At 48.7% G+C, this 136,071-nt stretch overlaps 3 protein-coding genes across 5 annotated transcripts; 2 read left to right on the top strand and 1 right to left on the bottom strand.

Moving 5' to 3' along the window:
• Window positions 1-35,606: 35,606 nt before the first annotated feature.
• Window positions 35,607-95,515, bottom strand: LOC119952153 (zinc finger protein 239-like). Of its 3 annotated transcripts, XM_038775745.1 has the most exons (5): window positions 95,223-95,515; window positions 90,283-91,258; window positions 82,219-82,232; window positions 47,408-48,433; window positions 46,418-47,320 (listed from the first exon to the last, which is right to left on the bottom strand). In XM_038775745.1, exons 2-5 carry the CDS (start codon window positions 90,918-90,920, stop codon window positions 47,178-47,180), a joined length of 1,821 nt encoding a protein of 606 aa, XP_038631673.1. In that variant the 5' UTR covers window positions 90,921-91,258; window positions 95,223-95,515; the 3' UTR covers window positions 46,418-47,177. The 3 variants fall into 3 exon arrangements, with proteins under 3 accessions (XP_038631674.1, XP_038631675.1, XP_038631673.1); XM_038775746.1 differs by lacking the exons at window positions 46,418-47,320; window positions 47,408-48,433; window positions 82,219-82,232; window positions 90,283-91,258; window positions 95,223-95,515 and adding exons at window positions 35,607-37,479; window positions 39,076-39,530; XM_038775747.1 differs by lacking the exons at window positions 46,418-47,320; window positions 47,408-48,433; window positions 82,219-82,232; window positions 90,283-91,258; window positions 95,223-95,515 and adding exons at window positions 35,607-37,479; window positions 38,943-38,998.
• A 34-nt stretch (window positions 95,516-95,549) lies between these two features.
• On the top strand, window positions 95,550-97,406 carry LOC119952183 (zinc finger protein 135-like). The gene has a single exon (XM_038775787.1). The coding sequence runs from the start codon at window positions 96,017-96,019 to the stop codon at window positions 97,025-97,027; it is 1,011 nt and encodes a 336-aa protein (XP_038631715.1). The 5' UTR covers window positions 95,550-96,016; the 3' UTR covers window positions 97,028-97,406.
• A 21,973-nt stretch (window positions 97,407-119,379) lies between these two features.
• Window positions 119,380-121,493, top strand: LOC119952219 (gastrula zinc finger protein XlCGF7.1-like; the record flags this gene model as incomplete). The annotated part of the gene is made up of 2 exons (XM_038775868.1): window positions 119,380-119,397; window positions 120,463-121,493. A coding segment is annotated over exon 2 (675 nt), but the record flags the coding sequence as incomplete, so codon positions are not given.
• Between the last annotated feature and the right edge of the window lie 14,578 nt (window positions 121,494-136,071).

The raw sequence follows: 136,071 nt of genomic DNA, 5'->3' as shown, positions 1-136,071 counted from the left end.
ATCCTCTGTCTCAATGCCACACTGCAGTGCTCTCCCCACATCCCTTGACACTTTTGGAGTCTAGATATCTATCTGATTCTCAAAGATATTCACCTCCGCAGCCTCTGTGGTAGAGAGTTCCACAGGCTCACCATCCTCTGAGTGAAGCGGTTTCTCCTCACCTCAGTTCCAAATGGCCTGTCCTTAACCTGAGACTGTGACCCCTTGTTCTGGACTCCACCCAGAGAGAAGAAACATCATCCCTGAATCCAGTCTCTCCGCCCGTCAGGCTTTTAGACCTTTCAACTGCATTCCCTCGCATTCTTTCAAATCTCACTGAATACAGATCCCATTAACCCTCTCCCTCCTCACAGAGCAATCCCCCCACCCCGCCCCCCCCCCCCCCCCCCCCCCCCCCCCCAGCCCAGGAATCAGAACATTCGCTGCTATCCCCTCTAAGCCAAGTATATGCTCTCTTCAACAAGGAGACCGAAGCAGCAGACAATACTCCAGGTGTGATCTGACCAAGGCCCTGTCGAGCTGCTGTAAGACATCCTTGCTCCTATACTCAGACCCTTTTGCGATGAAGATACCATTTGCGTCCCCTCCTTGCATGTCTATTTTCTGTGGTTGGTGTACTGGGACACCCTTTGTATGTCAACATTTCCCAACTGCAGCTTTTATATCTGTTGGCTTACATTCACAAGAAAATGTGGCGAAAAGGATCCAAAAAATAATCAAAACAACCTTTACCGCTGTGGACAAGTCCACTCTGACCTCTTTAGAGAACCATAGAATTTCTCCAGTGCAGAAGGAGGCCATTCGGCCCATTGAGTCTGCACCAAATCTCTGAAAGAGCACCCTGCCTAGGCTCACTCCCTTGCCCTATCCCCAGAACTTAACCTGGACTCGATGGGGTAATTCAGCATAGCCAATCAAGCAGAGGTGCATATCTTTGGACTGTGGGAGGAGCCCACACTGACATGGGTAAAATGTACAAACTCCACACAGACAGTGACCCAAGAGCAGAATTGAACACGGGTCCCCTGCGCGGCGAGGCAGCAGTGCCAACCGCCATGGCACCTATCTCCAAAGTGTTCGACCTCGCCGTAGCCCTATAAGTTGCATCCGGTTGGACCGATTCTGTGCTGATCCATCGATGTGATGATGCTGGCTGACCCCTATCTGGGACCTCTGAACACACGCCAAACACCCTCCTACTGCCTAACTCTTCTCTTTCTGTTTAGCCTCCCGTGCGGCTTCATCCCCTCATTTGTCGGCAGCTACAAAACCCTTTGGGTCACGGGGACTTCAACATCGGCCCCAAACACATCCGAGGTGAAGAGGGACGGGTAGTATTGAGGAAGCAGTGGGACTGCAGAAGGACCTGATCAGGCGAGGAGAGTGGGTCATGAAGTGGCAGATGGAATAAAATGTGAAAAAGTGTGAGGTTATGCACTTTGGGAGGCGGAATGGCGGCATTGACTATTTTCTGAGCTCCCACAGCCCTCTGGGGTGGAGAATTTCAAAGATTCACAGCCCTCTGAGTAAAGAAATGTCTCCTCCGAGACCCGTCCTAAAAAAATCGCTCATTGTCACGAGTAGGCTTCAATAAAGTTACTGTGAAAAGCCCCTAGTCGCCATATTCCGGCGCCTGTTCGGGGAGGCTGGTACGGGAATTGAACCCGTGCTGCTGGCCTGCCTTGGTCTGCTTTAAAAGCCAGCGATTTAGCCGAGTGAGCTAAACCAGCTAAACGAAAGAGGGGGCGAGGCTAGTGTAGGATAGGGGGGTAAGTAATGGCAGGACCTGCAGGAGAGGGTGGTGGAATTTGCACTATGTTTATATTTTTCTTGTTATGTATATTGTTGATTTTGTTGCTGTTAAAATGCCAAAGAAAATACCTCAATAAAGCGTTTATTAAAAAAAAAGCAAAACAGTGTCCCATATGGGAAGAGGAAATTAGGAAGTACCTAAAGGGGAAACCATGGCCCCTATGGTCGGAATTTTGTGCAATGAGGAGACAGGTCAGCAGGGTAGCATGGTGGTTGGCATAAATGCTTCACAGCTCCAGGGTCCCAGGTTCGATTCCCGGCTGGGTCACTGTCTGTGTGGAGTCTGCACGTCCTCCCCCTGTGTGCGTGGGTTTCCTCCGGGTGCTCCAGTTTCCTCCCACAGTCCAAAGATGTGCGGGTTAGGTGGATTGGCCATGCTAAATTGCCCGTAGTGTCCTAATAAAAGTAAGGTTAAGGGGGGGTTGTTGGGTTACGGGTATAGGGTGGATACGTGGGTTTGAGTAGGGTGATCATGGCTCGGCACAACATTGAGGGCCGAAGGGCCTGTTCTGTGCTGTACTGTTCTATGGTCTATGGTCCTGGTAGTACAGAACAAACTTGGTGGGATAACCTGACCGAGATCCAGAAAATGAATTTAGGCAGAGTTGGTAAGCTGATGGCAATCGTGTCCTGCTTGGCACAATTGCGAGGCACAGAGGAGGTCGTAAGGACGCTCCGCAGACAGCTTGAGGAGAAAGAGAGGAGCAGAGAAGGAAATGTTAGCGAGTGTGAGAGAGTAAACGAGCAACTCCCAGAGCAGCTAGCAGCGAAGGACAAGGAGATGGCTGATGTCAAACGGGCACACCAATCTTGTCTCGCTCACCTAAGCAGCTTTCAGTCACAGTATGATAAAGCCTACCAATACACGCAACACGCGGTCTCGGTATGAGAAGAAACAGAACACCGAGTAGAACAATTGGAAAAACAATGTGAGGATTTAAAGGCAGCCCTCCGAGCACTCCACAGTTCCATCATGGAACAGAGGCAGAGTTCGGTCGACCATGCCAAGTGCAGGCAGCAAATTGCAATCACTGCTCTCAGTTCAGAATGGGTTCAGAGATACCGTTGGACCAAATTTAGATCGGGAAGATGGCCCCGATTGGCAGGACCTTAATGAAACGGCCCATTGATATGTGAACGAAACAGAAAGCCAGAATAGAGCTCCCCAGGCCTCGAAAAGGAAAGCACCCACACCATCGACTGCCCAGGCAGCACCCGACCCAATGAATCCAGTCACCACGTAGCGCAGAGTAACAACAGAAGACCAAGTCGATTTTGTGCACACCACCCCACTAACCATCACCCAGTTAAGGGATGCCCGCGATAAAATTGAAACCTTTCACCCCACATCAGACCCACACCATTTCTTTGAGCGAGTTAGACAACAGACCGTCATGTACGGTCTGGACGAGCAGGAAGAAGTGAAACTCATAGGAATGAGTCTGTTAGTTCAGCTCTTCCCGACCCACAAAATGTAGGAGGAGGTAGCCTCCAAGATATGAAGACAGCTATGCTAGATACAATTGGCTATAATAGAGGAGATCCCGTAGAAGAACTCAACCGATGTAGACAGAAAAAAGGAGAGCGTCCAACAGCATTTGCTGGACGTCTCTGGATCCACTTCACCGCAGTATTTGGAGATCTAGCCCGCGCCCATTTAACTGCAGACAATGCGGCCAAATGGACCCGTGTTCTAGTCTCCCACACTACAGAGGCAGGACAAAAAGCATGTGTAAACTATGACCCCTCAGACCCCAATGAAGTGTGGAGTTCTGAAGAGACTATCTAGAGCTTGGGAACAATCCCTACATAACAAGGCAGAGGGGGAGAAGGCACAAGCAAACATGAATCCAGTAAGGACACATCAAGTCCTCGCATGGGTAAATGAAGGTAGAAATAACGCACAGCACCATAAAGCACAGGGATGCTATAATTGTGGACACGTGGGACATTACACCCGAGAATGTAATGACCCCCCCTGTAGCCACCGAAGTTGGCCATTCCCTCAATACAAAATGGAGGAACACAAAGCTTTCAGGTTAAAATGGACAAAGTTTGCAGCACAAGCAGGCTGCACCAAGCCAATGTGTATTCTGTCTGCTAAGAGAGCAGACAGCACCGAAACGAACATTCCGCATACTAATGAGGCAATCTCCGGGATAGTTAACATAGTAATGGAACGATCCCAGGGACAATGGACACAAATGGGGAAGTGATCGCAACAGTGTATGGGAAACCAGACACCCCGGCACCAGCGGGGTTCGAAAACAAAGCACCTGAAGGCCCGCCCAGCAACCGAGGGACAGCCTCAGTATTGGGGGGATTCAAACAAATCGATTGGGAAGAGACCCAATCGATTCCCAGCAGGAAAAGGGTCCGCCCAAAAGGGCACGAAACCCTAGGACCTATAAAAGACAGGGTCCCACACTTAGTTTGTTCTTCTTGTCCAGCCCTCCTCTCTTGACCAACCCTCTCGACCAGCCTTTTACCGAAGAAGACTTTGACCGAGAGAGAGGAGAGGTTTGGGACAGCAGCCGCCAGCAAGTAAGTGTCTCACAACTATCGCTACCAGAGATAGACACTCCTGACCCCTTTTTAACCCGTACCAACCTGAAGTCTGCGGACCAGAGCAGAGCAAGAAGCCTTGTCCCCTGATCCGGCAGTTCCCTTCGAGATAAGTATTGGTTTATTTAGTGGTAGGAATAGTTTAGTCCTCTTAGCGTGTGCATGGGTAGTATTATAATTGTATTATAATAAACTCATTTGTTTGAACTTACTAATTGGTGTATGGTTTTATTGCTTTGAACTTGACCTTGAAACTTGTGGCGGTATCTTAAACGATACCTGGCGACTCCAGAGCTAAGTAACGAAACAGAGCTAAATCGAGTGTGAAGCACACTCACCCAGAATGAGCAACACCCCCAAAACAGCAACAGAATCATAAATGCCCCACCGAGGAACAATGCCTGGCCTATCCACAGCGTTTGCGCCCGTTCAGATAATTTGGCCATAAATTGACGGTGTTCGGGCTCCCCAACTTGGGTCTGTGACACACTTTGGGACAAGGGTCACAGGCACAGTCCGGCGTCACCTTGTAGAGTTCTTTTGGGACACACGAGTGTCCAAAACCACGTTAAACTCCTCCACAAAGCACCAGCGAGATATATGGCCCACTATAGACACTATCACTCTCAATGGCCTTTACAGGGCACCTCCAGCAGGGACACATTACGGGCCCTGTGGATATCCAGATCGGTAACGTTCGAACTAAGCACTCAGTCGTTTTGGTACATTTACCCCAGACAGCAGAACACATCTTGGGAATAGATTTTATGAGCTCACACAACCTCTCTTTCGACCCCGTAAATAAGTGTGTGTGGAAAATGGCTAGAGCAGCACGAGCCCCCACCATGCTCACAGTAGGAGACTACGCACACAGGATTAGTTCAGTGGGAGATTACTGGTTTGATCCACAAACCATTAGTAAGGACAAAATAGTTAGGGAAGGCTTGAGGAGACACAAAGCATCTTTTGCCCAGCACAAGCACGATTGCGGTAAAATTCCAGGAGTAGTCACCATAACAGGTGCCGATCCCAAGCCCCAGAAACAAGATGGTTTTCCACAGCAAGCCGAGGGAGAAATAGCTAAAGTAATTCAAAGTTTACTGACTCAAGGAGTAATTCGGCCCGTAGCCTCAACAAACAATGCCCCAATTTGGCTCGTAAGATAACCAGAAGGTTCATGGAGTCTGACCATCAATTATAGAAAATTAAACAAAGTAACTCCATTAGCAGCCCCCACCGTTGCCACGAGTCCCGAGACCATGTTAAAGCAGGGACTACAGTCAAAGGTTTTCACGGTTCTGGACATTAGCAATGGCTTTTGGTCCATTCCATTGGATAAAAGGTGCCAGTACAAACTTGCGTTCACCTTCCAGGGACAGCAGTACACGTGGGCATGCCTTCCACAAGGCTTCCACAACTCCTCCTCCATTTTTCACAGACAATTTCCTAATGGATTATCGAAATTTTCCTGACCTGAATACCTCATTCAGTATGTGGACGACTTGCTCCGACAGACTGACACCAAGGAAGAGCACATTTTGCTTCTTTCAGAACTATTAGGTCTCCAAAAAGAAATTGGATGTAAAATCAACCCTAAAAAAAGCCCAGATTCTCCAAGAAAAGGTCACTTATTTAGGTCATAATGCATGGTAAGCGTGAGATAGAACAAAAACGGATCGATTCAATTGTAAAACTGCCCTTGCCCCATAATGTTACAGCACTCTGGTCATTTTTAGGACTGGTTGGTTACTGCAGGAACCATGTAGACGGCTTTGCCACAAAAGCAGCCCCACTTTCCGAGCTCCTTAAGAAACAGGCCCCATGGAAATGGCTTCCACAGCACACGGATGCCGTGGATACATTGAAACGTGCACTGATCACAGCTCCCGCTTTGCAGGCACCAGACCCACAATCCCCATACACGATAGAGGTAGCGACCACCGACCGAACCCTTTCGGCCGTACTTCTACAGGAAAGGCACGATCGTTTAGGACCCGTAGCCTATGCCTCACGAGTTTTAGACCCCATAGACCAAGGATTTTCTGCCTGCGAAAGGCACTTGCTCGCAGTTTTCTGGGCGGTACAGTACTTCGCGTACGTAACAGGACTCAACCCCGTAACTATATTGGCCGAGCACATCCCGACACAGCTACTGTTAGACAGTAAGTTAAAAGACGGCACATAGAACATAGAACAGTACAGCACAGAACAGGCCCTTCGGCCCTCGATGTTGTGCCGAGCAATGATCACCCTACTCAAACCCACGTATCCACCCTATACCCGTAACCCAACAACCCTCCCCCTTAACCTTACTTTTTAGGACACTACGGGCAATTTAGCATGGCCAATCCACCTAACCCGCACATCTTTGGACTGTGGGAGGAAACCGGAGCACCCGGAGGAAATCCACGCACACACGGGGAGGACGTGCAGACTCCGCACAGACAGTGACCCAGCCGGGAATCGAACCTGGGACCCTGGAGCTGTGAAGCATTCATGCTAACCACCATGCTACCGTGCTGCCCCTAAAGCCCCTACTGCTGCACAGTAAGCCAAATTCGAGCAGTGTGCTGGACCCTACTCCTACAAGGACGTGATATTACAGTGAAGAGGATAAAGACCCACACGTTTCTGGCCGATAATTTAGAATATGCAGGAACCCCACGTGAGTGTGAAATCATTGCAGCCAAGCACAGCACAGGACCTTTTATTCCCAAATCGTTGCCGATGAAAACAGGCATCAGACCACAGAGAACCCAGCCCACAGATAATTCGCTAAAAATTTATGTAGATGGCTCCTCCACAATTCTAAATGGAAAAACGATCACAGGATGTGGCATATATGTAGAAGACACGCAGGGACGCACATTAGAGGAGATATTGTTACAATTGCCAGGACATTTAGGTCCACAGGCAGCCGAGTTAGCAGCCATTGCTTACTTTGGGCAGCACCCAGATTCGTTCCCGACCCCAGCAGACATATATTCGGACAGCTTATATGTTTGCAACAGCCTGACGGAATTCCTGCCCCTGTGGGAATATAGAGGATTTGTATCCTCCGACAGTAAACCCCTACCTTCAGCGTCTTTACTAAAGCACATTCTCAAAGAAGCCAAAGATCGTGAATATGGAATCATAAAGGTTAGAAGCCATCATCGTTCCTCCCCACCCAGTAACGTGAAAGGAGACACCCTAGCCAAAGCAGGCTCACGACATGGCCACTTTTGGCAACCCCCTGAGAGTGCCCCAGTTCAGGTCTCACAGACCAATATTCAAGATTTGGCACAGGAACAAAAGGAAGACGACACGCTTAAAGACATTTTAAAAGGAGACTTCCCAGCTCCCTATGATAGGTTTAAAGACACTGAACGATCCATGAGGGAATCATTTTAAAGGATGGTATTTATGTGGCCCCACCCAGGACAGGAACCAGATTATTTGTCAATTCCACAAAGGACACGGACACCAAGGGATAGAATCCACCCTAGCCCACCTCAGACCTCTCTGCTGGTGGCCCGATATAAAAACTGACGTAACCCATTACATTGAGAATTGCTTAATTTGCACCCAGAACAACCCAGACAGATATGCAAAGAAAGGTCGGCTAAGACACACCCGCCCTGTTAATGGCCCATGGACGAACTTACAATTAGACTACATTGGTCCCCTCCCCTCCCCTGCAGAAATGGATACAAATATGTGTTGGTCGTCATTGACACATTCATAAAATGGGTTGAAGAATTTCCTTCCAGGACAAACACGGCTAAAGCGACAGCAAAAATTCTAACCCAGCAAATATTTACTAGATGAGGACTCCCCCGTAGTATTGAGTCGGACCAAGGTTCGCACTTCACAGGAAGAGTAATGAAAAACGTCGTAACAATTTTCGGAATTAAACAGAAGTTTCACGTTGCCTATCACCCACAATCCAGCAGTATTGTGGAACGCATGAACCCTAAAGGACCCTATAGGCAACACTTACGAAGATGGTACAGCAGCATAACACAACATGGGACACAGTGCTCCCATTCACACTGATGTTTATTAGAAACACAGAGTTGAGTTCGACAGGTTACACCCCCCACACTCTCATGACCGGACGATCCATGAAGGGTACCTAGTATTTATTTGGACTTGATTTGGCCAGCCCTGCAGTCACCACCCTGACTCATTAAAAAGCCGCCAAAATATGTTGGAAAATATTAAAGCAGCACAGCTCGCTGCAGCTGTTCGACTAGGCGCTAGGAAAAAGCAGAGTACGGCCTGCTTTGACAAGACAGTACACCGGACAGAGTATACAGTCTGACAGCAAGTCATGATCTCCCTTGACAATCAGAGTTCATTCCTCTCCCCCAAATTTGCAGGACCCTACTCAATTTCTGATAAAGTAAGACCCTCAGTGTATAAGATCACATATCCAAATGGAAAGTCAGGATGATTTCACATAAACCAGCTTAAGGTTTATGGGTGGAGTGCAGCCACTCGCACCACATCTCACTGGCAATGGCAGACAACGGAGACACGCCCACTGGCAACCGAATCCAACCCTACCCCAGCCAGGACAGCACGTCCACAGACACGACCTTGACTCTGCCCCCAGAGACCAGTTCCCGCCTCAGACTTGATTCGGCCGCTAGCGATAGCGACAGCGAAAGCACGACGAACGTACTTGAAATCCCCGACCAATGGCAAAACAGACCAGGCCCCAGTCACACAGCCCCTGTGACACCGACCACGATATGTTCGGCCCCTCAGAGACCATTCATTTTCCACTGCCAGAACCTGACCCACTGCCCGACGAAAGCGACCCACCCCCCTTGCCTCTACCGCCCTTTGGATAAGAAAGAATGGCACCACGATAACTCTTTATTGACGGATAAGAAACGACGAGATGGATCGCACATCGGCCCACGTTGCGCTTTGCACAGAAACTCCAGTTACGAGTTTGGCAGCCGGGAGATGGTGACGACTCAGAGTCTGACTCCCACCATGCTAACCCCTTCACAACCCTTTTCGGAATAGAACCCTGAGGCGTCCAGATGATGAGAGAGAAGAACCGATCGAGATTTACGGTGTCCCGTTCTCTGATGGAGCCTGCCCGTTTTTTATTTTGTTTTTTTTTAGTTTGTGTTTAATGTTGAATGTTTCCAAAATTTCTTGATGCAGTCATAACTACTCTGCCGTATGGTAGTTAAAGGAACCAATTTGTCGGAAGTCCATATATATTCAAATTCTTACCGTTCTTGTAAGGTCACCCAGGCAGTGGAATAACGGCACTGATCCCCGCCCTGCCTGAGGACCCCCTATGTATTTGGTCAGCCAAGCTCGGGTAGTGGAGCAACGGCACTGATCACCGCCCTACCTGGGGATTCCACCCATTCTTGCCCTGCCACGGCTCATACGCACCCCATTTGGAAAATTATTTTCGAAACTCTTTTACTGTTCTTTTCATAGTGTGGTTTAAAGAATGCACTTTGCCACAGTTTTTGTTTGCCCTCCGGCGACCCTTCGGTCGCTATCCCCCAACTACTATTTACATGTTCAAACACTTGGTTCAAACAAATTTGCTTTTTCGGATGTCTTGTCTCCCAAATGGTTGGTTTAAAAAAAAAATGAGGGAGTCACATGTGGTGACAATTCTAAATGGGAAATTGATGTTAAGGAGAAACAGACAGACAAACGAGATATTAAACAACAAGATAATAACAGATATTATACCTGTACCCTGAGGAGGATACGAATATACCAGGAGACAGAGGAAGACAAAGACAAAATGAAGACGGACCTGATGACCTGCATCATGATCGCCGTTGGATCACTATAGTTGCGCGTGTTATCAGCCCCTATATCCTTCACCACACAGGCCCTGAGCATGACCACCCAACACGAAACCCCCCAGCCCGGACACTACACCACACATAGAAACAGCCAATGATACCCCCACATGGTGTGACAATATCACAAAGTGGTATTCCCTTTCTTACACGGTAGAAGCCCTATTGATTATAGCAATACTTTGCATGTCGTCCACTCAGACATCAGAAATGGCGAAGGAGAGCCTCCCGCTCCCCAGTATACCCACTCAGAGCCCCTGTTTTTGGACTTCAACAAACCCCACACTCTGAACCCTTTTCTGCCTCATAAATTCGACGGTTTTCAAGACAAATTACTCTCTCTGTAAATGGTATAAGTGTTAAGTAGGAATGCTATTGTTTATTTTGTACTGTAATATAAGTTATTTTGGTTATTAGCTAGCTGCATAAGTGTAGTTTAGATAAGGACAGTTAGAGATTCCCCTGTTTGTATATGAAATATATGATTGAATGTGATAGTGCCCTCTTAGATTTTTTTATAGATGTGTGGTGTGTTAAAACTTTTTTATAGATGTGTGGTGTGTTAAAACTTCGGTAAATGTTCCAATCCGTAGGACAGAGTAGGATAGAACCTGTCCTTGATTGAGGGTACCCGGCGTACCAGAGAACAGAAGAAGATTCAGTAGAGCCGGCCGACAAGCGCACCTCCCCGGCCCCTCCAGTTCTCTGCCTGCCCGCCGCGCACGTTTCTCCCCCCCAACCCCCGGGCCCCGGCGCCCGACCGGCTCGCCTCTCCGAGCCCCCCCCCCCCCCGTCCCTGCCTGCCCGCAGAGTGACTCTGCTCCCCCCGCCCCCGGCCCCCCGCACCCGGCCTGCGCGCCTTACCTCCTCCCGCAGCTGATGCACCTGACTCGCCTCCTGCACCCGGCCTGCGCGCCTCACCTCATCCGCTCACAGCGCCGGCAGGACTAGCTCCGCCCCCAGCGGCCACGAGGGCTTCCTGGGCGCCGCCATCTTGGGGCGCCGACCCCACTTGCGGGTCCTGGGCGCCGCCATCTTGGGCCCCGACCCCACTTGCGGGTCCTGGGCGCCGCCATCTTGGGCCCCGACCCCACGTGCGGATCCTGGGCGCCGCCATCTTGGGCCCCGACCCCACATGTGGATCCTGGCCACCGACGTCCAGGTCTGCCACCCAAGGTCCCTCCAGCATCGACTCGGACGGCGACGACGGATTTTCTCCACGGCTCGCGGCCGTTCAACCTGACCAGTCTCATCCACACACACTCGCCAAAGCGACAACACTGATTCACCTCAACGGCCACGAGACGGGCTGCCTGCTGGACTCCGGGAGCACGGAAAGCTTCGTTCACCCTGACACGGTAAGACACTGCGCGCTCCCTATCCATCCCGTAACACACAAAATCGGTTTAGCCTCAGGTTCACACTCCGTCCACATCACCGGGTGCTGTATCGCGGACCTCACGGTCCAAGAGAAGGTTTTTAAAAATTATAAATTCCTTGTCCTCCCTGACCTTTCCGCACCGGCACTCCTAGGACTGGACTTCCAGTGCAACCTGCAGAGCTTGACCTTCCAATTCTGCGGCCCTATACCCCCCCTCACTGTCTGCAGCCTCGCGTCCCTCAAAGTGGACCCTCCCTCCCTGTTTGCTAACCTCACCCCCGATTGCAAACCCGTCGCCACACGGAGCAGACGGTACAGCGCCCAGGACCGGACCTTCATCAGGTCCGAGATCCAGAGGTTGCTGACGGAAGGGGTCATCGAGGCCAGCAACAGTCCCTGGCGAGCCCAAGTGCTGGTGGTCCGGACTGGGGAGAAAAACCGGATGGTCATCGATTATAGCCAGACCATCAACCGGTTTACGCAACTGGACGCGTATCCTCTCCCCCGTATTTCTACCATGGTAAACAAAATCGCGACAAACAAGGTCTTCTCCACTGTGGACCTTAAGTCCGCTTATCACCAGCTCCCCATCCGCGCGAGTGACCGACTGTACACCGCGTTCGAGGCTGACGGGCGCCTCTACCACTTCCTCAGGGTTCCGTTTGGTGTCACAATTGGGGTCTCGGTCTTCCAACGGGAGATGAACCGAATGGTCGACAAGTACGGATTACGGGCTACCTTCCCGTACCTCGATAATGTCACCATCTGCGGCCATGACCAGCAGGACCATGACACCAACCTCCCGAAATTCCTCCAAACCGCAAAACTCCTTAACCTCACGTACAATAAGGATAAATGCGTGTTCAGCACCGACCGCCTAGCCATCCTCGGCTACGAAGTGCGTAACGGAGTGATAGGCCCCGACCCCGAACGCATGCGCCCCCTGATGGAACTCCCTCTCCCCAATACCCCCAAATCCCTCAAATGCTGCCTGGGGTTCTTCGCATACTACGCCCAATGGGTTCCCAATTAAGCTGACAGGGCCCGTCCCCTCATTCAAACCACGATCGTCCCACTGTCGTCAGAGGCCTGCCAGGCCTTTAGCCGCATCAAAGCGGACATCACAAAGGCCACGATGCGCGCCATCGACGAGTCCCTCCCCTTCCAGGTCGAGAGCAACGCATCAGAAGTCGCTCTGGCGGCCACCCTGAACCAAGCGGGCAGACCCGTGGCCTTCTTCTCCAGAACTCTCCAGGCTTCCGAACTCCGCCACCCCTCTGTGGAAAAGGAAGCCCAGGCCATAGTCGAAGCCGTGCGACATTGGAGGCACTATTTGGCCGGCAGGAGGTTTACCCTCCCCACAGACCAACGGTCAGTAGCCTTCATGTTCGATAATGCACAAAGAGGCAAGATCAAAAATGACAAGATTTTACGGTGGCGGATCGAGTTGTCCACATACAACTATGATATCTTGTATCGTCCTGGGAAGCTCAATGAGCCTCCTGATGCCCTGTCCCGCGGTACCTGCGCCAGCGCGCAGACAGACCGCCTCCGCTCCCTCCACGCAGATCTCTGCCATCCAGGGGTTACCCGCCTATACCACTTCATTAAGGCCCGCAACCTGCCCTACTCCATCGAGGAAGTCAGGTCAGTAACCCGTGACTGCCACATCTGCACCGAGTGCAAACCGCACTTCTACCGCCCCGAGCGCGCACACCTGATCAAAGCATCCCGCCCCTTCGAACGTCTTAGCATTGACTTCAAGGGGCCCCTTCCCTCTAACAACCGCAACATTTACTTCCTGGCGGTTATCGACGAATACTCCCGCTTCCCCTTCGCCATTCCCTGTCCCGACATGACCACATCGACCATCATTAAGGCCCCACTCTCCATCTTCTCACTGTTCGGCTACCCCGCGTACATACACAGCGATCGGGGGTCCTCATTTATGAGCGACGAGCTGCGTCAATTCCTGCTCGACAGGGGCATCGCCTCTAGCAGGACGACCAGCTATAACCCTCGGGGTAACGGACAGGTTGAGCGGGAGAATGGTACCATCTGGAAGGCCATACTACTGGGCCTCCGGTCCAGAAATCTCCCTATTTCCCGATGGCAAGAGGTGATCCCCGATGCCCTACACTCTATCCGCTCACTCCTCTGTACCGCAACTAATCAGACACCTCATGAACGTCTTCTCGTTTTCCCCAGGAAGTCATCCTCCGGATCCCCTCTCCCGACTTGGCTGGTCACCCCCGGGCCCATCTTGCTCCGGAAACATGTGCGGGTGCACAAGCCCGACCCGTTGGTGGAACAAGTCCAGTTACTCCACGCTAACCCGCAGTACGGGTATGTGGAGTACCCCGACGGTCGGCAGGACACGGTCTCCCACCGGCGTGCGCTCCCCCCCCACCACAGACCCCCTCCCCTTTTTCACCCCAGCACCCCACTCAGCTTCCCCATCCCTCATCCATGGCGTCTCCGCGGCCAGCTCAGGTGACGGAGACTACTCGAAGTCCATCGCTCCCGGACTGCAGGACATCAGCAGGACCATCGGCCGATCCGACGTCAACTCCTCCACTGCGGCGCTCTGCCAGGACGTCAAGGACCACCAAAAGACTGATCGAATCCTTCTAGAGTTCTACAGCCCCATGGACCTTTTTTTGTAAATATCGTTCTGTCTGGGCCAGTGGGAAGCCCCCAAATTCGATAAGGGTAAGGAGAGAAAATTTATTCTCCCGACGGCTACTCATATCATCAGTTCTCCCCCCCCCCCACCCCACCCTGGGTCTCGTTCACACCCCCACCCCGCCTTCCTTCTCCGCAAGGGGTGAATGTGGTGATATGATCTGCATACTTGTCTGCCATTGGGCCAGAAAATCGGCTTACCATTGGCCCTGGTCGGTCATGTGCCTCTCGACCGATTGGCCGAGAGGCTGAGTTAACCACGACTCTATTAACGAGGTATAAATGGTCAGATGCCTGACGATCGTCCCTTTCCATTGTAGACGATCGCAGAGCTGTGTTCTAGTCAATTAAAGCCAGACTTTGGTAAATCACTCGCCTCGCGTACAATTGATGGTACATCAGTGTGATCCATCACGCTTAGCGTTGAGGATCAAGAGGATGGACTGTAGCCATCTGGAATGGCCACTTACAAGAAACATGGACGTTCGCAAAGCCTTAAGGGAAATGTGGACAATGTAAGATTCAGGCAGGCACAGAGCCTGGGTGTATATTCGTGAGCAGCATCGAAACCCCCAACCAATTAGCATTTTGATGGCCCATCTCCATACGACAAAGGATTGATACTCAGGCAACCGATACAATCCCAGACATTTTGGTGCCACTCCCTTTACTCAGGAAGCATAAACAGCAAGGTCAATGACCGCTTAGGACAAGCCCAGCCATCAAGGCACCCGCCCCTTTATTGGCTCAGATCGAAGGCAGTGATTGAGAACTGCCCAATTATTGGGTCAAACCTAAGGACTGCCCAAAAGAGCGTGAAACCCCCCAAGGATAAAGAGAGACACTGCCATGTGTTCGGTCTCTGTTGGACCTGGCGCTCAGGCAACGTCTGACTCCATCTGCAGCACCACGACCAGAAGCAAGTTCAAGATCAACGCTCGCTACCCGACGGATGAGCCCAGCTGAACCACAGTTACTTCTCCAGACCCAGCAGATCCAGATTCGAACAAAGGCCACTGTTCCTCTGACCTAAGCCGGGTGTCTGAAGTTAAGTACAGGTTGTCACAGTGATAGGTGTAATTTAGCTCGTAGTATTTATGTTGCATGTGTAAGTTAATCTTGTGTGTCAATAAAGTACCATTGATCTTGAACTAACTAACTGGTTGTTTGGCTCTTTGATCAATACCCGGTTGAACCTTGTGGCGGTATCATTTGATACCTGGCGACTCAGAGAGCAAATCATATTCATATCTATATAAAAGAAGGGCAACCTTATTGACGGCCATATTTCGAGCAAGTAAAGGTAGCAACAATAGGACAGTTCTGCCATTTGTGGAACAAGTCTGGTGAATTGTTTTTTTTTCCGATCATGGCGAGATTAGTGCTGAGAAGGAGGCCAATCAGCCCATCGAGTGTGATGTGGGGAATGAAGTGTTAATATGAGGTGAGTTAGAAAGTGAGTGAAATTCCTGAACGCCGTCTCTCTCGCTCTCTCTCTCTCTGTATTTCCCAACAGAACTATTAACCTGCACATCTGCCATTTGTTTTTTTCATTCATGGGATGTGGGCGTCTCTGGCTGGGCCGCATTTGTTGCCCGTCCCTAATTGCCCTTGAACTTTGGCTGCAATTAAGAGTCAACCACATTGCTGTGGGTCTGAAGTCTCAAGTAGGCCAGAGCAGGTCAGCATGGCAGATTTCCTGCTCTAATAAACATCAGTGAAGCAGATGGGTTTTTACAACAGTCGACAATGCTTTCACAGCCATCGATAACTTTAATTCCAGATTTTTGATCAATTCGAATTTCACCATCTGCTGAACCTGGATCCCTATTGCATTACCCTGGGTCTCTGGATTACTGGTCTGGCTATTGTTTTGTGAGGGATGAAGTCATTATAACCAATAATTCTGAGCTGTTATCAAGTTGTTTCCTTTACGTCCTGTACTTTCCCACTAACTTGCAGCCAAAGCAGCTGTAACTGTACTGTGTATAACTGTGTTATTGTAACTACTCCTTGAGATGCTTCGGTTCGCTGAAGCATTCCCTGCATGTTTGTAATAAAGATTCCCAAACTTTAACCAACTCTGGACTCCGAGTGACATTTGTCCCACAACAACCTGGTGTCAGGAACAGGACCCAGTGACGGCTCTGATTAAAGGAAAGTCCCCGTGGACAGCAGATACCGGGGTGAGTATTGTTTGTTTTATACCACCCGTGTTTAGTTCAGTCTGACTGACCACTGGGGCCGCCTCGGAACCTCAGGGATCTGTTTCTGGTCTGTTTCTTTGACGTCCATTCGATGTAATTTCAATAACTGGAACATTCCAGACAGGGAATTGTCGGTTTTACCTCAAGGATGTGTTTGGGGGCGATGCTGAAGTCCCCGTAACTGAGAGGGTTTTGTAGCTGCCGATAAATGAGGGGATAAAGCTGTATGGGAGGCTAAACAGAAAGAGTTAGGCAGTTGGAGAGAGTTTTGCGTGTGTTCAGAGGTCCCAGATAGGGGTCAGCCAGCATCATCACATCGATGGATCTACACAGGAAAGGTCCAACCAGTGAGACGGATGTAGAAATTTCAGAAATATTGTCTTCTGCCTATTTGGTGCATTAAGGGTTAAAAGCCTGGGTTAGTGTGTGTGTGACTGCTGCAGTCATGTTTCTAAAAAGGCAGCTCAGTGGACCTCTGGTGGCGGCCATGGAGGAGGAGGAGGTGGCACATTTGGTGGCTCCCACTCGTGACGGACCTTTTCCCCCGACTTTCTTTTTGCGTTTTCTTTTGAAAAATCGGGAATGGATGGGGCAGTGAGGAGGCATCCCACACCAGTACATGGAGACGTGGACCAGAAGTGGTCGTATAAGAAGGAATAATCGAGTAGAGAAGGCACGTGTAAAACCCACAGCACAGAAAAACATGGCGGAGGTGCAGGGTACTGGCTCAGTGCCTCATTTGTACTGGGTACTGGCTCATTTCCTTTCAGTGGTCAACGGAGCAGCTGGTGAAATTTATTCAGGAGGGTTTTGCCAAGCAAAAGGTGGAAGGTCTAGAACCGATCAAGGCATCGATCGACCGGGCAGAGTAGGGGCTGGAAGCCCAAGGTCGGGCGATCCAGAAGGTTGAGAAGGTGGTCAAGCACGAGGAACACCTAACTGCGCTGGTGTTACAGGTGGGGTTGATGAGGGATCAGCAGAAAAGGCTGCAGGGGAAGGTGGTGGACCTGGAGAACAGGTCCCGCCGACAGAACTTGACGATCGTCGGCCTCCCTGAGGGCTGCCAGGGAATGGACGCAAGGGCCGATGTGGCAAATATGCTCGAGAAGCTAATGGGTGACGGGGCATTTGCCCGCCCCTTGGAAGTGGATAGAGCGCACAGAACGCTTGCGAGGGGACCGTGTGTGGACGAACCGCCAAGGGCGATGGTGGTACGACAGCACCGGTTCCTGGATAAGGAATAGATTTTGCGGTGGGCCAAGCAGGCATGGAGCTGCAAGTGGGAGAACAGCGAGCTGAGCATCTCTGGGTGCGGATCTGGCCAAGAGAAGAGCGGGATTCAACCGAGTAACATCGGTCCTTTTCAAGAAGAAGGTGAAATTTGGACTGCTTTATCCAGCTCGTTGATGGATCACCGATGAAGAGCAGCAACTTTATTTTGAGACGCCAGATGAGGCGATGGACTTTGTTAAAAGTGAAGGACTGGCAAGTGACTGTGATCACTGAACTCTCGAGATGAGTAATGCTGGATCGATTTTGTTAAAGTTACACTCACTTTTGCACTATATGTGAATTATTTTTTAAAATTTGATTATTGGGCTGTTGCTCAGTTTTGTAAGTTAACTTGGTGCTGGTGGGGGAAGGGGGGATGGATTTTCTTTGTTTTTTCTTTGGGGTTGGATGGAACTGTGTTTTTTGATGTAGGGCTCTGTGTAACAAGAGGCTATTTCTGTTTCGAAAGTTAACTTTGTTCTATTGGGGGTTGGGTGGAGGGATTATTTATTTATTTATTATTTCTACTGTTTGTTTACTGGGGACAGTGATGTTTTGAATATGTATGTCCAAGTAAGGGGGAGGAGGGAGAACAATGGAGAGATTGGATGTCTGGTGCCATGGGTGGGAGCTCCCAAGTGAGCTAGGTCAGGTGATAAGTTTGATCTGGGGGGGATGGGTGTTTGGTACTGTTATTGGAGGGGGGAGCTGCTCTGCAGACAGGGGAGGAACTGTTACTAGGGGACAAATGGGAAGTTGAGAATGGCAGATGCCCGAGGGTGGGCTTGAGGAGGCGAGGGTCGCAAGCCGGAGGCTGGCCTAAGAAGGGTAACGGCTAGTCAGCGGGAGGGGGGGGGGGGGGAGGATGGCGACAGGAAGCCCCCCGACTAAGCTGATTACTTGGAACGTCAGTGGGCTAAACAGGCCGGTCAAGAGGGCTCGCATGTTCGTGCATCTGAGAGGATTGGAGGCAGATGTGGCAATGCTACAAGAATCGAAAGGTTATAGATCAGACCAGACTGAGGAAGGGGTGGGTTGGTCTGGCATTCCATAAAACCAGGGGGGTTGTGATCCTGATTAACAAACAGGTGGCATTTGAGGCCGGGAGAATCGTGGTAGACACGGGGGACAGGTACATAATGGTTAGTGGGAAGCTGGAGGGGATGCGGGTGGTTCTTGTGAATGTCTATGCGCCAAACTGGGATGATGTGGAATTTATGAGGCAGGTGTTAGGTAAGATCCCAGACCTGGGGTCATATAATCTGATCATAGGGGGAGATTTCAACACAGTCATTGATCCAGGATTGGACCGGTCAAAATCTAGGAAAGGGAGGGTGCCAGCCGCAAGGGAATTGAAGGGGTTTATGGAGCAGATGGGAGGAGTTGACACATGAAGGTTTGGACGGCCAAGAGTGAAGGAGTTTTCTTTTTTCTCCCAATTCCACAAGGTATATTCTTTGTTGGAGGGCATTTTCTGATACTGGACTATGATATAAATTATAGGTGACCCTGTAACTACATTTGTGTTCTTATCTTACTTTTGAATAGTTCTGATGAAACAAAAGGTACTCATTGGCTTAGATGCCTGTTTAGAAGAAGCAATTTGTAGAAATAGATAGTGTAAACACAATGCTTGTTAATATCAGAAAGGACACAAAATGGCCGTTAGCTATTAAAGCAACACTAAAGACACAAAATGGCTGAACTAGCCACATTCCTGAACAATAAGTTACAAACTGTGTAAACTACCTCATGAGAACCTAGGGAGTATTTTAACAGCTTCAAAGAACAAGAAATGCTATATGTCCTTGATAAGATCAAGGACCCCAGCTGCTGACAGGACATCATTATGTTAGTTTTGAATGACTTCTGCATGAAGTTAGGAGCGGGTAAGTCAACACCCACTTTAACCATATATGTGATAACTGGGATGCTAAGAAAATTGATTGACTGCATGTAATGAAGTGTGACGCGAATATAGTTGATTCATTGTATGTAAATAAGAATACATCTAATTCCGCCCCTTGAATCTGTATGTTAACCCGTGTGAGCCTTAGCTAAAATGAGAAAGGGTGCTGTCAATAGGCTGCGGAGCCTCAGGCCTTTTCTCCCAGAATTCTGATATAATAAAAGCAAATTACTGCGGATGCTGGAATCTGAAACAAAAGGGAAAATGCTGGAAAATCTCAGCAAGTCTGGCAGCATCTATAGGGAAAGAAAAGAGCTAACGTTTCGAGTCCGACGGCTCCTTGTCAAACAGTCATCGGACTCGAAACATTAGCTCTTTTCTCTCCTCACAGATGCTGCCAGACTTTGTGAGATTTCCCAGCGTTTTCCCTTCTGGTATAATAAACTGCTTTTTTACTTATACTCAGGCCTTCGTGTGAATATTTTCACCCCTAACATTTGGTGTAGTCGGCAGGATGTTGCTGAGCCGGACGCCGCTCGAGCCAGTGGACAAGGGGAGTAGTCAAACTCTGACCGCCAGTCACTCGGCGAGACGGACGGACGGTGAGGTAACATCCAACGAATCTGGTATCAAGGCCAAGTGAGTAGAAGACTCCGTTTAAAATTTCTCTTTTTATTGGTTTGTTTTGTTGGTCCGCTATACCATTTTAGTACTAATTGGCTCTCAAGGACCCACGCTGAGCCTGAATTAAGGGGGCAATTGAGTTCTCACGTGACAACCAGAGTTAGTTGGGAATCCGAGACGCACAGACTGTTGAGTGAATAACGGGTTGTGAAACTTATCGTGACACAGTGCCAAGCAACAGGTCCCCTACTACGGGAGTGGATGATGGGTAAAGCCTCTGAGCACAGTCGCCTAGCACACCGGATACGTGGGTGATAGAGATGACATGGTTAACACATCATGGAAAAGAGGGGCATGAGGCTGCTTTTCTGGGGTCCCCCAGGGATCCATGAGTCTGTCGTTCGGGTAAGAGCCAAATACTCTGGTACAAAAAAAACAATGATCAGAAATGGGTGGGATCCCGACGCAGCCCCTGTGGAACAAAGACACTGGTGGGATACACAGAAGCTAGATAATGCAAAAAAAAATAAGGCAGGAGTCATCTTAGCTCACCAGTTAGAAGAACAAATGTCAGAAATTAAGTGCACCCCCGTGTAGTGTTTCGCTAATAATGTAAATGACAAATTTAAAGCCTTCACACCATTAGAAAAACAGGCTAAATTAAAGGAATTGAGCTCCCACTCTCCCACATTCACACCAAACCATTTTCAGCATAGCAATAAAACAAGAAAAGATAGCAGCAGTACAGATTGTGCAAACTGGCAACGTAATCGCAGGAAACTGTTACAATTATGGCAAAGGACTGTAGGGTAAAGAAAGGGAACTGGAAACATTGCAGGAAATCTAACTCGATTAGCCCAAAAGATATGCAGCATTCCTGGAATGTCTCAAGGAGAGAGGGGAAAGAAACAGGCTCCCCGGGAATGGACATTATAAATTAACTAAAAGTTTAGACAGGTCCAAAGGAAAAGAAAGAAAAAAAACCAAATAAAGTAAAAATCCAAAGATCAGAACTCATGGTCATTGAGGAATGAGGAGGGGAGGATACAATGTCCCAGAAACGTAACCCAATTAATAAACGTGAAAGCCAGGTGGATTTCAATAAGACACACTGCGGCACAGTAAAAAAAAAGGGGCTGAAATGCTCAATCAGCTTTTTGTTCAGAAATATCTGAGGATGATAAATCCCCCTCCCAAAGCAAAAAAAAGGAGTAAAGTCAATACAAGATTAAGAAGTTAGAAACTTAACAATGGATTCTTGTCTAGAAGAACTTCAGATTGTTTCAAATTTGCAAGATCAGTTTTCAGTTTGAGATTAAGCCTTTCAGGCCGGCCAGTTAAACTCGGCAGTAATTCAGTTCATTTGAATCAAACCCAGTAATATCTCTTTAAAACACTGGTTAAATAGCGAACATTGAAAATTGAATTCGGTTTAAAGAACAAGAAAGAACTTTGAATAGCATTAAAGGAAAGAATAAATAATATTTGACATCACGTAAAAGACGAAAATGGCATCATTCCAAGTTCTCCGCCCCCTTCGGTTCTGTACAAAATTTAACCATTTCAGCAAGCAGGTCATCTACACAAAAAAAATATACGTCTCAAAGAATATCTAATGCCTATAAAATCAATCAGTGGAAATTGACTTAAATGGAATAACACAGATAAAGTTTTATGATGAAGGCAAATGGAGGATTTTGTTCAGTATTTTAATTAAACGATTGTGAAATTGCTGTCTCTTTGAGAATCTGTAGCCATGAGAGAGGGCTAACAGTTAACTCCAATATTTGCGACCTGTGAGAATGTGTGTGTGTTTGGTCTGTGAATGTTAATATCTCTCTGCTAAGATTTATCTTCTGAGAAGTAACCTTGAGTTTATAATTTGGAACTTTAGAATAGGCTCCAGAAGGATTTTTACCTAACTAATTTTGGTTAAAGCACTGAAGTGCTAGGTTTCCTTTGTGAGTGTGGTGATATTTGTGTGTCATCTATCATTGTGATTTAAAGATCATAGTTTGAGTATAATTAACAAATTTTTCTTTTCAAAGAAAACATTACCAGGGTAACTTTGATACACAAGGAATTTTATTTATGGTGTTCATTGGAAGTTAGGATAGTTGAAATACATATGACATATGACCAAGCTGGTGTTTCATTAGTTCAGGGTTAAAACTCCCCTGACACAACGCAGATATATTAATTCTGAGATTGCAGAATTAAGTGTAACAGATGGGTAAATAAAATAGGCCCATGATCATGTTTCTTGTTTAAACAAAAGGGTGGTGACAAAATGACACCTGGTAGAGAACTCTTACTCCACCCCTTTTCAAACTAGCAGAGAATTGACTTGTGCTTAATGCCTGGATTTGGTATGTCTCTCTTGTGGGGACCATGAATTTGGATTCAGTTGAATTGGTTTTTGGAGCAGGCGAGGAGCTGGATTAGGGGTTTGCCCCTGTCCACACTCTCAGCTCTGGCTTTGTAACTCTGACAAAATAATTTTTTTTTAAAAACAGCTGAAGATGTATTTTTAATTGGAAATTGCAAATCTTTAATTTTGAATTGTCAGATATATTCAGATTGGTTAACCCACTCTGTCCCAAGCAGAATGGATCTTTTGTGTTTTACTTTACAAGTAATTGTGGATAGCACAATCGCTTCACAGCTCCAGGGTCCCAGGTTCGATTCCTGCTTGGGCCACTGTCTGTGTGGAGTCTGCACATCCTCCCCGTGTGTGCGTGGGTTTCCTCCGGGTGCTCCGGTTTCCTCCCACAGTCCAAAGATGTGCAGGTTAGGTGGATTGGCCATGATAAATTGCCCTTAGTGTCCAAAATTGCCCTTAGTGTTGGGTGGGGTTACTGGGTTATGGGGATAGGGTGGAGGTGTTAACCTTGGGTAGGGTGCTCTTTCCAGGAGCCGGTGCAGACTCGATGGGCCAAATGGCCCCCTTCTGCACTGTAAATTCTATGTAAAGACTATCTTACTACGACATGGTGTATGTTCTAGTTGCTGCTCACGGGCTCTGACTGTCTCAGAGGCTGGACCCCGAGAGAGCGGGAAAACTGGTGCCCTCTGGCTTTATAGTGGTCGTGTCCTGTTTGGTGATTGGCTGCTGTGTTCTGTGGGCTCACTGGTCATCCTGTGTGTCCATCACTGCCTGTCTGCACACCATCATATACCTGTGTGTATATTATGACATCCCCCCCCCCCCCACCCTGCTTATTTTTAAAACAAAATGTGTTCAGGTCAATAAATAGTGAGTGTGTGTGTACAGGAGCCTGACTATATACAAAATATGCTAACGTATTTACATGGGAAGGTGTATAGTGCAGATAGAGGGCAGATAACAAATTAGGAAAATACATTATGTACTGATGTGTAAACGATGAGATAACAAGGTAATGCAACATTCAGTCTATAAATTCAGTCTCTGTGGCGGGCGATGAATTCTGATTGACCACCTCAAGGGTGGGTCAGGGTCCGCCTGCACTTGAACGGGCGGAACTGCCTCCAATTTAGAGGTCGGTAGAATAACTGGCAGATCGGTGGCCTCATGGAAGGTGGCCTCCTGAGGAAGCAGTGTGCGAGGCGGGACATCACGGTCAGGTGGCAGGCGTGGAAGTCGCCGCAGTACCCGCCTATAGCGCCGAAGGAGCCATCAGCCATGTGAACGAGGAACGATCTCAAGGCCACTTGCTTAACCACCATAGCTGTAGCAGACCAGCCACCGTCAGGCAGCTGAACACGAACTCGGTCAGTAGGGACCAGAGCAGGGAGATCTGTGGCGTGGGCATCATACGTCGAATTGCATTGGGCCCGAGACTGTTGCATCCTCTGTAGGACCGGGAAGTTGTCAAGGTTCGGAATGTGGATAGCCGGCACCGTCGTTCGCAGTGTGCAGTTCATTAGGAGCTGCGCTGGGGACAGCCCAGTGGACATGCGGCTGTAGAGTCTCTTTAGGCTGAGCCGGCTGGAACCTTTGACACGTTGGGCAATTGAGGACCGTGTTGCCGATATCTTGGCTGATGCCTGGCCAATATACTGCCTCTCGGGCTCGACGGCGACACTTTTCGACCCCCAGGTGACCCTCGTGGATTTGGCTGAGGACCAGCTCTCGCATTCTCTGTGGGATCACTATTCTGTCCAACTTCATTAGTATGCCGTCCACTACCGCTAGATCGTCCTTAACATTATAAAACTGGGGGCACTGCCCCTTTTGCCAACCATCCATGAGATGTCGCATGACCCGCTGGAGTAAAGTATCCCTGGCCGTCTCCTGACGAATTTGCACGACCCTTTCATCAGTGGCCGGAAAATTAGAGGCACAGAATTTCACCAGAGCGTCTATTTGACAGACAAAGTCCGACTGCTCACACGGCGTGGTGATGGATCTGGAGTGTGCGTCGGCCACAATGAGCTCTTTGCCCGGGGTGTAAACCAGGTCGAAATCGTAGCGGCAGAGCTGGAGGAGGATACATTGTAACCATGGCGTCATGTCATTGAGGTCTTTGTGGATGATGTGAACCAATGGCCTGTGGTCCGTCTCGACTGTGAATTTGGGGAGTCCATACACATACTCGTGGAACTTGTCGATCCCTGTGAGGAGGCCCAGGCATTCCTTTTCAATCTGAGCGTATCGTTGCTCAGTGGGTGTCATGGCTCTAGAGGCATATGCAACTGGGGCCCAGGAGGAGGAGTCATCCCGCTGGAGGAGCACCGCCCCAATGCCAGCCTGGCTCGCGTCGGTGGATATCTTCGTCTCCTTGGCGGGGTCAAAAAGTGCCAGCACCGGGGCCTTGGTGAGTTTCGCCCTGAGCTCATGCCACTCTCGCTCATGAGCGGGGAGCCACTGGAAGTCCGTAGTTTTTTTAACAAGATGGCGGAGAGCTGTGGTGTGTGATGCAAGGTTGGGATAAACTTCCCCAGGAAGTTGACCATCCCTAGGAAGCGGAGGACCGCCTTCTTGTCCTCCGGGGTCTTCATGGCGTTGATCACCGACACCTTGTCTGCATCTGGCTGCACGCCCTGCTGCGAGATATGGTCGCCAGGGAATTTGATTTCTGATTGACCGAATGAGCATTTGGCTCTGTTGAGTCGGAGGCCATGCTCGTGGGTCCTGTGGAACACCCGCTTGAGGCGATCGATGTGTTCCTGAGGAATTGTGGACCAGATAATGATATCATCGACGTACACTCGCACCCCCTCGATGCCCTCCATCATTTGCTCCATTATTCGGTGGAACACCTCTGAGGCGGAGATGATGCCAAAGGGCATTCGGTTGTAACAGTAGCGACCGAACGGGGTATTGAATGTGCACAGCTTTGGACTGGACGAGTCCAGCTGTATTTGCCAAAACCCCTTGGAGGCATCCAGCTTTGTGAAGAACTTGGCATGAATCATCTCACTGGTTAGCTCTTCTCGTTTAGGTATTGGGTAGTGTTCCCTTATGATGTTGCGGTTCAAATCTTTGGGGTCGATACAGATTCAAAGTTCCCCTGACGGCTTTTTGACACAAACCATGGAGCTAACCCAGTCTGTGGGTTCTGTGACCTTAGAAATGACGCCCTGGTCCTGGAGGTCTTGCAGCTGCTGCTTGAGGCGGTCCTTGAGGGGTGCTGGCACCCGACGCAGTACGTGGACCACAGGGGTGGCATTTGGCTTCAACAGGATTTTGTATCGGTATGGGAGTGTGCCCATACCTTCAAACACGCTATGGTATTGCGCTATTATGTCAGCGGGTTGGGCTTGGAAGTTAACATTTGGCGATGCTGTTGCCTGTGTGGACTACATGGTGTGAACCCACTGCACCAGGTTCAGGAGTTTGCAGGCCCGAGCACCGAGCAGGGAAGCTCTGTTGGTTCCTACAATTTCAAAGCTTTTGAAGAACTATGGGACACCGCAAGCTGGCATGAGCCACTGGCAGTAATGGCATTGCCATTACAATCGAGGAGCTGGCAGGCCGGTGGGAGAATGCTTGGCTTGACGCGGATGGTGTCAAGGTCAGACTTTGAAATGAGGTTTGCTGAGGCGCTGGTGTCCAGCTTGAAGCGTATGCGAGCCTTGTTGACCGTAAGGGTGACACACCATTCGTCGTCCGGATCAATGCTCAGGATTGGGAGTTGTTTCACCATCGTTGCTGAAGGCAGCATATGCTTGGTGATGATGCCACCCCGGAATGGGGATGTGAGGCCCTCGGTGTCGGGATCTGGAAGAATGTCGGAGTCGGATTCTGCAACGGGTTGCTGTACTGACCGGACGCTCCTGCACTGTGGCTGGGATCGCTGTGTGTTGGGCAGTTGAGCAGATCTGCAAAGGGCTGCGTAGTGGCCAAGCTTGCCACACTGGAGACAGCATCGAGATTTCACTGGACATTGCCGCTTTAAATGGGCGGAGTCACAGTTGGAGCACGTCATGGCGCCGACGTCAGGACATTCCGTGCCCCACCGCGCATGCGCAGTGCGGTCGAACGATGCGCGAACTTGCGCAGTTCGGCCATCGGCCTCGCCGTCCCCTTGGTCGTGGCACGCATGCGCAGGAACCCAGGGATAGCACGCAAAATGGCCACCCTCATCCAGACTCAGGCCCTGCAGTTGTTTGATGGCCTGCAACCTTGCCACGTTGTGGGGGTTTTGCCGTGCCGTTTCTGCTGCCTTGATCGGGGTGTACCGGTTGTTAGCGTGCTCGTGGAGGACTCAGGTCTCGATGGCGATGGTAAGGGTGAGCTGCTTTTAGGAGCTGCTGGCGAAGGGGATCAGAGTGGACCCCGAAAACGATCTGATCCCGGATCATGGAAGCGGAAGTGGAGCCAGAGTTGCAGGACTGCGCGAGGATGCGGAGGTGGGTTGAAAAGGACTGAAAAGGTTCATCCTTACCCTGAAGCCTCTGCTGGAACACATAGTGTTCAAAGCTCTCATTGACCTCGATGTCACAGTGACGGTCGCACTTCAGCAGGACTGTTTTAAACTTTGGCTTGTCTTCGCCTTCAGCAAAGGTGAGGAAGTTGAAGATGTCGATAGCGAAGTCCCTGGCTGTAGAAAGGAAGAGAGCGATCTTCCTGGCATCCAATGCCGCTTCGAGGTCGGTGGCTTCAAGATATAACTGGAACCTCTGCTTGAAAATCTTCCAGTTCGCACCGAGGTTGCCGGCGATGCGGAGCTGCGAGGGAGGGCGGACGCTGTCCATGTTACCGGATGGCTGTTCGCTGGTCAAAGGCAGATTATCTCAAGGTAGGTCCATCAAACTCGAGCATGACTCACTGGTACCATGATGTGTTGGGTAAGCTGGGTCTGCGAGGACTGCGTTTACTGCAGCAGTGAAAGAGACAGGCTTCCAACACTTGAAGAAATGCAACTCGATTTTATTGAACTCTTAACTATCATACATGCTTTAACTGTGGATTGACACCACGCTGACTTGACTGGAGACCCGAGGCTAACCTGACCAGACTATCTTACTACCACATGGTGTATGTTCTAGTTGTTGCTCACGGGCTCTGACTGTCTCAGAGGCGGATCCCGAGAGAGTGGGAAAACTAGTGCCCTCTGGCTTTATAGTGGTCGTGTCCTGTCTGGTGATTGGCTGCTGTGTTCACTGTGTTCACTGGTCATCCTGTGTGTCAATCACTGCCTGTCTGTGCACCATCATATACCTGGATGTATATTATGACACTGACTTAACACAGAAACTTCTATGGTAAAGTCACTAGACATACAAAGGTTAAATGCAAAGGTGGAACAACTTACAGGAATAAGGAAGAGAATATTAAGGGAAAGCAGAGAAAGGTCTAGACAGCTTGGGGAAGAGGGCCTGGATATACAATTGAATAGGACAACAGTGTTAGGTAGACACACTAAGATATTCAACATTAATTAACAAACTCATCGACCGAGAAAGGGAGACAGCCGGAAGGCTCTAACAGGGGCAGCTAAGACACAACCTTAATCTGATGTAAAGGGGGGAGGTGCCTGATTGAATAGACAGCCCGCAACTGGCTAAGCTACCCAAATGACAAGGGACGCTGGACAACCGTACTCTGAAGGGAGCAACCAGAGTCTACTCAGCGATCCCCGACTGTAAAATGGACGAGATAACGGGGGTAGAGATGGTCCTGATGATCCCTATCATCACACCGGATTCGGGGCCATACCCTCACAACCAACTGGAGGACATTGGAATCGTACGGGCTAACACCTCCCTCAGGTACTATCTCATCGAGACCTCTGCTATACGCAGGGACAATATTTGGGATCTCCCTCACGTTTCCCCCACCCAGTGGGACAGGGAGAGTTGGATGAATGTGGGCTAATCAGAACTCATGGTTGTGTCGTAGAGATTACACCTGCCCTCGTGCATTTTAAGTTTATGGAGGAAAAGGAAATACTGCGTCTCCGCCACCGTGACCTACTATCGCTATAACTTTTGCATCCCCAGGGGGGCTGGTTTAGCACACTGGGCTAAATCACTGGCTTTTAAAGCAGACCAAGGCAGGCCAGCAGCACGGTTCAATTCCCGTACCAGCCTCCCCGAACAGGTGCCGGAATATGGCGACTAGGGGCTTTTCACAGTAACTTCATTTGAAGCCTACTTGTGACAATAAGCGATTTTCATTTTTTTCCCTTAGGTCCACCACTATAGGCCGAGCAAGGATCATTTGAGTTGGGAATATAAATAGCCAGAGATGGTCCCACATCTTGAAAAAAAACTGAGGGAACGAAGACTCAAGATGGGTCAATCAGTTAAGCTTTCCCACCCATTAATGAAAAATCCATGCTGGACAAAAAAAAGCACACGGAGGAACTACTTCAGAGTGAAAGTTAGTGGCAGAATATGGGACTGTTAAATGAGCGTACTTGAAAACTGTTATGAATAACATAATTTAATGACAGACAGCAGAATCAGTCAGGGAGGCAGGAATGATTGACATCAAGACATTAAATGTGGCATACATGGGTTCGTTTGAGGGTGATCATTGAATCACATGCACGGTGTACATACAGAACATCTGGGAGGTTACATGCCCCAAAGGCTGTATTAAACGCACCCTGCAGCCCTCGTATCGAATCATTGTGGTCATCTGGGATTCAGTAAACTTCTTCCAGGACCAAAAGAAGGGACTGTTGGAGGACATTTTTGATACTGGACTATGATATAAATTATAGGTGGCCCTGTAACTACATTTGTGCTCCTATAATACTTTTGAATAGTTCTGATGAGACAAAGGTACTCATTGGCTTAGATGCCTGTTTCAAAGAAGCAATTTGTAGAAATAGATAGTGTATACACAATGCTTGTTAAAATCAGAAAGGACACAAAATGGCCGTTAACTATTTAAAGCAACACTAAAGACACAAAATGGCCGAACTAGCCACATTCCTGAACAATAAGGTACAAACTGTGTAAACTACCTCATGAGAACCTAGGGAGTATTTTAACAGCTTCAAAGAACAAGAAATGCTATATGTCCTTAATAAGATCAAGGACCCCAGCTGCTGACAGGACTTCATTATGTTAGTTTTGAATGACTTCTGCACGAAGTTAGGGGCGGGTAAGTCAACACCCACTTTAACCATATCTGTGATAACTGGGATGCTAAGAAAATTGATTGACTGCATGTAATGAAGTATGACGCGAATATAGTTGATTGATTGTATGTAAATAAGAATACATCTAATTCCGCCCCTTGAATCTGTATGTTAATCCGTGTGAGCCTTAGCTCAAGTGAGAAAGGGTGCTGTCAATAGGCTGCGGAGCCTCAGGCCTATTCTCCCTGAATTCTGATATAATAAACTGCTTTTTTTCCTTATACTCAGGCCTTCGTGTGAATATTTTTCCCTCTAACATTCTGGATCGACTTTTTTATTCTGAGCATGGCTCTATTGCCTGGGGTAGTTGATACCGAGCATTCGGCAATCACAGTGTCGGATCATGCCCCACATTAGGTTGATCTACAGATTGGTATGGAGAGAGAGGGCAGTGCCTGCTATGGAGGTTGGATGTGGGCTATAAGCAGATGAGACAGTCTGTGGGCGGGTGAGTAATTCCATCCAGAACTATCTGGAAATAAATGATAGAGGGGAGGTCTCAGCAGCAATGGTGTGGGAAGCTCTGAAGGCAGTAGTCAGAGGAGAATTTTTCGAACAAATTCTTCCTTCCCTCGGCCCAGACGGATTTTGAATCTGTTTTCCATTTAGATAATAAATTAGCTTTTTATTTTTTGTCCAGAATGGATAACCTCACACTTATCCACATTAAACGCCATCTGCCAAATTTTGGTCCAATCTCCTGGCCCATTTATATCCATCTGTAGACTCTTTATTTGCTCTTCACTGCCTGCTTTCTCACCTATTTTAGTATCATCCACAACTTTTGCTATGTTACACTCTGTCTCTGCATTCAGGTCATTTATATAAATTGTAAGCAGTTGAGGTCTGAGGACTGGCCCCTGCGGCACCCCACTTGTTACAGTTCACCAGCCCGAGAAGGGTCCATTTATCCCAACTCACTGCTTTCTTTTTTTTCAACATCAATTTATATGAGTACCCAATTCTTTTTTTTCCCAATTAAGGGGAAATTTAGTGTGTCCAATCGACCTACCTGCACATCTTTGGGTGGTGGGAGTGAGACTCATTCAAACACGGGGAGAAATGTGCAAACTCCACCCGGACAGTGACCCGGGGCCGGGATCGAACCCAGGTCCTCAGCGCCGTGAGGCAGCAGTGATAACCACTGCGCTACCGTGCTGCCCTGATTCACTGCTTTCTGTCAGTCAGCAAATCCTCCATCCAATCTAGTCCTCCACCCCCAGTCCCCTGCGATCTCATCGACTGGATCAGTCTTTTATGCGACACTGAAGGAAACCTGCTATTTCTGACAGGTAAAAGGAGCATTGAACATAGAACAATACAGCACAGAACAGGCCCTTCGGCCCTCGATGTTGTGCCGAGCCATGATCACCCCACTCAAACCCACGTATCCACCCTATACCCGTAACCCAACAACCCCCCCTTAACCTTACTTTTTAGGACACTACGGGCAATTTATCATGGCCAATCCACCTAACCCGCACATCTTTGGACTGTAGGAGGAAACCGGAGCACCCGGAGGAAACCCACGCACACACGGGGAGGACGTGCAGACTCCGCACAGACAGTGACCCAAGCCGGGAATCGAACCTGGGACCCTGGAGCTGTGAAGCATTTATGCTAACCACCATGCTACCGTGCTGCCCATTGATTCAGCTGTTTTGAGATAAATGCGAAAGCCCAGTTCAAAAATCATTTTAAAATGGATCCCATCATGAGACTGCAAATATAATCAAACATAACCTCTGATTGCAAAAATGAAAGCATAGAATTTGAAACATTTGCAGTCGAACTAGGGGCAAATGCAACATTTCTACTGAGGGTCAAACTGACATTCTAGTTCATATGAACTCTCCATTGTTCAAATGAAAGGAATTGCTGATTTCAGCTCATACCAATTCAATGATAAAAGCAGAGTTTGCATTCCAACACACATTTAAGAATTCCACATGAAACATTTACATTAACTTTAAAGTTCAACGAGACAATGTCACACATTGAAGATTGACAACTCAACCATCGAATCAAACGTATTGGAAACTCACCCAAACCAATCAGTATGTTACAGTGCTAGGGACAGATTAGCTCAGATTGATAACAAATTCCTTAAAAATAGAGGTCAGAGCAGCCATTTTCATTCTAGAATCACTATACTATTTGCCCAGCTGTCTACTATCTTTATTTCCTATTTTCATTATTTCCACTCTAACTCTAAGTCTGCGCAAGCTGTTTTGCTTTGAGCAAGAAACCATTACTGTATTTCTGAAAGTTCAGATCGTTTGTACGCTACTAAGTTTAATTATATCTCTTAAAAGTCTGCTGCTGACAGGGGCTTTATCGAGAACATTTGATTTCTAACCACAAAAAGATTTCAAACTCTCAATATCTTCAATAGTCACACAATAAAGATTACATTTCACATCCGAGACGTGTAGTGCAAGTTTCTACTGAGCTAAAGTGTATACGAGACAACACTTAACCAAAGGGTAGATTTCATCAGGCACCTTGTCAAATGCATTCTGGAAGTCTAAATATACCACATCCACAGGTTCCCCATTATCCATCTTGCTGGTTATATCCTCAAAGAACTCAAGCAAGTTTGTGAAGTATGACTTATTCTTCATAAAACCATGCTGACAATGGTGGATTGAACTTTGTCTTACCAAATGTTCAGTCATCCCCATATGGGCGGACCGGTAGCACAGTGGTTAACACTGTTGCGTCACAGCACTGGAGACCTAAGTTTGATTCCCGGCTTGAGTCACAGTCTGTGCGGAGTCTACGCGTTCTCCCCGTGCCTGTGTGGGTTTCCTCCGGGATTTCCGGTTTCCTCCCACAAAGTCCCGAAAGACGTGCTCGTCAGATGAATTAGACATTCTGAATTCTCCCTCTGTGTACACGAACAGGCGCCGAAGTGTGGCAACTAGGGGATTTTCACAGTAACTTCATTGCAGAGTTAATGTAAGCCTACTTGTGACACCAATAAAGACTATAATTATTAATGATTGATTCCAGCAACTTCCCCACCACATAGGTGAAGCTAACAATTCTATAGTTTCCTACCTTTTGCCTCTCTGCCTTTTTAAATAGAGACATCATATTAGCGTGTTTCCAATCCACCGGGACCTTTTCAGAATCCAGCGAATTTCACAGACTCACTATAGTAAGAGGCCATTTAGCTCATCGATTCTACACTCACCCTGTGAAAAAGCAGCCCACCGAGACCAACTCAGCCGGCCTATCGCTGTAAGCCCACCTAACCTGCACATTACTGGACTTGGCATTTGCCAGGGATGCAAGCCATCAGGGCTCAGGGACATATCTGCCTTTTGCCCCATTATTTTACATAGAAACATACATAGAAAACAGCCGGCATCCCCACATCATAGAAAATAGAAGTAGGCCATTCGGCCCTTCGAACTTGTTCCACCATACATTATGGCCATGGCTGATCATGAAGTTCAATACCCAGGGCAACACGGGGGCACAAATGGTTAGCACGATGGCTTCACGGTGCCGAGGTCCCAGGTTCGATCCCGGCTCTGGCTCACTGTCTGTGTGGAGTTTGCACATTCTCCCCGTGTTTGCGTGGGTTTCACCCCCACGACCCAAAAATGTGCAGCCTAGGCGGATTGGCTACGCTAAATTACCCCTTAATTGGAAAAACGAATTGGATACCCTAAATTTATTTATTTTTTAAAATTAAGTTCAATCCCCTGATCCCTTTAACCCCAAGAGCTGTATCTAATTCCTTCTTGAAATTACACAACGTTTTGGCCTCAACTACTTTCTGTGGTAGTGAATTCCACAGAGTCACCACTCACTCCATGAAGAACATTTCTCCTCACCTCAGTCCTAAACGATATACACCTCGTCCTCAAACTATGATCCTTAGTTCTGGACCTCCCACCTTGGGAACATTCTTTTTCAATTTACCCAATCTAATCCTGTTAGAATTTATAAGTTTGAGTAATATGACTTCTCCAGTGATTCTATGTAACTCATCCCCCCAACCCCCCCCCCCCCCCCCCCCCCAGTATCCGTTAGTATTAATGGAATGTTTGAAGTATCTTCCACCGTAAAGTCATATACAAAATATTGGTTTAACTACTCTGCCATTTCCTTGTTCTTCATAACTATCACCCGAGATTTATTTTCTAAGGAGCTTGTGTGGAGTTGAGGTGCAATCAGATCAGCCGTGAACTTGTTGAATGGTGGCGAGACTCGAGGGGCCGAGTGGCCTACTCCTGCTCCATATGTTACCACATCCTTTATAATAGATTGTAGCATTTTCCCTCCTACTGATGTCAGGCTAATGGGTCTGTGGTTCCCTGTTTTCTCTCTCCCTCCTTAAATAGTGGGGTTACATTTACCACCTTCCAATCGGCAGGAACCATTCCAGAATCTATAGAATTTTGAAAGGTGATCACCAATGTATCCACTATCTATACAGCCGCCTCTTTAAACACTCTGGGATGTAGAGCATCAGCTTTTGGGGATTTATTAACTTTCAACCACATTAATTTCTCCAGTGCTACTTTTTCCACTAATACTAATCTCTTTCAGTTCCTCGTGCTCACTAGTCCCTTGGATCTCTCATGTTTTGTGGATGAATTCTGTATCTTCTGCCGTGAAGACAGACACATTGTTTAGTTTCTCTGCCATTTCCTTATTCCCCATTATAAACTCTCCTGTCTCTGCCGGGAATGGACCCACATTGGTCTATGCTAATCTTTTCCTTTTCACATTCCTATAGGAGCTTTTCCAGTCGGTTTTTATGTTTCTCCCCAGTTTGCTCTCATATTCTATTTTCTCTTTATCAGTTTCTTGGTCCTCCTTTGCTGAATTCTAAAACAAGTTCCCAATCCTCAGGCTCACTACTATTTTGGCCACTTTATGAGCCTCTTCCTTTGTAAAATTTTTTACTTTTCTTGTTAGCCATGGTTGCATCAGTTTTCCTGTTGGATTTTTGTTTCTTAAAGGAATCTATATTTGATGTCAATATGTAATAATTCCTTAAATGCTAGCGAGTGCCGCCCTATCATCGTACCATTTATTATAAGTTCCCAGTCTGCCACAGAAAACTTGTCCCTCAGACCTCAACAGTTTTCTTTTGTGAGAAACAGCCAATGAATTAAACAAAAGAACCAACGAACCAGCACAGCTATTGTCATGGCAATGTGGCTGGCTCTGCAGGGTTCCAAACAGAAATGGGAACTCAATGGGCGCGATTCTCCGCAAATGCGGAGAGTCGTAAAGGGTGCCGTGAAACTGGCCATGTTTCACGGCAGCCTCCGCGCCCCCTCCCGGGACCCGATTCTTCCCCCCGGGTGGGGCTAGCAGCGCGGCCCCGCGAAGCACGGCATCGCGGGCTTAGCGACCGTCGCTAAGCCCGCGCGCCAAGCGTCACGGCGGCTGACGCGCACAATGACGTCAGCAGTGCATGCGCGGATTGGACGGCTCCAACCTGCGCATGCGCGGATGACGTCATCACACATATGCGTCAAACCCGCGCATGCGCGGGCCGTCATGCCCCTCAGTCTCCCCGCGGACTGATCCTGCGGGGCGGCGGAGGAACAAAGAGTGCGCGGGTATCGGACCCGCTGCCCGCAATCGGTGCCCACCGATCGCGGGCCCATGCCACCCTTGGCACGGCCGTGGTGCTGCCGTGCCAATCAGTGCCATGGTTGTCCAGGACGGCACTTTGCGGCCGTTTTCACGAACGGTGAGAGCAGGTGTATTTGCGTTCGTGAAAACGGCCGTAAAGGCCTGGGAACTCGGCCCATCGGCCAGGGGAGAATCGCTGTTCTACCCGTCGTGGGCAGTGGAGAATTGCGCCCAATATCTTTTAACGTCCCAATCACCCTTTCACTTTGAGATCCTTGTGAAATTTGAAGCCAGGTATTTGCAACAAGGCTCAAAGAGCATCAGCCCACTGGAGGCAAAGTTTGAGAGACCGGCCAGTCCAACAGAAAGAAACCGTCCGACCCTCCCACTTCATCAAGTGTCAGAATGAACATGGTTCAGTCTTGGATGTGATTAACAGCAGCAATAACAGCAGAATCCAACCCCTGTCATCACTTGTGAACTTGTTGGTGTCTTGGCAGGTGTGAGGAAACACAAAATCTCTTCCCACATTGAGAACAGATGAATAGCCTCTCCCCAGTGCGGACCCGTTAGTGTCTCCATAGGTGGGATGGATCTCTGAATGACTCCCTTATTCAGAGATGAATGGCCTCTCCAGAGTAAACTCTCCCAGTGTGAACTCTCTGATGTTTCTGCAGGGAGGCTAACTGAGTGTATCCCTTCCCACACTGAGAGCAGGAGAATGGCCTCTCCCCAGTGTGAACTGGCTGATGTTTCTGCAGGTTGGATACATGACTGAATCCCTTCCCACACTGAGAACAGATGAACGGCTTCTCCCCAGTGTGAACTCGCTGGTGTGACTTTAGGTTAGATAACTGAGTGAATCCCTTCCCACACCGAGAGCAGGTGAACGGCCTCTCCCCAGTGTGAACGCGCTGGTGCGACCTCAGGTTGGATAAATCACTGAATTCTTTCCCACACTGAGAGCAGGTGAACGGCTTCTCCCCAGTGTGAACGCGCTGGTGTGACTGCAGATGGGTTAATTGAGTGAAACTCTTCCCACACTGAGAGCAGGTGAACGGCCTCTCCCCAGTGTGAACTCGCTGGTGTGTCTGCAGTTTGGATGAATCACTGAATCCCTTCCCACATTGTGAGCAGGTAAATGGCCTTTCCCCGGTGTGAATGCGTTGATGTCTCTGTAGTTTGGATGAATCACTGAATCCCTTCCCACACTGACAGCACGTGAAAGGCCTCTCCCCAGTGTGAACTTGCTGGTGTGACTGCAGGTGGGATAACTGAGTGAATCCCTTCCCACACAGAGAACAGATGAATGGCCTCTCCCCGGTGTGAACTCGCTGGTGTGTCTGCAGTTTGGATGAATCACTGAATCCCTTCCCGCACTGAGAGCAGGTGAACGGCCTTTCCCCTGTGTGAATGCGGTGATGTCTCTGCAGTTTGGAGGAATCGCTGAATCCCTTCCCACACCGAGGGCAGGCGAATGGCTTTTCCCCAGTGTGAACTCGCTGGTGTTTCTGCAGGTGGGATAATTGAGTGAATCCTTTCCGACACTGCCCGCAGGTGAATGGCCTCTCCCCAGTGTGAATGCGTCGATGAGCTTCCAGCAAAGATGGGGCTCTGTATCCCTTCCCACAGTCTACACATTTCCACGGTTTCTCCATGTTTTGCGTCTCCTTGTATCTTACCAGTTTGGACAATACGTTAGAGAATTGATCACACACAGAACACAGGTACAGTCTCTCCCCGCTGTGAATGGGGTGATGTTTTTTCAGGCTGTGTAACTGGTTAAAGCTCTTTCCACAGTCTGTGCACTGGAACAGTGAGTCGAATTTGTGTGTCACCACTTTCCTGGTTGAACTGATGTTTAAAATCTTTTGAAGCCTGCAGAACAGACAAACATTTCTCTTTCTAGGTTCAAAGGTCGATGATATTCAGGTCATGATGAACTGAGTCAGATCTCGATGTGATATTTGAGATTTCTCTCTGTAACTCCTCTTCCAATATCCTAAAAAAATAATTTGGCAAAGACATCACTGTTGGTACAGGAAAAAAATTCAAAAGAGGCATTTCAATTCCTGTGGAAAATTCTTTCCCCTCTTATTCACGAAAAGCTGTAAATCTCCATCCCACACACTCTCCTGTATCTAACATTCACCCTCCCAATTCTCCTGAAGGCGCTGATTCAGGCTGATTGACAGATCCCTGCTCACTGCTTCCTGTTCTGGACACAGAGACCATAACAAATAGGAGCTGCAGTTGGCCATTTGGCCCATCGAGCCTGCTCAACCATTCAATGAGATCATTGGCCAATCTACCTCAGCACCATTTTCCCACACTATCCCCCATACCCTTGATATCTTCAATATCTATAAATCTAGCAATTTATCTCTTGAAAATTCTTGATGACTGAGGTCCCACAGTCCTCTGGGATGGAGAATTCCAATGGTTCACCACTTCCTCGACTGAAGAAATCCCTCCTCATCTGAGCTTTCTCTCTATTTTCCTGCCGGTTCCCCATAACCCACGTCAGTCAGAAATCTGTCCTTTTCATCCGTGAATATATTCAATAACCCCCAGACTCCACTGGTCCCTGTGGAAGCGAAATCCAGAGACCAACAATCCTCTGAGGGAAGAGATGACTGGATATATATAACATAACTGCAGTACAGGTGTACGAGGCAAGTTTTTTTTCCCCACAGAGGGTAGTGGGCGCCTGGAACTCGCTGCCAGAGGAGGTGGTGGAAGCAGGGACGATAGTGACATTTAAGGGGCATCTTGACAAATAAATGAATAGGATGGGAATAGAGGGATACGGACCAAGGAAGTGTAGAAGATTTTAGTTTAGACGGGCATCATGATCGGCACAGGCTTGGAGGGCCGAAGGGCCTGTTCCTGTGCTGTACTTTTCTTTGTTTCATAGAATTTACAGTGCAGAAGGAGGCCATTCAGCCCATTGAGTCTGCACCGGCTCATGGAAAGAGCACCCGACCCAAGGTCAACACCTCAACCCTATCCCCATAACCCAGTAACCCCACTCAACACTAAGGGCAATTTTGGACACCAAGGGCAATTTATCATGGCCAATCCACCTAACCTGTACATCTTTGGACTGAAGACTAGAAAACTCCCAAGGAATCGTGTGACTGTCAGATCTACACGTGATGTTTGAGATTTCTGTCTGTAATTCTTCCACTTCAAATATCTTGTAAAATGTTACAAGACTAGATTTAATAATAAATGTTCTTTATTACAGAACCATCAATAATATATCTAATCTGTACCATATTACAGTACTAGACATATATTTGTCCTGTATTAATTTACTGTCCCTTAAATGTTCAGCCATCTCCTGGGGAACCAGCCCTTTAATTGTGAACATTAGGAAAGAGACCATCCTTTTAGCCAGACAAATAAATGTGTCAAGCTGAGGGAGCAAAGGATGTCAATGTCTTTAAGAGAGAGAGAGACCTGGGCCAAGCTTTGCAGAGTCTGCACCCTCCCTGGATTCACTTCCTTTCCCTTCAGTTGCTGCAAGTGACCAATTGAAGGTGAGAATGAGAAAAGAAATGGAAAGGGGGAGAAAAGAAAGAGTTTTACTCACAGATGTTGGACACAGGAAGAGGTTCCCGTTTGTGTGAAGCTCAAGTGTCACTCACACAAAGTCCGCGCTGATTGGCTGGAGAACTTAAGTCCTTCCGGTCCTCTAACCCTGCCTATTGGTAAATAACTCTGCAGGAAGGTCAGAGGTTGGGCCCTACCCGCAAATGCGCAGCTTCCTCTCTGCCTTAGACATGCGCAGTCCCGGGTGCGGGGGGAGGGGAAACCAGCTCTGGCTGGAACTATGGGAGGGCGGGGCAGGTCTCCCTTGTCCGCGCGGCCGGGTCCACAAACTGGAACCCGATGACGTCACCGCGAAGTAGAGTGATCCCTATTGGCTGATCCAGGCAGGGCTCTATTGTGACGTCAAAATGTGAAGGTTGGACAATGAGTTCCAGAATAAAACTTCCGCCTCTGGGCAACATCTGGGAGCAAATCAATGTCTCCCCCTTTCCATTTCTTATCTCATTCTGGGGGTCATTGGTCACTTGCAACAACTGAAGGGAAAGGAAGTCAATCCAGGGAGGGTGCAGACTCTGCAAAGCTTGGCCCAGGACACTCTCTCTCTGTTAAAGACATTGACATCCTTTGCTCCCTCAGCTTGACACATTTATTTGTCTGGCTAAAAGGATGGTCTCTTTCCTAAAGTTCACAATTGAAGGGCTGCTTTCCCCAGGAGATGGCTGACATTTAAGGGGACAGTAAATTAATATCAGGCAGTGATATGTCCAGTGTTGTTATATGCTCCAGATTAGATATATTATTGATGGTTCTGTGATAAAGTACATTTATTATTATTTCTAGTTTTGTAATATATTTGCTGTAGAGCAGTCAATGGGCTGAATGGCCAAATACTGCTCTTCGAATCATAGAATCCCCACAGTGCAGAAGGAGGCCATTTAGCTCATTGAGTCTGCACCAACCCTTTGAAAGACCACCCCCCACCCATGCCCTATCTCCCACCCTATTCCTGAAACTTTCCCCAAAGGGGCAATTTAGGGGATCAATCCACCTAACCCGTACATCTTGGACTGTGGGAGGAAACACACGTCGACACAAAGAGAATGTGCAATCTCCAGACAGACAAGTCACCGGAGGTGAAATTAAACCTAGATCCTGATGCTGTGAGGCAGCAGTGCTAACCACTGTGCCGCCTCCTATGTCTATAATGGTGACATATTTCCAGTCATAAATTACACACACCGAGTGCAATCCATGCTAACTCTGTAGAGAAATCCAATCAGTCCCATTCCCTCTCCATATCCCTGTTACCCAGCAGGTTTATTTCCTCACTCTTTTATTTTGAAATGCTTGATGGTCTCCGCTTCCTCCACCCTCATAGGCATCGAGGTGCAGATCTCTCTCACCTCACTGTTGAAATAAAGATCTCCCTCACAGTGCCATCAGTCTCCAGTAATGTAATCGAGCCCTGTATATTACACACATTTTTAGTGCGGGATTATTGGACATCTGTTAGGAAAAGCAGAGAGAGAATGGAGGGAGAATGTGTGGGATGGAGATTTACAGCTTTTGGGGAACGAGAGAGCAAAGAATGTTCCATAGAAACTAGAATTGTCTGTTCTGAATTTCTATCCTGTACTGACAGTGATGTCTTTTGTAAATTGTTTTTACAGGATATTAGAAACAGTCAGAAATCTCAAACGTCATGTCCCGATCTGACAGAGTCACTCGACTCGCTGGGGCCTGAACATCATCGGCCTTTGAATCTCGAAGAAGAAAAGTTTGTCAATTCTGTCGGCTTCAAAGGATTTTAATCAACTCTGTGACCATGAAAAGCATTGCAACGCACGCACACCTGAGTGAGAGTGTCCCAGTGTGACAAATTAAGTTCTTTACCCGTCAGTCTGGTCTCAAAAAAACTCGAGAGGGATCTGTAGGTATAGTATTATTTATTTTTAAACAAATTGCAAGGCTGACCCGCTCTGTAGAGACTCAGAACACATACAGTCTCCTGAAGCCCCCAGAAACGAGTGAGACCGAGGACAAAGAGATCTTCTATACATATCATTAAGTTTCACATACAAGATTCCCATAGGTCATCCTATACACCTCCTGGCCATATATCCTGATTGGCTCACTTTCCATTCCTCAACCCTGGGCCTCTTGTTACCCAGCATCCTTTTCACCACCCTCTGCACGAGGCTCCCTCCCCCCACTCCTAGCCATGCTTTGCTCAATTCCTTTGTTCATTGCCTGCTAACTCACTACCATCAGACCGGCTCTATCCTCTACATTATTCTAACTAATTGTCCCATTTGATATCACATTCGTTTGTTCAATTCCTCAAGTGCACAGACTGAATGAGTTAAGTGAGAGCAGAATGACGCCTCTCTGGAACTCAATGCAGCTCCGGCTGCCTCTCCCCTGACCTTATGGGCCTGTGTGAAGATGTATTTAAGAGACTGAATCATCTCATCTGCTTGTGCCATAGGAAGAAAAATGAATCAAAACAAGTTGAATGAGAACAGAAATTCCAAATGTAGAACAGAACCACAGAAAACAGCTCTGGCCTCAGCTGTGATGGCTTCCCTGACAAAGACTCACAGAGCTCTGCTTAATTTGCTGTTGGACTTTAACCTGGTGTTGTAAGACTTCTTACTGTGCTCACCCCAGTCCAACGCCGGCATCTCCACATCTTAAAAATACAAGATGAGGGCGGCATGGTGGCGCAGTGGTTAGCACTGCTGCTTGACGGCGCTGAGGACCCGGGTTCGATCCCGGCCCCGGGTCACTTTCTATGTGGAGTTTTCACATTCTCCCCGTGTCCGAGTGGTTCTCACCCCCACAACACAAAGATTTTTTTTTTAAATCTTTGAAACCAGAATAAACAGATTAAGAACCTGAGAGTCAGTGTTGTACCATGAACATGAAAATCGCTTATTGTCACGAGGAGGCTTCAAATGAAGTTACTGTGAAAAGCCCCTAGTCGCCACATTCTGGCGCCTGTTCAGGGAGACTGGTATGGGAATTGAACCGTGCTGCTGGCCTGCCTTGGTCAGCTTTAAAAGCCAGCTATCTAGCCCAGTGTGCTAAACCAGTCCCTACATGTGGCACTTTGACTTTTCACAGCAGTTGAACAACGTGTCATCTGTAGCCAGATCCAAGTGGATGGACTCGGTCAATGGCAGGAAATGTTCGCATTTTTTTTTAACTAGAGCTGGTGGCTTGGAGAAGACATCCGGGCTGACCGACAAGTCCAGCTGAAAAGGGTCCAAGGTCGAAGTTCCTCACTCTGGGGGAAAACTACGAGGCGCAACTTAAATGTCCATTTCAAATCTCCGCTGACTGCATTCCCCTCATGGCTATTAATGTGATTTGTTTCTGGCCTCACCTTCTCTGCTGTATTCACACTTGTGACACTCAAAATGTTTGGACGATCACGTGGAGGAGTTCCAGCAACAGGGCAATTCCATGAGGAATTGGTGGTCAGAAATAATCCGGCTGCCTCCGGGGTTTGGCGCTGTATTCCTGCGAGAGCTGCGCTGAGTCACTGACGGTCACCCGGTGGGCTGGGAATGGCCGGCTCGGTTTTGTGAGCGGACAAGCCGAGAGCTGGGAAACAGGGCCCGGATCTCTCTCCATGTCAGTCAGTAAGTCAACCCTGCCCACACAATCCCACACCAGGCCACAGCCGCCTGCCAACACATCCGCTCACCACCCCCCCCCCCCCCAACCCAGAGATACACAGTTTAGGTGGATTGGCCACGCTAAATTGTCAGTGGATCAGTCCGTTCACTCTGGATCACCAGTGGGCAGCATGGTGGCGCAGCGGTGAGCACTGCTGCTTCACGGCACCAAGGTCCCAGGTTCGATCCCGGCTCTGGGTCACTATCCCAGTGGAGTTTGCACATTCTCCCTGTGTCTGTGTGGGTTTCACCCCCACAACCCAAAAGATGTGCAGGTTAGGTGGATTGGCCACGCTAAATTGCCCCATTAATTGGAGAAAATGAATTGGCTATTCTAAATGTATTTAAAGAAAACAACTCTGTTTCACCAGCTCTCGACTTCCGAGTGACTGTGGCGATGTCTTTTGTTCTGTTGGCTGACTCCTAACTTCTTACTTCATGTTGCGTTGAGCACCGAGCTCCAGAGAATTGTCGCTCATTAATCCTTTCCAGCAACTACCTCTATGCATTGTTGGTAGTATCCTGCAGTTCTGATTGGCCCGAGCAGCACATGTTCAGTACCTGATTGGTTAAATGGTGCACGATCAGGATCTGATGGGTCTCTGAATGATGTTAGTCACCTTGCTGATGTCACTTCCCTTTAACTCCAATTGGTTCCCCAGGATCTCAGTGGTAACATCCTTTTTGTTATTGCTGTCCCCAACTGTTTTATTAAGTTTACAGCTTTTGCGCTAAGATAACAAGGCAACACGAGGTAATTTGTGTCTACGTACTTGTAAGAGGATGGGTGGTGTCACTTCCTCATGATTGATATTCGTCAGGCCTATCGTCCTAATGGATACCATAGAACCAAAGAATATCACATGGTTCAGAAGGAGGTCATTCGGCCCGTCGAGTCTGCACCTATCATCTAAAACAGACCCCTACCTCAGCCCACCCTATCTCCGTAACCCCACCTAACCTGCACATCTTTGGACACTAAGGGGTAATTGTACACGGCCAATCCACCCAACCGGCACATCTTTGGGCTGTGGGAGGAAATCCACGCAGACACAGTCACCCAAGGCCAGAATTGAACTTGGGTCCCTGGTGCTGTAAAGCAGCAGTGCTAACCATTGTGTCACTGTGCCGAGATGATGTATCTCAGGTGTTATGTGTAACTTCTTTGTGACTGCTGGTGACTGAAGCAAGTTACTTAAATGCAAATAACTGAAAGCACAAGAGATACACCAATTTAAATCAATACAGCAATTACTACAGAATATTGAAAATAAATCCATACAGGTGATTGATGTGTTGAAGTTCAAGCAGCAAGATGCACATTACAAAATATTATGATCACTATTACCTAGATGCTCTATCACCACATTTTTATTGATGAATCCTGTCTCACTGCACATTGAGGTCTCAGATAGGCTGCTCTCTGGTTGTCTCCAGAAGGAACTGTTCTAAGAAATTATCTCCCAAAAACTTCAGGAACACATGTTCCAGTCTATCTTTGCCAATCTGATTCTCCTGATCTACATACATTTCAAGTCACCCATGATTATTTTGGTACATTAATTACAAGCCTTATTTATTACTTCCTGTACACTCTACCTACAGTGTAACTACTTTTCGGAGGCTCATTAACTACTCCCACAAGAGACCTTGTATCTTTTCTATTTCTTTTCTCAACCCACATCATCTTTCTGGCTAAGGTGTAATTTCAGTACTGAACTAATGTCATCCGTTATTAACAGGGGCGATCCAGTACCATTTCCGAGCTTCCTGCCGTTCTGGTAAATCACAATACCCGTGAACATTTAGATCCCCACCTTGGTCACCTTTCAACCAAGTCTCTGTGATGTCCATCAGGACACACACATTTATCTCTATCCGCGCTGATAATCCATTCCTTTGTTAAAATTCTGCGCACATTTTCAATTCCATTTCAGGGGTTCAATAAACCTCTTTACCCAGCGAGTGGTGAGAATGTGGAACTCACTCCCACAGCGAGTGGTTGAGGTGAACAACATGAATACATTGAAGGGGAAGCTAGATACATACATGAGGGAGAAAGGAATAGAAGGAGATGCTGATGGGGGGGAGATGATGAGGGGTGGGTGGAGGCTCATGTGGAACATCAATACTGACAGAGACCAATTGAGCTGACTGGCCTGGCCCTGTGCTGTGGACTCAATGGAACAGAGACAAATGTATTTATTTTGATTTCCCTGTTGTGGGGGGAAACACTATTTACTATCCAGGATAAAATAAATGTCCTTCATCAGCTTCTGTGGGTCATTTCAGTGGAAATGTGCTCTTCCAGACTCAAATAGCATCAGCCCACTGGAAGCAAAGTTGTGAGATTGGCCAAAATATATCCATTGTATAGAACCTTGGTTAGACCGCAGCTGGAGTACTGTGTGCAGTTTTACTGCCCTTTCCAGAATCCAGCGAATTTCACAGACTCACTATAGTAAGAGGCCGTTTAGCTCATCGATTCTACACTCACCCTGTGAAAAAGCAGCCCACCGAGACCAACTCAGCCGGCCTATCGCTGTAAGCCCACCTAACCTGCACATTACTGGACTTGGCATTTGCCAGGGATGCAAGCCATCAGGGCTCAGGGACATATCTGCCTTTTGCCCCATTATCCTACATAGAAACATACATAGGAAACAGCCGGCATCCCCACATCATAGAAAATAGGAGTAGGCCATTCGGCCCTTCGAGCTTGCTCCACCATACATTATGGCCATGGCTGATCATGATGTTCAATACCCAGGGCAGCACGGGGGCACAAGTGGTTAGCACAGTTACTTCACGGCGCCGGGGTCCCAGGTTCGATCCCCGCTCTGGGTCACTGTCCATGTGGGGTTTGCACATTCTCCCCGTGTTTGCGTGGGTTTTGCCCCCACAACCTAAAGATGTGCAGCCTAGGTGGATTGGCTACGCTAAATTGCCCCTTAATTGGAAAAACGAATTGGATATCCCAATTTTTTTTAAAAATTAAGTTCAATCCCCTGATCCCTTTAACCCCAAGAGCTGTATCTAATTCCTTCTTCAAATTACAAAATGTTTTGGCCTCAACTACTTTCTGTGGTAGTGAATTCCACAGAGTCACCACTCACTCCATGAAGAACATTTCTCCTCACCTCAGTCCTAAACGATATACACCTCGTCCTCAAACTATGATCCTTAGTTCTGGACCCCCCACCTTGGGAACATTCTTTTTCAATTTACCCAATCTAATCCTATTAGAATTCAGAAGTTTGAGTAATATGACTTCTCCAGTGATGCTATGTAACTCATCCCCCCCCCCCCCCCCCCCCCCCCCCCCCCCTACTCCTGCTCCTAATTCGTATGTTACCACATCCTTTATAATAGATTGTAGCATTTTCCCTCTTACTGATGTCAAACTAATGGGTCTGCGGTTCCCCGTTTTCTCTCTCCCTCCTTAAATAGTGGGGTTACATTTACCACCTTCCAATCTGCAGGAACCATTCCAGAATTTTGAAAGATGATCACCAATGTATCCACTATCTCTATAGCCGCCTCTTTCAACACTCTGGGATGTAGAGCAGCAGCTTTTGGAGATTTATTAACTTTCAACCTCATTCATTTCTCCAGTGCTACTTTTTCACTGATACTAATCTCTTTCAGTCCCTCGTGCTCACTGGTCCCTTGGTTCTCTAGTGTTTTGGGGACAATTTCTGCATCTTCCTCCGTGAAGACAGACACATATTGTTTAGTTTCTCTGCCATTTCCTTATTCCCCATTATAAACTCTCCTGTCTCTGCCTGGAATGGGCCCACATTGGTCTTTGCTAATCTTTCCCTTTTCACATTCCGATAGGAGCTTTTCCAGTCGGTTTTTATGTTTCTCGCCTGTTTGCTCTCATATTCTATTTTCTCTTTTATCAATTTCTTGATCCTCCTTTGCTGAATTCTAAAACAAGTTCCCAATCCTCAGGCTCACTACTATTTTGGCCACTTTATGAGCCTCTTCCTTTGTAAAATTTTTTACTTTTCTTGTTAGCCATGGTTGCATCAGTTTTCCTGTTGGATTTTTGTTTCTTAAAGGAATCTATATTTGATGTCAATATGTAATCATTCCTTAAATGCTAGCGAGTGCCTACCTAGCATCGTACCTTTTATTACAAGTTCCCAGTCTGCCACAGAAAACGCGACGGTTTTCTTTTGTGAGAAACACCCAATAAATTAAACAAAAGAACCAACGAACCAGCACAGCCATCGTCATAGCAATGTGGCTGGCTCTGCAGGGTTCCAAAAGAGAAATGGGAACTCAATATCTTTTAACGTCCCAATCACCCTTTCACTTTGAGATCCTTGTGAAATTTGAAGCCAGGTATTTGCAACAAGGCTCAAAGAGCATCAGCCCACTGGGGACAAAGTTTGAGAGACCGGCCAGTCCAACAGAAAGAAACCCTCCAACCCTCCCACTTCATCAAGTGTCAGAATGAACATGGTTCAGTCTTGGATGTGATTAACAGCAGAATCCAACCTCTGTCATCACTTGTGAACTTGTTGGTGTCTTGGCAGGTGTGAAGAAACACAAAATCTCTTCCCACATTGAGAACAGATAAATAGCCTCTCCCCAGTGCGGACCCGTTAGTGTCTCCATAGGTGGGATGGATCTCTGAATGACTCCCTTATTCAGAGCAGATGAATGGCCTCTCCCCAGTGTGAACTCGCTGATGTTTCTGCAGGTTGGATACATGACTGAATCCCTTCCCACACTGAGAACAGATGAACGGCTTCTCCCCAGTGTGAACTCGCTGGTGTGACTTTAAGCTAGATAACTGAGTGAATCCCTTCCCACACCGAGGGCAGGTGAATGGCCTCTCCCCAGTGTGAACGCGCTGGTGTGACCTCAGGTTGGATAAATCACTGAATTCTTTCCCACACTGAGAGCAGGTGAACGGCTTCTCCCCAGTGTGAACTCGCTGGTGTGACTTTAGGTTACATAACTGAGTGAATCCCTTCCCACACCGAGGGCAGGTGAATGGCCTCTCCCCAGTGTGAACGCGCTGGTGTGACCTCAGGTTGGATAAATCACTGAATTCTTTCCCACACTGAGAGCAGGTGAATGGCTTCTCCCCAGTGTGAACTCGCTGGTGTGACCTCAGGTTGGATAAATCACTGAATTCTTTCCCACACTGACAGCAGGTGAACGGCCTCTCCCCAGTGTGAACTCGCTGGTGTGACTGCAGATGGGTTAATTGAGTGAAACTCTTCCCACACCGAGGGCAGGTGAATGGCCTCTCCCCGGTGTGAATGCGTTGATGTGACCTCAGGTTAGATAAATCACTGAATTCTTTCCCACACTGACAGCAGGTGAATGGCTTCTCCCCAGTGTGAACTCGCTGGTGTTTCTGCAGATGGGTTAATTGAGTGAAACTCTTCCCACACTGAGAGCAGGTGAACGGTCTCTCCCCGGTGTGAACTCGATGGTGTGTCTGCAGTTTGGATGAATCACTGAATCCCTTCCCGCACTGAGAGCAGGTGAACGGCCTTTCCCCTGTGTGAATGCGGTGATGTCTCTGCAGTTTGGAGGAATCACTGAATCCCTTCCCACACCGAGGGCAGGCAAATGGCTTTTCCCCAGTGTGAACTCGCTGGTGTTTCTGGAGGTGGGATAAGTGAGTGAATCCTTTCCGACACTGCCCGCAGGTGAATGGCCTCTCCCCAGTGTGAATGCGTCGATGAGCTTCCAACAAAGATGGGGCTCTGTATCCCTTCCCACAGTCTACACATTTCCATGCTTTCTCCATGTTTTGCGTCTCCTTGTATCTTACCAGTTTGGACAATACGTTAGAGAATTGATCACACACAGAACACGGGTACAGTCTCTCCCCCCTGTGAATGGGGTGATGTTTTTTCAGGCTGTGTAACTGGTTAAAGCTCTTTCCACAGTCTGTGCTCTGGAACACTGAGTCGAATTTGTGTGTCACCACTTTCCTGGTTGCACTGATGTTTAAAATCTTTTGAAGCCTGCAGAACAGACAAACATTTCTCTTTCTCGGTTCAAAGGTCGATTATATTCAGGTCATGATGAACTGAGTCAGATCGCGATGTGATGTTTGAGATTTCTCTCTGTAAATCCTCTTCCAATATCCTACAAAAATGATTTGGCAAAGACATCACTGTTGGTACAGGATAAAAATTCAAAACTTGCATTTCAATTGCTGTGGAAAATTATTTCCCCTCTTATTCACGAAAAGCTGTAAATCTCCATCCCACACACTCTCCTATATCTAACATTCACCCTCCCAATTCTCCTGAAGGTGCTGATTCAGGCTGATTGACAGATCCCTGCTCACTGCTCCCTGCCCTGGACACACAGACCATAACAAATAGGAGCTGCATTCGGCCATTTGGCCCATCGAGCCTGTTCAACCATTCAATGAGATCATTGGCCAATCTACCTCAGCACTATTTTCCCACACTACCCCCCATACCCTTGATATCTTCAATATCTATAAACCTAGCAATTTATCTCTTGAAAATTCTTGATGACTGAGGTCCCACAGTCCTCTGGGATGGAGAATTCCAAAGGTTCACCACTTCCTCGACTGAAGAAATCCCTCCTCATCTGAGCTTTCTCTCTATTTTCCTGCTGGTTCCCCATACCCCACGTCAGTCAGAAATCTGTCCTTCCCAGCCGTGAATATATTCAATAACCCCCAGACTCCACTGGTTCCTGTGGAAGCGAAATCCAGAGACCAACAATCCTCTGAGGGAAGAGATGACTGGATATATATAACATAACTGCAGTACAGATGTACGAGGCAAGTTTTTTTACACAGAGGGTAGTGGGTGCCTGGAACTCGCTGCCAGAGGAGGTGGTGGAAGCTGGGACGATAGTGACATTTAAGGGGCATCTTGACAAATACATGAATAGGATGGGAATAGAGGGATACGGACCAAGGAAGTGTAGATTTTAGTTTAGACGGGCATCATGATCGGCACAGGCTTGGAGGGCCGAAGGGCCTGTTCCTGTGCTGTACTTTTCTTTATTTCATAGAATTTACAGTGCAGAAGGAGGCCATTCAGCCCATTGAGTCTGCACCGGCTCATGGAAAGAGCACCCTACCCAAGGTCAACACCTCAACCCTATCCCCATAACCCAGTAACCCCACTCAACACTAAGGGCAATTTTGGACACCAAGGACAATTTATCATGGCCAATCCACCTAACCTGCACATCTTTGGGCTGAAGACTAGAAAACTCCCAAGGAATCGTGTGACTGTCAGATCTACACGTGATGTTTGAGATTTCTGTCTGTAATTCTTCCACTTCAAATATCTTGTAAAATGTTACAAGACTAGATTTAATAATAAATGTACTTTATTACAGAAATATACTGTATTACAATAATATATCTAATCTGTACCATATTACAACACTAGACATATATTTGTCCTATATTAATTTACTGTCCCTTAAATGTTCAGCCATCTCCTGGGGAATGCAGCCCTTTAATTGTGAACATTGGGAAAGAGACCATCCTTTTAGCCAGACAAATAAATGTGTCAAGCTGAGGGAGCAAAGGATGTCGATGTCTTTAAGAGAGAGAGAGAGAGAGAGACCTGGGCCAAGCTTTCCAGAGTCTGCACCCTCCCTGGATTCACTTCCTTTCTCTTCAGTTGCTGCAAGTGACCAATTGAAGGTCAGAATGAAAAAAGAAATGGAAAGGGGGAGAAAAGAAAGTGTTTTACTCACAGATGTTGGACACAGGAAGAGGTTCCCGTTTGTGTGAAGATCAAGTGTCACTCACACAAAGCCCGCGCTCTGATTGGCTGGAGAACTTACGTCCTTCCGGTCCTCCAACCCTGCCTATTGGTAAATACTTCAGCAGGAAGGTCAGAGGTTGGGCTCTACCCGCAAATACGCGGCTTCCGCTCTGCCTTGGACATGCGCAGTCCCGGCTGGGGGTGGGGAATCAGCTCTGGCTGAAACAATGGGTGGGGGCGGGGCGGGGCGGGGCACCTTGTCCGCGCTGCCGGGTCTGCGGACTGGAACCCGATGACGTCACCGCGAAGCAGGGTGATCCCTATTGGCTGATCCAGGCAGGGCTCCATTGTGACGTCACAATGTGGAGGTTGGACAATGAGTTTCAGACTGAAACTTCCTCCTCTGGGCAACATCTGGGAGCAAATCAATGTCTCCCCCTTTCCATTTCTTATCTCATTCTGGGGGGACATTGGGGACTTGCAGCAACTGAAGGGAAAGGAAGTCAATCCAGGGAGGGTGCAGACTCTGGAAAGCTTGGCCCAGGTCTCTCTCTCTCTTAAAGACATTGACATCCTTTGCTCCCTCAGCTTGACACATTTATTTGTCTGGCTAAAAGGATGGTCTCTTTCCTAATGTTCACAATTGAAGGGCTGCTTTCCCCAGGAGATGGCTGACATTTAAGGGGACAGTAAATTAATATCAGGCAGTGATATGTCCAGTGTTGTTATATGCTCCAGATTAGATATATTATTGATGGTTCTGTGATAAAGTACATTTATTATTATTTCTAGTTTTGTAATATAGTTGCTGTAGAGCAGACTCGATGGGCTGAATGACCAAATTCTGCTCTTAGAATCATAGAATCCCTACAGCGCAGAAGGAGGCCATTTAGCTCATTGAGTCTGCACCAACCCTTTGAAAGACCACCCCACCCATGCCCTATCTCCCACCCTATTCCTGAAACCTTACCCAAAGGGGCAATTTAGGGGATCAATCCACCTAACCCGTACATCTTGGACTGTGGGAGGAACACACGTCGACACAAAGAGAATGTGCATTCTCCAGACAGACAAGTCACCGGACGTGAAATCAAACCTGGATCCTGATGCTGTGAGGCAGCAGTGCTAACCACTGTGCCACCTCCTATGTCTATAATGGTGACATATTTCCAGTCATAAATTACACACACCGAGTGCAATCCATGCTAACTCTGTAGCGAAATCCAATCAGTCCCATTCCCTCTCCATATCCCTGTTACCCAGCAAGTTTATTTCCTCACTCTTTTATTTTGAAATGCTTGATGGTCTCCGCTTCCTCCACCCTCATAGGCATCGAGGTGCAGATCTCTCTCACCTCACTGTTGAAATAAAGATCTCCCTCACAGTGCCATCAGTCTCTAGTAATGTAATCGAGCCCTGTATATTACGCACATTTTTAGTGTGGGATTATTGGGCTTCTGTTAGGAAAAGCAGAGTGAGAATGGAGGGAGAATGTGTGGGATGGAGATTTACAGCTTTTGGGGAATGAGAGAGCAAATAATGTTCCATAGAAACTAGAATTGTCTGTTCTGAATTTCTATCCTGTACTGACAGTGATGTCTTTTTGTAAATTGTTTTTACAGGATACTAGAAACAGTCAGAAATCTCAAACGTCATGTCTCGATCTGACAGAGTCACTCTACTCGCTGGGGCCTGAACATCGTCGGCCTTTGAATCTCGAAGAAGAAAAGTTTGTCAATTCTGTCGGCTTCAAAGGATTTTAAGCAACTTTGTGACCATGAAAAGCATTGCAACACACGCACACCTGAGTGAGAGTGTCCCAGTGTGGTGATAAGATTTGCATACCTGTCTGCCATTGGGGCAGAACACCGGCTTACCACTGGCCCTGGTCGGTCGTGTGCCTCTCGACCAATTGGTCGAGAGGCTGAGTTAACCGCGCCTCCTTGCCGAGGTATAAATAGTCAAACGTCCGGCGGTCGTCCATTTTATTGTAGACGACCGCAGGGCTAAATTCTAGTTTATTAAAGCCTAACTTTTGTAAAGCAACTCGTCTCTCGTACAATTGATGGCACATGACCCAGTGTGACAAATTAAGTTCTTTACCCGTCAGTCTGGTCTCAATAAAACTCGAGAGGGATCTGTAGGTACAGTATTATTTATTTTTAAACAACTTGCAAGGCTGACCCGCTCTATAGAGACTCAGAACACATACAGTCTCCTGAAGCTCCCAGAAACGAGTGAGACCGAGGACAAAGAGATCTTCTATACATAGAACATAGAACATAGAACATAGAACAGTACAGCACAGAACAGGCCCTTCGGCCCTCGATGTTGTGCCGAACAATGATCACCCTACTTTAAACCCACGTAACCCGTATACCCGTAACCCAACAATCCCCCCATTAACCTTACACTACGGGCAATTTAGCATGGCCAATCCACCTAACCCGCACATCTTTGGACTGTGGGAGGAAACCGGAGCACCCGGAGGAAACCCACGCACACACAGGGAGGACGTGCAGACTCCACACAGACAGTGACCCAGCCGGGAATCGAACCTGGGACCCTGGAGCTGTGAAGCATTGATGCTAACCACCATGCTACCGTGAGGCCCCATATCATTCAAATGGCATCAAGTTTCACACACAAGATTCCCGTAGGTCATCCTATACACCTCCTGACCTGGCCATATATCCTGATTGGCTCACTTCGAATTCCTCAACCCTGGGCCTCTTGTTACCCAGCATCCTTTTCACCACCCTCTGCACAAGGCTCCCTCCCCCCATTCCTAGCCATGCTTTGCTCAATTCCTTTGTTCATTGCCTGCTAACTCACTACCATCAGACCGGCTCTATCCTCTACATTATTATTTTTTTTAATAAACAATTTTATTGAGGTAATTTTTGGCTTTGTAAACAGTTACAAACATCAACAGAAAGAAAGCAAAAAAGGCAAAAATGTGCAAACATCCATGTACTTTCAATACTTCAATCGTAACCTACTGCACAAGCCCGCTCCTCTCCCACCGGTACTACCCGCCATTCTTTCCCTCCTACTCTACTCTACCCCCCCCCTCCCCCTGCTGACGCTCACTCTCCCGCAAAGAAGTCAATAAATGGTTGCCACCTCCGGGCGAACCCCTGTACAGATCCCCTCAAGGCGAACTTAATTTTTTCCATACCCAGGAAACTCGACATGTCCGCAAGCCACAACTCAGTCTTCGGGGGCTTTGAGTCCCTCCACGCCAATAGTATTCGTCGCCGGGCTATCAGGGAAGCAAAGGCCAAAACATCGGCCTCTTTCTCCCCCTGGACTCCCGGGTCTTCCGAAACCCCAAAAATTGCCACCCCTGGACTCACCACCACCCTTGTTTTCAGCACCCGGGACATGATCCCCGCAAATCCCTCCCAGGACCCCCTCAGCTTAGGGCATGCCCAAAACATGTGAACGTGGTTCGCTGGTCCTCCCGCGCACCTAGCGCATTTGTCCTCTATCCCAAAGGATTTGCTCATCCGAGCCACCGTCATATGGGCCCGGTGAACGACCTTAAATTGAATCAGCCCGAGCCTAGCACATGTCGCGGTCGAATTTACCCTACTCAGCGCCTCTGCCCACAGCCCGTCCTCCTTTTCCCCGCCTAGCTCCTCCTCCCACTTAAGTTTCAGTTCCTCTGTCAGGGACACTTCCTCCCTCATGAGCACCTTATAAATACCCGAGACTCTACCCTCCCCTTCTTCCCCCCTAGAGACAATTCTGTCGAGGATCCCCATTGGCGGGAGGCGTGGGAAAGATGGGACCTGTCTACGAACAAAGTCCCGCAACTGTAGGTATCTAAAATCATTTCCCCTTACCAACCCAAATTTCTCCTCCAAGCTCCTCAAACTCACAAAGCTCCCTTCCAGGAACATATCACCCACCCTTCCCACACCCGCCCGCCGCCATGCTCGAAACCCCCCATCCATACTCCCGGGGGCAAACCGATGGTTGTCACAGATTGGCGCCCAAACCGACGCCCCCGTCTCCCCTACAGGCCTCCTCCACTGGCCCCATATCCGCAGGGTCGCCACCACTACCGGGCTGGTGGTGTACTTGGCCGGCGGCAGCGGTAGAAGAGCTGTGACCAGGGCTGCCAAGCTGGAGCCCCTGCACGAAGCCGCCTCCACCCGCTCCCAAATATACCCCGTACCCACCATCCACTTCCTTATCATAGCGATGTTGGCCGCCCAGTAATAATTAATCAGACTCGGCAAAGCCAGCCCTCCCTCGCTGCGGTTCCTCTCCAACATCGCCTTCTTCACCCGCCTAGACAAAGCTCATGATCATCCTATTAACTCTTTTGAAGAAGGACTGTGGAACAAAGATCGGGATGCACTGAAAAACAAACAAGAATCTAGGGCGGATTGTCATCTTTACAGTCTGCACCCTCCCTGCCAGCGACAGCGGGAGTGCATCCCATCTCCGAAACTCTCCCTTCATTTGCTCCACCACCCTGGCCAAATTTAACTTATGCAGCCTGCCCCAGTCTCGTGCTACCTGGATTCCCAAATACCGGAAATTTTCCTCAACCAGCCTAAACGGTAGCCCTCTCAATCTGTTCTCCTGGCCCCTTGCCTGGACCACAAACATTTCACTCTTGACCATATTTAATTTGTATCCTGAGAACTGGCCGAATTTCCTCAACATTCCCAGTATACTTCCCATCCCAGCCACTGGGTCCGACACGTACAGGAGCAGGTCGTCTGCATAAAGAGAGACCCTGTGTTCAACCCCGCCCCTTACCATCCCCTTCCATCCCTCTGCAGCTCTCAGCGCAATCGCCAGCGGCTCTATGGCCAGCGCAAACAGCAGCGGGGAGAGCGGGCAGCCCTGCCTGGTCCCTCGGTACAACCTAAAGTACTCCGACACTTCTCTGTTAGTCCTGACGCTGGCCCTCGGGGCCTGATATAATAATTTGATCCAATCCACCAATCCCTCCCCGAACCCAAACCGTCCGAGCACCTCCCATAGATAGTCCCACTCCACCCGGTCAAAGGCCTTCTCGGCGTCCATTGCCACCACTACCTCCACCTCTCTACCCGCCGGGGGCATCATTATCACATTGAGCAATCTCCTCAGATTGGCCGCCAGCTGCCTACCTTTCACGAACCCAGTTTGGTCCTCCCCAATCACCTCCGGTACACAGTCCTCCATTCTAACCGCCAGTACCTTTGCCAGGAGCTTGGCGTCAACATTGATCAGGGAGATTGGCCTGTAGGGCCCGCACGCCTCTGGGTCTTTACCCCGCTTCAATATCAGTGATATAGTGGCTTGTGACATTGTCGGCGGCAGAGTCCCTCTGTCCCGTGCCTCATTGAAAACCCTCGCCAAGACCGGGCCCACCAGCTCAGAAAACTTCCTATAGAACTCTATTGGGTATCCATCCGGCCCCGGGGACTTCCCTGACTGCATGGCCTTTAGGCCCCCCAATACCTCCTCTACTCTAATCGGGGCCCCCAGCTCTTCCACTCGCCCCCCACCTACTGTTGGGAGGGTTAACCCGTCCAGAAACCTTTTCATCCCCTCCGGTTCTTCCGGCGGCTCCGAAGTATACAGCTTGCGATAGAAGTCCCGGAATACCTTATTCAATCCTGCCGGGTCCTCCACTTTGCGCTCCTCCCCGTCCCTCACTCTACCTATTTCCCTGGCCGCCTCCCTCCTCCTGAGTTGCTGCGCTAACAGTCTGCTACCCTTTTCCCCATGCTCGTACACCACTCCCCTTGCCTTCCTAAGCTGTTCCACGGCTCTACTCGTGGATAGTGCCCCCAGTTCCGCCTGTAGTCTCTGCCTCTCCCTGAGTAAAACCTCCCCCGGGGACTCTGTGTGCTCTTCATCTATCCGACCCATTTCCCTGACCAATCTATCCATCTCTGCCCGGTCTGCCTTGGCTCTGTGGGCCCCAATTGAAATCAGCTCCCCCCCCCGCACTACTGCCTTTAGCGCCTCCCACAGGGTTGCCGCTGAGACCTCCCCCGTGTCATTCACCTGCAGGTAATTTTGCATACATCTCCGAAGCCTCTCACAGATCCCCTCCTCCGACAGCAGTCCCACGTCTAGCCTCCATTGCGGGCGTTGGTAGCTCGCTCCCCCGAACTGCAGGTCCACCCAATGCGGGGCATGGTCTGAAATGGTAATTGCTGAGTATTCCGTGTTCTTTACCTCCCCCCTACAGTCCCTGCTTAGTACAAAGAAATCTATCCTGGAATATACTTTGTGGACGTGCGAGTAAAACGAGTAGCCCCTTCCTGTTGGCTGTCTGGCTCTCCAGGGGTCCACTGCCCCCATTTGCTCCATAAACCCTTTCAGCTCCCTTGCCATTGCTGAGAGTCTACCCGTTCTGGGACACGACCGATCCAAAGTCGGGTCAAGAACCATGTTAAAGTCCCCTCCCATTATTAGCCTGCGAGAATCCAGGTCCGGGACCTTCCCCAGCACTCTTTTAATGAAGTCCACGTCATCCCAGTTCGGGGCATATATATTCACCAGCACCACTCTTCTCCCCTCCAGTCTGCCCCGTACCATCAGGTATCTGCCCCCCCTGTCTGCGGCTATGCCCTCCGCCTCAAATTGCACCCGCTTGTTGATCATGATTGCCACCCCCTGGACTTCCAGTCCAGGTTCGAGTGGAAGACCTGGCTAATCCAGCCCTTCCTTAGCCTGGTCTGGTCAGACACTTTCAGATGTGTCTCCTGCAACATAATTACGTCCGCCCTCAGGGCCCGCAAGTGCGCGAACACCCACGCCCTCTTAACCGGCCCATTCAGTCCCTTGACGTTCCAGGTGATCAGCCTGGTCGGTGGGCACAACCCATCCCCACCCCCCCCCCCCCCACCCCGCCGGTCAGCCATAGCCTTTCTCAGGCCGGCCCCCGGCCCGTGCGTCGCGCCATTCCTGGCCCGCCCGTTGGCTGCCTCCACCCTCGACCTCCTTTCCAGTGCCTATTTCAAGTCCCTCCCACGTCAGCAGAACAACCCCCCCCCCCCCCCCCCCCAACCACATCCCCTGATACCCCCACCCCTGCCATCCACTGGCTGTGATCTCCTCCCCCCCCCACCTGACTCCCTTGACTAACCAATCTGTAGCCCGGTGACTCAACACTCCGGCGCCTTCCTGTCTCATTCCCATTGTTTTCCCGTCCCCCTCCCCTCTCCCCGGCGCTCCATCCCCCTCTCCAACCCACTGGAGTAAGCCGGCTCTAGTGTCCTCCGCGAGCTGCACAAAAAGTACAAATCCGCCCAAAAAGGAAAAAACAGAAAAAAACCCAAGAGAAAAAAGAGAAAAAAAGTAAACCCCCCAAACCAATGTCCATGAACAAAGGAAAGAGTCCCAAATGTTCCGCTTGGCACCTTTGACCCAGCAAACCGTTGAACCGCAGTCCAGGCCCATTCGGCGTACCTTCCCACGGTAATCCTCGGGCCCTAATTCGCGTCCGTGGGGCCTCTTTTCGGGACCAGCCCTTGACCCCTTGCAAAATCCATCGCTTCTTCGGGCTCGGAGAAGTAGTGGTGTTGACCCTGGTGCGTGACCCATAGACGGGCCGGGAATAGCAGACCAAACTTCACGTGCTTCTTGAACAGCACCTCCTTGACATTCTTAAAGGCTGCTCGCCGCCGAGCCACCTCCTGGCTTAGGTCCTGGTAAATGCGGAGAACACTGTTGTGCACGTGCTGCTCCTGGCACTCTTTGCCCACTGCAGCACCCGCTCCTTGTCCACGAACCTGTGGAACCTAATCACCATCGGGCGGGGGGGTCCGCCCGGCCGCCCCTGCCTCACCTGCACTCTGTGTGCCCCCTCCAGCTCCGGCGGTCGCGGAAAGGCTTCGGCCCCCATCAGCTTCATCAATAGGTCTGCTACAAACGCTGCGGCATCAGCTCCCTCAGCCCCCTTCGGGAGGCCGACCATCCTCAGGTTGTTCCTGCGGACTCTATTCTCCAGCTCCTCCACTCTGTCTAGCAGTCTTCTCTGCCGCTCCTTCAGCCCGTCAACCTCTAGCGCCGCAACCGTCTGCGCATCCGCCTGCTCCTCCACCGCCTCTCCCAGCTCCTTAACTTTAACATCTTGCGCATCCAGCCTCTGGTTCAGCTGATCCACCGCTTTCTGGATTGGGTCCAAGCTGTCCCGCTTCAACGCTTCAAAACTGGACTTCATTACCTGGAGCATGTTATCCAGCGCCTGCTGGATTGCTGAGTCCAGAGTCCGTGTGTCCGCCATCTTCGGTTCCAGGTAATTTTCTTCAGGTCCTTGTCTCTGTCCCTTTTTCTCCTTTTTCTTCTGCCTTCTGGACTCCCGCTGTTCCATGTGCCGCAGCCCGCTCCTCAGCACTTTCGCTGCCGCCTTCCTTCTCCCAGCTCCTTAACTTTTACCTCTTGAGCATCTGAAGTGGGTCCAAGTTGTCCTGCTTCAGCGACTCCAAACCTGTTTTTCTTCTCTTGGAGCAAGAAAGGTCCGTGTGTCCGCCATCTTAAGTTCCTGGTCAGCTTCCTCTGCTCCTTGCCTCTGTCTCTTTCTCTCTCTCCTCCTCTACTTCCTGGACTCCCACGGTTCCATCGATTGCAGCCCGCTCTCCAGCACATTTGCGGCCGCCTTTTTGCCGCTCCGTGGTCCCGCTATCGCGGGGAATCAGCCCTAAAGCCCCGCCGGAGTGAGAGTCCGCCGAATGTGCGGCTCACTCGAGCATCGCCGCCACCGGAAGTCCACGTACATTATTCTAACTAATTATCCCATTTGATATCACATTTGTTTGTTCAATTCCTCAAGTGCACAGACTGAATGAGTTAAGTGAGAGCAGAATGACGCCTCTCTGGAACTCAATGCAGCTCCGGCTGCCTCTCCCCTGACCGTATGGGCCTGTGTGAAGATGTATTTAAGAGACTGCATCATCTCATCTGCTTGTGCCAAAGGAAGAAAAATGAATCAAAACAAGTTGAATGAGAACAGAAATTCCAAATTTAGAACAGAACTACAACAAACAGCTCTGGCCTCAGCTGTGATGGCCTCCCTGACAAAGGCTCACAGAGCTCTGCTTAATTTGCTTTCAGAACCAGTTGAAGGATGTTTATCATTTGCAAAACCGAGATATTCTGAACATGGTAACAGGGCAAGCCGCTTGTTGGCATTTCAATTGAGAAAACAGTAACCGCGTAACAGCAGATCGCTTCCGCTTTTGTGGGACGTCTATCGGAAACTGGACAGGGAGTCTGATGCTTGTAGGGATGGGGAAAAATGAATCACTTTCTGAGAAGCATCAACTCGATGACGTTGTCAGAAAATAGAGTGAAGGAATTGGGCAAGTCTATCACCAGTTTGGAAATTGATGAGACAATAGATGCCTTAAAAATAATAAAAGCGCCGGCCCCGATTGCTGCATAAAGAAATTTTCTAAGACCTTTTAAGACATACATTTCATTTCATTTCATTTTCATTTTTTCACATACTTACACTTTTACTTCAGCAGGTCTATCTCATTATAAACTGGATCATTAGCTCTTTTATGGAGAGATATAGTTGTAACAGTCATTCATTTAAAAAAAAAATTTAGAGTAACCAATTCATTTTTTCCAATTAAGGGGCAATTTAGCGTGGCCAATCCACCTACCCTGTACATATTTTGGGTTGTGGGGGTGAAACCCACGCAAACACGGGGAGAATGTGCAAACTCCTCAACGACAGTGACCCGGAGCCAGGATCGAACCTGGGACCTCGGCGCCGCGAGGCAGCAGTGCGAACCAGTGCGTCACCGTCCTGCCCTTAACAGTCATTTATAAGGTGGGCAGGGACTTAACAGAGTGTGGGTCAACATCGCCCTATATCGTTTCTTAATTTTCACACAGGGCTAAATCGCTGGCTTTGAAAGCAGACCAAGGCAGGCCAGCAGCACGGTTCAATTCCCATAACAGCCTCCCCGAACAGGCGCTGGAATGTGGCTACTAGGGGCTTTTCACAGTAACTTCATTTGAAGCCTACTAGTGACAATAAGCGATTTTCATTTCATTCAATTGCAATCTGAAAATTCTGACATTGATACTGGCTCATAGATTAAGTAGGATAATAACTGAGGTTACACACTCAAATTGAACTGGGCTTATAATGGGGCGTTATCATAGAATTTACAGTGCAGAAGGAGGCCATTCAGCCCATCGAGTCTGCACCGGCTCTTGGAAAGAGCACCCTACCCAAGGTCAACACCTCCACCCTAGCCCCATAACCCAGTAACCCCACCCAACACTAAGGGCAATTTTGGACACTAAGGGCAATTTATCATGGTCAATCCACCTAACCTGCACATCTTTGGACTGTGGGAGGAAACCGGAGCACCCGGAGGAAACCCACGCACACACGGGGAGGATGTGCAGACTCCGCACAGACAGTGACCCAAGCCGGGAATCGAACCTGGGACCCTGGAGCTGTGAAGCGATTGTGCTAACCACTATGCTACCGTGCCGCCCCGTTAGTTTGTAGATTATCTCTGCGGGCTCCTTAATATCATGGGGCGTGTTTCTCCAGCCGCACTGCGCTCAAGTGAGAGCACAACGCGGCCGTAGAATGCTGGGAGGGGCCTGAAGTGAGCCTCCCACAGGCTCCATGCTGCGCGGGATTCACCAAAGTCCCGCGAGACGTCAGAGTCGGAACCCCACCCCAAATGGGCGGGACCGAATGCCGCTCGCGGAAGTAGGTCGTAAACCTACTTGCGACCCACTCACCCGGGATACACCAGGGAGGCTGCAGCCGGGTTCCAACCAGTCCACGCGGACCAGCACCCGGGGAGGGTCTCCCGGCCAGCGGAGACCACTGGGTGGTCAGGGTAAGTGCAGGGTGGCTTCCTGGCCCTTCTACTGGAACGTGGCACCTTTGCTTTGCCATCCTAGCACCACCACCCTAGCACTGCCAAGGTATCCGGATGGCACTGCCAAGCCAGCAGGAGCACTGATTGGATCCCAGGTGCCAAGGGTTAGGGGGCGAGGGGCCATGCCCATGAAATGAAGGTGGGGGGGGGGGAGGTTAGAAGGGCAAGGGAGTGCAGGGTCGGTAAGTAGGGGCCTCTGGGAGGTTGGGGGCGTGATGGGTGGGGGTCCTAGAAGGGAGGGGGTGCTATAAAGGGGCTTGGGGAGGCCTGAAGAAAGGTGCCCCCAGGGACCCCAAAGCAGGGTGTCCTCACTTAGGGAGTGTGGGGGTAGAGTCCCTGTCTGTGGGGGGTGACATTGCCCAAGGGTGGAGGTCCCACAACCTCACTTCAAGATTGGAGGGGTGGGGGGCTCTCAAAATGTCGGCCAGATCTCCGAGTTCAACTTCCCAGTGCTAGGGAAAAATTCTAAGTGTGGGCTAAACCGCTGAGAAACTCCCCAGGGCCCAAAAATGTGACTAAGTGTCATTGAATAGCGGTGGGGAACTTGAAACTCCCTGAAAAACCCGCCAGAAATTACCTCAGAAATTCTAAGGGAGAATCGCGCCCCATGACTCATGCCCAAGGGAATGGAGTTGAGGCCATGATTTTATCTTGAGACGCTGAAAAGACATTCGATTGAGCAGCATGGGTGGACCTATTTCAGACTTTACACCAGCCTGGAGTTTGGACTCAACTTTGTCAGATGGATCCAGATCCTCTATTCAAATCCACGGGTCTCTTTTTGTGTGAACAGTCATATTGCTGAAGTCTTTGGGCTAGAGAGGGGGACAAGACCGGGTTGGCCTCTGTCCCCCTCTTCTGTTCACTTATGTGTAGATCCCTTGGCCGAAATGGTGAGAGACAAGATAGACATAAAGGCGTTCCAGCTGGAGAAGAAGAGCACAAGTTGTCATGAATAAAATGAAAAATGAAATGAAATGAAAATGGCTTATTGTCACAAGTAGGCTTCAAATGAAGTTACTGTGAAAAGCCCCTAGTCGCCACATTCCGGCGCCTGTTCGAGGAGGCCGGTACGGGGATCGAACCGTGCTCTGCTGGACCTGCCTTGGTCTGCTTTAAAAGCCAGCGATTTAGCCCTTTGCTAAACCAGCCCCAAATGGTCATTATAAGCTGATGATGTCCTGCTATACTTATCAGATCCTGCAACATCCATATTTTTTCTGAGAGTATTAAAACGTTTGTCTATTAGGCTACAAATTTACTGTAGATAAAACTGAAGCAGTGGGAATAGGTGGAGAGATTCCCCACCATATTGAGACACAAAGTGCCTTTAAATGGCCCAATCGAGACACTGAGGGCGAAATTCTCCGCCCCCCACGACGGGTGGGAGAATAGCGGGAGGGCCTTCCCGACATTTTTGCCGCCCTCCCGCTATTCTCCCACCCCCCCCCGCCGAAGTCCCGACCCGAATCGCTGCCGCCGTTTTTTTACGGCCGGCAGCGATTCTCAGCTGTTAGATGGGCCGAAGTCCCAGCCCTTTCCGCCGTTTTTACGAACGGCAAACACACCTGGTCTTGCCGTTCGTAAAAACGGCGTCACAAACTCGCTATTAATAACCATGGCACCGATTGGCACGGCCGTACCACGGCCGTGCCAAGGGTGCCATGGGCCCGTGATCGGTGGGCACCGATTGCGGGCAGCGGGCCCGATGCCCGCGCACTACTTGTCCTTCCGCCGCCCCGCAGTATCCATTCGCGGGGCGGCTGAGGGGCAACCCGGCCCGCGCATGCGCGGGTTTCGCGCAAAAACGCGATGACGTCACCCGCGCATGCGCGGGTTGGCGTCTTCCAAACTGCGCATGCGCGGCTGACGTCATATGACGCGTCAGCCGGCGCTAACTCCGGCAAGCGGGCTTAACGATTTTCGTTAAGCCCGTCTTGCCGGAGCCTACGGCGTCGGGCTGCTAGCCCCGACCGGGGACCAGAATCGGTCCCCCGTCGGGAAGGGGCGCGCTGCCATAAAACCCGCCCGGGTTTTACGGCAGCTTTACGATTTCTCCCGTTTTGGGAGAATCTCGCCCTAAATATCTCAGTATTCTTGTCTCACCATCAATCGGTAGAATATATGGAGTAAATTATATCATTAACCGTAACAAGCGTTATCTGGATGGGTGGCTGAGCCGATGGATCTCTCTGCTACGGTGGATTGAAGTTATTCAGATTGTTGTCCCTGTTCTAGATGTTCCCTGTCCAGATTCCAGAATCAACATCCACGGTGAGGAAACGGCCCAGAGTGCGATTTCAAACATTACAACTCACCAAGTTGGAAGAAGATTCTCCACGCCCCAATTTTAAACCATGTTTTTGGGCAGCTTAACTATCATCTGTGACAGATTGGTTAACAGACAGAGGAGACACACTGTCACGATATGCAGACGTGCAGATAATGAGACACAGACAGGCAGCTAATGAACACAGAGAACAGGACATGACCAATGAGCAGGCAGGATACTCAGGGGTGGTATCTCACTCTAAAAGGCACAAGGCACTCACTCCGCCTCTTTCCACTGATGAACATCTGCAGAGTGAGTCAGGGTGTATGTACAGTATCACACCTCTGCAGTTTGTGTCATCCCAGAGTACATAACACATCACACACGGTGGCTGTACCTGAACAAACCTGCATCCCAACTACCATTAACAGCGGTGCCATTCCTGGGTAACAGCTGAAGGGGTTGCAGAATGAGTGAATGCCAGATTGACTAACAATATTTGCAAAGAAATTCAGAAATCATTTGACTTACCTGGTTCAATCTCAGCTCTGACCACTATTGGGTCTATAACATATTTAATACTCTCCATGCACGAGAAGGACTTTAAGAAATGGTTGGAATGCTGTCTTACCTTACTTTACTAGATATTTCAGCAGATACTCTGAAATAATCTGAGCAGATCAGAGGGAAATTTGGCCTTCTAAATACTAACGTTTGGGAAGCACCGGGGCGCAGTGGTTAGCACTGCAGCCTCACGGCGCCGAGGTCCCAAGTTCGATTCTGGCTCTGGGTCACTCTCCATGTGGAGTTTGCAAATTCTCCCCGTGTTTGCGTGGGTTTCGCCCCCACAACCCAAAAGATGAGCAAAGTGGGCGGAGTGGCCACGCTAAATTGCCCCTTGATTGGAAAAATGAATTGGGTACTCTAAATTTATTAAAAAGAAAACACTGACTTTTTTTTAGATACTTACAGATAAGACATTTTCTTTGAAAACATGAAGACCTAAACAAAGTAAAAAGTCCACCTCCAATAGCGTCAGTCTTTGTAAACATTCAGCGAGGTGTCATTGGGGGAAACATAATATCCTGCATATAACATGTTGCTCCCCATGGTGCCCGGCAATTCCTTACACATTAGAAGAAATTGGGAGGTTGAACTGCATCAGGAAATACTAGTGGAAGACTGGAATTAAATTTGTCCTGAGACCCATCTGGTCCCAAATATCCAGAGAGAATAGAAATAAAAGCTCATTACGAGTTACTTCAGAACACGACATATTACTGTAAGAATTAGCTCCTCCTCCATAAGTAGTTGCTGGAGTGACTGAGGGGAACTAATTGGTCATCACTTGAAAAATGAAATGAAATGAAATGAAAATGAAATGAAATGAAAATGAAATGAAATGAAAATCGCGTATTGTCACGAGTAGACTTCAATGAAGTTACTGTGAAAAGCCCCTAGTCACCACATTCCGGCGCCTGTTCGGGGAATCGAACCGTACTGCTGGCCTGTTTGGTCTGCTTTCAAAGCCAGCGATTTAGCCCAGTGTGCTAAACAGCCCCACTTCCAGTTGTGCGCAAAGTAGAGGGAACTATTGGGATAAGATATTCAAAACATTGGCCGAGGTATTTCAAATGGACATCCCACAGACCCCCCTCCAGCTGCTCTATGAGATCCAATTCCAGAAGGGATGGAAGGAAGAAAACAAGACATAGAACATTACAGCGCAGTACTCAATTACAAGGGGTCACGATTTCAAGGTGAGAGGGGGAAAGTTTAAGGGAAATGTGCGTGGAAAGTATTTTACGCAGAGGGTGGTGGGTGCCTGGAACGCTTTACCAGCGGAGGTGGTAGAGGCGGGCACGATAGCATCATTTAAGATGCATCTGGACAGATGTATGAACGGGCGGGGAACAGAGGGAAGTAGATCCTTGGAAAATAGGCCACAGGTTTAGATAAAGGATCTGGATCGGCGCAGGCTGGGAGGGCCGAAGGGCCTGTTCCTGCGCTGTAATTTTCTTTGTTCTTTGTTCTACAGGCCCTTCAGCCCTCGATGTTTGGCTATCAGCCAAATCTTTGACAAATTTGGCTGATGGCTGTCATTAAGAGTGTCGCCTGCCCCCAATTAGCTGAAACCCATCTGCCCAACCTTAGTAATCCAAAGTCAGAGAGCAATTTAAGATGGAAAGAATCCCGTATGCATCCCGCTTACAGAGTGAATAATCTTTCCAATGTGGATCCCAGTACCAGGAATATTGTTTACACGGACCTCAGAGAGCATTCCCCACCCATTATATACATTTTATTTGCCTTCTTTTAACCATGTTTTTCCGTACATTTCCGTGGTCATTTTTCACTGGTACTCTATGTAAGGAAGCAATTTTTATACGGACCAGTTATCGTCATCAAACACTTGTTTATCTGCTGTCTCAATATGTGTCTGTACGTGTAACTTGATTTTCAAAACTAAGTGCCTTTATTCAATAGTTTCTTTTATATTTCTATCAACAGCGCTGATGATTAATGTGACGGACAATTCTAACTCTTTTAACATTTTAATCTTTTGCTTCTGTGTGCTGGGAGAAAATAAAACGTAAAAAAAAAAGTACTTCATTGACTATGCAACACTTTGGGATGTCCTGGGTTGTGAAAGGCGGTATAGAAATGCAAGTTTTTTAATTGAAGATTTGTTTTATCTGATCTTGTTATCTGGAACTTAATTGATTTCAGCCACCCCCAACTTCATACGACAAGCTCTTCATTCCGGGAATCATTCTTGTGAACCTCCTCTGGACCCTTTCCTAGGCCAGCACATCCTACCTTAGATGCGAGGCCCAAAACTGCTCACAATACTCCAAATGGGGTCTGACCAGAGCCTCATACAGCCTCAGAAGCACATCCCTGCTCTTGTATTCTAGCCCTCTCGATATGAATGCTAACATTGCATTTGCCTTCCTAACTGCCGTCTGAACCTGCACGTTAACCTTCAGAGAATTGTGAACAAGGACTCCCAAGTCCCTTTGTGCTTCTGATTTCCTAAGCATTTCCCCATTTAGAAAATTGTCTATGCCTCTATTCCTCCTTCCAAAGTGCATAACCTCACACTTTTCCACATTGTATTCCATCTGCCACTTCTTTGCCCACTCTCCTAGCCTGTCCAAATCCTTCTGCAGCCGCCTTGCTTCCTCAATACCACCTGTCCCTCTACAGATCTTTGTATCATCTGCAAACTTCATAACAGAGCTTTCAGTTCCTTCTTCCAGATCATTAATGTATATTGTGAAAAGTTGGTCCCAGCACAGACCCCTGAGGCACACCACGAGTCACCGGCTGCCATTCTGAAAAAGACCCCTTTATCCCCACTCTTTGCCTTTTGCAAGTCAGCCAATCCTCTATCCATGCCAGGATCTTACCCTTAACACCATGGGCTCTTAACTTATTTAACAGTCTCCTATGCGGCACCTTGACAAATGCCTTCTGGAAATCTAAATAAATCATGTCCAATGGTTCTCCTGTGTCTAACTTCCTTGTTCCCTCCTCAAAGAACTTGTAACAGATTTGTCAGACATGACCTCCCCTTAACCAAGCCTTGCTGACTCAATCCTATTTTACCATGCACTTCCAAATGCTCCGCGATCTCAACTTTAATAACGGATTCTAAAATCTTACCAATGACCGAAGTCAGGCTAACCGGCCTATAATTTCCAGTCTTCTGCCACTTTTCCAGTCCTCTGGGACCCTCCCTGCCTCCTGTGATTCCTGAAAGTTCACCACCAATGCCTCCACTATTTCCTCAGCTGTCTCCTTTAGAACCCTGGGGTGTAGTCCATCCGGTCCAGGTGGTTTATCCACCTTCAGACCTTTCAGTTTTCCCAGAACTTTCTCCTGAGTGATGGTCACGAGACTCACTTGTGCCCCCTGATTCTCCTGGAGCTCTGGCAGCCCACTGGTGTCTTCCAGCGTGAAGACTGATGCAAAGTAACTATTCAGTTCCTCTGCCATTTTCTTTGTTTCTTGTTTTTACATCTCCAGCCACATTTTCCAGTGGTCCAATGTCTATTTTTGCCTCTCTCTTACCTTTTATATATTGAAAAAAACTCTTCCTATCATCTTTTATATTACTAACTAGCCTGCACTCATATTTCATCTTCTCTAACCTTATTGCTTTTTTAGTTGTCCTCTGCTCGCTTTTAAGGGCTTCCCAATCCTCTGGCGTCCCACTAATTCTTGCCACTGTGTATGCTTTTTCTTTTGCTTTTTGCTGTCCTTGACATCCCTCGTCAGCCATGGATGTCTTGTCCTCCCCTTAGCACGTTTCATCCTCCTTGGGATGAATTTCTTTTGTGTCTCCCGGATAACCCCCAAAACCCCTGCCATTGCTGTTCCACTGCCTTCCCTGCTGGGCTCCTTTACCAATCAACTCTGGCCAGCTCCTCCCTCATGTCTTTGTAGTTACCCTTATTTAATTGCGATACCGTCACATCAGATTCCAGCTTCTCCCTCTCAAACTGCAGGGTAAATTCTAATGTATTGTGGTCACTGCTCCCCAAGGGTTCCTTCACCTTAGGTTCCCTCATCAAGTCTGCCTCATTACACATCACCAAATCCAGAATTGCCTGTTCCCTAGTAGGCTCTGTCACAATCTGCTCCAAAAAAACATCTCTTAGATATTCCACAAATTCCCTTTCTTGGGATCCACTACCAATCTGATTTTCGCAGTCCACGTGCATATTGAAGTCCCCCCAAAGGTACTGGCAGGTAGGCTAGAGGAGTGCCTCCCGAAGGTGATAGGTGAAGATCAGACGGGGTTTGTGAGAGGGAGGCAGCTCTTTTCGAACAGGAGGAGGATATTGAACGTGATTGTGGTACCAGCGGAGGGGAAGGAAACAGAGGTGGTTGTGGCATTGGACGCAGAGAAAGCGTTTGACGGGGTAGAATGGGGGTACCTGATGGCAGTTCTGGAGCGGTTTGGAATTGGACCCAGATTTGTGGACTGGGTAAAGCTACTATATAAGGAGCCGAGGGCCAGTGTCGGCACAAATAACATCAGCTCAGAATACTTTCCTCTCCACCATGAGATTAGGCAGGGATGTCCTATGTCCCCCCTGCTGTTTGCACTCGCGATTGAGAAGTTTGGGGGTATGGAAAGGAATAGTGTGGTGGGGGGGGGGGGGGGGAGATAGAGCACAGGGTGTCCTTATATGCCGATGACTTGTTGTTATACATATTGGAACCAAGTGTGTCGGTAGGGGGAATACTGGAGCTGCTTCGGGTGTTTGGGTCTTTCTCGGAGTTCAAATTAAATCTAGACAAGAGTGAGTATATTGTGGTGTCTCGGCCGGTGGTGGGGGCAGGGATTGGGGGGGGGGGGTTGCCATTCCGTCGTGCAGGGACTCATTGGGGTGCAGGTTGCTTGGGGTTGTGCGGTTGCTTGGGGTTGGGGGGGCTCCGTAGGTACAATATTTCTAGTTTGGTGGGGAGGGTGAAAGCTGATCTGGCAAGGTGGGATGGTCTCCCTCTGTCACTGGCAGGTCGGGTACAGGCGGTTAAAATGAACGTGTTGTCATGATTCCTGTTTATTTTTCAATGCCTGCTGATTTTCCTGCCAAAGGCATTTTTTAGAGAGATTGAAGGGATGATAACCTCGTTCACATGGGGAGGGAAGGTGGCCAGAGTTAGAAAGGTGCTGCTACAGAGAGGAAGGCAGGCAGGGGGTTTGGGTCTCCCGAACCTGATGTATTACTACTGGGCGGCAAATGTGGAGAAGGTGCGGAGCTGGGTCAGAGGGATTGACTCCCAATGGGTCAGAATGGAGGAGAGTTTGGGTAGGGGGTCAGGATTGAAGGCGCTAGCAGCAACGCCATTTCCGATGGCCCCGGGGAAATACTCAGGGAGTCTGGTACTAATAGCTACGTTGAGAATATGGAGGCAGTTTCGCCAGCACTTCGGGTTGGGGCAGGGTCAAGGGAAATTTCGATTCGGGGGAACCACAGATTTGAGTCAGGGAAGTGGGATGGAAATTTTCGGAAATGGGAGGAGAAGGGGATTAAGACACTAAAAGATTTGTTTCTTGGTGGTCGGTTTGCAGGATTGAGGGAGCTGGGAGCGAAGTATGGGCTGGAGCAGGGAGAAATGTTTAGATACATGCAGGTTCGAGACTTTGCCAGAAAGGAGATACAGAGCTTCCCAGTAGAGCCGGCTTCCACATTGCTGGAGGAGGTGCTGACGACGGGGGGACTGGGGAAGGGGGTAGTGTCAGCAGTGTACGGAGCTATTTTGGAAGAGGAGAAGGCACCGCTGGAAAGGATCAGGGCAAAGTGGGAGGAGGAGTTGGGAGAGGGTATGGAGGAGGGGTTCTGGTGTGAGGTGCTCCGGAGGGTGAACACCTCCACCTCGTGTGCGCGGTTGGGGCTGATACAGCTGAAGGTGGTGTATAGAGGGCACTTTACAAGGGTGAGGATGAGCTGGCTCTGTGATGGGGTAGAAGATGTGTGAACATTGCGGGGGGCCCCGCAAACCACGTTCATATGTTTTGGTCCTGTCCACAGCTGGAGGATTACTGGAAGGAGGTTTTTAGGGTAATCTCTAAAGTGGTGCACGTGAAACTGGACCCGGGCCCTCGGGAGGCCAGATTTGGGGTGTCGGACCAGCCGGGGTTGGAAACGGGCGCGGAGGCAGATGTTGTAGCCTTCATCTCGTTGATCGCCCGAAGGCAGATCCTGTTAGGGTGGAGATCAACCTCTCCACCCTGTTTCCTGGCGTGGCGGGGGGACCTGTTGGAATTATTAACACTTGAAAAGGTCAAATTTGAACTGAGGGGAAGGATGGAGGGGTTCTACAATTCATGGGCATTATTCATTGTGCACTTTCGACAATTGGATGACATTGAACATTAGTGGAGGGGTTGGGAGGGTTAGGGGGAGGGGGACTGTGCGTGTTAATGGTAACTATGGGTGATTCCTGATTCCTTTTTGTCATTTATTTATGTTAACATGCGGGCTGCTGTTTGGGGTTTGGTGGGAGGATGGGTTTGTTGTTATTGATACGGGGATTGACATTACATTTGTTACTGATTATTGTTTATTGTTGGGTGTAAATTTGGGAGAAAATGTGAAAAAGGATCAGAATTAAAAAATATTTTAAAAAATATTTTTAAAAAGTCCCCCATGATTATTGTCAAATTACCTTTTTTACATGCCTTTTCTATTTCCTGATTTATTTTCTGCCCCACATCCTGACTGCCAGGGGGTCTGTACATAACTCCCATCAGGGTCTTTTTACCTTTGTGATTCCTCAACTCTACCCACAGAGATTCTGTACCTTCTGATCCTATATTGCTCCTTGCTATCGATTGAACTTCATTCCTAACAATGCAATCCCGCCCCCATTGCCCATCTGCCTGTCCTTTCGATAGGACACATATGAAATGAAATGAAAATCGGTTATTGTCACGAGTAGGCTTCAATGAAGTTACTGTGAAAAGCCCCTAGTCGCCACATTCCGGCGCCTGTCCAGGGGAGGCTGGTACGGGAATCGAACCGTGCTGCTGGCCTGCTTTAAAAGCCAACGATTTAGCCCAGTGAGCTAAACCAGCTCCTTGGATATTTAGATCCCCTTGTGGTGTTTGCTTCTGGAAATCCCCCTCTTCTAATATGTTGCAAGTGGAATTGAGAAGTCATCACTGTCTGCACAGACCCACCGAAAGAGCACCCTACCTAGGCCCAATCCTCTGCCCTATTCATGCAATCCCGTAACCCCACCTAACCGTTGGACACAAAGGGACAATTTTAGCACGGCCAATCCACCTCATCTTGGACTGTGAGAGGAAACTGGAGCACCCAGAGGACACCTATGATGGGGAGAATGTGCAAACTCCACACAGACAATCACCTCAGGCCGGAATTGAACCTGGGTCCCTGGCGCTGTGAGGCAGCAGTGCTAACCACTGTGCCGCACTCATCTCAGCTTTCACTCCATTTTACTGACTGTTGCCCATGACCCTTGACTCCCTTGCCAATCAAAGATCCGTCAAACTCATCCATCAATATATTCAGTGACCCCCAGACTCCACTGGTCCCTGTGGAAGAGAAATCCAGAGACTAACAACCCTCTGAGGGAAGAGATAACTGGAAATATATAACGTAGCTACAGCACAATATTACACAATTAGAAATGTATTTTATGACAGGACAATAAATATATCTAATCTGAACCATATAACACTTCGATATATCTCTGTCTTATATTAATTTACTGTCCTTAAATGTCAGTAGGGCAGTATGGTGGCACAGTGGTTAGCACTGCTGCCTCACAGCACCAGGGACCAACGTTCAATTCTGGCCTTGGATGACTGGCTTGTGGAGTTTGCACGTTCTCCCCGTGTCTGTCTGCGTTTCCTCCGGGTGCTCCGGTTTCATCCCACAGTCCAGAGATGTACAGGCTAAGTGGATTATCCACGCTAAATTGTCTCTGAGTGTCCAAAGGGTTAGATGGTGTTACAGGGGGTAGGGCGGGCCAGTGGGGGTTCTGGAAGTACTCCAGAGGGTCGGTGAAGACTTAATGGGATTGGTCTCCTTCAGCACTCGGGATTCTATGATTCCAGGAGCAGAATTCAGCCATTCAGCCCATTGAGTCTGCTCTGTGGCTACAGTACTATATTACAAAATGAGAAATAATAATAAATGTACATCACTACAGATCCATAAATAATATATCTGATGTGTACCATATAACACTGAACATTTCTCTCCCCGATATTAATTTACTGCCCCTTAAATGTCAGCCATCTCCTGGGGAAAGTAGCCCTTTAATTGTGAACATTAGGAAAGAGAGCATCCTTTTAGCCAGACAATTCAATGTGTCAAGCTGAGGGAACACAGTTACATAGAAGATAGGAGAAGGAGGTCGTTCGGCCCTTCGAGCCTGCTCTGCCATTCGTCACGATCATGGCTAATCATCCAATTCAATAGCCTAATCCTGCTTTCTCCCCTTAATCCTTGATCCCATTCGCCTCAAGTGCTTTATCTTGCCGCCTCTTGAATGTATTCAATGTTTGAGCATCAACTACTTCCTTTCAGCACTTTTCCTTAATCTATTTCTGAATACTGATTGGATATTTCATTCGCTCTACACATTTGAATTGCATCTTCCAATTTTAATTCTTTTTGCCTTCATCCACGTTCTCGGACATTCTCATCTTTGGTGCCAAATACAATTTGATCCCTGATCATTGAGTCTGACAAAATCGAGAAATCACAGGTTTGTGACTTTAATCTTAAATCAGTAATGGAGAAATCGATGGATTCTCCACCTTTCTGCACTTTCAATTTAAAGACAACCCGTTCAAACGTTTCATTAATTTGAGCTTTGCAATGAAGATCACATTTTTCAATGACTGTATCAGATTTCTTTTTAATCATCTTCCGTGGAAAATTGGAAAGATTGGATTGGATTGGATTTGTTTATTGTCACGTGTACCGAGGTACAATGAGGTATTTTTCTGCAAGCAGCTCAACAGATCACTCAGTACATGGGAAGGAAAGGGAATTAAACAAAATTCAGAAAATACAAGAAAATACATAATAGGGCAACACAAGATATACAATATAACTACCTAAGCATTGGCATTGGATGAAGCATACATGGTGTAGTGTAAATGAGGTCAGTCAATAAGAGGGTCATTTGGGGCATCACGGTGGCACAGTGGTTAGCATTGCTGCCTACGGCGCTGAGGACCCGGGTTCGAATCCCGGCCCTGGGTCACTGTCTGTGTGGAGTTTGCACGTTCTCCCCGTGTCTGTGTGGGTTTCGCCCCCACAACCCAAAGATGTGCAGGTTAGGTGGATTGGCTACGCTAAATTGCCCCCCAATTTGGAAAAAATAATAATTGGGTACTCTAAATTGAAAAAAAAAATAAGAGGGTCATTTAGGAGTCTGGTGACAGTGGGGAAGAAGCTGTTTTTGAGTCTGTTCGTGCGCGTTCTCAGACTTCTGTACCTCCTGCCCGACGGAAGAAGTTGGAAGAGTGAGTAAGCCGGGTGGGAGGGATCCTTGATTATGCTGCCCGCTTTCCCCAGGCAGCGGGAGGTGTAGATGGAATCAATGGACTGGAGGCAGGTTTGTGTGATGGACTGGGCGGTAAGAGTTATATCGTTCAATAGCCTGCGGTCCAGCCTTTGTTAAAAAAACGCGAGTTTTCTGTTATCACCAGCATTATCTAAATCTGAGGCGGAGAGAGAGGTATAGTTGAAATTGCTGCTTAAATATTTTCCAATTTACATCACTTGTACCAGATGTCGAAACTGTTTTAGAGTCTGCGGTTTCTCCATGAGGTCTGGGCTTGTCTGGGTGCGTTGAATGAACAGGTCTGAATGCAGTCTTGCTGTCAAAGTCTGAGCACGTGTTGGTTTCTTTCCTCTTAGATTCTGTCCAATTTTAGCAAAATTACTTCAGTAATTAGATGATACACGCGCTAGCAAGCTCAAGCTAGCCAGTGAACGGGAATGTGGTGGGGGGAGGGGTTGCGGTCATTGGAAACTTGTCGAACAGGTTTCGATGGGCCCAAGTGTGATGTTGTACGAAGTAAATAATGGCATGATGGGAAAAGTGGTCAACTACTGGGTCCAATGTAAGAAAAGCTGACTTCGCATGACCTAAAGCCTGAATAAGATCAGAGAAGGTCAAGCTGATCCGAAATGCCTGGACTCCGTAAATTCTGATAAGACTAAACTCGTCATAACCCAAAGCAGTCTAAATACGACAAGATAAGGTCAGGAAGAAACAAATCTCCTCCGACTCCTAAACATTCCATCAAAGGACAAAATAATGATCTGAGTGACGGGACAGAGTCCTGAAAGGTCAGCAAGGTGACGCCTGTTTTATGATATTGCTTATGTTTGTACTTCTGATCGAATTCCTGACCAAGCTGTAGTCACATAATCCTGATAATGTATAAATACTGAGCTAATTTTCTGTGAAAGCACGAACTTGGAAACGAATCCGCAGTGACATTAACTGCACTCTGACCTCAAGTTTCAGCCATTAACTGCAGTCTGTTCGTAAATAAAGTCTCGTTATGTTTTCTTAACAAGCGTTGTTGAACTTTCTACCACAGTCCAGAAGCGGGAAAAATATTGACTTCTATATAAGAGGTGTGAAAGGTGGGGGCAGGGGACCAATACTGGGTGAGGTGTTTTCGAGAAGACATGGATGGGGGATTCTGGGAGGGAGGAGGGGTTTGGTGGCAACAATGGGACTGGGTGGGCCAAGACCAGTGGGCAGGGCCTAGAGTTATGATGGTGATGGACCCCCCAACCCCCGGTCAGGATCGTTACGTGGAATGTGAGGAGTTTTGGGGGGGGGGGCGTGCAGTGAAGAGGTTGAGGATGTGTGAGCCCCAAAAAAGCTTAAAGGCCGATGTTGTCATACGACAGGAAACTCATCTCAAGGTGAAAGGCCAGGTGGGGTTCAGGAAGGGCTGTGTGAACCAAGTATTTCATTCGAGGTTCGGCAGGAGGGCAGGGTGGGGGGGGCAGCGATTCTGGTGAGTACGTGAGTGAGGTTCCAGATGGAGGAGGTGTGGCGGACCAGGGTTGGTAGATATCTGATAGCAACAGGGGCGTTGGAGGCATGGCAAGTGTGCATGGTCCTAACTGGGATGATGCCAGATTTGTGAGGAAGGGGTTTGGGGCCATTCCGCACCTGAATTTGCACAAGCTAATAGTGGGAGGGGACTGGAACTTGGTGCATGAGCAAAGGATGGATCAGTGACAGCGACGCTCGCTTGCCCAGTCCCCGAGGTGGAGTGTTGGCGGCTGGGCTTATGAGGGAAATGGGAGGGGATGACCCGTGGAGGCTCTTGCACCCGAGGGGGCGGGGGTATTTGATTTCCTCCTCGGTTGATTCGAGGATAGACTGTTTTGTAGTACGGAAGACATTGCTGACGGGGGTTAGGGGATGAGAGTATTTGGCAATAGCGATCTCAGATCATGCGCCGTATTGGGTGGACATGGGCCAGGAGAAGGTGGTAGCGCAGAGACCGGGGTGGAAACAGGACGTGGGGTTGCTGGGGGACCGAGGTTTTTGTGAGAAAATCGGTTTGATTTGATTTGATTTGATTTATTCTCATAAATGTACCGAAGTACAGTGAAAAGTATTTTTCTGCAGCTGAGGAACGTACACAGTACATACATAGAACATAGAACATAGAACAGTACAGCACAGAACAGGCCCTTCGGCCCTCAATGTTGTGCCGAGCCATGATCACCCCACTCAAACCCACGTATCCACCCTATACCCGTAACCCAACAACCCCCCCCCCCCCCCCTTAACCTTACTTTGATTAGGACACTACGGGCAATTTAGCATGGCCAATCCACCTAACCCGCACATCTTTTTGGACTGTGGGAGGAAACCGGAGCACCCGGAGGAAACCCACGCAAACAGGGGGAGGACGTGCAGACTCCACACAGACAGTGACCCAGCCGGGAATCGAACCTGGGACCCTGGAGCTGTGAAGCATTTATGCTAACCACCATGCTACCCTGCTGCCCCCCATAGTAGACAAAAGAATAATCAACAGAGAACACTGACAAATGGTACATCGACAAAACAGTGATTGGTTACAGTGCGGAACAAGGGGCCAAACAAAGCAAATACATGAGCAAGAGCAGCATAGGGCGTCGTGAATAGTGTTCTTACAGGGAATAGATCAGTCTGAGGGGGAGTCGTTGAGGAGTCTTGTCGCTGTGGGGAAGAAGCCGTTCCCATGTCTGGATGTGTGAGTCTTCAGACTTCTGTACTTTCTGCCTGATGGAAGGGGAGGTGATTGAGGAGAACGTGGGCTTTAACTGTACTGGGGAAGTATTGCAGGCGGTGGTACAGGAGGCCCTGAAATCGGTAGGAAGAGGGGGAGGTGATATCGTTTAAGGCCAAGGTGGATAAAGAGGAGGGAAGAGCGTCAAAGGCTTAGAGAGGAAATGTTTGAGGTGGACAGGAGGTACACGGGGGATGTAGATCCGGCACTGTTGGACAGAAGGAGGGAGCTTTGATGGGTGTCCAGGGGGAAGGTGGAGCCAACTGAGGTGGGCAAAGGGAGTGATTTATGAGTGTGGGGAGAAGGTGGGCCGCATGCTGTGAGGCCAACTTCGGAGGAAGGCGGCGGCGAGGGATATAGTCCAGGTGCAGGATAGGATGGGGAAATCGGTGGTGGTCCCAGACCAGATTAATAAGTTGTTTGAGGAGTTTTATGAAAGTTTGTACAGGACGGAGCCACTGGGGGACGATAGGAGATGTGGGAGTTCCTGGTCGGATTGGAGTATCCAAGGCTGGAGGAGGAAGTTAGGGCCGCACTGGAGAGGTCGGTGGGGGCATGGCGACACAGTAGCACAGTGGCTTTCAGTGTTGCTTCACAGCTCCAGGGTCCCAGGTGCGATTCCCAGCTTGAGTCACTGTCTGTGCGGAGTCTGCCCGTGTCTGCGTGGGTTTCCTCCGGGTGCTCCGGTTTCCTCCCACAAGTCCTGAAAGGCGTGCTGTTCGGTAATTTAGACATTCTGAATTCTCCCTCTGTAAGGAGCGAAGAGAATAATACAGGGGGTGGGGGTGGGGGTAGGGGGTGGAACAATAGGCATCTCTGTATGCGGACAATTTATTGTTATATATATATCAGAGCCCAATGCACCGATGGGGAACATAGAGCAGTGTTCTTCAAACTTTATTTCCGGGGACCCATTTTTACCAACCGGCCAACCTTCGCGACTCACGCCGGCCGACCTGCGCGACCCACGCTGGCCGACCTGCGCGACCCACGCTGGCCGACCTGCGCGACCCACGCTGGCCGACCTGCGCGACCCACGCTGGCCGACCTGCGCGACCCACACTGGCCATCCTGCGCGACCCACACTGGCCATCCTGCGCGAACCACCATTTTCTCTTATCTTGTTTGCTGCTGACAAAAATGGAGGAAATGGGTTTGGGTCCCTTTGGCCCTCGTACACGCTCCTCCAATGGAACCTGTTGGATGAAGGTGAAGCCTTCCTGTGTCGGAAAGTATGGAGTCTCCATCTGTCCAAAGTTCTGCATTTTTATTCCTGTAAAATTTTATCAAATAAACCACCCCCCGAACTTGTCAAAAATAAATAAAATGAGTAAAATAAATGAAAAAAATGAATAAACCCCCCCCCCCCGCCAAACTTATAAAACAAATAAAATGAATAAAATAAATGAAAAAAAATCAAATGAATAAAATAAATGAATAAAAACCACTACAGAACTTGTGAAACAAAAAGCTGCAACCATTTAAAAAAACAGCGGCCGCATTGCGCATGCGTGCCCGATTATTGACGCGCATGCGCAATGCGGCCAAATTTTAAAAAATGTTTGCGGAATGAGCGTGTGTACCGATCATCGTGCGCTTGTGCGCAATACGGCCAAATTTTTTTTGAAAACATGCTCGCGGCCGCTTGCAGCCGCGTTATAAGCCGGCTGCTGCGCGGGGATTTGCGCGATCGGGAGCGCCGCAGACAACGGCTCCGCAACCCTCCCGACACCCACCCGTGACCAACCCTCGGGTCGCGCCCCCGACTTAGAAGAACACTGACATAGCGGAACTTCTCTGAAGATTTGGGGCATTTTCAGGATATAAATTGAACTTGGAAAAGGGTGAATGTTTTGTGGTGTCCCGCCTGAGAGTGGGAGGGCTGCCGTTTCGCAGAGCGGCAACCCACTGCATTTGGGAGTGCAGGAGGGGGTGGGGGGCTCCATAGGTACAATTTTATCAGCTTGGTGGGGAGGGTGAAAGCGGATTTGGCAAGGTTGGTCAACCTCCCTCTGTCACTGGCAGGTCGGGTGCAGGCGATTAAAAAGAACGTGTTTCCACGATTTCTGTTTTTATTCCAGTGTCTACCAGTCTTTTTTCCCCAAAAGCTTTTTTTAAGGAAGTTGACAAGCTGATCACCTCATTTATTTGGGGGGGGGGGGGGGGGGGGGGGGGGGGTAGCCGGGGTTAGGAAGGTGATCCTGCAAAGAGGGCGGCAGGCAGAGGAAGGGGTGTTGGGTCAGGGGAGATGCCGATTTGGGGGAACCGTAAGTTTGAACCGGGGAAGCTGGACGGAAGGTTTCAGAGATGGGAGAAGAGGGGAATCAGGGGATAACAGGGGGGGAGGGGGGGGGGGGGGAGACATTGTGCGAGGTTGGAAGAGAAATACGGACTGGGCCAAGGGGAAGTGTTTAGGTATCTGCAGCTCCCTGACTATGCTAGGAAGGTGGTTCAGAGCTTCCCAATAGTGCCGACCCTCTCATTGTGGGAAGCGGTATTGATGGCAGGGGGAGTGGAGAAAAGGGGGTGGTGTCCATGGAGGGGATCAAAGCCAAGTGGGAGGAGGAGTTAGGGGAGGCTATGGAGGACAGTTTGTGGTGCGAGGTGCTCCGGAGGGTGAACGCCTCAGGGGCGATGTTGGGGCTGATACAGCTGAAAGTCATGTTTAGGGCACACCTCACGAGGGCGAGGATGAGCCAACTGTTTGAGGGAGTGGAGGGCGTATGTGAACGATGTGGGAGGTGCCCTGCAAACCATGTACAAATGTTTTGGTCCTGTCTGAAGCTGGAGAGGTATTGGAGGAAGGTTTTCAGTTTCATCTCAGGGGTACTACACGTGAACCTGGAACCAGTGCCCCTGGCAGCCATTTTCAGGGTGTCGGACTGGCTCGGGCGGCAGATGGGTGCGGGGTCAGATGTTTTAGCCCTCCTCTCGCTGATTGCCCAGAGGCGGGTCCTGTTGGGGTGGAGGTCAGCTTCTCCATCATCGGGCAGCACAGTGGCGCAGTGGGTTAGCCCTGTTGCCTCAGGGCGCCGAGGTCCCAGGTTCGATCCCGGCCCTGGGTCACTGTCTGTGGGGAGTTTGCACATTCTCCCCGTGTTTGCGTGGGTTTCGCCCCCACAACCCAAAGATGTGCAGGGTAGGTGGATTGGCCATGCTAAATTGCCCCTTAATTGGAAAAAATTAATTGGGTACTCTAAATTTATAATTAAAAAAAAGCTTCTCCATCATCATAGAATTTAGAGTGCAGAAGGAGGCCATTCGGCCCATCGAGTCTGCACCGGCTCTTGGAAAGAGCACCCTACCCAAGGTCAACACCTCCACCCTATCCCCATAACCCAGTAACCCCACCCAACACGAAGGGCAATTTGGGACACTGAGGGCAATTTAGCATGGCCAATCCACCTAACCTGCTCGTCTTTGGACTGTGGGAGGAAACCGGAGCACCGAGAGGAAACCCACGCACACATGGGGAGAATGTGCAGACTCTGCACAGACAGTGACCCAGCAGGGAATCGAACCTGGGACCCTGGAGCTGTGAATCAATTGTGCTAACCACTATGCTAACGTGCTGCCCATCCTGAGATACAGCTTGGCGGGGGGGGGCCTAATTGAATTTCTGACTCTCGAGAAGGTGAAGTTTGAGCTGAGGGGGATGAAGGAACGGCTCTACAATTCATGGGGACTGTATATTATGCACGTTCGGGAATTGATTGCCATTGAACATGGCTGGGGGGGGCGGTTATTGTTGTTTTTGTATACACTGCTTACTGATTAACTGCTTTTTTTTAACCTGGAATGTACGGGTGGATGTTTTAGAACATACAGTGCAGAAGTAGGCCATTCGGCCCATCGAGTTTAGGTCTGTACATTGAGCGGGTGGGGGGGGGGGGGGGGTTTGCGTGTGGGGGATTGTTATTGTTTGCTTTTTCTTTTATTGTTTATTTGATGAACATGTTGAAAATGAGGAGAATAAAAATGTTATTCGTCACTCAGTACTACAGAATTTGAGTGTTGCTAAAAAAGACCTTTGCATCTACACTCATGGGGACAGATGCAAGAACATCAAATTTCAAAGGGAATAATGTATAATCCTTCAGTAAATAGGCCCCGATTGGTGGGATAGTCAGAATTGATTGGGTGAAAGCTTACTATGGTGAATGCAACAGGGAGCTATTGATCACCAATCTTTTGGGTATTGATAAAAGCTGCTAAATCGCCAGCTAATTTTATTCAAATACTATATATGATTATCGGGAAAGGGTGGGCATTGAATGAACCAGCAACTTCTGGAGAACTGGGAGGCTGTATATTAGATACAGCAGAGTGAGAATGGAGGAAGAGTGTGTGGGATGGAGATTTACTTCTGGGGAATAAGCGAGGCAAGAAAGTAGAATTGTCCGTCTGAATGTCTATCCTGTACTGACAGTGATGAATTTTGTGAACTCCATTTGCAGGATATTAGAAGGGGAGTTTTCAAAGACAGAAATCTCAAAGCCGACGTCATGGGAAGATCTGACAGAATCTCTTGATTCATTGGGACCTGAATATCATCAGCAAGAAATGTTTGCCCGATCTGTCTGCTTCAGAAACTACGGTGTGACTGGAAAAGCCCCGAGACACACACACACCCGAGTGAGAGTGTCCCAGAGTACTGACTGTGGGAAGAGAGCCAACCAGTTACACAGCCTGAAAACATCGCACCATTCACAGCGGGGAGAGACCGTACACGTATTGTGTGTGTGGATGGGGCTTCAATAGATCATCGAAGCTGGAGAGATACGAGGACACTTGCACTATGGAGAAACTGTGGAAATGTGAGGACTGTGGGAAGGGATTCAAAGGCCCATCGCTGTTGGCAATTCATCAACGCATCGCACCAGGGAGAGGCCGTTCACCTGCTCTGTGTGGGGGAAGGGATTTAGTCAGTCATCCACCCTGCGGACACACCAGCGAGTTCACACTGGGAGAGGCTGTTCACCTGTTCTGAGTTTGGGAAGAAATTCCTTGTTACACAACCTGGGGAAACACCAGCAAGTTCCACAGGGATTGCTGCAGTTACAGACTGAACCGTGTTCACTCTGACAGTAGGTGAAGTGGGAGATACAGAGGGTTTCTTTCTGCTGAACTGCCCCATCTCACGACTGTATTCCCAGCCTGAAAGAGCGTCCGTCTCCTTTAGGCATTTTGAGAATATTATTCAATTGCTTTCTATGTTCAAGCAAAAATGGGATCTTGGGCTTCAGGAATAGAGGGATTAAGAACAAAAGCAGGGAAGTTATGCGGAACTTCTCTCAAGCTGTGGTTAGGCCGCAACTGGAGTATTGAGTCTAGGTCTGAGTCACCACACTTTAGGGAGGATGTGAGGCTCCTCGAGAGGGTGGAGAGGAGATTTACCAGAATGCTTCCAGGGATGAGGGATTATAACCACGAGGTTCGGCTGGAGAAGCTGGGGTCATTCACGTTGGAGCAAAGGAGGTTGAGGGGAGGTTTGATAGAGGTGGATGTGATTGCAACAGGTTTAGATATGACGGGTAAAGAAAAGCTGTTCCCATTAGCTGATGGTACAATGATGAGGGGGGGACACAGATTTCAGGTTTTGTAAAGTTTTATGACCAGTTTTGGTCCCCAAAGGTAAACTGGCATCGGAGGCAGCCCAGGGAAGGTTCACTAGATTGATCCCGGGAATGGTGGGATTTTCTGATGAGGAGAGGTGAAGGAGGTTGGGCCTGATCTTTAGAATGAGAGGTGACCTTATTTCGACATACAGGATTCTTTGACAGGGCAGATACGGAGAAGATGTTTCCTCGTGTGGGAGAGTCAAGGACCAGAGGACATAATCTCAGAGTAAGAAGTTGCCCATTTAAGACAGGGGTGAGGAGGAATTTCTTCTTTCAGAGGGTAGAGAATCTGTGGAATTCTTTACCACAGAGAGCTGTAGAGGCTGGTTCGCTAAGTATGGTCAAGGCTGAGATAGACAGATTATTAATCGGGAAGGGAATCGAGGGTTATGGGGATAAGGCGGGAAAGTGGAGTTGAGGTTACATCAGATCAGTCACAATCTCATTGAATGGCAGAGCAGACTCAATGGGCCAAATGGCCTACATCTGCTCCTATGTCTTATGGACTCGAGCTATATCTAAATCACAGCCTGGAATCAATGGGCTGAATGGCCTCCTTCTCTGCCCTAATTACTCAGTGATCTAAAGAGAAGAATTTCAGCTGCTCCAGTCTCTCCAACTCACTGAAGACCCTCATCCCTGGTGCCATTCTCGTAAATCTCCTCTGCACCCTCTCTGAGAACTTCACATCTTTCCTAAAGTGTGGGGCCCATATATAGGGTTCCATTCCAGAGTGATAGAATTGAAAAGCAGGGAGGTTATGCCAACTTGTTTAGAGCCAGGGTCAGACTACACTGGGAGCACTGTCAACATTTGTCATCTCCATTCAGAAACAGGAAATAGAGGCACTGGAGAAGGTGCAACAAAGATTCACAAGAATAATACCAGAACTGAGAGCATTTCACCCTCAGGAAAGGCTGGGGCTGCTTTTCTCTAGAAAAGAGAAGACTGAAGGATGACTTTTTAAAAATGAATTTAGAGTACCCAATTAATTTTTTCCAATTTTAGGGGCAATTTAGCGTGGCCAATCCACCTAACCTGCACATCTTTGGGTTGTAGGGGTGAAACCCACGCAGACACGGGGAGAATGTGCAGACTCCACACGGACAGTGACCCAGAGCCAGGATCGAAGGGTGACTTGGTGGAAGTCGTTAAGGTTATGAAGGGGTTCAATAATCTCATCGGGATTTGATGACTTACCCAGCGATTGGTGAGAATGTGGAACTCACTCCCACAGCGAGTGGTTGAGGTGAACAGCATGAATACATTGAAGGGGAAGCTAGATACAGACATGAGGGAGAAAGGAATAGAAGGAGATGCTAATGGGGGGAGATGAAGAGGGGTGGGTGGAGGCTCATGTGGAGCATCAATACTGACAGAGACCAATTGTGTTGCTGAGCTCCGAGGCTCAAAGAGCATCAGACTAATGAGGATTTTGACCAATGACGGAGCGAGTTACTGACACAGAAAGAAGCCATTTTGAACTTGCTGTCTCCAAAAGAGAATCCAAAATGTTTGCGTCTGGGAAATGAACTGAAAAATGAAACTCCAAAGCTTCATGGGGGGGATCTATAAACATGGAAGAAAATAAAGTTCAGAAGGTGAACTCTGAACAGACTGATTTCAAAACTGAACTTGAAACCTCACATCTGAACAGCAACGAGGACTCTCCTCTCACAGAAGGAACTTTGGACGATAATTATCGGAAGAAGAAAAGTTTCAGAAAGCACAGCAAGCAGTAATGTTTTCCATCTTCAGTGGGCTGTGATTCCTGGACATGGAATTCAGCAGTGTGCTGATAGTAAGATAGACTGGTGAATGTGAAGGGGACAATGGAGGGATTATTATGTCTATTGCAGGTTATCATAGAAATTACAGTGCAGAAGGAGGCCATTCGGCCCATCAAGTCTGCACCGGCTCTTGGAAAGAGCACCCTATCCAAGGTCAACACCTCCACCCTATCCCCATAACCCAGTAACCCCACCCAACACTAAGGGCAATTTATCATCTCCAATCCACCTAACCTGCACATCTTTCGACTGTGGGAGGAAACCGGAGCACCCGGAGGAAACCCACGCACACACGGGGAGGATGAGCAGACTCCACACAGACAGTGACCCAAGCCGGAATTGAACCTGGGACCCTGGAGCTGTGAAGCAATTGTGCTATCCACAATGCTACCGTGCTGCCCAAAATAGAGCACCCAATAATTTTTTCTCCAAGGAGCAATTTAATGTGGCCAATCCACCTAACCCGCACAGCTTTGGGTTGTGGAGTGAAACCCATGCAGACACAGGTAGAATGTGCAAACTCCACACGGACAGTGACCCGGGGCCAGGATCGAACCCAGGTCCTCAGCACCCTAGGCAGCAGTGCTCACCACTGTAACATATTTAAACACAGGAAAACACCAGGGGTTGGGATTCTCCCCTACCCGGCGGGGCGCGGGGTCACAGCGGGATGGAGCGGCGTGAACCACTCCGGCATCAGGCCGCCCCAAAGGTGCGGAGAATCTGCACCTTTAGGGGCCAAGCCCTTACCTTGAGGGGCTAGGCCCGCGCCGGAGTGGTTGCCGTCCCACCGGCTGGCGTGGAAGGCCTTTGGTGCCACGCCAACCGGGGCCGAAGGGACGTCGCCGGCCGACGGATGGCCGCGCATGCGCGGGAGCGTCAGCACCGGTAAGGTAGGTGGTTTGATTCACGCCGGCGGGACCGGCATTACAGCAGCGGGACTTCGGCCCATCGCGGACGGGAGATTCGCCGGGGGGCCCCGCCAACCGGCGCGGCGCGAGTCCCGCCCCCGCCGAATCTCCGGTGCCGGAGAATTCGGCGGCCGGTAGGGGCGGGATTCACGCCGGCCCCCGGAGATTAGGAGCAGGATTAGGCCAATCGGCCCTTCAAGCCTGCTCCACCATTCAGTAAGATCAGGGCTGTTGTTAAGATATACAACACACTGTAAGTTGTAACATTCTTAATGGAATATTACGAAGGTGAGAAATGAAAATATGTGAATGTATAATTCATATGTCAGAAATATAACTTTTTGTGAATGGGATTCTTTTTAAATGAAAGATAAATGGGAAACCTGGGTTGAGAATCTGACAGAATCACCCTCAAAGTGTGGCCCATGTTGACCTAAGATGTCAAAGCTAGAAGGGTAAGATCTGTAAAAGGGCAGCTGGGCTCCTTTAGCTGGAGACCGGGAGACATCGGGTCCGACAATTACTGTCCTGTCTTTGTTACAGAGGTGAATTCTTCATGCAGATCTGGTAGTCAGAATGTTTTGTTTTGAAGTTAAAAGCTGATTAATTTAAGCATCTGTTGGACATCCCAATGCGTCTGTGTTGCCATGGAGATGAGTGATTCAGGGTGAAGTCTTGGAATTTGGGTGTTTCTCACAGAAAACAGGCAGTCTGCAGTCAGCTGTGGGAGCAGGAGCTGGGAACCAGCTGTGGGAGCAGGAGCTGGGAACCAGCTGCGGGAGCGGGAGCTGGGAACCAGCTGTGGGAGCGGGAGCTGGGAACCAGCTGTGGGAGCAGGAGCTGGGAACCAGCTGTGGGAGCAGGAGCTGGGAACCAGCTGTGGGAGCGGGAGCTGTGGGTCCAGGAGCTGTGAACCAGCTGTGGGAGCAGGAGCTGGGAACCAGCTGCGGGAGCAGGAGCTGGGAACCAGCTGTGGGAGCAGGAGCTGGGAACCAGCTGTGGGAGCAGGAGCTGGGAACCAGCTGTGGGAGCAGGAGCTGGGAACCAGCTGTGGGTGCAGGAGCTGTGAACCAGCTGTGGGAGCAGGAGCTGTGAGCCAGCTGTGGAAGCAGCAGCTGTGAACCAGCTGGGGGAGCAGGAGCTGGGAACCAGCTGTGGGAGCAGGAGCTGGGAACCAGCTGTGGGAGCAGGAGCTGGGAACCAGCTGTGGGAGCAGGAGCTGTGAACCAGCTGTGGGAGCAGGAGCTGTGAGCCAGCTGTGGGAGCAGCAGCTGTGAACCAGCTGGGGGAGCAGGAGCTGTGAACCAGCTGTGGGCACGGGAGCTGGGAACCAGCTGCGGGAGCAGGAGCTGTGAACCAGCTGTGGGAGCAGGAGCTGTGAACCAGCTGTGGGAGCAGGAGCTGGGAACCAGCTGTGGGAGCAGGAGCTGGGAACCAGCTGTGGGAGCAGGAGCTGGGAACCAGCTGTGGGAGCAGGAGCTGGGAACCAGCTGTGGGAGCAGGAGCTGGGAACCAGCTGTGGGAACCAGGAGCTGGGAACCAGCTGGGGGAGCAGGAGCTGGGAACCAGCTGTGGGAGCAGGAGCTGTGAGCCAGCTGGGGGAGCAGGAGCTGGGAACCAGCTGTGGGAGCGGGAGCTGGGAACCAGCTGTGGGAGCAGGGTCTGGGAACCAGCTGTGGGAGCAGATGTGGGAGCAGGAGCTGGGAACCAGCTGTGGGAGCAGGAGCTGTGAACCAGCTGTGGGAGCGGGAGCTGTGACCCAGCTGTGGGAGCAGGAGCTGTGAACCAGCTGTGGGAGCGGGAGCTGGGAACCAGCTGTGGGAGCAGGAGCTGGGAACCAGCTGTGGGAGCAGGAGCTGTGACCCAGCTGTGGGAGCAGGAGCTGTGTACCAGCTGTGGGAGCAGGAGCTGTGAGCCAGCTGGGGGAGCAGGAGCTGGGAACCAGCTGTGGGAGCAGCAGCTGGGAACCAGCTGTGGGAGCAGGAGCTGGGAACCAGCTGTGGGAGCAGGAGCTGTGAACCAGCTGTGGGAGCAGGAGCTGTGACCCAGCTGTGGGAGCAGGAGCTGGGAACCAGCTGTGGGAGCAGGAGCTGGGAACCAGCTGTGGGAGCAGGAGCTGTGAGCCAGCTGGGGGAGCAGGAGCTGGGAACCAGCTGTGGGAGCAGCAGCTGGGAACCAGCTGTGGGAGCAGGAGCTGGGAACCAGCTGTGGGAGCAGGAGCTGGGAACCAGCTGCGGGAGCAGGAGCTGGGAACCAGCAGTGGGAGCAGGAGCTGGGAACCAGCTGTGGGAGCAGGAGCTGGGAACCAGCTGTGGGAGCGGGAGCTGTGAACCAGCTGTGGGAGCGGGAGCTGTGAACCAGCTGTGGGAGCGGGAGCTGTGAACCAGCTGTGGGAGCGGGAGCTGGGAACCAGCTGTGGGAGCGGGAGCTGTGAACCAGCTGGGGGAGCAGGAGCTGGGAACCAGCTGTGGGAGCAGGAGCTGCGAACCAGCTGTGAGACAAAAAGCCGGGAGGGTCATGAGGAACCCGGGTTGTTCCTAATGTTTAAATCCCTCAGGAGGAAGGCAGTGAAGCTCACGCTTGGACTGAGGAGTCCACAGTTTTGAGGTTAACAGAAAGTTGGAGGTTGTTCGGCCGAAAGCTAATGGAAGGACCCCCATAGATATTGGAGCTTGGGGTATAGCTGAAATACGGAGGATAATTCAAGTGAATTCTGGAGAGCTTTGGCATACCTTTGGAATGGTTCCAGGAGCAGAAATGAATGAACCTTCAAGATATCGTTAAGGATAAGGGAACTCCTGGCCCTGGGTAACTGTCCGTGTGGAGTTTGCACCTTCTCCCCCTGTCTGCGTGGGTTTTACCCCCACAACCCAAAGATGTGCAGAGTAGGTGGATTGGCCATGCTAAATTGCCCCATAATTGGAAAAAAATGAATTGGGTACTCTAAATATTTTTTAAAAGTATAAGGGAACTCTTGGCAGTGAAGTTAAAAAGTAGAACTAACTTTATAACATAAGTCTTGTTGAACTATAGTGTCAAATCTTTCGTACTTGTTTTAAATTTTCTTTTGTTTCATATAAACAATAACGTTTGTTCTGTTGAAAAACATTGAAACTTGTGGCATAATTCTTTCAGTTAATCACTGTGTGTTTGAATTTGTCTTTAAAACATTAACGTTCCCGACCAGGATCGTAACAATTTGCACAAATAATATTTCAAAACAAATGGAAGAAGAAGAAATATGATTTTCTTTATTTTGTACAAAGCATCACATTATAAGACACACCCTCTTCTAGGATCCCCAATAATTTCTTAGTTCAAGCATTCTCGTGAAACAATTCGATAATTGATGATTAAAAATTGTACTAATTGATGTCCCTTCTGAAGCATGAAGGCTGTTGCCCGGCACAGAGGGTAATATGGGATTTCTCCCAAGGACTAATTGACGGCGATGATACCCTCCATCTATCTGAAGTGAATTCTGTACTTGAATCGTCCCGGCCAGTGCGGTTGTCGTCTTGCAGTTTGATTGAGCGGCTGTTATTTCCAGCAGCATTTGATCGATCACCGCGTGATTCCTTTCACAGAGTCCACTGTTGAAAGGACATTCAGCTGCAGTGTGCATGACCAGAGTGTTCATGTTTTCACACACATCTCGAAACTCGTCACTGGCAAATTCTCCTGCATCATCAGTCAGAAACTGAGCTGGTGCCCCAGGTCCAGTCCCTGTCCATTTCCCTACAACTTGGTCCAGAATCACCCTTTTGTCCTTGCCATGTATAATTGGAGAAAGGCAAAATCAGATTTCTGTGTCTATCAAGTGTAGAGTGAAAATGTTTCTGTCTTTGTCCCACACCCTTAGATCCAGAGCAACTACTTTGTTAAAGTCACGTGTCAGGGGACGGTTTACAACAGGATGTGACGGCTCCTCCGATATTTCTTTAAAAAATCCAATTAAGGGGCGATTTAGCGTGGCCAATGCACTGTAGCACAGTGACTGGCACTGTCGCTTTACAGCTCCAGGGTCCCAGGTTCAATTCCCAGCTTGGATCACTGTGTGTGTGTGTCTGTGTGTGTGTGTGTGTGTGTGTGGAGTCTGCACGTTCCCCCCATGTGTGCGTGGGTTTCCTCCGGGTGTTCCGGTTTCCTCCCACAGTCCAAAGACGTACTATTAGGTAATTTGGGCATTCTGAATTATCCCTGTGTACCCGAACAGGCGCCGGAATGTGGCGACACGGGGATTTTGACAGTAACTTCATTGTAGTGCTAATGTGCTAATGCAGGGGCTGGTTTAGCTCACCAGGCTAAACCGCTGGCTTTTAAAGCAGACCAAGCAGGCCAGCAGCACGGTTCGATTCCCGTACCAGCCTCCCCGGACAGGCGCCGGAATGTGGCGACTAGGGGCTTTTCACAGTAACTTCATTGAAGCCTACTCGTGACAATAAGCGATTTTCATTTCATTTCATGTAAGCCTACTTGTGACAATAATGAGGAGCTGGGTTCGAATCCCAGCCCTGGGTCACTGTCCTTGTGGACTTTGCACATTCTCCCCATGTTTGCGTGGGTTTCACCCCCACAACCCAAAAGATGTGCAGGGTCGGTGGATTGGCCACGCTAAATTGCCCCTTAATTGGAAAAAAAAAAATGGGTACTCTAAATTAATTTTTTAAAAATAATGATTATTACAAGAAATCCATCTACTCTGCACATCTTTGGGTTGTGGGGGTGAAACCCACGCAGACACAGGGAGAATGTGCAAACTCCACACGGATAGTGATCCGGGGCCGGGATCGAACCTGGGTCCTCGGTGCCGTGAGGCAGCAGTGCTAACCACTGCGCCACCGTGCTGCCCTCGATACCTTTTACACATTTACACTAATCGCTTCAATGAGGTGGCAGACCGGGTCTTTGGGTCAGTATCGTGTCCAAAAGACAGCAGCTCCAACATAGAACATCCAACATAGAACATGTAGACCAGAGAACAGTACAGCACAGAACAGGCCCTTTGGTTCTCGATGTTGTTGAAAATGAAATGAAAATGAAAATCACTTATTGTCACGAGTAGGCTTCAAATGAAGTTACTGTGAAAGTCCCCTAGTCGCCACATTCCGGCGCCTGTTCGGGGAGGCTGGTACGGGAATCGAACCGTGCTGCTGGCCTGCTTGGTCTGCTTTCAAAGCCAGCGAATTAGCCCTGTGCTAAACAGCCCCAATAGCCCCAACAGCTAAACAGTTCCGGTGCAGCACTCCGTCAGTGCTGGCACAAGGAATGTTGGAATGATTTTTGTCCTGAATCTATTGATTTATTCAGAGTGAAACATTACAGGCTTATACCTCCTAACTCCATGTTACTAAGTCTCTCCGTGTGGTCATGTAACATCCAACCAATGCCTTCCTCCTCTATATAAAAGGTCTGCAATTGGTGTGACTGCTATGGTACCTCAGCAAGTTCAATGACTCAGTGAATCCCTTCCAATACTCGGTGAATGGTCGGTCTCCTCTGTGTGAACCCGGCGGTGCCTCCGCAGGCTGGACGGATCAGCAAATTCCTTCCCACACTCGGAGCAGCTGAACGGCCTCTCCCCAGTGTGAACTCGCTGGTGTGTCCGCAGACCGGAAGATTCAGTGAATCCCTTCCCACACACAGAGCACCTGAACGGCCTCTCCCCAGTGTGAACGCGCTGGTGTCTCAACAGGTTGGACGAGTCATTGAATCCTTTGCCACAAATGGAACAGGTGAACGGCCTCTCCCCAGTGTGAACTCGCTGATGCCTCCACCGGCTGGATGAATCAGTGAATCCCTTCCCACACTCAAAGCAGATGAATGGCCTCTCTCCAGTGTGAACCCGCTGGTGTGTGCGCAGACTGGTTGACCGAGTGAATCCCTTCCCACAGACGGAGCAGGTGAACGGCCTCTCCCCCGTGTGAACTCGCTGGTGGAACCGCAGGTGCGACGACTGAGTGAATCTCTTGCCACACACAAAGCAGGTGAACGGCCTCTCCCCTGTGTGGCCACGCTGGTGTGTTACCAGGTAAGATGAGTGAGTGAACCCCTTTCCACATTCAGGGCAGGTGAACGGCCTCTCCCCGGTGTGACTGCGTCGATGAATCTCCACCGCAGATGGGGTACGGAATCCCTTCCCACAGTCCCCACATTTCCATGGTTGCTCCATGGCGCAGTTGCGCGTGTGTCTGTCCAGCTTTAATGATCAGTTGAAGCCTCGTCCACACCCAGAACACGTGTCCAGTCTCTCCCCGCTGTGAATGGGGTGATGTTTCTCAGGCTGTGTAACTGGTTCATACTCTTTCCACAGTCAGTGCTCTGGAACACTCTCACTCGGGTGTGTGTGTCTCGGTGCTTTTCCAGTCACACTGATGTCTAAAATCTTTTGAAGCAGATCTAATTTCTGTTCTGATGATTCCAATTCTGATGATATTGAGGTCCCAGTGAATGGAGTGAGTTGACATTTGGTTTGAGATTTCTGTATGCAAATCCACCTTCTCCAATATCCTGTGAAAGGAGTTTACAAAAATCATCACAGATCACAGAATTTACAGTGCAGAAGGAGGCCATTTGGCCCATCGAGTCTGCACCAGCCCTTGGAAAGAGCGCCCCACCCAAGCCCACACCTCCACCCCATCCCCACCGTTCCACCCTATCCCCGTAACCCCACCTTACCTTTTTTGGGACACTAAGGGCAATTTAGCATCGCCAATCCACCTACCCCTGGACTGTCAGTTTAAGGCCATTCACCTGCCCTGAATGTGGGGAGGGGTTCACTCACTGTCAGTCTTGCTTTTAATTCATTCATGGGGTGGGGGTGTCCCTGAAACTGAGCGACTTGCTGGGCCATTTCAGAAGGCATTTCAAAGTCAACAACATTGCTGTGGGTCAGGAGTCACATTTGACCAGACCAGGTAAAGATGGCAGATTTCCTTCCCTGCCTTCCCGAAAGGGTATTAATGAACCAGATGTGTTTTTACAACAAGTGACAATGATTTCATGCTCATCATTAGATTTTTTATTCCAGAATTCCAGAATTTAAATTTCATCATCAGCCGCCATGGCATTCGTACTGGGTCCACCAGAGCATGACCCTGGGTTACTATTCCAGCGACAATATCACTGCACCACGGCCTCCCTGATTTCGTAGAATTTACAGTGCAGAAGGAGGCCATTCGGCCCATTGAGTCTGCACCGGCCCTTGGAAAGAGCACCCTACCCAAGGTCAACACCTCCACCCTATCCCCATAACATAGAACATAGAACAGTACAGCACAGAACAGGCCCTTCGGCCCTCAATGTTGTGCCGAACAATGATCACCCTACTCAAACCCACGTATCCACCCCATACCCGTAACCCAACAACTCCCCCCCCAACCTTTTAGGACACTACGGGCAATTTAGCATGGCCAATCCACCTAACTTGCACATCTTTGGACTGTGGGAGGAAACCGGAGCACCCGGACGAAACCAACGCACACACGGGGAGAACGTGCAGACTCCGCACAGATCAGTGACCCAAGCCGGGAATCGAACCTGGGACCCTGGAGCCGTGAAGCAATTGTGCTAACCACTATGCTACCGTGCTGTCCATTAATCCAGGATAGAGGATACAGGATAGACATTCAGAAGTGACAATTGTTGGGAGCTGCGGGCTGGCAAGAGCCCAGGTCCTGAGGGACCTCATGTTAGGGCCTCAAAAGAAATGTCTGGTGAGATAGTTGCTGTATTGGTTTCAATTTTCTCAAACTCCCTAGATTCGGGAAAGGGCCCATTAGGTTGGAGGATAGAAAATGCTACTCTAATATTGAAAAAGGGAGGGAGACAGAAAGGTCCAATCAGCTAATCAAAGGTCAAAGGGAAAATATTAGAAGGTATTAGTAAGAAGCTGCAGCAGAGCATTTGGATAAGCTCAAGATAACCAAGCAGAGTCAACATGGTTTTGTGAAAGCGAATCATGTTCAACCAACTGATTGGAGTTTTTTTCAGGAAGTAACATGTACTGTGGATGAAGGGGAACCTGTGGATATACTGAACTTAGATTTCCAGAAGGCATCTGACAAAGTGCCACATCAAAGATTACTGTGGATAATAAAAGCTTATGTCAGAGGAGATAACATATTGGCATGGTTAGAAGGCTAGCTGACTAACAGGAAGCAAAGGGGAGGCATAAATGGGTCTTTTTCAGGTTGGCAAGATGTAACGAGTGGTGCACCACAGGAATCAGTGTTGGGACCTCAACTGTTTACAATTTATATAAAGGAGTTTGAATCTCATAAAACTATGTAGGAAAGTAAGTTGTGAAGAGGACGTAAGGAGACTACAAAATTATATCAATAGGTTACGTAAGTGGGCAAAGGTCTGGCAAATGGAAGGAAAATGTGAAATCTTCAATTTTGGCAGGAAGAATAAAAAAGAGCAAATTATCTAATTGGGGAGAGATTTCAAAACTCTGAGGTGCAGAGGGATCTGGTTTGCCTTGTGCATGAATTCTAAAAGGCTAGTATTTAAATACAGAAAGTGATTAGGAAAGTCAAAGAACATTATCATTTAGTGTGTGGGGAATTAACGATGAAAGGCGGGAGGTTATGCTTCAGTTGTACAGTGCACGTACAACAACATCTGGAGCACTGTGTATGGTATTGGTCACCGTATTTAAGGAAGGATGTAAAGTAGTGTTTAGAAGAGTAAGAGGTGACTTGATTGAAACATATAAGATCCTGAGTGGTATTGACAAGATGGATGTGGAGAGGATGTTTCCTCTTGTGGGAGAATCTAGAACGAGGAGCCACTGTTTAAAAGTAAAGGGTCATCCATTTAATGGAGATGGGGCAAATTTTTCTTCACTCAAACGGTCATGAGACTTTGGGGCTCTTTTTATGAAAAGATGATGGAAGCAGAGTCTTTGAATATTTTTAAGGCAGAGCTGGGTGGATTCTTGTGAAGCAAGGGGGTGATAGGATACTAGGTGTCGACGGAACACAAATTTGAGATTACGATCAGGTCAGAAATGATGTTATTAAAAGGAGTTAAATGGTCAATAAGTGCTTCTTGTTCAAATGTTTATAACCTTAAGACATAGGAGCAAAATTAGGCTATTCAGCCCATCGAGTCTGCTGTCATTCGATCATGGCTGAAAGGTTTCTCATCCCCATTCTCCTGCCATCTCCCCATAACCCCTGATCCCCTTATTAATCAAGAACCTATCTATCTCTGTCTTAAAGACACTCATTGATTTGGCCTCCACAGCCTTCTGCAGCAAAGAGTTCCACAGATTCACCACCCTCTAGCTGAAGAAATTCCTCCTCATCTCTGTTTTAAAGGATTGTCCCTTCAGTCTGACGCTGTGCCCTCGGGTTCTAGATTTTCCAAATAGAGGAAATTTCCACTCCACGTCTACTCCATCCAGGCTTCTCAATAGTCTGTGTTTCCATAAGATTCTCCCTCATCCTTCTAAACTCCACCAGTACAGACCCAGAATCCTCCTCACATGACAAGCTCTTCATATGTTATATCATAGAATTTACAGTGCAGAAGGAGGCCATTCGGCCCATCGAGTCTGCACCGGCTCTTGGAAAGAGCACCCTACCCAAGGTGAACACCTCCCCCTATCCCAATAACCCAGTAACCCCACTCAACACTAAGGGCAATTTTGGTCACTAAGGGCAATTTATCATGGCCAATCCACCTAACCCGCACATCTTTGGACTGTGGGAGGCAACTGGAGCACCCGGAGGAAACCCACGCACACACTGGGAGGATGTGCAGACTCCGCATCTGTTCGATTTTCTGTGGATCATACTTTCCTTTCCATCACAAACACTCTCCATTTTCACTCTTCCATACCTAACATGTGCTCCCGAATATCATAAATAGTATAATTTGCTCTGATCAATAGATCCATGTTTCCTATCCAAGGAACACAGAGATCTAAAACCCTTCAGGAGTTTGCTCACCAGATATATGCCTATATTTTTGGAGTAAAATGTATAACTTAGAGATGCGGGGGAATAATTAACTGGAGTTACTTAATGGACTCCTGTGCTGAAATGACTCAATAGCTGGAAATATATAACATAGCTACAGAATATTATAAAACTAGAAATAATTTATCACTGAACCATCAATAATATATCTAATCTGTACCATATAACAACACTGGACATGTCTCTGTCTGATATTAATTGACTGTCCCCTTAAATGTCAGCCATCTCCTGGGGAAACCAGCCCTTTAATTGTGAACATTAGGAAAGAGACCATCCTTTTAGCCAGACAAATAAATGTGTCAAGCTGAGGGAGCAAAGGATGTCAATGTATTTAAGAGAGAGAGAGAGAGACCTGGGCCAAGCTTTCCAGAGTCTGCACCCTCCCTGGATTCACTTCCTTTCCCTTCAGTTGCTGCAAGTGACCAATTGAAGGTGAGAATGAGAAAATAAAAGGAAAAGGGGAGAAAAGAAAGTGTTTTACTCACAGATGTGGGAGACAGGAGGAAGGTTTAGTCTGTGTGAAGCTCAATCTTCATTCACACAAAGCCCGCGCTCTGATTGGCTGGAGGACCAGAGTCCTTCCGGTGCTGCAACTCTTTCCATTGGTCAGCATCTCAGCCAGAAGGTCAAGGGGCGGGCGGCGCTCCCCTGCATATGCGCTGCTTCCTCTCTGTCCCTTGGACATGCGCCGTCCCGGACCGGGGGAAGGGGGAGATCACCAAGCGGCCTCTCGCTCTGGCCGCAGCCGGTTGCCTGGAAACCTTGTCTCGAGGAGGTGCGGGGGTCAGGGGCACAACGGGTGAGGACGTGTCCGCGCTGGGCCTGCGCACTGGAGTGCTCGGAGTGAGCGATTCCTATTGGATAAGTCATTGTGACGTCACAACACGGAAGTTGGACACAGCTTCCTCCTCTGGGCAACATCTGGGAGCAAATGAATGTCTCCCCCTTTTCATTTATTTTCTCATTCTGGGGGGACATTCGTGACTTGCAGCAACTGAAGGGAAAGGAAGTGAATCCAGTCTCTATGTTACACACATTTTTAGTCCAGTAATGTAGACATATATCTGTCTTGCAGCCTGGATGAAGATTTTCAGGTCTCTGTCCAGGACAGGAAGCAGTCAATCAGCCTGAATCAGCACCTTCAGGAGAATTGGGAACTTTAACCAGTTTTACAGCCTGAAAAATCATCGCAGCATTCACAGCGGGGAGGAACCGTACACGTTCTGCAGGAGACTTCAGCTGATTGTCTGACCTGGAGAGAGACCAGGACGCCAACACCATGGAGAAACTGTGGAAATGTGGGGATTGTGGAAAGGAATTTAGGTTCCCATCCAAGCTGGAAACTCATCGACGCAGCCACACTGGGTCAAAGCCATTTAGCTGTTCTGTGTGTGGGAAGGGATTCAGTGTTTCATCCAGCCTGCAGAGACACCAGCGAGTTCACACTGGGGAGAGGCCGTTCACCTGCACTGTGTGTGGGAAAGGATTCACTCAGTTACCCAATCTACAGACACACCAGCGAGTTCATAATGGGGAGAGGCCGTTCACTTGCTCTGACTGTGGGAAGGGGTTCAGTACTTCAGCCCAACTACAGATACACCAACGAGTTCACACTGGGGAGAGACCATTCACCTGCACCACGTGTGGGCAACGATTTACTCAGTTATCCAGCCTGCTGCAACACAATGTCACTCACACCAATGAGAGACCCTTTAAATGTTCTGACTGCGGGTGCAGCTTCAAAAGCTCTCAGGTTCTGATGGAACACCAGCGCATTCACACCGAGGAGAGACCTTTCAGCTGCTCACACTGCACAAAGAGGTTTAGAACATCATCCACGCTGCGGGCACACCAGCGAATCCACACTGGGGAGAGGCCATTCACCTGCACTGACTGTGGAAAGGGATTCAGTACTTCATCCCAACTGCAGATACACCAGCGAGTTCACACTGGGGAGAGGCCATTCACCTGCTCTATATGTGGCCAACGATTTGCTCAGTTACCCAACTTGCTGCAACACCAAGTCACTCACACCAATGAGAGACCCTTTAAGTGTTCTGACTGTGGGAGGTGCTTCAAAAGCTCTCATGTACTGATGGTCCACCAGCGCACTCACACTGAGGAGAGACCGTTCAGCTGCTCTCACTGCACAAAGAGGTTTAGAACATCATCGACCCTGCGGGCACACCAGCACGTTCACACCGGGGAGAAGCCGTTCACCTGCTTGGTGTGTACGAAGGGATTCAAAAGTTCAGCGAGTCTGCGGGCACACCAGCAAGTTCACAAGTGATTCCAAGCACCCGGTTCTGCTGTTTTTGATGCTGTTAACCATAACCATGTTCATTCTGCCAGTTGATGAAATGGGAGGGTCAGAAGTTTTCTTTCTGCTGGACTGGCCAAGTCTCATGACTTCCAGTGGACTGATGCCCTTTGAGCCTGGAAGAGCACATTTCCACTGAAATGATCCACAAAAGCTGATGAAGGACGAGGGAGTTGGAGGTGACGATCAGAAGAATGAATTGCACATACCATAAGGAGCAGAGTTAGACCATTCGGTCCATCAACTGTTCCATCATTTGATCATGGCTGATTTGTTTCTCAACCCATTCTCCTGCCTTCTCCCTCTGACCCCAGATCCCCATATTAATCAAGAACTCTGTCTTAAAGACACTCAGTGATTTGGCCTCCACAGCCTTCTGCGGTAAAGAGTTCCACAGTTTAACCACCCTCTGGCTGAAGAAATTCCTCCTTGTCTCTGTTTTAAAGGATCGTCCCTTCAGTCTGAGGCTGTGCCCTCAGATTCTAGTTTCTTCTACTCGTGGGGATATTTCTCGATGTCCATTCTATGTTGGCCTCCGGGTATTCTGTAAGTTTCAATGAGATCCCCCGTATCCTTCCAAATTCCATTGAATACAGACCCAGAGTCCTCAACTCCTCCTCATATGACTAGCCCTTCATCCTGGGGGGGTCATTCTTGTGAACCTCCTCTGGACCCTCTCCAAGGCCAGCACATTTTTCCTCAGATATGGGGCCCAAAACTGTTCACAATACTCCAAATGGGGTCCAACCAGAGCCTCATGCAGTCATCTCGAAATAAATGCTGACATTGCATTTGCCTTCCCAACTGCCAACTGAACCTGCATGTTAGCCTTCTGAACTAGGACTCCGAAGTCCCTTTGTGCTTCTGATTTCCAAAGCCTTTTCCCATTTAGAAAATAGTCTATCCCTCTTCTTCCTACCCAAGTGCATAACCTCACACTTTCCACATTGTATTTCATCTGCCACTTCTTTGCCCATTCTCCTAGCCTGTCATTCTGCAGCCTTCCCGTTTCCTCAACACTAACTTTCCCTCTCGTATTTTTGCATCATCTGCAAACTTAGCAACAACGCCCGCAGTTCCTTCTTCCACATCATTAATGTATATTGTGAAAAGTTGTGGTCCCAGCACAGGCCCCTGAGGCACACCACTAGTCACCGGCTGCCATCCTGAAAAAGACCCCTTTATCCCCACTCTCTGCATTCTGCCAGTCAGCCAATCCTCTATCCATGCCAGTCCCTTGCTCTTATTTAAAAAAAAAATCATTTTTATTGTCACAAGTAGGCATACATGAACACTGCAGTGAAGTTACTGTGAAAAGCCCATGGTTGCCACATTTCCGGCGCCTGTTCGGGTACACAGAGGGAGAATTCAGAATATCCAATTCATCTGATGGCACGTCTTTCGGGACTTGTAGGAGGAAACCGGAGCACCCGGAGAAAACCCACACAGACACAGGGAAAACGTGCAGACTCCACACAGACAGTGACCCAAGACGGGAATCGAACCTGGGACCCTGGAGCTGTGAAGCAACAGTGCTACCCACTGTGCTGTGCTGCCCATATTTAATTTTATTCAGCAGCCTCCTGTATGGCATCTTGTTAAAGGTCTCCTGGAAACTCAAATGTATCATGTCCACTGGTTCTCCTTTGTCTATCTTCCTTGTTACCTCCTCAAAGAATTCTAGCAGATTTGTCGGGTATGACCTCCCCTTGACGAAGACGTGCTCATTCGGCCTTATTTTATTATGCACTTCTAAGTACTCTGCAATCTCATCCCTTACATTGGACTCCAAAATCTTACCAATGACTGAAGTCAGGCTAAATGGCCTATAATTTCCCGTCTTCTGCCTCCCTCCCTTCTTAAACAGTGGTATTACATTAGCCAATTTCCAGTCCTCTGGACTCTCTCTGCCTCCAGTGATTCCTGAAAGATCACCACCAATCCCTCCACAATCTCCTCAGCTGTATCCTCGAGAACCCTGGGGTGTAGTCCATCTGGTCCATGTGATTTAGCCACCTTCAGACCTTTCAGTCTTTCCAGAACCTTCCACTTGCTGGTGGCCACTCAGCTCACCGCTGCCCCCCGACTCTCTTGAGGTTCTGGCGTGCTACTTATAACTTCCACTGTGAAGACTGATCACAAAATCACAGAATAATACAGTGCAGAAGGGACCCTTCGACCATCGAGTCAGCACGGACATGTGGAAAACACTTGACCTGCCGACCCAATAAGATTTGCCAGCACTTAGCCCATAGCCTTGAATGTTACAAAATGCCAAATGCTCATCCAGGTACTTTTTAAAGGATGTGAGGCAACCTACCTCTGCCACATTCTCAGGCAGTGCGTTCCAGACCGTCACCGCCCTCTGAGTAAAACACATTTTTCTCAAATCCCTCCTAAACCTCCTGCCCCTCACCTTGACATTATGTCCCTTCAAAACTGGCCCTTCAACTAAGGGGAACAGCTGCTCCCTATCCACCTTGTCCATGCCCCTCATAATCTTGTACACCTCAGTCAAGTCGCCCCTCAGTCTTCTCTGCTCCAGTGAAAACAACCCAAGCCTATCCAACCTCTCTTCATAACTTAAATGTTCCATCCCAGGCAACATCCTAGTGAATCTCCTCTGCACACCATCCAGTACAATGACATCCTTCCTATAATGTGATGACCAGAATGGCACACAGTTCTCCAGCTGTGACCTCACCAATATTCTATACAACTCCATCATGACCTCCCTGATTCTGTAATCTATGCTTCGATTGATAAAGGAAAATGGCTCATATGCCTTTTTCACTACCCTATTAACCTGCCCTTCTACCTTGAGAGATCTGGGGACAAACACACCAAGGTCTGTTTGTTCCTCCAATATTCCCAGTGTGAGGCCATTCATTGAATACTTCCTTGTCACATTACTCCTTCCAAAGTGTATCACCTCACACTTTTCAGGGTTAAATTCCATCTGCCAATTTTCTGCCCGTCCCATCTGTATCTTCCTGTAACTGGAGACACTCGACCTCACTGTTAACCAACCGACCAATCTTTGTGTCATCCGCAAACTTACTGATCCGGCCCACCACACAGCCAGCTATGTCGTCTATATAAATTCCAAATAATAGGGGACCCAGCACAGATCCCTGTGGTACGCCACTGGACACTGGCTTCCAGTCACTGAAGCAGCCGTCTGTCATCACCCTCTGTCTCCTACGCTAAGTGTAGGGGCAGCACGGTAGCATGGTGGTTAGCATAAATGCTTCACAGCTCCAGGGTCCCAGGTTTGGTTCCCGGCTGGGTCACTGTCTGTGTGGAGTCTGCACGTCCTCCCCGTGTGTGCGTGGGTTTCCTCCGGGTGCTCCGGTTTCCTCCCACAGTCCAAAGATGTGCAGGTTAGGTGGATTGGCCATGCTAAATTGCCCGTAGTGTCCTAAAAAAGTACGATTAAGGGAGGGTTGTTGGGTTACGGGTATAGGGTGGATGCGTGGGTTTGAGTGGGGTGATCATTGCTCGGCACAACATCAAGGGCCGAAGGGCCTGTTCTGCGCTGTACTTTTCTATGTTCTATAGCCAATTTTGAATCTACCATTTTAAGTTATCCTGTCTCCATGTGCATTTGTCTTACGTGGCATCTAGTCAAAGACTTTGGTGCAATCCATGTAAACTACATGGGTGGCACAGTGGTTAGCACTGCTAACTCACAGCGCCAGGGATCTGGGTTCAATTCCGACCTCGGGCAACTGTCTGTGTGGAGCTTGCATGTTCTCCCTGTGTCTGCGTGGGTTTCCTCCGGGTGCTGTGTTTTCTTCCCACAGTCCAAAGATGCGCAGGTTAGGCAGATTGGCCATGATAAATTGTCTCTTAGGGTGGGGCCTAGGTAGGGTGGTCTTTCGAAGGGTCGATGCAGACTCGATGGGCTGAATGGCCTCCTGCTGCACTGTCGGGATTCTGTGATTCTACGATACATCAACTGCACTACCCTCAACTACACATCTGGTCGCATTCAATCGAATTTGTTAGGCATGACATCCCTCTGACAAAGTGTTCCTGATGAAACCTTACCTCTCCAAATGAAGATAGAGTCTGTCCTTCAGAATTTTCTCCAATAGTTTCCCGATCACTGAAGTGAGACTCACTGGCCTGTTGTTCCCTGGCTTATCTCTACAACCTTTCTTTTTTTTTTTTTCTTTTTTTTTTGGTCACCAATTACTGCAAGTTGTGTTATTCGCTAGAACCAATCCACCCAACCCAGAATCAGAGCTGCTGACCAACACAAGCAGCTCCATTATCTGTACACACCTCCTCCTCTGTCAGACTTTGGACCCAAAACAATTACCAATTACAATCACACCGAGCTTGTAGGCTCCACTGTACGAGTTTATTATGGGCATCGAGTTAAAACTTTCATGGAATATCTTGTGCCCATTGCATGAACCAGTATTGATTCACTGTCAGAATATACTGGGATGAATATGGGTTAGTTATTATACCCCAGGTCAGATTTAAGTACAGTACCACATAAAAGGTACCTCCTTGCCCATTGACTGGGGATCTACAACCTTTCTTAAACAGTGGGACCACATTGGCACGCCTGCAGTCCTCTGGCATCTTCCCCATAGCAAGAGAGGATATAAACATTTGGGTCACAGCAATCTCCTCCCTCGCTTCCCACAGCCTCCTGGGACACAATTCATCTGGACCTGGAGATTTGTCCACGTTTAACCTGCCAACACCGTTGCAAAGTACATATTCAGTGCGACGGATGTCTGGCAGAAAATACAATGGAGAATTAGGCTGAATGTAGAAGGAAAGTAAAGAGTGTGCATGAAAAGAGACCGGCAGTGAATACGAAGGGGAATCCCAAGGTCTTTGTAAGCATATCAACAATAAGTTAGGAAAACCAGGGCATCACGGTGGCGCAGTGGTTAGCACTGCAGCCTCACGGCGCCGAGGTCCCAGGTTCGAACCCTGGTCTGGGTCACTGTCCGTGTGGAGTTTGCACATTCTCCCCATGTCTGTGTGGGTTTCGCCCCCACAACCCAAAGATGTGCAGGCTAGGTGGATTGGCCACGCTAAATTGCCCTTTAGTTGGAAAAATGAATTGGGTACTCTAAATTTTTTTTTTAAAGTTAGGAAAAGAAAGAATAAGGCTGATTAAGTAAAAAGGTGGCCTTGCAGGAGGAGGCAGGAGAAATAGCGGAGGTTTCAAACAAGTACTATGCATCTGTCTTTACAAAGGAAGAAGATTCTACCCAGATTGAGGTAAGAGAGGAGGTAACTGGTACACTTGTTGAATTTATTATTGAGAAGGCAGCACGGTAGCATGGTGGTTAGCATAAATGCTTCACAGCTCCAGGGTCCCAGGTTCGGTTTCCGGCTGGGTCACTGTCTGTGAGGAGTCTGCACGTCCTCCCCGTGTGTGCGTGGGTTTCCTCCGGGTGCTCCGGTTTCCTCCCACAGTCCAAAGATGTGCGGGTTAGGTGGATTGGCCATGCTAAATTGCCCGTAGTGTCCTAAAAAGTAAGGTTAAGGGGGGGTTGTTGGGTTACGGATATAGGGTGGATACGTGAGTTTGAGTGGGGTGATCATTGCTCGGCACAACATCGAGGGCCGAAAGGCCTGTTCTGTGCTGTACTGTTCTATGTTCTAAGGAGGCGTTGGAAAGATAATCTTTACTTACAATGGATGAGGTTCCAGCACCGGATGACATGTATCCGAGGATACTGAGTGGAAATTGCAGAGACGCTAGTGATAATCTTCCAGTCTTCCCTAGACACAGGGCTGGGGCCAGAGGACTGGAGAAGTATGAATGTCATACCCTTGTTCAAAAAGGGATGTGAGGATAAAGCCGGCAACTACAGAGCAGTCAGTCTGACTTCAGTGGTAGGGAAACTTCTGGAAACTATAGTGGGGCTGAATCAATAGTCACTTCGACAAGCGAAGGATAATTACGGAGAGCCAGCATGGTTGATTCATTCAGAGAAAATATTGTTTTTAAAAATATTTATATCCAGGCATTTTCATATGTACAAAGAGAATCAGAAAAACAACAAACCAATTCAATAAACAACACCCACTTGCTCCCCTGATGACCACCCCTCGTCACATACCGCCTTCCCCCTTTGCTGACCCCTCAAACCTTAAAGAAATCGATAAACGGCTTTTGGGTGAAAGCCGAACTTGACCTTCTCTAGCCTCAGGAGTTCAGCCAAGTCGCTCACCCACACCCCCAATCACGGCAGCTCCGACTCCCTCCACCCGAGCAAAATCCGACTCTGGGCTATCAGGGAGCCAAAGGCCAAAACATCGGCCTCTCTCTCGCCCCCTGAACTCCCGGGTCGACCGACACCCCGAATATCGCCACCTCTGGACTCGGGACCACCTCCACCTCCAGCATCTCGGACATCACGACCGAGAATCCCTGCCAGAACTCCCTCAATCTTCAACACGCCCAGTACATTGGGACGTGATTTGCGGGGCCCCCAGAACACCACCCACACCTATCCTCTCCCCCCACAAAGAACCTACTCTTCCTCGCCACCGTCATGTGAACCCTATCCACCACCTTGAACTGGATGAGGCTTAGCCTCGCACCTGGTGAGGGCACGTTCACCCTCCGCAAGGGCTTCAACCACGTCTCAGCCTCCACCATCCCTCCCAGCTCCTTCCCACACTTGCGCTTAATGTCCCCCCACCAGGGCTCCCTCCAACTCCATCAACTCCTTATAGATGTCTGACCTTCCTCTCCCCTATTCCGTCCTTCAACAGCACCTTATCCTGCAACCCCAGGGTGGCACCTCTCTCCTTAGGAAGTCCCGAACCTGCAGGTACCTGAAGCCATTCCTCCTGGGCAACTCATACTCTTCCTCCACGTCGTCCAACTTCGCACATTTGCTCCCTATAAACATATCGCCAAAGCGCTCAATCCCTGCCTGCCGCCACCCCCGAAACCTCTCCTCCAGCCCCACCTGCACAAACCTACAGTTATTACAGATCGACTCCCACACCCTCAAGCCCCAGATACAGTCTCCACTGCCCCCAACACCCTTAGGACAGACACCACCACTGGGCTCACAGAGTACCTGGCCGGTGAGAACGGGAAAGGTGCCAACAACAAAGCCCTCAAACACGTGCCCCTACACGATGCCGCCTCCACCTGCCCCCACACGTATTTGCCCCGCTGTATCAATTCATCATATTCGCCAGCGGCAGCCGCCTCTGGCATGTCAATATAGAACTCTCGCTTCTGGAAAGTCACCCACAAGTGGGCCGGGTACAATACCCCGAGCTTCACCTCCTTTCGAAGAGGGCAGGTTTAATCTGGTTAAACCCGGCCCTCCTCCTCCTCACCAGTTCTGCTCCCAGGACCTGGTACATGACAGCTCAGTCTCTTCCCAGGTACATTTTCTGGTCTGCCTCACCCATTAAAGGATCCTCTCCTTGACCAGAAAGCGGTACAACTGCACCAGCATTGCCCTCGGTGGCACACCCGCCTGCGGCCTCCTCCTCCTCAGCGCACTGTGCATTCAGACCAGCCCCAGGGGCCGATCAAAGGCCCCTCCTCCCCCATCAGTTTCTCCAGCACCTTCAGGCATCCCGACAATCCTGAGGTTTTACCTCTTATGGAGGTTCTCCAAGTCTTCCACTTTCTCCCTTAACTTTTGCTGGGTCTCCTGTATCACGCCCACATCAGCCACCAACGAGGCGAGCTCCTCCTCGTGCTCCTGCACCGCCTCCTCCACTTTCTGGATCGCCCGGCCCACGGACTCCAGCCTCTGCTCCGCTCGCTCAATCCCAGATCTCAGCGGTTCCACCACCTTGGCCAAGTTGTCCAGGGCTGCTTTCCTCTGCTGCCGAAACTTATTCAAGAACTCCACCAACTGTCCCGTCGACCACTGGGCAGGCAGCACAGCCCCCCCTGTCCGCTGCCATCTTGCCCTGTGGAGCACCACGAAGAGCTCCTGCAGCTCTTTCTTCCTTGCACCAACCCTGGTCCGTGGATCCATCCGCCAGTCACACCAGAGGAGCAATACAATCCCCAGGCACTCGTGTACCTTTTGCCCTCAAAGACTTTTCCCTACGGGTGGGGGAAAGACCGAAACAACCCGCCTTGAGCGGGGGCCACCAAATGTGGGACCACTCATTCCATGGCCGCCACCAGAAGTTGGAGAAAATAATGTGGAACTAACTTGCTGAATATTCTTTGAAGCAGCAACAGAGAAGGTCGATGAGGGCAGCATTGTTGATGTGATACATTTGGCAGCAAGAGAGAGGGTCGATGAGGGCAGCATTGTTGATGTGGTACATTTGGATTTTGAAAAAACATTTGAAACAGAAGTACACATCAGGGGCGAAATTCTCCGACCCCCGAAGTGGCGGTGGCGGGAATCTCGCCACTCCGATCGGCGAGGCCTCTGCGGTGATTCTCCGGCCCGTGATGGGCCGAAGTCCTGCCGCTGGGAGGCCTCTCCCGCCGCCGAGGTTTGAACCACCTCTGGTTGCGGCGGGATCGGCGGCACGAGCGGGTCCTGGGGGGGGGGAGCGGGGGGCGATCGGACCCCGGGGGGGTGCCCCCACGGTGGCCTGGCCCGCGATCGGGGCCCCCCACTCAGACTCCAGGCCAGTGCACTGGGTGCACTCTTTCTCCTTCCGCGGCCGCCACGGCCTCCGCCATGGCGGAAGCGGAAGAGAAACCCACATCGCGCATGCGCCGACCGGCGAAAGTTTTTTGGCCAGCCCCGCTGCCGGGGGCGCCGGTTTTTTGCGCCAGTCTTTTGGTGCCAACCGCTCCGGCGCGGGGCTGGCCCCCAAAGGTGGGGAGAATTCCCCATCTTTGGGGAGGCCCGACCCCGGAGTGGTTGGCGCCACTCCCCTACACCGGGACCCCCCGTCACACCGGGTAGGGGAGAACCTCACCCCTGATTTGTGAGAAAAAATCCATCTCCGAATAAAACTGAAGGTCAGCTCTTAGATCAGAAATTGGCTGAGTGACAGGAACAGGGAGGAGTGATAAATGGTTGTTTTTCAAACTGGAGGAGGGTTTGTAGTGAAATTCCCCAAGGGTCAGTGTTGGGACCCTTGCTCTTCCTGGTGTATATTCATGACCCAGACTGTGGTGTTCAGGGTTTGATTGCAAGATAGTTGCGAAGATTGGAAACATTGTCAACTGTGATGAGGATATGGGCGGCACGATGGCGCAGTGGTTAGCACCGCTGCCGAGGGCCCGGATTCAATCCCGTTCCTGGGCCACTGTCCGTGTGGAGTTTGCACGTTCTTCCCGTGTCTGCGTGGGTCTCACCCCCACAACCTAAAGATGCACAGGGTAGGTGAATTGGCCACGCTAAATTGCCTCTTCATTGGAAAAAAAAAAGAATTGGGTACTTGAAATTGAACAAAAACTGTGATGAGGATAGTCTTAAACTTTAAAGGACATTGACGGGTTGGTGGATTGGGCAGACAAGTGGCAGATGAAGTTTAATGCAGAGAAGTGTGAGGTGATTTATTTTGGCAGGAAGAATACGGAGAGACAGTGTAAAATATCGTGAGAAAAAAGGAGGTGCAAGAACAGAGGGACCTCAGTGTATATAGAACATAGAAAAATACAGCACAGAACAGGTCCTTCGGCCCACGATGTTGTGCCAAACCTTTGTCCTAGATTAAGAACAAATTAATCTACACCCCATCATTCTACCATGTACCTATCCAATAGCCGCTTGAAGGTCCCTAATGTTTCCGACTCATCTACTTCCACAGGCAGTGCATTCCATGCCCCCACTACTCTCTGGGTAAAGAACCTACTTCTGACATCCCCCCCTACATCTTCCACCATCCACCTTAAATTTATGTCCCCTTGTAATGGTTTGTTCCACCCTATGTACATAAGTCATTGAAGGTGATGTTAGCCGTTTAGCTGCTGTTGTATAAAGAGTCAAAAGTTCTGCTCCTTCCCACAAACACCATTATGTTCCCTTAACTCAACTCTGTACAAAACTCTATCATCACATCACATGCCCCAAAGGCCACCTGAGGCTTCTTTACATAATCAGTGTCAATTATTGGATACTTAACATAAATGAAACATTTAATTGGAATGTCTCTTCACCCATTACTTAACAGGTGGCAGGGCATGTTGAGAGAGCAGTTAAAGCAGATAGTCTCTCAGACTTTATTAATGGGGCAGTGAGTATTAGAGTAAGGAGGTCATGGTGAATTGGTATAAGACACGAGTCAGGCCACTTCTGGAGCACTATGAAGCAATGTTTAACTGGTAATTGTAAACTATTTTCTTTTATGATGTTAGAGTTAGGAATATTGTACCACATCCAGTTCACGGCACTCTGCATGAGGAAGGATGTGAAGGCTGTGATGAATGTAGGAATTTCATACATATATATATATATTCGGCAGATCGGCCACCTTGAATTGCCCTCAGTGTCTACAAACAAAGGTTAGGAGGGGTTACAGGGATAGGTTGGAAGTGTGGGCTTAAGTCGGGTGGTCTTTCCAAGGGTCGGTGCAGACTCGATGGGCCAAATGGCCTCCTGCACTGTAAATTTTATGATCTATTGTATTATATGTATTTCGCGCACTGAAGGTTAAAAGCCTGGGTTACTGTGTGTATACATCTGCTGCAGTATTTTTCTTTAAGTCCCTATTTAAAAGACGCACTGACTACAGCGGTTGCAATTAAAGCATCGTAAAAGTGAGATCATCAGTATTTCAACCATGCCTAGTTCACAGGGAAAGGCCTAATGGGTTTCTGTTATGATTTCTGGTGAATATCGTGCCTGTGTGGGTTTTACCCCCACAACCCAGAGATGTGCAGGGTAGGTGGATTGGCCACGCTAAATTACCCCTTAATTGGAAGGGGAAAAAAATCATTTGGTACTCTAAATTTATTCCCAAAAAAATGATTTCTGGTGAGTAGATAATTAGAGATATTGGGTTTAAACTTAAGTGATTAAGTCATGGGATTTGAATGGGATAAAGGGACTGAAGCAGTCAGATGTTGAGTTCCGTTTTGATTTGGCTTGTGAAAAGAGCAATTGTCTGACACAGACGGGATGTTTTCTGACGAGGTTTCTCACTCTCTCCACTCAAGTCTTTTAAAAGGAACTATATTCACATGCACAGCAGGTACCCTGGGTCTGATAACTGTATTTAAAAGTGTATTTTGACCTGAGGTGGGTTTTGCTTGAGTGGAGATAAAAGATAGCAGTTGGGGATTAGTGTTGCATTTTATTGTAAAGCATTATTTAACTGGAAATTGTAAGCTTTTATCTTTTCTGATAAGGTTAGTAATATTGTAGTAATAATAAAGTTTGTTTTAATATACCACAACTCTTATTTGTGCGTGGAATCACTTTTTTCTTCACAGTCTTACAAATGAAATACAATATTGGGGTTTCTATCTGGTTTCCTAGCAACTTTTGGGGTGTAGTCCGGGATCATCATAATGCACAAGAGAGAGTACAGAGCAGATTGACAAGAATGATTTCAGGGATGAAGAACGGAAACTATGGGGATAAATTGGAGAGCTTGGGTCTGTTTTTCTTGATGATAAAAGGCTGAGAAGAGACCTGATCGAGGTATTGAAGGTACAGAGGGGTTTGCACACCGGTAGATAGTCAGAAACCGGTCCCATAAATGTGAGCATCGAGGACGAGAGGGAATGGATTCAAATTTGGGGCCTCACAGTAGCATGGTGGTTAGCATCAATGCTTCACAGCTCCAGGGTCCCAGGTTCGATTCCCGGCTGGGTCACTGTCTGTGTGGAGTCTGCACATCCTCCCCGTGTGTGCGTGGGTTTCCTCCGGGTGCTCCGGTTTCCTCCCACAGTCCAAAGATGTGCGGGTTAGGTGGATTGGCCATGATAAATTGCCCGTAGTGTAAGGTTAATGGGGGGATTGTTGGGTTACGGGTATACGGGTTACGTGGGTTTAAGTAGGGTGATCATTGCTCGGCACAACATCGAGGGCCGAAGGGCCTGTTCTGTGCTGTACTGTTCTATGTTCTATGTTCTAAATTACCTGGTGAAAAGAGCAAAAGTAATGCGAGGAAATCTTTATTCACCCAGAGGGTGGATGGAGTCTGGAATGAACTTCCTGTGAGGATGGTGGAGGCAGGTTCGATCGAAGTATTCAAAAGGGAATTGGATTCCTATCCGAAAAGAGAGGATGTCCAAGGTTACGGCGATAAGGCTGGGGAATGGGACCGGATTGAATGCTCTGTCAGAGAGCCAGTGTAGACACGCTGGGCCGAATGGCCCCCTTCTGTACTGTGAAGATTCTGTGAAGTATAACAATGATTTGAGGGGCAGCAAGGTGGCGCAGTGGTTAGTATTGCTGCTTCACAGCGCCGAGGACCCGGGTTTGATCCCGGACCCGGGTCACTGTCCGTGAGGTGTTTGCACATTCTCCCCGTGTCTGTGTGGGTCTCACCCCCACAACCCAAAAAGATGTGCAGGGTAGGTGGATTGGCCACTCGTTTGAGGACAACCAACAAAATAGAAGAAAGGAAACAAACTTGGGGACAAAGCAAAAAGGGCCTCTCCTGTTAGGGATACTGCCCAAACATAGCAAAGCTCAACAGAAACAAAAACATCAAATAAGGGTGCAACTAAAGGGGGTCAATAAAGCACCCCAAATCCTCCGGTGCCCACCAGCCACGGAAGGCCTCAATGGTGTCTGTGGACACCACCTGCTCCCTTTCTCGGGACACCCAGCCGCAAATGTAGCCGCGGAAGATGGGCAAACAGTCTGGTCGGCCAACCCCCTCGATCGCTTGCTGCCTGGACCCATAAATGGTTTGCTTCGCCAGGCCCAGGAGCAGGTTCACAAGGTAGTTCATCCTCCACCTTCCCTGGCCCTCTCCACACCGGGTATCCGTAGACAAGGAGCGTGGGACTGACTGAATCGCAAATGAAACCTCAACAAAAGATTGGTCAGAAAACTAAAAAAGGGAGTGCAGCCTATAATACGTTACATAGACATGGTTCAAGGCCACGAAAATGGCAGGCTTCTTGGGAGTCCGTGAACCGGCGTAATCGAGACTGCTGCATGCAACACCCTCCTTGCGGAAGGTCGCCCACCCCTTGGGTGCGAAGGCACACCAGCACCTGGCCGCCCTCTCTCAGCGGGAAACTCAGAACCTCTGCAGCGACCCAGCGCAGTCTCTTGTCCCAGAGGAACTCTACAAGCATTCTCAGGATCCTCATGACAAAGTCAGGAGAAGAGGTCAAAGTGACCAACCGATACCACAACATAGAGGCTATCAGCTGGTTTATGATGAGAACTCAACCCTTGTATGACAGCACTCGGAGCAGTCCTGCCCAGCATCTCAAGCGAACGGTGACCTTGGCCTCCAGCTCCTGCCAGTTAGCCGGCCAGGATTCCTCAGCCGGGCACAGATGGACTCCCAAGTAGATGCTGTAGATGCCAAGTTATGTTCTATTAGGAGGGATGTCCGAGGTAGGTTCTTTACTCAGAGAGTGGTTAGAGTGTGGAATGGACTGCCTGCTGTGATAGTGGAGTTGGACACTTTAGGAACTTTCTAGTGGTTATTAGATAGGCACATGGAGCACACCAGAATGACAGGGAGTGGGATAGTTTGACCTTGGTTTCCGATCATTGCTCGGCACAACATCGAGGGCCGAAGGGCCTGTTCTGTGCTGGACTGTTCTATGTTCGAGAGGAGGCTGATCCTGCTCCAGGTGAAAGGCCTGAGCTCCTCTGGGAGGGGGTCCATCTGCCACAGACCGACCAGGAGTCCGGGACATTTGGCCCAGTTGATCCTGGCAGAGGACGCGGCGGAGTGCACAGCCTGGCACTCTCGCATCCTCCGCAGGGTCAGTGAACATGAGAACATGTCACCAACGCAAGCCGAGAGGACCACCCCAATGCCCGGCCCGCACAGAAGCAGTCCCGACAGCCACCTCCGCAGCAGGCGCAGGAAAGGCTGCAAATAGAATAAAGTTGGCCAGACAAGGGGCAGCCCTGACGCGCTCCTCTCCCAATGCAAAGGCATTAACTTAACGAGACACTCCGCGCAGTGTACAGAAGTTGGATCTGGCCGACTAATTGCGTCCCAAACCAAATTCTTGCAGGGTGAATAAATATTCGTGATCCACCCTGTCGAACGCCTTCTCCTGATCAAGGGGCAGGAAGGCACTCGACAGACCAGCCCTCTGGGAATGACAGACCAGGTCCCGGACCAGATGGATGTTGTCGTGGATCGTGCGGCCCGGGACTGTAGGACTGGTCAGGGTGGATCATGTGGTCCAGCACAGTGCCAAGGTGCAAACACATTTCCTTGGCGAAAATCGTGTAATCCGTGCTGAGGAGGGAGACCATACGCCAGTTTTTAAGATGGCGGAGATCCCCCCCTGGCAGCAGGGTAATGGTGGCTCTCGAGAGTAGCATCTCTCTGGTCACGATACTTTTTCCCAGGAATTCTACACTGTCGCTCCCCGGAATGCCCTGAAGAACTCCATGGTCAGCCCGTCCAGCCCTGGGGTTTTGCCCCTGAACAGGCTGGCGTGGGCGCCGGTCAGCTCCCCAGGCCTATAGGGGTATCAGGCCTCCCAGCGCCCTCCGACAGGTCTTCCCACAAATCCCTGCAAGCATCCTCGCTGGACGGATCTGGGGAGAAAAGGGCACCGAAGAAGCTTTGAATTTGGGCCCAGAGCTCCTCCAGATCCGAGAGAGGGACCCGTCGTCGACCAACAGCGGAAGGAGCTGCCGACGGACTCTGCGCCTTTTTCCAACGAGTACAAAAAGGGGGAGCCGCGGTCCATGTCCATGAGGATCTGGATCCGCGATCTCATACGCGCCCCGGGACCTGACAAGTTGCAGGTCCTGCAGCCCACCCTTTGATTGCGACCATCAATTCATTCAAAGACACGAGTGAAATAAACTGTGGCTTTAATCGGCTTCCAACTGAGCCTGCCTGCGACTAAACTGAACTGATGGCGGGCTCGGAGGACCGCAGCACTTATACTTCCTGCTGGGGGAGGAGCCAAGGGCGGAGCCCTGTACATGCTCCTCATCTCCCCCTGTGGGCAGAGCCGCGCAACAGCTCACAGATGGAGCCCACAGGGACACAGTAATGTATAATGTGAATTTATAGTGGTCACACATTCACCACACCCGTCTACTGTCTGTACACCAGCCGCAGGGCCGGGTCTTCATTGGGCTGTCAGAGAAGTGACTTCAGGTCGAGCACCTCCTTCTCCAACTTCTCGACCCTGGATTTCCACCCCTTTGTCGACCGCCTCACATATCCCTGACAGAAGGTACCACGTGAATCTTGCCCATGTCCCACCATAGTCTCGAGGCGAAGGGGGGGGGGGGCCTCCCCACTTCTTTCTCCATCGGTGCAGAAGTGACAAAACAAGCCCAGGAATCCACTCGTCCTCCAGCAGCAGGTTGTTAAAATGCCAGTCCACGGACCTGGGTACGAAGGAAGTCAGCCCCCCCCCCCCCCCCCCCCGCCACAGGACGGTGCACTCGGCCATAGCGATGGTGCCAAGAGGAGTAGACACATGCTCGAAGAACTTGCTGGTGGTCAGCCTGTGGGGGGGGGGGGGGCGTAGACATTCACAAAGTGAAGGACCTCGACCCCCTCGCGGACCGTCAAGTGCAGCAACCGGCCTGGCACTGGATCCTTGACCCCCCAAGATCTCCGGCTGAAAATGTGGGGCCACGCCTAAACATGAGGCGAGGTCTCTCATGCAGACTCCCCTTCGCCACTCCAGGAGCCCATGTGGCTTCGCCTCCCGGAGCGGTGTGGGTTCTTGCCGGAAACACGCCGCGTACTACCCGTCCCGAAGGACCGAGATGTTCTGGAGCCTGCGGAGTGCGTCCCTGCTGCCGTTCATGTTGAGGCTGGCTATGATCACCTCCATGTCAGCAGTAAAGTGCTACCTTCACTTTTTCAGTGCTCAGAAGGAGCAGGGGAGCGCAGGTCCCTCTGCTCCCTCAGGATTCTGGCGAGGAAAGATTTCTGCCAGTGCTGCTCAGTTGCAATATCCTGGGGGGGGGGGGGGGGGGATTTGCTAATGCTCTTCGGGAGGGTTTAAACTAGTTCAGCAGGGGATTGGGAACCTGAATTGCAGCTCTAGTACACAATAGGTTGAGAGTAGTGAGGTCATGGTTAAGGTTTCAAAGTTGCAGGAGTGTTACGGCAGGCATGAAGGTGGTTTGAAGTGTGTCTACTTCAACGCCAGGAACATCCGGAATAAGGTGGGTGAGCTTGCGGCATGGGTTGGTACCTGGGACTTCGATGTTGTGGCCATTTCGGAGACATGGCTAGAGCAGGGACAGGAATGGTTGTTGCAGGTGCCGGGGTTTAGATATTTCAGTAAGCTCAGGGAAGATGGTAAAAGAGGGGGAGGGGTAGCATTGTTAGTCAAGGACAGTATTACGGTGACAGAAAGGACGTTTGATGAGGACTTGTCTACTGAGGTAGTATGGGCTGAGGTTAGAAACAGGAAAGGAGAGGTCACCCTGTTAGGGATTTTCTATAAGCCTCCGAAAAGTTCCAGAGATGTAGAGGAAAGGATTGCAAAGATGATTATGGATAGGAGCGTAAGTAACAGGGTAGTTGTTATGGGGGACTTTAACTTTCCAAATATTGACTGGAAACGCTATAGTTTGAGTACTTTAGATGGGTCCGTTTTTGTCCAATGTGTTCAGGAGGGTTTCCTGACACAGTATGTAGATAGGCCAACAAGAGGTGAGGCCACATTGGATTTGGTACTGGGTAATGAACCAGGACAGGTGTTAGATTTGGAGGTAGGTGAGCGCTTTGGTGATAGTGACCACAATTCGATTACGTTTACTTTAGTGATGGAAAGGGATAGGTATATACCGCAGGGCAAGAGTTAGAGCTGGGGGAAAGGCAATCATGATGCGATGAGGCAGGACTTAGGATGCATCGGATGGGGAAGGAAACTGCAGGGGATGGACACAATGGAAATGTAGAGCTTGTTCAAGGAACAGCTACTGCGTGTCCTTGATACGTATGTACCTGTCAGGCAGGGAGGAAGTGGTCGAGCGAGGGAACCATGGTTTACTAAAGTAGTTGAAACACTTGTCAAGAGGAAGGAGGCTTATGCAAAGATGAGACGTGAAGGTTCAGTTAGGGCACCCGAGAGTTACAAGTTAGCTAGGAAGGACCTAAAGAGAGAGCTAAGAAGGGCCAGGAAGGGACATGAAAAGGTTTTGGCAGGTAGGATCAAGGATAACCCTAAAGCGTTCTATAGATATGTCAGGAATAAAAGAATGACTGGGGTAAGAGTAGGACCAGTCAAGGACAGTAGTGGGAAGTTGTGTGTGGAGTCCGAGGAGATAGGAGAGGGGCTAAATGAATATTTTTCGTCAGTATTCACACAGGAAAAAGACAATGTTGTCGAGGAGAATACTGAGATACAGGCTACTAGACTAGAAAGGCTTGAGGTTCATCAGGAGGAGGTGTTAGCGATTCTGGAAAGTGTGAAAATAGATAAGTCCCCTGGGCCGGATGGGATTTATCCTAGGATTCTCTGGGAGCTAGGAAGGAGATTGCTGAGCCTTTGGCTTTGATCTTTAAGTCATCTTTGTCTACAGGAATAGTGCCAGAAGACTGGAGGATAGCAAATGTTGTCCCCTTGTTCAAGAAGGGGAGTAGAGAGAACTCCGGTAACTATAGACCAGTGAGCCTCACTTCTGTTGTGGGCAAAGTCTTGGAAAGGTTTATAAGAGATAGGATGTATAATCATCTGGAAAGGAATAATTTGATTAGAGATAGTCAACATGGTTTTGTGAGGGAAAGGTCGTGCCTCACAAACCTTATTGAGTTCTTTGAGAAGGTGACCAAACAGGTGGACGAGGGAAAAGCACTTGATGTGGTGTATAGATTTCAGTAAAGTGTTTGATAAGGTTCCCCACGGTAGGCTATTGCAGAAAATACAGAGGCATGGGATTCAGGGTGATGTAGCAGTTTGGATCAGAAATTGGCTAGCTAGAAGAAGACAAAGGGTGGTGGTTGATGGGAAATGTTCAGACTGGTGTCCAGTTACTAGTGGTGTACCACAAGGATCTGTTTTGGGGCCACTGCTGTTTGTCATTTTTATAAATGACCTGGAGGAGGGCGCAGAAGGATGGGTGAGTAAATTTGCAGATGACACTAAAGTCGGTGGAGTTGTGGACAGTGCGGAAGGATGTTACAAGTTACAGAGGGACATAGATAAGCTGCAGTGCTGGGCTGAGAGGTGGCAAATGGAGTTTAATGCAGAAAAGTGTGAGGTGATTCATTTTGGTCGGAAAAACAGGAAGACAGAGTACTGGGCTAATGGTAAGATTCTTGGTAGTGTGGATGAGCAGAGAGATCTCGGTGTCCATGTGCATAGATCCCTGAAAGTTGCCGCCCAGGTTGAGAGGGTTGTTCAGAAGGCCTATGGTGTGTTGGCCTTTATTGGTAGAGGGATTGAGTTTTGGAGCCATGAGGTCATGTTGCAGTTGTACAAAACTCTGGTGCGGCCACATTTGGAGTATTGCGTGCAATTCTGGTCGCCGCATTATAGGAAGGATGTGGAAGCATTGGAAAGGGTGCAGAGGAGATTTACCAGGATGTTGCCTGGCATGGAGGGAAGATCTTATGAGGAAAGGCTGAGGGACTTGAGGCTGTTTTCGTTAGAGAGAAGAAGGTTAAGAGGTGACTTAATTGAGGCATACAAGATGCTCAGAGGATTAGATAGACAGTGAGAGCCTTTTTCCTCGGATGATGATGTCTAGCACGAGGAGACATAGCTTTAAATTGAGGGGAGATAGATATAGGACAGATGTCAGAGGTAGGTTCTTTACTCAGAGAGTAGTAAGGGCGTGGAATGCCCTGCCTGCAACAGTAGTGGACTCGCCAACACTAAGAGCATTCAAATGGTCATTGAATAAACATATGGACGATAAGGGAATAGTGTAGATGGGCTTTAGGGGGGTTTCACAGGTCGGCGTAACATCGAGGGCCGAAGGGCCTGTACTGCGCTGTAATGTTCTGTCTCCCGCCTCTTTAACGTAGACGCGGGAAGATCGGACGAGCAGCACCATGTCAAACCACCGGTCGAGAGGATGGGAGGATTGGGGAGTGTAGGCAGATCTTCAACCCGGGAGGGGACCCAGCAAAAACACAGCTCGTGCTCCCACCCTCGGTCGACCACACCCAAGGTAAGTGGCACTAGTTTGCGAGGTCTTCGGCCCGAGTAGGGCTCAGCAAAAACACAGTCCGTGCTCCCACCTTGGAACGACCACCCAATGGAACCAACCTCCTCCCTGCAGAGAGAAGCTGATGGAGTATGAGGTCTTCAGCCCAGGAGGGGCTCAGCAACTACTCAAACTCCCCGTCCCGGAACAAGCACACCAGATAGAATGAGGAAAGCTTGGCAGTTGGGAGAACTGGGCAGGGTCGGGCCCTCAGCCTGGGAGGGGCCTAACAAACAGTCCACAGGGCTTTCCTCCCATCTTGATGTTGCAGCCACCTTCTTGTTGTTGTTGTCCTTGTCTCCTTCTCTCTCCTTTCTTCTCTTGTCTCTGCTTCCTCCACGCAGCTCAGCAGCAACCAACACTGGAAACAGGCAGCAAACAGAGCAACACCAACAGCAACAACGGAGAGAGAGAGTAGCAACAGCAGCAGCCATTCTGCACCACAACCTCACAACTCCAAAGTCTGCATTGGGAGTGCCTGCTTCGGATTGGCGATGCTAAATTGCCCCTTAATTGAAAAAAAATTGGGTACTCAAAATTTTAAAAAATAGAATTGGGTAATAACAACTTATTGTCACAAGTGGGCTTCAGTGAAGTTACTGTGAAAAGCCCCTAGTCGCCACATTCCAGCGCCTGTTCGGGGAGGCCGGTGCGGGAATTGAACCGTGCTGCTGGCCTTGCTCTGCATTACAAGCCAGTTATTTAGCCCACTGTGCTAAACCAGCCCCAACTCTAAATGACAAAGAAATAATGATTCCAGAACATCAGCTGATTCTATTCAACATGGGGTGACGGTGGGTAGCACTCTCACTTCTGAGTCAGGAGGTGGGGGAGGGGGTTTAAATCCCATCTCCAGATATTTGAGCCCCCATAATCCAGGGCCCACTCTCCCGGTGTCAGAACTGAGGGAGTGTCGTCCTGTCAGAGGGACCGTCTTAGAAAGGCATCAACCTTAGGGCCCCGTCTGCCCCCTCAGGTGAATGTAGAAGATTAAACTGCCACAATTGGAAGGAGAGCGGGAGGTTCCGCGGAGGAGTTCACCGGCTAGTGTCCTGCGGCACAATATTTCCCCCTCAGTCAACATCAGGAAGAACAGATCATCTGGTCATCATCACATTGACGCCTGGGGAGCTTGCTGTGCACAAATTGGCTGCTACGTTTCCTGCAGTGACGAAACTTCAGAAAGTGCTTCACAGGCAGTGAAATACTGAGACTCCCTGAGGAGGTGAACGGCGCAGTATAAATGCATGCTTATTTTTGAATCAACTCTCATATCCTTACAGGGAAGTTGTCCAGCAGGAGCATGAGGCAGCTGACTGGGGTGGGCAGGAAATCCCAGTGTGGACCAAGGCTGCTTCCCTTCAGAGGCCACTGAATACATTGTGGGATGCCTGGACTCACTGGTCTGAGAATCCACCCCTTGTCTCCCTGTGTAACATTGGCTGAGAATAGACATCGGGGTTTGTCAATGTACTGAAAGCTATTTGATTCTGTTCTTTGTCTAAAACCAAACTGGAAGGAAGTGGACACAACTCTGAAACTGGAAGAGAATTCCAGACATTACTGACATCACCGTACATATTACACACACGTTTATTTATCTGTGATCACAGAATCTCACCACACAGGCCATTCAGCCCATCGTGCCTGTGCTGAGTATGATTGCATGAGCTACTCAATTAGTTCCACGATCCTGCCCTTTCCCCATGAACCCTGCAAACTAGTTCCTTTCCAGTATTTATCCAACTCAGTTTGTTGAATCTTCTTCCACAGCCTTTCAGGCAGTGCATTCCGGATCACAACACCTCACTGTGTAAAGATTTATCTTCCTCATTTCCCCTCTGGCTTTTATGTCAATCTCCTTAAATCTGTGTCCTCTGGTTAACAATCCTTTTGTCAGTGGAAACAGTTTCTCTTTATTTACTCGATGTAAACCGTTCATGATCTTGTTTAAACTCAGATAATAGAGAGATCTTGAACAGTCCCATTGTTGTTCTGCTCCATGGAACAATTTATGTAAATGCTTCAATCCAATAAAATTAACGCAGTGATAACAATGACCTTTTGTGGGTTTCCTCCGGGTGCTCCCGTTTCCTCCCACAGTCCAATGGTGTGCAGGTTAGGTAGATTGGCCATGATAAATTGCCCCTTCGTGTTCAAATGGTTAGGTGGGGTTACAGTGAGAGGGTGGAGGCATGGGCTTAAGTAGGGTACTCTTTCTTGAGGCTGGTGCATGGGTAGAATGGCCTCCTTCTGCACTCTAACTTCTTTAAAAAAAGCTTTCGCATTAAATCATTTCAGAGAGTCAATTTGGAACTGAGTAACAAAGCACCAAATTGAACTCGATCTAAATAACAATTGTATTCCCTTTACAACCGACAAACTTGAGACGGTTCAAGAAAGATTCATAGGGATGAAACCAGACTGAGAGTGTTTAAGTTACAGGACAGATTGAACAGGTTGGGAATATTTTCCCTGGGAAAGAGAAGGCTGATGACTGACATGAGAGACTTTAAAGGGTGTGATGTTGTTGACATCATCAATTCACCACTGATCACTCTCAAATTATAAATCTCTGTCCCCCCCACATATTGATTTTAACTCTAATTCATCCTCCTAACTGCTTTTCCCCAGTGCTCCTCCCTGAAGGTGCTGACCCTCTGGTTCAGTTTCTCTCTCACCTGTTGCCCTGCCCAATGTCACCCAGGTGGCTAAATCTTTACACCTGAAGGTAACAAACTGTGTAGCTAAGGGGGGACGTCACAATCCAATCCAGTGACCACCCAGATATACTTTGTTACGTCACAGGGACTTTGTGTCAGGGTGAGGGGTCACTGCGCCCCGCCCCCCTTTCCATCCCAGGAGTTTGGAGACTGGCCTCCATTTAAGCAATGGCGGCCTCGGCTTCCACAATCTGCGCATGTCCAACGGAGGTGGCAGTTGCGCATGTGCGGGGTGGTCATTTCCCCTGATCTGCCTCCTGACGTATAAGGCCAATGGAAAGAGTAGGAGGACCAGATGGACTCTGGTCCTCCAGCCAATCAGAGCGCGGGCTTTGTGTGAATGCGGATTGCGCTTCACACAGACGGAAACCTCCTCCTGTCTGCAACATCTGTGAGTAAAACACTTTCTTTTCTCCCCCTTTCCATTTCTTTTCTCATTCTCACCTTCAATTGGTCACTTGCAGCAACTGAAGGGAAAGGAAGTGAATCCAGGGAGGGTGCAGACTTTGCAAAGCTTGGCCCAGGTCCCCCCCTCTCTCTCTCTTAAAGACATTGACATCCTTTGCTCCCTCAGCTTGACACATTTATTTGTCTGGCTAAAAGGATGCTCTCTTTCCTAATGTTCACAATTAAAGGGCTGCTTTCCCCAGGAGATGGCTGACATTTAAGGGGACAGTCAATTAATATCGGACAGCGAAATGTCTAGTGTTATACGGTGAAGATTAGATATATTATGGATGGTTCTGTAATAAAGTACATTTAATATTTTTCCAGTTGTGTAATAGTGTTCTGTAGCTACATTATACATTTCCAGTCATCTCTTCCCTCAGAGTGTTGTTCTTCTCTGGGTTTCTCTTGCACAGGGGCCAGTGGAGTCTGGGGGTCATTGAATAGTTTGTCAGATTTCTCCAGGATGTGTTTGTCAGATTTCTGATGAAGAAAAAAAGCTGAGATGAGGAGGGATTTCTTCACTGGAGGATGTGGTGAAGCTTTGGAATTCTCTACCCCAGAGGTTTGTGGGACCTCAGTCATCAAATATTTTCAGGACAGAGATTGACAGGTTTCTAGATATTGAGGATATCGAGGGATATGGCGGATAGTGTGGGAAAATGGTGCTGAGGTAGATTGGGATATGGCGGATAGGGTGGGAAAATGGTGCTGAGGTAGATTGGCCAATGATCTCATTGGTTGAGCACACTTGATGGGCTGACTGCAGCTCCTATTTGTTATGGTCTCTGTCCAGGCCAGGAAGCAGTGAGCAGGGATCTGTCAATCAGCCTGAATCAGCACCTTCAGGAGAATTGGGAAGGTGAATATTAGATACAGTGGAGGGAGAGTGTGTGGGATGGAGATTTCCAGCTTTTGGAGGAAAGAATGTTCCATAGAAACTAGAATTGTCTGCTCTGATATTTCTATCCTGTACTGACTGTGATGTCTTTGTAAATTGTTTCTACAGGCTATTAGGAAAGCAGGAATTACAGGCAGAAATGTTAAACGTCACGTCTAGATCTGACAGTCACTCAATGACAGAGTCATTGTGACCTGAATATCATCAGCCTTTCAATCTTGAAAGGAGAAATTTTATCTATTCTGTCTGTTTTGAAAGATTTTATCATTGATGTGACTGGAAAAGCACAGAGACACAGACACACCCGAGTGAGAGAGTTCCAGAGCACTGACTGTGGATAGAGCTTCAACCAGTTACACAACCTGAAAAAAATCACACCATTCACAGCGGGGAGAGACCGTACACGTGCTCTCTGTGTGTGAGCTAAACTGATTGACCTAAACCAATACAACAAGAACTAAAACATGAAGAAACCGTGGAAATGTGGGGACTGTGGGAAGAGATACAGATTCCCATCAGAGCTGGAAGCTCATCGACGCATTCACACTGGGGAGAGGCCATTTACCTGCCCTGAGTGTAGGAAGGGATTCAGTGATTCATCCACCCTGCAGAGACATCAGCGAGTTCACTCTGAGGAGAAGCCCTTCACCTGCTCTCAGTGTGGGAAGGGATTCAGTCAGTTATCCAGCCTGCAGTCACACCAGCGAGTTCACACTGGGGAGAGGCCATTCACCTGCTCTCAGTGTGGGAAGGGATTCAGACATTCACCCACCCTGCGGAAACATCAGCAACTTCATACTGGGGAGAAGTCGTTCACTTGCTCTCAGTGTGGGAAGGGATTCACTCGGTTAGACAACCTGCAGTCACACCAGCGAGTTCACACTGTGGAGAAGCCATTCATCTGCTCTCAGTGTGGGATGGAATTCAGACATTCATCCACCCTGCAGACACATCAGCGAATTCACACCGGGGAGAGGCCATTCACCTGCTCTCTGTGTGGGAAGGGATTTACTCAGTTATCCAGCCTGACGTCACACCAGCGAGTTCACACTGGGGAGAGGCCGTTCACCTGCTCTCAGTGTGGGAAGGGATTCACTCAATTATCCAATCTGCAGACACATCAGCGAATTCACACTGGGGAGAGGCCGTTCATCTGCTCTCAGTGTGGGAAGGGATTTTGTGATTCATCTCACCTGCTGAGACACCAACAAGTTCACAATTGATTACAGCGGTTGGAATCTGCTGTTATTGTTTCTGCTTCAGTTACACCCAGGACTGCATTTTATTAATTCTGACAATTGGTCGATGGGGAGGGCCGGAGAGTTTCTTTCTGCTGAATTGTCTGGTCTCCTGATTTTATCTCCAGGGGGCTGATGCTCTCTGAGCTTTGTTGCGAATACCTGGCTCAAATTTCACAAGGATCACAGAGCGAAAGGGTGTTTAGAAGTTCGAAGATATTTAGTTTTGATTTCTGTTTGGAACCCCCCAAAAGCATGCCACATTGCCATAGAGATGGGCTGTGGAGGTTACATGGTTTTTTGTTTAACTTACCTGTGTTTCTCACAGAAGAAAATTTGGGTGAGGGGCAGGTATGATGGGCGACAGGCAATAGCTAATATTTAAGGAATTATTACATATTTACCAGGGAGTCAGTTAGCTTCGTTGGCTGGACAGCTGGTTCGTAACGCAGGTTCAACTCGCGTACTGCCGGAGATTATCCATGAAGAAAAGCCTTCTCAAAATCTCCCCTCGTCTCGGGTGTAGTGACACTCAGGTTAAATCTCCACCAGTCAGCGCTCTCTCTCTCATAGGAACAGGAGTAGGCCGTTCAGCCCTCCGATCCTGCTCTGCCACCCACTGAGATCATGGCTGATCTGTGACCTAATTCCGTACACCTGCCTTTGGCTCATATTCCTCACTATCTTTGCTAAACCAAAAAAAACTGTCTCAGATTTAAAATGAACAACTGTTCTCGCCCCAATTGCAGATTGAGGGAGAGAGTTCCAAACCTGTGCCACCGTTTGTGTGTAGAAGTGCTTCCTAACATCCCTCCTGAATGGTCTGGCTCTGTGATGTGAAGATGCCGGCGTTGGACTGGGGTGAGCACAGTAAGAAGTCTTACACACCAGGTTAAAGTCCAACAGGTTTGTTTCGAATCACTAGCTTTCAGAGCGCAGCTCCTTCCTCAGATGCGTGAAACCTGAGGCAGGAGCAGTGCTTCGAAAGCTAGTGATTCCAAATAAACTTGTTGGACTTTTAACCTGGTGTAAGACTTCTTGCTGTATCTTTATCTACCCTGGCTTTTCCTGTGAATATCTTGAAGGCTTCGATCAGGTCGCCCCTCAACCTTCTAAATTCTGGAGAAAATAAGTGTGATTTGTATAATCGCTCCTCATAACCCCTGTAATCCTGGTGTTATTTTTGTAAATCTACGTTGCCCTCCCTCCAAGGCCAAAATATCCTTCCTAAGGTGTGGTGCCCAGAACTGCTCACAGTCTCCATGTGCAGCACGTCAGCATTGTGGATAATGCCCATTGTGCACAATGGCTTCACAGCTCCAGGGTCCCAGGTTCGATTCCGGCTTGGGTCACTGTCTGTGCGGAGTCTGCACATCCTCCCCATGTGTGCGTGGGTTTCCTCCGGGTGTTCCGGTTTCCTCCCACAGGCCAAAGATGTGCAGGTTAGGTGGATTGGCCATGATAAATTGCCCTTAGTGTCCAAAATTGCCCTTAGTGTTGGGTGGGGTTACTGGGTTATTGGGAGAGGGTGGAGGTGTTGAACTTGGGTAGGGTGCTCTTTCCAAGAGTCGGTGCAGACTCGATGGGCCGAATGGCCTCCTTCTGCACTGTAAATTCTATGAACCAGGGTTTTGTACAGCTGCAGAATTACCCCTGTGTCTTTATACTCCAACCCTCTGGATATAAAGGCTAGCATTCCATTAGCCTTTCTCATTACTTACTGCACTTGTCCGTTGCATTTTTAAGGATCTTGCCACCTGAAACCCACAAGTCTCTTTGGACGTCTCGTGAGTTTAACTTTATACCATTTTGTGCAGATAGTCTCACACTTGCTTACACTAAAATCCATCTGGCACAGTATTGCCCATTGACCAAGTCTATCAATATCCCTTTGCAATGTTATGCTGTCTACAATACCATCCAACTTTGTGCCATCAGCAAGTTTGGATGTACGGCTTTCTAAGCCATCATCCAACTCATTAATAAATAATGCAAATTATTGAGGCCCCAGCACAGATCCCTGTGGGACACCACTCGTCACATCCTGCGCCAATTTGAGTATCCACCCTCTGTTGCCTGCTACTCAACCAATTCCCTGATTATGTTACTAATTCGCCCTCAACTCTCTGGGCTTCCACCTTAATTAACAGTCTCTTATGTGGGACTTAATCAAATACCTTCTGGAAGTCCAAATAAACAATATCTATAGACATTCGTCTGTCCACTACCTCAATGTGGTTTGTCAGGCATGACCTGCCTGTCACGAATCCATGTTGGCTCTCCCTTGGTGTCGTGAGGAGGCCGACGAATCTTGCGAGAGGCCTCTGGCGAGATTTGCAACTCTAAAGACGCCTCATGAGATTCAAGGAAAGCTTGCAAGACGGCGTGATCTGGATGACGCCTGCGCTGGACAAGGTCCAGAGCAGCAGGTTTCAGTGAGCCATTCAGCTCATTTAAATATACATTCGCCGAATTCTCCCGCCTCCCGGGAGCTAATGGCCATGCCTGGAAGACCTTGCCAGGACTCTGTTCAGTGCTGGTCCACACAGGCGTGGACCAGGTGTAATGGCACCTGGGGGTGTGGGGGAAACATGGCAGGGTGGCTCTCCCTCTGCCAACGTGCCTGGGTGGCACTGGCAGACTGGCAAGGTGGCAATCCCAGGGTGGCATTACAAAGAGCCAGAGCCTGAGGGAGGCCTTCCCCATGAAAGGGGGAATGAGGGGCATTGAAGGATGGGGGAGGGGGGAGGTGAAGGGCGAGTATGAAGGGGCCTCATAAAGATTTTGGGGTGAAGGATGAAGGTCCTGAAAAGGTGGGAGAATGAAAGGGGGGGGGGTGGAGACACAAGGTAAGGGGGTGCCCTCAGCGACCCCATAGCTGGGTTCTTCAATTGGGGGGGGGGTGTCAAGTAATGCCCCTGTCTGTCAGGGGAGGGGTGGTGACATTTCCTGTGGGTGGGGGACTCTCATGCCTACTCAAAGATTGGGGCACCCTTTTCAAAATGGCGGCCCAGTCTCTGAGGAGCCGGTCTCACGAGCGAGTACAGCTCCCCAGTGATGAAAACCTTTCAAGGCGTCTTGACCACGGAGAAACTCCCCAAGGCCCAAAAAAGGACAACGTGAGGGAGAATATGGTGAGAAACACCCCTCGGCAAACTCACCGAAAATGACACATGTAAATGTTTTGGTTGAATTCCGCACAGAGTTAACGTTTCAAGTCCAATGTAACTCTGCCTCCGAGGCAATGGTATAGTGGTATTGTCGGTGGACTAGTAATCCAGAGACCCAGAGTCATGCTGTGGGGACCTGGGTTCAAATCCCCGCAATGGCAGATGGTGAAATTTGAATTCAATAAAAATCTGGAATTAATGATGACCATGAAACTATTATCGATTGTCATAGAAACCTCTCTGGTTCACTAATGTCCTCAAGGATAGGCAATAAATGCTGGCCCACCCAGCGATGACCACATCCCATGGACGAATAGAAGAAACTAAAGAGAGGGAGAAATGTGATGGGTTTGATGCTGCTGAGAAAGGGGGAGGGTCAGACAGAACAAAAGGGAAAGTCAGGGATTGGTTAGAGGATGGGTGAGATTAAATGTCAAAAATGTCCTGGAACAAAAAGCAAAGGGAGAGGTAATGGTTGTGGTAAAGAAACAAAGCATTTGTCCAGAGTAAGTGTTAATGGCAGAATAAAGGACAGCTCTATCTGGAAGCAAAACACATGGAAACAAGATGCAGACAGGCACTCAGCAAAAAAACAAATCAAAATGGAGGAGAGAGTTCAGGGTGTGAAGTTGTTGAACTCAATGTTGAGCCCAGAAGGCTGTAAAGTGCCTCATGGGAAGATGAGGGGCTGTTGGTCCAGCTTGTGTTGGGCTTCTCCGGAACATTGCAGCAGGCCGAGGACAGAAATGTGAGCCTGAGAGCAAGGTGGTGAATTCTAATGGCAGCAAGCGGAAGGTCAGGGTCAGGCTTGTGGACTGAGCGGAGGTGTTCCACAAAGAGGGCAGGGGACAGGCTGCAGATGAATTAAAGAGAAACCGTTTGGGTCCAGAACATTGTGACCATCCTTTTACTCTGGTTGTCTTTGATCCTCAAGCCATTTTCTGTTCTTTAATCATGTTCTGTTTCATTAATAAACATTTATCAAGAAAAATCAAATATTTTTATGATCTCAATTTGATCTCCCCTCGTTCTTCTAAACTCTAGAGAGTATGGGCCTAAACTGTTCAATCTCTCCTCATATGACAAACCCCTCATCTCTGGAATCAATCTAGTGAACCTCCTCTGAACTGCCTCCAATGCCACTCCATCTTTCCTTAAATAAGGAGACCAAAACTGTGCCCAATACCCCAGGTGCGATCTGACCAATGCCCTGTACAGTTGCAACAACACGTCCTTAATTTTATACTCAATTCCTTTTGCTCTTAATGCCAACATTCCATTTTCTTTTGTTATTATCTGCTGTACCTGCATGATTGATTAGCTAATTAATTGATTATGATGTGGAGATGCCGGCGTCGGACTGGGGTGAACACAGTAAGAAGTCTTACAACACCAGGTTAAAGTCCAACAGTCACCTGAGAAAGGAGCAGTGCTCCGAAAGCTAGTGTTTGAAACAAACATGTTGGACTTTAACCTGGTGTTGTAAGACTTCTTCCTGAATTAATTGATTAATCGTGACTTTTCATGATTAGATTAATGCACTCCAGGGGAGGCAGTGGTGTAGCGGTATTGTCGTTGGACTAGTAATCCAGAGACCCAGAGTCATGCTCTGGGGACCTGGGTTCAAATCCTGCTATGACAGTTGGTGAAATTTGAATTCAATAAAAATCTGGTATTAAAAGTCTAATGATGACCATGAAACCATTGTCGATTGTCATAAAAACCTGTCTGGTTCACTAATGCCTGGCCTACATGTGACTCCAGACCCACAGCTACGTGGTTGACACTTAAATGTCCTCCAGGATGGACAATGAATGCTGGCCCAGCTCGCGACACCTGCATCCCAGGAACAAAAAGATAAATTGATGAAGAGAGTGGACAGGCTGTTGAACAGACAGTGAGTCCCTCTGAGGTAATTGGCAAAGGAGCCAGAGGGGGAGATGAGATATTATTTTTTTTTGACACAGCGAGCTGTTCTGATCTGCCTGAAAGCGGATTCAATGGTATCATTCCAAATGGTAAATACATGAAAGGGAAGAATTTGCAGGGCTGTGGGGAAAGGGCAGAGCAGTTGGATGAATCAGAGAGTCCTTTCAAAGAGATAGCAGGGGCATGATGGGAATTCCAGACATTATTGACATCACTGTAGATATTGCAGACACACATTTATTTATCTGTGATCACAGAATCACCGCAAAGAAGGAGGTCATTCGGCCCATCCAGCCTGTGCTGGTTCTTTGAAAGAGCGACTCAATTAATCCCATTATCCTGCCCTTTCCCCATGAACCCTGCAAACTAGTCCCCTCCCAGTATTTATCCAACTCCCTTTTGTTGAATCTGCTTCCACCAGCCTGCCAGGCCGTGCATTCCGGATCACAGCACCTCACTGTGTAAAAGATTCATCTTCCTCATTTCCCCTCTGGTTTTTATGTCAATCTCCTTAAATCTGTGTCCTCTGGTTAACAACCCTTTTGTCAGTGGAAATAGTTTCTCTTTATTTACTCGATGTTCATGATCTTGAACGCCTCCATCGAATCTCCTCTTCGCGATCACTACTCTAAGGAGAACAACCCCAGCCTCTCCAGTGTGTTCACATGACTGAAGTCCCTCATTCCTGTCACTCTACTAAATCCCTGCAGCTTTTCCATGGCCATGGGGGTCATAGATTTCTACACCACAGAAAAGGCCTTTTGGCTTTCAGATAGCTCAGTGGTTAGCATTGCAGTCTCCTGGCACCAAGGACCCGGGTTCGATCCCAGCCCCGGGTCAATGTCCGTGTGGAGTTTGCACATTCTCCCCGTGTCTTCGTGGGTCTCCGCCCCACAATTCCAAATGTGTACAAGGTAGGTGGATTGGTCACGTTGAATTGCCCTTAATTGGGGAAAAACAGAATTGGGTATGCTAGTGTTTAAAAATATTCTAAACCCAGGGCGGCATGTGGCACAGTGATTAGCACTGGGACTGCGGCGCTGAGGACCCGGGTTCGAATCCCGGCCCTGGGTCACTGTCCGTGTGGGGTTTGCAAATTCTCCCCATGTCTGCGTGTGTTTCACCCCCACAACCCAAAGATATGCAGGTTAGGTGGATTGGCCTCTCTAAATTTCCCCCTTAATTGGGGAAAAAAAGATAATTGGGTACTCTGATTTTGAAAAAAAAAAATCTAAAGCCATTTTCCAACACTTGGCCCAAAGCCTTGGCATCGCAAGTGCGCATCTAAATATTTCTTACATCTGATGAGAGTCCCTGCCTCCACTGTTGTGTTATGCTTCTTCATGTAGCATAAGCTGCTTCCTTGATGTATGCTCTGACAAAGGAAGGTTCATACTCGGAGATAGGTTGAACACATTTATTGAACAGTTAACAATTCTCCTACTTGAGTTCGACTCTTCTGCTAATCTTGCTGTAGTAACTCAGTCTAACTAACCAGTCTGCTCTAAGCCACGTGCTGGGTGTGATGCTTCTGATTTGCCCCTGTCTTTCTGAGTGTCGCCTGTGGAAAGAGACAGAGCATGTGTGCCCTGTCCTTGTGTATGGGTTGTGTAAATGCCCCCTTGTGGTAGTGTCACCTCTGGGTGTCTTGACTGCCCATTGGTCGTGTCCTATTCTATGTGTTCATTAGCTGTATGTCTGCATGTCATGACGTCTCTGGTGCTCCCTGTAGTGTTTACTTAGTCGTAGTGTATTTACATTAACCCCTTGTGTATTTACAGTGATGCATATCACCACATCCAGTACCCTTTAAGGCAATGAGTTCCAGACTCCCACCACCTTCTGGGTAAAACAGTATTTTCCCCACATCCCCTCTAAACTTCCTGTCCCTTACCTTAAATCTATGTCTCCTGGTTATTGATCCCTCCAGTAAGGGGAAAGCTTTCTTCATCTCTATCTATGCCCCTCATAATTTCATACATCTCAATCATGTCCCTCTTGGTCTTCTCTGCTCCAAGGAAAATAACCCCAGTCGAATGGTAAGATTCTTGGTAGTGTGGATGAGCAGATAGATCTCGGTATCCATGTACATAGATCCCTGAAAGTTGCCACCCAGGTTGATAGGGTTGTTAAGAAGGCATGCGGTGTGTTAGCTTTTATTGGTCGAGGGATTGAATTTCGGAGCCGTGAGGTCATGTTGCAGTTGTACAAAACTCTGGTGCGGCCGCATTTGGAGTATTGTGTGCAGTTCTGGTCGCCACATTATCGGAAGGATGTGGAAGCATTGGAAAGGGTGCAGAGGAGATTTACCAGAATGCTGCCTGGTATGGAGGGAAGATCTTATGAGGAAAGGCTGAGGGACTTGAGGCTGTTTTTGTTAGAGAGAAGAAGGTTAAGAGGTGACTTAATAGAGGCATACAAAATGATCAGAGGATTAGATAGGGTGGACAGTGAGAGCCTTTTTCCTCGGATGGTGATGTCCAGCTCGAGGGGACATAGCTTTAAATTGAGGGGAGATAGATATAGGACAGATGTCAGAGGTAGGTTCTTTACTCAGAGAGTAGTAAGGGCGTGGAATGCCCTGCCTGCAACAGTAGTGGACTTGCCAACATTAAGAGCATTTTCTCCCTTCACAACCAAAACTCTCCAACCCAGGCAACATCTTGGTAAATCTCTTCTGCACCCTTTCCAATGCTATCACATCTCTCCTGGAGTGTGGATTCCACAGTTGCACACAGTACTCCAGCTGTGGCCTAATCAATGGTTTATACAGTTCCAGTATCACCTCCCTGTTCTTAAACTTTTCTGGTCCTCCAGCTTTGCGTGAATGAAGATTGTGCTTCATACAGAATGAAAAATCCTGCTGTGCCCAACATCTGTGAGTAAACCACTTTCTTTTCTCCCCCTTTCCATTTTTTTTCCTCATTCTTGTCTTCGATTTTTGGGTCATTGAATATATTCATGGATGAGTTGGACAGATTGTGTTGAGGTAGTATGTTGGCATGGATAGAGGATTGGCCAATGGGCAGGAAACAGCGAGTGAGGATAAGGAATATTTTTTTCAGGTTGGTGATCTGTGACCAGTGGGGTTCCACAGGGGTCAGTGCTGGGTCGCAACTGTTTGCAATGTTAATAAGCAGCATGGTAGCGCAGTGGTTAGCACTGCTGCCTCACGGTGCTGAGGACCCGGGTTCGATCCCGGCCCTGGGTCACTGTCCGTGTGGAGTTTGCACATTCTCCCCGTGTTTGGATGGATCTCACTCCACAACCCAAAGATTTGCAGGGTAGGTGGATTGGCCATGCTAAATTGCCCCTTAATTGGAAAAAAAAAGAATTGGGTACTCCAAATTTATATTGAAAAAAACAACATATATTAATGACTTGGAGGAAGGAAGTGAATATGTGTCCAGATTTGCAGATGACACAAAAATAGGTGGAAAGGCAGGTTATGAGGGGGATGCAAACAGTTTGCAAAGAGATATTGATAGGTTAAGCAAGTGGACAAAAAAGTTGCCACATGGAGCATATTGTGGAAAACATGAAGTTGTCCATTTTGGAAGGGAGAACAAAAGAACAGTATTATTTAAATGGAGAAAAACTGCAGAAAGCTGCAACACAAAGGGACTTGGGGAACTTGTACATGAAACACAGGAAGCTAGCAGACAGGTGCAGCAGGTAATCAGGAAGCTAATGGAATGTTGGCCCTGATTCCAAGGGGGTTGGAGTATAAGAGTCGGGAAGTCTTGCTGCAGCTGGACAAGGTGCTGGTGACACCACATCTGGAGAACTGAGAGCAGTTTTGGTCCCTTTTTTTCATAAGAGATGTTAATTCATTGGCGGTGGCTCAGGGAAGGTTCACGAGGCTGATCCCAGGCATGGAGGGATTGTCTTCGGGGCAAAGGTTAAACCGGTTGGGACTCTACTCATTGGAATTTAGAACAATGAGAGGTGATCTCATTGAAAAAGACAGGATTCTTAAGGAGCTTCACAGGGTAAATGCTGAGAGGATGTTTCCCCTCGTGGGAGAGTCCAGGACCAGAGGGCATGGTCTCAGAATAAAGAGGGGCCAATTTAAGACTGGGATGAGGAGGAATTTCTGCTCGGAGGGTTGTGAGTCTTTGGAACTGTGAGAGTTGTGGGGACAGAGTCCTTGTGTATATTTAAGGCTCAGACAGATTCTTGATCAGTGAGGGAATCCAGGCTTACAGGGAAAGGGCAGGAAAGTGGATGTGAGAAATGTTGAATCAGCCATGATCCTATTGAAAGGAGGAGCAGGCTCGAAGGGCCGAATGGCCAACTCCTGTTCCTATTCATTATGGTCTCAGTGTGGTCTTATTCCTGCTGACCCCCAATAACTTTTCACCCCCTTGCTTCACAAGAATTTATCCAGCTCTGCATTCAAAATATTCAAAGTCTCTGCTTCCGCTGCCCTTTGAGGAAGAGAGTTCCAAAGACTCCCAACCCTCTGCCTTAAATGGGCAAGTTGTTACTTTTAAAGTGAGTCCAATTTCTAGATTCTCCCACAAGAGGAAACATCCTTTCCACATCCACCCTGTCAAGGCCCCTCAGGATCTTATACGGTTCAATCAAGTCACCTAAACTCCATCGGACACAAGCCCAGCCTGTCCAATCATTCCTCATAAGACCAGCCTCCAATTCCAGGTATGAGTCCAGTAAACCTTCTCTGAACTGCTTCCAACACATTGACATCATTCCTTAAATGAGAGCAATACTGTACACAGTGCTCCAGATGTGGTCTCACCAATGTCCTGTATAACTGAAGCATAACCTCCCTACTTTTGTATTCAATTCCCCTCACAATAAACAATAACATTCTATTAGCTTTCCTAATTACTTGCTGTACCTGTATACTCGCCTTTTGTGATTCATGCTCTTGGACACCCAGATCCCTCTGAGTCTCAGAGCTCTGCAATCTCTCACCATGCAGATAATAAGCTTATTTTTCATTCCTCCTGACATAATTGAGAATTTCACATTTTCCTCCATTTCCCAGATCTTACCCCAATGATTTCACATATACCTATGTAACCTCCTTATGTCCTCTTCACAATTTACTTTCCTACCTATCTTTGTATCATTGGAACATAGGAGCAGGAGTTGGCCATTCAGCCCGTCGAGCCTGCTCCACCATTCAATACGATCACGGCTGATCATCCACTTCAATGCCTTTTTCCCCCCACACTATCCCCATATCCCTTTGTGTTATTGGGATTTAGAAATCTGTCAGTCTCTGCTTTAAACACACTCAATGACTGAGCTCCCACAGCCCTCTGGGGTAGAGAATTCCAAAGATTCACAACTTGTAGATCTCTGCAGATCAAACAATTACCCGGTTATATTCCTGTATCCCTGCCTGTTTATTTTTTCATCAAGTGCCCAGCCAATATCCTTTGGGAAACATTCCATCATCTCTGCTTCTATCCCAGCGTCCTGCAAACTGCAACAACTTGTTCTGCTTTAAATCAAATAACTTTATGATATACTGTGTTTGGATTTTCACAGGGTATTTGATATTGCCTGAAAGACATGGTTGTTACACAAAATTAAGATTCAGCGATTACGAATGATCTTCATGAGGGGACCGAGTGTGATGTACCCAAGTTTGGGGACTATTTCTAAAAATAAATTACATTTCTGTAGCATCTTTCATGACCACAGGATCTCTGTAAAGCTTTTTTTTACAGCCAATTAAGAGCTTTTGAAATGTAAATGAGGAAGTGAGCAAACGAATATGATGGACAGTAGAACCCTGAGGGTAATGTGTTCACAGACAGAGAACAAAGGGATGAGCACAGCATGGCTAGGAAGGGGGAGGGGAGCTTTGCCTCGTGGAGAGAATAGTGAAAAGGATGCTGGGTAACAAGAGGCCCAGGATAAGTGAGCCAATTAGGATATATGACCAGGTCAGGAGGTGTGTAAAATGACCAATGGGAAGTTTGTATGCGAATCTTGATGTCATTTGAAGTATATCTCCAGTGTTCCTTTGTCCTGAGGTTCTCTTTATCCTGGGCTCTCAGAAGACAGTATGTGTGTCCTGTGGCCCTATGGATTGAGTCAGCCTTGCAAGTTAGTTATTATTAAATGATATGATACCTGCAAATCCATCTCAGATTTTATTGAGTCCAGACCGGCCACAAAGAATCAGGAATTAACATAGTCACTGTTGTAATGTCAGAAACTGTAGGAATGCCTTGTATTATTTAGTTTTTAAAATCAATCACTCGTCCATCTTCACTTTAATAAGTAACAAGGTCAAGGAAGCCACGTTGAACTCTAAAATATGACTGGGCCTTTATTTTGAAAATTACTACTGTATAAACCAAAATATTCCCCAAAACTGCAGAATGAGTGGAAATTGTTTATCTTAACAAATTATTCCAAAATTTTGTAAAGCTACAGGGCATCAGATATTGTCAAAGTCTGCCTCGAGTCTGAGACTCAGTGTTCAATCCAAGCAAGGTTAGTAAGAAAGAAAGTGATTGTCTCCTACAAAACTGTCTCTTTGAACCAGCGCATCTTATATTAACCAACTAAAGATTAATTAGCTACCAGTCGGTAACATAATTAAAAAATTAATGAGCCTTAATTGAGTTAAAATTAATGAATCAATAATAAATCTGCAGTTATAGTGAAAGACTGAGTTTTATTTGCTGCCAAAATGTAGATTCTCAATTGCTGTGTTTGTAACGAATGTGCCATGAGGATAAATGTACTGGCAGGAGGGACTCTGATTAACCCTTTTGACAAAGTCCCGCGTAAGAGATTAGTGTGTAAAATTAAAGAGATTGGGATTAGGGGTTTTGTTTTGAGATGGACAGAAAACTGGTTGGCAGACAGGACATGAGTTGGAATTTACAAGTGTTTTTCAAATTGGCAGGCAGCGACTCGTGGGGTACTGCAGGAATCGGTGCGAGGACCCCAGCTATTCACAATATACATTAATGATTCAGATGAGGAGACTAAACGCAATATCTCCAAACTTGCAGTTGGCACAAAATTGGTCGGGAGGGTGAACTGAATGAAATGAAAATGAAAATCGCTTATTGTCACGAGTAGGCTTCAATGAAGTTACTGTGAAAATCCCCTAGTCGCCACATTCCGGCGCCTGTTCGGGGAGGCTGGTGCAGGAATCGAACCGTGCTGCTGGCCTGCCTTGGTCTGCTTTAAAAGCCAGCGATTTAGCCCAGTGTGCTAAACCAGCCCCAGCTGTGAGGAGGATGCAGAGATTTTTCAGTGTGATTTGGGCAAGTTGAGTGAATGGTAGATGCCGTATCATTTGGATAACTCTGAGGTTACCACTTCGATGGCAAAAGCGAGAAGGCAGGGTGGCACGGTGGCGCAGTGGGTCAGCACTGCTGCCTTCTGACGCAGAGGCCCCAGGTTCGATCCCAGCCCTGGGTCACTGTCCGTGTGGAATTTGCACATTCTCCCCGTGTCTGCGTGGGTCTGCCCCCCACAACCCAAAGATATGCAGGGTAGGTGGATTGGCCACGCTAAATTGTCCCTTAGCTGGAAAAGAGGAATTGAATAGTCTAAAAAAAAAAATTTTTTTAATGAGATGGCAGACTATTATCTGAATGGCCATAAATTAGAAGTGCAACAGGACCTGGATTTCCTTGTACACCAGTCACAGAAGCTAAGCATGCAGGTGCAGCAAGCAACGGAGAAGGCAAAGGATATGTTGGCCTTCATTGCGAGAGGATTCGATTACAGGGGCAGGGATGTTTTGCTGCAATTAGACAGGGCCTTATCTGGACTATTATGTGCAGTTTTGGTCTCTTTATCTGAGGAAACATCTTCTTGCTCTAGAGGGAGTGCAACAAAGGTTTGCCAGACTGATTCCTGAGATGGTGGGACTGACGTACGAGAAGAGATTGAATGGGTTAGGAGTGTATTCACTGGAGTTCAGAAGAATGAGGGGGGGGGATCTCATAGAAACCTGTAAAATTCTAACAGGACTAGACAGGGTAGATACAGGAAGGATGTACATGTGTCCAGAACCAGGGGTCACAATCTGAGGATACGAGGTAGACCTTTTTGAGGACAGAGATGAGGAGAAAATGTTTCACCCAGAGAGTGGTGAGCCTGTGGAATGTGTGACCACTGCAAGTAGTTGAGGCCAAAACATTGTGGGTCAGATTCCCCATTACTTTTTGTTTTATAAATTTAGAGTATCCAATTCATTTTTTTCCAATTAAGGGGTCATTTAGCGTGGCCAATCCACCTAGCCTGCACATAAGAACAAAGAAAAGTACAGCACAGGAACAGGCCCTTCGGCCCTCCAAGCCTGCGCCAACCATGCTGCCCGTCTAAACTAAAATCTTCTACACTTCCGGGGTCCGTATCCCTCTATTCCCATCATATTCTGTATTTGTCAAGATGCCCCTTAAACGTCACTATCGTCCCTGCTTCCACCACCTAAACAGCGGGGCTGTTTAACACAGGGCTAAATCGCTGGCTTTGAAAGCAGGCCAGCAGCACAGTTCGATTCCCGTACCAGCCTCCCCGGACAGGCGCCGGAATGTGGCGACTAGGGGCTTTTCACAGTAACTTCATTGAAGCCTACTCGTGACGATAAGCCATTTTCATTTCATTTCATTCCTCCGGTAGCGAGTTCCAGGCACCCACTACCCTCCGTGGAAAAAACTTGCCTCGTACATCTCCTCTAAACTTTGCCCCTCACACCTTAAACCTATGCCCCCCCCCCCTCAGTATTTGACCCCTCTAACCTGGGAAAAGTCTCTGACTATCCACCCTGTCTATGCCCCTCACATTTTGCAGACCTCTATCAGGTTGAACCCTCAACCTCCGTCGTTCCAGTGAGAACAAACCGAGTTTATTCAACCTCTCTTTGAGTTGTGGGAGCGAAACCCACGCAAACACGGGAGACAGTGACCCAGAGCCGGGATCGAACCTGGGACCTCAGAGCCGTGAGGCAGCAGGGCTAACCACTGCGCCAGGATTCTCCATTCCTGAGACTCAGGGCTGGGTTCTTCCGCCCCACCTACCATAGGAATGTCATGGGCGAGAGGCGGACAATGGAGAAATCCATTGACCTCAGGTAGGATTCTCCGCTCGCCGGGCGGATGTGACCGGGGAATCCCGCCCTAAGTGTTGACTCCGGATTATTGGACAGCCAAACTGGCGCAGCACCTGGACCAATTTACCGACCGTTGAGGAGCTGGCACCGACGCCACGCGGAACCCCATCGATTCCAATGAGAAACGCTGCGGGATTCGGGATTGGCATTCAGGAGGCTGACAAGCTGCAGCTGCATATGCACACTTGAAACGAAATGAAACAAAAATGGCTTATTGTCACGAGTAGGCTTCAATGAAGTTACTGTGAAAAGCCCCTAG

This window comes from Scyliorhinus canicula, chromosome 17 (genome assembly GCF_902713615.1).
Source record: "Scyliorhinus canicula chromosome 17, sScyCan1.1, whole genome shotgun sequence".
Taxonomy (NCBI): domain Eukaryota; kingdom Metazoa; phylum Chordata; class Chondrichthyes; order Carcharhiniformes; family Scyliorhinidae; genus Scyliorhinus; species Scyliorhinus canicula.
Note: the sequence above shows the minus strand (reverse complement) of the source record. Positions and strands in the feature narration are given on the sequence as shown.

Excerpts from the sequence above, each read along its gene's own strand:
- LOC119952153 (XM_038775745.1), bottom strand. The coding sequence starts at position 90,920 with ATGGAGCAACCATGGAAATGTGGGGACTGTGGGAAGGGATTCCGTACC. Across the intron at positions 47,321-47,407 it reads GAAACATCAGCGAGTTCACA|GGAGAGGCTATTTATCTGTT; the intron begins CTGGGGAGAGGC and ends GGTCCGCACTGG.
- LOC119952183 (XM_038775787.1), top strand. The coding sequence starts at position 96,017 with ATGGAGAAACTGTGGAAATGTGGGGATTGTGGAAAGGAATTTAGGTTC.